Source organism: Rhamphochromis sp. 'chilingali' (genome assembly GCF_963969265.1).
Source record: "Rhamphochromis sp. 'chilingali' genome assembly, chromosome: 6".
Lineage (NCBI taxonomy): Eukaryota > Metazoa > Chordata > Actinopteri > Cichliformes > Cichlidae > Rhamphochromis > Rhamphochromis sp. 'chilingali'.
The window spans coordinates 36,536,813-36,680,356 of NC_137933.1; the positions used below are offsets into that span (position 1 = coordinate 36,536,813).

General features: G+C 39.4%; 6 protein-coding genes across 12 annotated transcripts; 4 read left to right on the plus strand and 2 right to left on the minus strand.

The window, feature by feature from the left end:
• The first annotated feature begins 3,864 nt into the window (after positions 1-3,864).
• On the plus strand, positions 3,865-54,743 carry kif13ba (kinesin family member 13Ba). 4 transcript variants are annotated; one of them, XM_080885017.1, is made up of 39 exons: positions 3,865-3,990; positions 4,217-4,572; positions 10,490-10,583; positions 22,834-22,846; positions 23,288-23,348; positions 23,472-23,564; positions 24,482-24,662; positions 25,948-26,035; positions 26,740-26,874; positions 31,625-31,737; positions 31,929-32,040; positions 32,143-32,355; positions 32,437-32,547; positions 32,699-32,833; positions 33,365-33,495; positions 34,644-34,730; positions 34,864-35,054; positions 35,138-35,417; positions 35,539-35,701; positions 35,787-35,942; positions 36,062-36,211; positions 36,699-36,824; positions 36,945-37,118; positions 37,264-37,421; positions 37,501-37,633; positions 37,766-37,921; positions 38,036-38,135; positions 38,283-38,409; positions 38,809-38,864; positions 38,954-39,078; positions 39,159-39,434; positions 39,518-39,670; positions 39,826-39,903; positions 40,020-40,070; positions 44,433-44,589; positions 45,422-45,552; positions 47,269-47,331; positions 48,135-48,714; positions 48,799-54,743. In XM_080885017.1, the coding sequence occupies exons 2-39, from the start codon at positions 4,503-4,505 to the stop codon at positions 49,002-49,004; spliced, it is 5,427 nt and encodes a 1,808-aa protein (XP_080741143.1). In that variant the 5' UTR covers positions 3,865-3,990; positions 4,217-4,502; the 3' UTR covers positions 49,005-54,743. The 4 variants fall into 4 exon arrangements, with proteins under 4 accessions (XP_080741143.1, XP_080741144.1, XP_080741145.1 ...); XM_080885018.1 differs by having other exon boundaries at positions 47,272-47,331; XM_080885019.1 differs by having other exon boundaries at positions 45,455-45,552.
• Positions 54,744-56,787: 2,044 nt separating this feature from the next.
• On the minus strand, positions 56,788-74,373 carry LOC308398422 (homeobox-containing protein 1-like). 3 transcript variants are annotated; one of them, XM_080885064.1, is made up of 10 exons: positions 74,169-74,373; positions 68,107-68,598; positions 66,900-66,985; positions 66,687-66,797; positions 65,303-65,459; positions 65,134-65,216; positions 64,815-64,910; positions 64,257-64,345; positions 63,219-63,302; positions 56,788-63,118 (listed from the first exon to the last, which is right to left on the minus strand). In XM_080885064.1, exons 2-10 carry the CDS (start codon positions 68,595-68,597, stop codon positions 62,786-62,788), a joined length of 1,530 nt encoding a protein of 509 aa, XP_080741190.1. In that variant the 5' UTR covers position 68,598; positions 74,169-74,373; the 3' UTR covers positions 56,788-62,785. The 3 variants fall into 3 exon arrangements, with proteins under 3 accessions (XP_080741190.1, XP_080741189.1, XP_080741188.1); XM_080885063.1 differs by having other exon boundaries at positions 64,257-64,348; XM_080885062.1 differs by having other exon boundaries at positions 64,257-64,351.
• A 2,076-nt stretch (positions 74,374-76,449) lies between these two features.
• Positions 76,450-87,504, minus strand: tdp1 (tyrosyl-DNA phosphodiesterase 1). The gene is made up of 16 exons (XM_080884737.1): positions 87,346-87,504; positions 84,795-85,388; positions 84,006-84,049; positions 82,577-82,632; positions 82,276-82,372; positions 82,115-82,149; positions 81,294-81,386; positions 80,821-80,991; positions 80,267-80,345; positions 79,895-80,071; positions 79,427-79,475; positions 79,198-79,264; positions 77,945-78,052; positions 77,490-77,592; positions 77,278-77,383; positions 76,450-77,014 (listed from the first exon to the last, which is right to left on the minus strand). The coding sequence occupies exons 2-16, from the start codon at positions 85,384-85,386 to the stop codon at positions 76,941-76,943; spliced, it is 1,851 nt and encodes a 616-aa protein (XP_080740863.1). The 5' UTR covers positions 85,387-85,388; positions 87,346-87,504; the 3' UTR covers positions 76,450-76,940.
• Positions 87,505-88,313: 809 nt separating this feature from the next.
• On the plus strand, positions 88,314-112,409 carry eprs1 (glutamyl-prolyl-tRNA synthetase 1). Of its 2 annotated transcripts, XM_080885689.1 has the most exons (34): positions 88,314-88,476; positions 90,797-90,881; positions 91,000-91,099; positions 91,180-91,336; positions 91,449-91,585; positions 91,868-91,962; positions 92,045-92,171; positions 92,288-92,480; positions 92,585-92,756; positions 93,951-94,184; positions 94,270-94,354; positions 94,483-94,542; positions 98,216-98,326; positions 101,892-102,028; positions 102,119-102,326; positions 102,399-102,511; positions 102,614-102,731; positions 103,396-103,563; positions 103,829-104,056; positions 104,930-105,133; positions 105,240-105,476; positions 105,555-105,820; positions 109,159-109,210; positions 109,295-109,504; positions 109,925-109,997; positions 110,114-110,193; positions 110,286-110,387; positions 110,484-110,639; positions 110,726-110,923; positions 111,062-111,235; positions 111,363-111,523; positions 111,719-111,797; positions 111,895-111,959; positions 112,083-112,409. In XM_080885689.1, exons 1-34 carry the CDS (start codon positions 88,434-88,436, stop codon positions 112,231-112,233), a joined length of 4,779 nt encoding a protein of 1,592 aa, XP_080741815.1. In that variant the 5' UTR covers positions 88,314-88,433; the 3' UTR covers positions 112,234-112,409. The 2 variants fall into 2 exon arrangements, with proteins under 2 accessions (XP_080741815.1, XP_080741816.1); XM_080885690.1 differs by lacking the exon at positions 103,829-104,056.
• Positions 112,410-114,189: 1,780 nt separating this feature from the next.
• glo1 (glyoxalase 1) lies at positions 114,190-119,763 on the plus strand. Its single transcript, XM_080885691.1, has 6 exons — positions 114,190-114,346; positions 117,116-117,198; positions 117,373-117,513; positions 117,716-117,783; positions 117,897-117,986; positions 119,323-119,763. Exons 1-6 carry the CDS (start codon positions 114,278-114,280, stop codon positions 119,412-119,414), a joined length of 543 nt encoding a protein of 180 aa, XP_080741817.1. The 5' UTR covers positions 114,190-114,277; the 3' UTR covers positions 119,415-119,763.
• Positions 119,764-133,063: 13,300 nt separating this feature from the next.
• Positions 133,064-137,725, plus strand: LOC308398507 (putative gonadotropin-releasing hormone II receptor). Its single transcript, XM_080885175.1, has 4 exons — positions 133,064-133,227; positions 133,776-134,383; positions 136,196-136,400; positions 136,947-137,725. The coding sequence occupies exons 2-4, from the start codon at positions 133,835-133,837 to the stop codon at positions 137,393-137,395; spliced, it is 1,203 nt and encodes a 400-aa protein (XP_080741301.1). The 5' UTR covers positions 133,064-133,227; positions 133,776-133,834; the 3' UTR covers positions 137,396-137,725.
• Positions 137,726-143,544: the final 5,819 nt, after the last annotated feature.

Here is a 143,544-nt window from a genome sequence, read left to right on the forward strand (position 1 = left end):
GAAAACCCCTTAGTGGTCTTAATCATTCTTGGCCCTCCTAGTTTCTTTCTGTAAAATAAGTAAGTAAATAAGTAAACAGACGGGTAGGACATTAAGTAGGGTCCTTGTCCTTGTCCATCCTTGTCTCCTCTTCTCCTCTGACTCCCACCTCTTCTGTTTCTTGTGTCTGCTATTTCCAGTTCTCCTACGTATAAGAGGAGGGGTTTGTTTCGGTAATCATTTGACATCTACTCAGTCACTCCTGCTTAGCATTTACGTAGACACATACGTCATATGAGTGGCAAAGTGAACGGATGGAATAGTGGAGCAGAGTGCTAAAAATGAAACATATGCACGCCTTTTAACTGAGAATAATAAACAATAAGTCCTGTGTTTTCTTATACTTATTTATCAATTGATTTTCTATTATACATCACAATTATAAAAGGTCACAATGAATTCTGTGTAACGCATGCTTCCTGGGCTAGCATGTTATTGGAGAGTCAATTAAATGATGACAGAGGGATTCAGAAAAACTGCAGAGAGATACAAAATGATGAGACAGTGAAGCAAAACAATTACAAATGGACATAAAGAGACCACCATAACATTAACAATTACAAAGAAGCGCAAAACAACTACAAAAGATTAGACAATGATGAGACACAAGAAAAGGAAAAAAGAAACACAAAATTGCCAAAGACAATAAAAAAAAAAATTAAAAAGAGACACAAAATTACCACAGTGATAAAAACACAACAAATAAAGCCGAATAATCAAACAACTAGCAATTAAGATGGTTATGCAGACAAAATATGACTTGAGAAAAACAGAGAAGAGACACAAAAATACCAAAGCCATACAAAAATCAATAACAGACAAAAAATAGGATAAAAAAAAACTTTAAAAAAAAAAAAAAAAAAGCAAAACAACCTTTTCGTATCATTTTGTGTTCATTGTTGTGTTAGCATTCATATGATTTATAAAACATAATGAAACCTCAGGCAGCTAATGAGAAAGAGGGGAGAGAGGAGATCATCATCAGAAGGTCATATAAATGCCCTTCAGCAAGTTTCCCATTTTACCAGTCTGATCACGCAACTTTGGCTTTGCTGAGTTTTATGGTAAAATAGTTGGTGTAATAAAATGTTTCCTGTACATCTGATTTATTTCATTATGATTAAAGTGTTACAAGTGTCAAAATGATCATAGTGGTTGTCAATCAATATAACATTTCAGCCTCATGGCCTTCATCAGAGCATAAGACAAGTTGGAGGTCCTGTCACTTCCATGCACTTACTTACATTTGACAGGTAGTTGGCTGAAAGAGTCACCTGGTAATTCACAATCTTTGAGAACTCAGCATTGGAGTTACATAATCTCCATTTAGTACAGCATCTTTTTCACAGATTTCATTTCTAAATGTCATTTTTAGCGATGCTTTAGGTGTGTGTTTCCTTCAGCACCGTGGTACATGTATTCTATGAGGCATTAACAACAAGGAAAAAAGAAAAGTCTTTGAGATGCTAGTAACGACAACAGATGATGGTCGTCCTAGTAAAAATTGTCAGTATTGCTACTTACAATTTTGCATTTACTCTGACCTTCTGATAGCTGCAGACCAACAGATCTTGTTAGCTTATTCTGATTGTGAAGGTCATATAATTTAAAAATTTTCTCATACAAAGTTAGAGTTAGTAGAGACAAAAGAAACCATAAAATCAGCTCAGCAAGGTCTTGTCTGTTCTCCAGTGCCTCACCTTTAGTGCTGCCACATCTTGAGGCAGGGCATCCTCTAGTGGTCTGAACCATACACCACTGATTTATGTTGAACGACCATAAACAAGAAATGAAACCCCAGACTTCACTTTTTATTGTTGTTTTTTTGTTGTTGTTTTCTTGTTTGATTTTGTCATTAAAAGGCATGAAGCCTGAGCCATCTTAAGCTACTTTTAAAATATATTATAAGGCAGACACATTGTGAGAAATTTGGTTGGAAGAACATATGAAGATACAGCTTTCTTTCCAAAAAGTAAAATGATTGTTCTTAGGAAGGCTCAAATCCAGAATTGTATTTAAAAGTCTTTTACAGTCCTCACTATAGCCAGTGTCCTTTATCTCATTTTGCAAACTTTAGCTCCACCTAGATTCAACTCCAGAAACTTCCTAGCAGCCACAGTGGAAGCAGATCAACCAAATTTCTTTGTATAAACACATCTCACCCTTTGGCAGCCATGTTCAAATGACCATTCTGTAATAGTGTGATCCCAAACAGAATGGGGACACACAATCACCCCCACTATTTCTACCACTATCTTTGCTGTTCCACATTTCTCCCTCAGATTCAGTATTAATTTAAGTGCCTTATGAGGTCTCTGGATCAAAGGTTTCAACTTTATCCTTTCAGTTTCACAGACCGAATGTAAAAATGAAATTATTCACTTACAGGATGATGTAATATAGTGTCATATTATGCATATCATTGTACAGTAATTAAACTATGGTGTCATGAATAAACAAATAGCTGTTGTTAATATAAGTTTGACTTTTTAAAAATTGATAATAATAATTTGACACAAATTATTATTACCAACAGTTCAGGCGTCCTTTTTTTGCTTGCAGCTCCACCTGTGGCCACTAGGTGTCAGGAATCTTCCAGCACGTTCAAAATCAAAACTGACAGTCCTTTGTTCATTTATGGATGTGAACTGACTTCCGTTATAAGTTTTTAAAATTAATAGTCAATCAACCTCGTTTTTTTGTTTTTTCTTTTTTGCAGATTTTTTTCTTGAGGCATTACACACTAATAATATGCATAGGCCTTTCTGTATATCTAATATAAACTATTCACGTTGATGAAATTTGTTACTTGTTACTGGTTCTGCCTGTTCAGTATTTTCCACGGACGTACTCAGATAATTACCACCGAATTATTTCTCATTAAGGTTATTAATTATGAAGTGCTGTTTGCTCAGTGTTTGGACAGGCCATCTATTGAGCAGGTTCTTACAGAAAAGCTGATCGCTACACTGATATTTGGGTACAACTGTAAAATTATTAACTGTACTGCATAGCTAATATTTGAAGACATTGCTTTCTGTGTTAGCTCTTAAATGTTAACTGTATTTATTGATTTTGCTTTGTTCATTTGTCGCGCCTGAATTTAGAATTTGATTTTGTAACGTTATGTTATGATGTGACTTAGGAACATGACCCGAAATTGCAATGAGTGTCAAAAGGAGTTGTCGTGTTATATTTTGGAAAAAAAAATATCGGAAGTATTCCGTATGCTGCGTTTAACTTGACGGTGACCACCGGAAGTGTCGCGTGACTGACTGAGTGGCCGGGGTATTGAACCGTTTTGGTAAAAAGTACTTTTTTTTATCAACAATTTATCCAAAAGATTGTGGCATTTGCTGGTATCTGCTGTATTCACGCTGGTTATAGTTTAAAGTCACAAGTTAGTATCTTAAGAAGGGAGCTTGTTGTGTGGCTAGCGTGCTGTTAACGGACCCGGCTGGGCGTTTTGATGACGTACTCATGGCTGAGCGAGGAATGAACTTTAAATGATGAATAAAATTAAATTGAAGCCCACTGATGAATTTGTTAAAATCCGGCGCAACTAAAATGAGTTTGTAAAGTTTATACGTAAAGGTAATTGGCATAAAATCATGAAAGCAGGCGTAAACTGAAGCAGCTGAAATTTAGTTGTCAATGTGTTTGGTATTTTTCCTTATTTGACCTTTACTGTCAGTTCGTTATTTTAAGATAATTCAGTGTACTTAGTCGATGTTTGATAGCGGCGGGATAGAACAACACTTCGGGGCTTTTATTATGAAGGGAAAATAATTAAGCGGAAGGGCGGATGCTGCTCGGTGTTTGCAACTCGACGCAAAGGGAGGACAGCGGATTCCGTTGGGAAGCTGCATATCATCGGCAGGCAGTTCTCATCGGATCATTTCGCTTTAACTGACAGGTTAACGGTGTCACATCTGGGATGAATTCCATTAGGTGTGTAGCTCGTAGACTGGGTGTTGTTTTGGCATGTTATGGAGTAAAATGGTAGGAAAGATTCAAAACTTGCTCTTTTCCTGCCGCTGCTCCCCTTCAGTTTGCCTGGCAAATTAGCTGGTTAGCCCCCCTTTTTCTGGCTTTGGAGATAGCATATGTTTGCTCAGTCACAAACCCCAGCTACTGTAATATCTTGCTTGATTTACATTTCTCCTTCCTCTTCCAGCCTCCACGCCCCGGCGGATTTAAATTAGCCTGGAATATGAACAGAAGAAGAAAATAAGCAGCAGCGGCGGTGGTGGTAGTGGAGGTGGCTGTCTTCCTGCAGGATTTCACCCAGGCTTTTTGTTTTTTCCCGTGGACATGCCTGGTCTGTGGAGCAAAGCTGAGAGAGGCTAGCCGGCCCAGAGTCCGGCTAGCGGAGCATTTCCCGAGTTTTGGATGATTGTTCAGCTGAAAGGCGGATTTATTTTGGACAAGCGCTGCTTTCCCTCCCCGGGTAAAGAGACAGCATGGGGGAGCCGAGCCTGGACGACTCCAATGTCAAGGTGGCTGTTCGTGTACGGCCCATGAACAGGAGAGGTGAGAGGGTGGCTTCAGTCTGCTATGACTGGGGTTGATATCCATACAAAAAACTTTTATTTCATTTCTCACATTGTTGTCCATCCCAGAGATATAATCAGTTGCTCCAGTGTTTCTAGAAAGAGTGGGTAGAATCAGTTGGCTGACACATCAATTTCAAACATTTGGTGTGCACTTGTGTCTTTGAGGCTTCATCAGAATCTTGAATGCATCTCTGTGTGCCACCTGAGTCTTTTTCAGCTGCAACACATGTTCTCTAAAAGGAGGGCTTTTGACATCTCTGTACACATACAGCATGATTGCTTGTGCAGAGAAATTAAAACACTGACACTGCACATGATTCCTAGTTCTTCTTGACATACAGTAATGTCATGTTGGCAGTCTCACACTTTTATGCTGTATGGATTATTCACAGGAACCTGGGCTGACTTAACTGTTCCCCTTTTTCTGTTTTTTTTTTTTTTTTTTCCCCCTTAGGAGTAGGATGGCAGTCAGAGATTAGCACCCATTAGTGAAATGAGCTGGATGGCACATGTTTGTACAGTGCTGCCATAGGGCTTCCCTGATGGCTGCCTGCCATCCAGCCAGATTTAAAGCTGAGCTGCTGTGTGAAGATCTACTGTTTGGAAGTCTAGACGCTTTGTCTCCTTTACTGGCTGATACAGATGTCCGTAGCTTTTTGGCTTCAACTGTCATATGCTGAGGAGGCATGTTTTTGGTTCATTTAATGTAAATAACCCAAGAAGGCTGACCTAATGATGTTGGAGCAGAAATTTAGGCTTTTGTCTTTGCATCTCTCACTGTCTCTCCTGGGCTGCTAACATCTTAACATCTACATCTTGTTACATCTCTAATTTTAGAAAAGCCCAGATAACAAAAGCACAGTATTGCACAAATCTTTTGTGCATGCTCGAATGCGCCGGTCAAATGCATTCCAGATTTTTTTTTTTTCCCTGCACTGCAGGAAGGAAGACACAGATGACATTTCCTGGTCAATTTCCAATTTGTGTTTGTGCCGTGGGATACCATGTGTCCCATAAAAGGAGGAGAAAGAGGAAAGCTGCTGAGGTAGAGTGGTTGACCAACAACCGGCAAAATGAATCACGTGTGTCCTCCCCCTCATTTGAACTGGAGATGTCGGTCACAAGATCAAGGCAGTGGATCACCACACTGATCTCACTGTGAACTCTGATGTAGAGTAAACTCTGCAGGGAGAAAGATGATTTTTTTTTTTTTCTTCACTGATGGCTCTCTGTAAAATTAGAAGTAAGTTTTCCACTTTAAAAAGTCCAGTTTTTCACCAACAGCTGCAAGGTAGTTGACAGGGAGTGAGGGGAATTTACTTGAAGTTCATTTGTCCTGTTTTGTCTTAGATTTCTTCAGTTTGTCCTCATTCAGTTATCCCTTTTCAGTGTGATATCTGACCTAACGGGTACAGCTGATATCTATGAGGGGATTTTATTGATACTTGGAGCACATTCTTTAATGCTCTTATTATTGATTCCATAAATAATAAAGGCTTGTGCAGCATTTTGCTGAGAATGGAGAAAGGCTTACATGTGAGTCAGGTGTGGAAAAAACAAACATAGTTTCTAAAGTCACAGTTACTTTACATGATTGCTTGTAGACTTGTGAATTTGTTACACTTAACAAAGTGAATTTTAATTCAGTGGATTTCCTGAACTTTGACAACATGCCCATCAGCCACAGCCACTTTAGATACACCTGTTCAGTTGGTGGTTAACATAAATAACTAATTAGCCAGCCAAGACAGCAGAAGATTGGAAAAAGATTCCCTGGTCTGATGAGACTTGATGTTTGTGGTGACATTTGCATGGTAGGCTCATAATTTGGCATACACAACATAAACATGGAAGCATGGCTCCATCCCGAGTCATGTTAATGGTTCAGACTGGTGGTTGTGGCTGCTTCCAGCTGGATAATGTAATATGCCAGGTCATAAAGCTTAAATGATCTCAAATTAGTTTCTTGAGCATAACAATGAGTTCACTATACTCAAATGGGCTTATATTTTCAAACCACTAAAAGCAACTTTCAGAAGCAGATTTAAAACTAGATCAAAGCCAGCATCCAGGTCTAGTAGTTAGTTAATGTTGTACATAAACCAGTTCCTGTATGCATCCTCTATCTTCCAGCAAGTTGAACCAATTATTATTTTGGCAAAAAAAGGAACAGGCAGGAAAATTGAGAGTTTGCTAAATGCAGTGGGAATAGGTTTGGAACTGGCAGTGCCACGTTTCCATAAGGGCCTTTTTGATGGTTTCTCTGTCTGAATGGAGTTTCTGTCCACATCTACCAGCATTCAAGTAGTATTTTTTTGATTTCATAAAAAGCAGTGGGCAAGAGTCACTCCAGGAGAAGTGCACTCACAAATCCTCTCAGATCTCAGAAAAATTGCTCTGTGTGGTTTTCCAGTTCACACATTCGCACCTTTGATCTGTTCAGCCACAGCTCTTACTCTGTTCTCCACCATCACACAGCTGTTTCTGGAAACAGTCATGGTAGTTAAGGGAGAGCACTTTCCTCTCAGCTTTCCCTAGCTGGTGTGGTGATTCAGAGTCTGAAATAATAAGCAGGCCCCTTTAACCCAAGGCCACTGTCCCCATGTATCCCAGGTTGAGGAGGAGAGGTGCTGTAGCTGCCTAGCTGGACAAAGGCAGGAAGGGAGTGAGTCTGAATGAGTATTTGCTAACGTTGCATAATCCTCCATGTTCCCATGGCTGTGGACTTCGAAGAACAGAGCAACCTCAGGCGTAGCAACGGCAACACCGCGGCCAATCAGCTTCCTGGCTGATGTCAGTGCTGTGGTGCCAAACCTCAGCACCGGTAGCCCAGGGAAGGCCAGTGGAAAGTGGGAGCTGGTTATGGAGCAACGAGAGGCAGATAACAATGGGTACATTTATCCTCTCAACCATGCTACATCACACTTTCCTCTCTGCTGAGCAGAAAGTACAGCTGCTGCACATGGGGCACATGGGTAATGTAGGCTGCAGTAACAGAAGGAAAAAGTAGAACAGAAAGTTTGCATTCTAAAAGCTGTATGTCTGTGTCAGCCCCCTTGTTTAACGTTTGCTCTTTCTGTCTGTTATGGGCTCTCTGTTGAATCAACCTGCCGTTTTTTCTTGCTTTCCTTTTTTTTGCTTTGTACTGCCCTTGACAGCAGAAGAATTGGAGCGTGATTCAGGTTCTCTGACCTTTGACATTAAGTTTCCATGGCTCTACCCTCATGCCTGAAACAGTAGTGCAAGCTCCACAAAGCAGACAGTTCAGCTTAAAATACATAATATTTCTAATTTGAATGACCACACTTGGCCTCCCCATCGGACGTCAGTTTTTCCAGCATACAGTAAACTTTGGTGCCGACCAGACAAGTTTTGCCCTTCCACCCACGGAAAATCACAAGACCTTTGATTTTGAACATCTTTGTAAGTTAGACTGATTTTGCTCAAGCATAAAGTACACGTTATTTGTCAAATTAACAAAAAATTCTGTAAAATGCGCTGACTTCTTTTAAGTCGAGCAATACAGCCTTCTTGTGCCTATGTGCCTTGGACCACAACTGTATGTGGTCCAATCATGCTCGCATCCATAACCCTGTCCGCTTAAGCCAGAAAAGCCTGGAGATGTACAACTACACACATTGGGATTCCCATTTGTATTGTATGTAAGAAATTGTACCATCTAGATAAAGTGACTATTTGCATCTTGTTTGTTAGGCAAAGGCAGCTATGCTAATAATTCAGCATGTAAAACCACATACAACCTATTCACCAGCTACACAGCAATTGGAAATGCCCTTTGCTAAAGCGTGTTTTATTGCTTTATTTAACAATAAAGCTAACTTTTCATACTTTGTCACCAAACCATGAGAAAGGCTACTAATGTCTTCTGTGCACTAGGGTTATAAATATTCTCAAACTGTCTTACCCTCCCAGCTTTTAATTCTGTGAAATTAATTAATGTTTAAAGGCCATTCAGGTACCAATTTACCTAGAAATGGATTAGAATAAGCAAGTTTATTGCTTTGTGATCCAATCAAGTGGATTAATTGTGCAACTGTGGTTCAAAAATTATTTTATGGAATTTGGGAGATATTGTTGCACTCCTCTCATAGTGATATTGAATTGTTGGTTGTGAAGCTATGATTTGGCACATGGTGAGCGAGTGTATGCGTCACCCTGACTTGTTGATTATACCAGCAGTCATGACTTGGTTACAAAAAAAAAGAAACGACTGAAGAAACAGCACTTCTGTAACGCTACTTTAGACAGTTCTTGTTGCAGAAAGGAATTGAAACCACAAACTGTTTTTCCTGTCCTAACACATTTGCTGATGATCGAAACATCCCTACATGTTCTTGCAAGCCTACTGCACAGTTGAGAGGTTATTGACAGTCGTCTATTTCATATACTGTTTGTTTAATAAAAAGTCTAACAGCCCATATCTAAAGATTTGGCTGAAGTATTTACTGAATATGGTGGTAATTTGCACAGCAACAATGTAATAAAACTGCTACTCTATCATGCATATGTACACATGGCCTGAACAAGGTCATATGGTGGTGGTGGAAGGATGGTATTTATTATCAATAAAAATGACCTTGAGCAAATACTGATTTGCATTTTAAGGAACCCCATTGTGACCTCTGATCACAGGGTAATTTTATGATACTTTAAAGAGGCTATCGTTACCAGGGAGAACACAATTCCCAGCCATATATTTATGGTCTTAACAAATATGCTTCCCGCTGACACAGAAAGACATCCTATTGATGTGGTATGTAGCTGTGTTATTATTATGATTAAACATTAATTTATAACAAACTGACTAATTATGTTTATTCAGTATTTTGTGGCATGTAACCACAGTCTTAACTATAGTAATAATGTATAATTGTACACACTTGTGGTAATTTTTTTTTTTTTTTTTTTTTTTTAAATTCCAGTGACTCTAATGTTATATTCTCCTATGAGTACATGTTTTTTTTTTAATTCAAATAAACAAGCAGTTCTGTCAGATGTTGGAAGCCCAGGATATGCTGGCAGCACCTACCATGCGAGTATGCAGACAACTATTATTAGGTCTCCTAAGGACGGCAGATGAATGGAGAGACATACCAGTCTCAATTATTTATTGTTATTTTCCAGTTTGGTTACTTTTACAGCTAGCTTTTTTCTTTTTTATAAATGAAAAAGGCATCAAGATCAGTCCTTATGCATGCTTTTAATTTAATCTATATAGTGTCAAATCATAACAAGTCCCCTCAAGTTGTTTTATATTATAAAGTTATGGATCTTACAGTAATAGCGAGACAATCAAACGCCAAGAATCGACCCACTTTTACTATAGTGTGTCATCTGATCTAGATTTAAGTATAGCCTTTATCAAACATGTCTAATCTTAAAAATAGAGAGAGTGTCTGTCTCCCGACAGACATGCTGAGTTGGAAGTGGGCAGTGGGTGGTCTGAAGGCCAAGTGTTACGTCACTGCACGAACAGGCCACGGTCAGAATGGAACGTCCTTAGTTCTGTATGTGTTTGTGTGCCCAAAATAACCAGGGTATTGATTAGCCAAATGCTTACTCTAAAGTAAAAGGTCATTTTTTTCTGAGTCTGTGATTGCTTTTCTGCACACACAATTGTTTAAACATAACGTTTGTTCCACAGGAAATTACGGCTAATATCTAATGCAGTTTAACTCCTGCTTGTTATGCAGGGAGGACGTGGCTATCAGAGCAGTGTTAATAAAAGTTACTTGGTGTCAGCCATGTATATAACACTAAGGATTCTGGGTCCAAATATTATGTTTGCTTGTGAATGGTTGCATTGACTGGGATGTGTGAGGTTTTGAGCTTCAGTCGTTTAGTAATAACACTTTGTGTTTTCTGATCCACAGAAAAGGAATTAAACACTAAATGTGTTGTGGAAATGGTGAAAAACCAGACGATCCTCCATCCTGCAGGAGGTAACCTTGGAAAAGGAGACTCTAGGTAAGTCTGTTTAGAGTGTGACTCATGTCAACAGCTGATGTATTTTCTTCACTGGCACCTAATTCCCCCCCCCCTTTTTATTTTTTTTTCTTTCTCAATGAGGGCAGCAATGCATGTCTTGTGCAGCAGTGAATGAAAACAGTCATTTTGCATTGTTATGTGTTGACACAATTCAAGAGGATGTGGGTGGAACAGACTTGAGAAATTCTCAGAAAATGTTCTGAGGACATTACCTACTATGACCATTACAGATGTACATCCATAAATGATTTTAGTAATCAATGGAAAAAAGTTGGCTCTTACAACTCTAGAACCTGCTTGAGAATACCCCTATTTGACTTTTATTCTGACAAAACTATCCAGGGGTATTTAAAAGAAAGGAGCAATTTTTAGCCTGGGTTTTTACCAGGAAGTGAAAGTTTTTTGAGTGTCCTAGGCCAAAATAGGCAGCATGTTTTTTTTGTTTTGTTTTTTTGGTATTGTGGCAGAGAGTGGAACTCCCAAAGAAATCCCGTACAGGCATAATGTTAACTCCACTCCAGTGGTGTCACACATGTGACCTAGTCATTACCTACTGTAAATTCATCAGTTAAAGTGCAGTATCATGCCTTTTGTGGTGATGTCAGCCTTACTAAATATGTTTAGATCTAGAAAAGTTTAAATCATTAACACTTAAAAACTATTGGTGTTTAGGGTATAGGTTTCAGCACTCACACCAGGGACCCAAGTTCAAGTCATACACTTTATTTGTCATTTTAGAAGGTTTCAAGCTCTGCTGTCTTGACTGCAACAGCTACCTGTCCACACTTTGTCCATTCTAAACAAAATACATGTTGCGGACATGAAAATTAAATACCTCCGTTACAAAGTTTCACGAACTGTAATGTAATTTTGTGTTTATTCACTTGAACAGATTGTTGTTTTGTGATATTTATTTTCTCTCTTCTTTATAAGTGAGTTAACTCTACACAGAAGGGTCCTGCCTGTATTTGAACCTTTAGCTATGAGGCAACATTGATAACCACTGAGACACCATGCTGATACGGGCTGAATAGACATACTTTTAATGGTTAAGCCAAATTGTAAGAAAATAAAGGATAAAATAATATTGATGTGCTTTCAGTGTCTTACTTTTAACGGCCTTAATAGTCACACATCTCATGAGCTGCCAGTAGCCCTCTTTTATTGCCCTCATACAGATTTATAGTTGGCTTTTTTTCTTATTCTTTTTTTTGCCCTTTTGTCTTCTGAGAGGTTTGCAGTGCTTTGGGAATTTTCTTATATCCTCCCTCTAATTGCTGTTTCTCAAGAGGTCTTGTCTCAGATTTGTCTGGAATGTCCTCATGATGTAGTTTTTGGCAGGAAGCAGACCAGCCACCTGTTGGGCCTCTTCAAGGCAGGTGGATTTTAACTCACGCCACTTGTCTCTTGTTTTCCACTCTTGGCTTTCCCTCCCATCTTGTTAACCAGCTGCTGTTGGTGGTAATGGCATAACTGTGCTCGGGGTGTCTGAGTTCCTGTACTGAAGGAATTAAGATGTGTTAGATTTGGTTGTAAAACACAGAACAGGATTGTGTGTGTGCTGTCCAAGTTGTTCCAGACTAATGGTGAGATCGCTCAAACTGCGTCTCAAATTGATGGGAAGTAAGCGATTTTAATTAACCTTTTTTCGTCTAGTCTGATGGTTTGAGATCATCTATTAATCATTCTTGACTACGGATTCTGACTACTGACCATATTGGTGGAAACCAGCTGTGTCAGAAGAAAGACCTCCTTGTGACTGCTGAAGCCGACTGCAGACTGCCAGATCAGACGCGGTGAATAATGGCTTCAGGCTGACGTTCATGAGCAGACAGCAGCACTGTGTGTGTGTGTGTGTGTGTGTGTGTGTGTGTGTCTGTGTGTGTCTGTGTGAGATATGCCTAGAAGAAAGACTGCACCATCGAGATGCACGCAGACAGAGAGAGTTGTATATATAAAAAGACAGACTTGACTCCTGCTCAACTCCTTGTGCCTGGGCTTCCTCCCTTTTTCTCAACTCTTCTGTTTCCTTAGCAACGCACGAGGAGGTTAACTCTGGGTCACTGCCAGTGACCGTAAAGCCCCTTCCTTGATTGAGGAGAAGATGGAAGAGGGGGGGAAAGCCTCATTTACACGAGCATCTGTCGCCCATAAACTTCCTAGAGGTGACTTTTATGGTGGCCTGAACAAGAGCAGCGCTGCCGCTTCTCCCACTGTCTGTCAGTGACAAAGGACTAACGAAGTGACAGAAGGATGGGCTGAGTGTTGTTTGCAGATGCTGTTTTTATTTTGTTTGCTTGGGTCCAGGTTTCATTGACATGGTGTTTACATTTGAGGATTATCTTTTACTCACCAAGTTTCCTGGTTGTTAAGGTTTCGAAAGACTGGAGTGGGTGCAATAAAGGTTAGGGTGTTGCAGGTGCACACTATTTGTTTAAGTTACTGAGTTATAAAGGTCCTCTGTTTAAAGCTGGGCAGAAGATAACGTCATCTTTACTGATAGCTTTATCTGCACAAACTAGCTTTATTATTATTATTATTATTAGACTCTCATTTAAATTTATTTACTTTAATTGGCATTAAGTAGAGTCTTATTACTGCACTTGTTAATATAATTCAAACAATAATAACAATGTTAAACAAATCACTACAGACTGTCAGAACTGTGGCTTACACTGTGTAAAAGCACTTAGTGTGGAACAATAGGCAGCTTGAAAATTGGACAGGACATTTGCTATACAAATGAGCTCAAGGAAGGAAGTTTTAAGTCAGAGGTCATGTGACATGTGGCCTTCACAAAAGGATTGGGATCATTTTGCTGGGCATCTACAGAGCAGTGACAGGTTTATTTAACTTTAGGGTAGCTCAATATGCATTTATATACAGCCCACTAGTACAATATATAATCAGCATAGTGTTGGTGGGCTGAAGGATGAAGGCTGGTGTATAAGATAAGATAAGATACCTTTATTAGTCCCATGAGTGGGAAATTTCATGTTAAGGCTGCTGACCTATTGCACGCTATGGCGGCGCCATCTTACCCTCCGACCATACATACATTACACAAAAACATCACATGGGGAAGACAGGTCAGAGAGGTATAACAATGGAAAATGCACCACATGAGGAAAGATAAGGAGAAAAAAAATAACTCCCCCCAGACTGAGCTTCAATAGGGAGATCAGTTTGAGAACAGAAACACCTCTGCACATAGCACATGAAAAAACTCTTAATACACCAAAGAAACACATGACAAGCAACAGGGATGGGTAAAGGGTGAGAGACAGCCAATGTAGACAGTACATCCGGGCCTGCAGCAGCGCTGGACTCCTTGATCCACCATCGGCATGGAAGGGAATAAGCGTCGAAGGCGTTTGGAGGGGGAGGGGGGATGTGTGTGTGTGTGTGTGTGTGTGTGTCCAGAGTTATTCTCAGTTTCCTTAACCTAAGGTTGCTTTCTGACATACCGTTAGCTGTGCAAGAAAACACACTGCCTTGTTATTAATTAAAAAAGAAGCTGAAAACTTCACCTGTGGAAATGTTCACCTTCTAATGTAGTAGACCCCTAATCTCTGCCGTGAGACAGTTTTCAGTAACGTCTCCAGAAGTGTTTTTGTTGGGGGTTGTTGCCGAAACTCAGGATTAGTTCTGTTTAAATACAAATGAAGGATTTTCTTCTCTTAGGTTGTCAGGACCTGTGTTTCTAACCAGGCAGATAGGGGAAAGTCATGGCCACTGATCTGATTACTTGATCTGATATCTAATGGTAGCTTGGGAGCACAACTTTCATTTAAAAGGTATCTGCTCTCAAGCTTACTCCTGATTAGTAAATGCATGCATCCAGATGGACTTGGTGCTGAATGCCTTACAGCTGATGCACAAGCACCTGTCGGTTGTTTCAGTTTAGACATATACCTCCAGTTTAATGTGGGTCAAAGCAGAGGACACTTTTTTTTTTTTTTTTTTTTTTTTTTCCCAAGGCTAAATGATGATTACTTTTTGAAGACTTGTAGCTTATTGTGTAAACCGATACAGACATCAGCATATAGAAATATAAGGATTAGGACTTTTCCAAATGTAACTTATGTTCTCATTCCTGACTGTCTTGTTCAATGTGGAAGGAAAGAAAGGCAGCCAGCAGACAAGGTTGTGTACAGGATGGGTGAATAATAATAATAATAATAATAATAATGGATTGCATTTATATAGCGCTTTTCGAGACCCTCAAAGCGCTTTACAATTCCACTATTCATTCACTCTCACATTCACACACTGATGGAGGCAAGCTACAGTTGTAGCCACAGCTGCCCTGGGGCAGACTGACAGAAGCGAGGCTGCCATATCGCGCCATCGGCCCCTCTGGCCATCACCAGTAGGCGGTAGGTGAAGTGTCTTGCCCAAGAACACAACAACCGAGACTGTCCAAGCCGGGGTTCGAACCGGCAACCTTCCGATTACAAGACGAACTGCCAACTCTTGAGCCACGATCGCCCTAAACCTTAAACAAAATTAACACAACAGAGCTTGTCCTTTCTATTTAGGCTTACTTGCAGCCTCTTTACGACAGCCTGTACTACAATAAAATTATTAAATAATAAAATTATTAAAGCACAAGTTTTCTCTGCTAGCCGTTTTTCAACATTGGACTGAAAAGATGCACCTCAGCACTAAGACGGTTCATTTACAGGGTGTTCACTTGCCCGTTAATGACTGTGTATTGTATTATTATTGTAATTATATTTTAAGTTAAAAATATTTTATTACACTACTGGTGATTTTCTTTCTCCCCTGGGTAAAACCTTTGAGGGAGGAAACAAAAACAACTAACAAAAATAACCAAAAAACAACTTTGCAGTGCGGATACCAACTACAAGTATTTGAAAGGACTCAGCAGGCATTTCCTTATTTTTTCCCTTTCAGTTGTGTGTCCTGTGTGTGGGTCTGATTCAGTTCTTCCTGGGCAGACCACTTTAGTTGTTCAGGGGACCACTCTATGACTCATATGTCTGTGAAGGTTCTCAGTCATCCAGGTCATCGTAGTCAAAGGAGCTTGCAAAGAAAAGCGTCTGGACTTCTTTAAGTTGCTTGAAGACGTTTCTCGGATGAGAGGTGAAACGTCTTCAAGCCAACTTAAAGAAGTCCAGACGCTTTTCTTTGCAAGCTCCTTTGACTCTATGACTCACTATAATGGTGATACATTTTTGATTGAAGTTGGAAATTTCTTGACCATCAAAGATACATTAATGATGTAATTATCTACCTCCCTATTCACTCTGTCAACCAAGGTTAATGAGTTTTTTGTGGGGGATTTTTTTGGTCTTTTTTTCGTCTTATATTAAATCTCTCATTAAACTTAGTATCCTTGGTGTTTTTCCATGTGTCCTTTCTCACCAGAGATGTCCTTACCTCCAGGATCTGCATTGCTTTGCCAGGGTACTTTGCACTTGTGTGTCTGATAAGCAGGCAGCTAACTTCCCTACAGCCACGTCATCAGTCGCTGCAGTTTGCATGATGACCTGAGGCTGTTTGCTTTGGACTCGTGAAGCTGAATGTTGACACACTCTGACAAAGATCTGTCTCCCATCAGATGTCAACGAGGCAAATACAGGCGGCTTGGTTTCCAAGGCGATACACAAAAGTGGCTATGTGGCCCCTTATCTTGAATTGATGCTGGATGAGGTGTGTGTAACACCATATGTCTGAGGGCAGTATACATTGTGCTTGTAAGAGTGGTTTTATTGTGCTCACTAAGATTTGTGTTGGGAGTGAATGCTCTACAGTGTTTGTGTTAATGTCGAAAAGATGGCACTTGAATGTAAAGTAAGGGCGGGTGCTTAACTTGTTCAGTGTGAACCAACCATGTGTTGGGGGTCCACTAATAAAATGTCTGCATTAGAATCAAGATGGAAAAGACTGACACACTGGCTTATGACTCCACATTATTCCTGCTCTTGCAAGTAGAGGTGATACTGATGCATTGGCTTTGTGAATTGGAAGGAAAATGTTATATAGTGTTCATTTTCTTTTTCCAAATAACAATCTAAAAAGTCTGGTGTATTCAACCCCCTTTACTCAGACAACCCTAAATAAAATCCAGTGCAACCGGTTGCCTTCAGAAGTCACCTGATTAGTAAATAGTCCACCTGTCATACTTGAATCTCAGTATAAATACAGCTGTTCTGTGACAGCCTCAAAGGCTTGTTTGAGAATTCAGAATTGATTCAGTTTTTCATTTATATAGCACCAAATCACAACAACAGTTGCCTCAAGGCTCTTTATTTTATAAAGAAGCCAACAATCTGATGATCCCCTATGAGCGAGCACCTGGCAACAGTGGGAAGGAAAAACTCCCTTTTAACAGAAGGAAGCCTCTGACAGAACCAGACTCAGGAAGGGGCAGCCATCTGCTGCAACTGGATGAGGGTGATGTGTGGAAGGCTGGACAAAAGGCATGCTGTGGGGGAACCCCCCCAAAAAAAGATTAATAATAACTAATGATTAATAGCAAATGGCATCATGAAGACCAAGTAACACACCACACAGTTCAGGGATGAAGTTGTGGAGGTTTTAAAAACGTATTCCAAGCTTTGAAAATCTCGCAGAGCATTGTGCAGTCCATTAAAGCAAACCTACCAAGATATGGTCATCCACCTAAACTGACAGTCCAGGCAAGGAGCACAAAGTAGAATTTCCAGTAGTACAACCACACCAAGCCTACAGTCAGAACTACAATGTTGCATATTACAAGCATATTTGTGTTAGAATGGCCCAAAGTCCAATAAATCCTATTGAGAATCTGTGGCAAGACTTGAAAATGGCTTTTCACAGACGCTGTCCCTCCAATCTGACTGCACTAGAGCTATTTTCACAAAGAGAATTTGGGGTGGAGCTTGTGTTGTCGTTGTTGTTATTTTGTTTTTGTTTTTTTGTTTTTATAGGAGGGACAATGTACATTAATAAACATTGCTGTAAATGTATCAGATTTAGCCATATGCTAATTTTTATCTATAGTCACTGCCCAAATCTTAAAAGTAGATACTTAGCAGTTGAGAACTACCCCCAAAAGACTTGTAATTGCCAAAAATTAAAGGTTCAAAAAAGAATTGGCTGAGGAGGGCTAAATACAAAAATTTTATTTTCTTTCCACTTCACAGTTATGGGCTACTTTGTGTCTATCACATAAAATACATCTGTTTGTGGATGTAACAAGAGAAAATGTTGAAATGTTCATCATCATCACTTTATTTCCAAAGCGCTTTAAAAACAACATAACAACTGACCAAAGTGTCAATATAACAATTAATCAGCTATAACTTAATTCATAGAAGATGGCCAAACATTTGAAATGGTAACGGTACATACTAAGGGTAAAAATTTAAGATGGATAACAACTTACTCTTGGTTGAAAGCCAAGGAGAAAAGATGTGTTTTTCAATAAGTTTTAAAAGCAGCAAGAGATGGAACCTGTCTGACCTCCAATGGCAGGGCATTCCATATCTTAGGAGCCAAAACTGCAAAGACTGTCTCCTCTGGATGTATAAAATATCTTTGGGACAGTCAAAAGCATCTAGTTAGCTGAACTAAGAGCATGGGATGGTGTGCAAGGGTGAAGCAACTCAGAGAAATAACAAGGGGCAAGACTATTAAGAGATTTAAAAAAAAAAAAAAAAAAAATTGAGGTCAAAGCTTCATCTCATTGGAGATTTACATTCCTATCAGATCATTTTAGTCATCTTTTGCAGTTAAATGAAAACCTTTACCAAACACACAAACAAAAGGTGTTGGTAAAGGTGGTGTTAAATACCTCCAAACTGTTTCTTCTTCACTGTTAGCTTCCTACATTAGCTCTCCTGCTAGCTCCTGTTGTCACATGTAATATAAAAACAGAATACATCAGTGCAAAAATAAGTACATTGTGACCAGTATTCCATCAGCTTTTGAATTTGGGTCGAGCTGATCTTTTATCCGAATGTCAGATAGGATTTAACCAATAACAGCGAAGTCCAAGCTAACACGTTCATTTGCTTTTAGCTTTAATATTTGAGAAGAGAATACAGAGTTGGGTCCACAGCAATCTTTAATCCATAAGTTTTGTTGTCTGAAAGTGACAGCCATAAAAACTAAAATTAAAATGTGTGAGAAATTGAATTGTTTTGGTGTACTGTGAGCAGTCGATTGAATATTTGACTTTTCCATGAACATCTTGGAGATAAATGGACTTTGTTTGGCCTGTAGTGCAGCGATAAGAAGAGAGCTTAAATGTAAGCACATCAATAAATTGAGCATACTTTACCTGCTTAGCACCAGAGGGAAGCAGGAGAGCACTGGCTGATCGCACAAATATATAAATAGGCTGCGATAGTCACTGCCACCTTTACTATATCCTCTCCCAGCTGTGGATTTTAGTAGTAGTGGTAAACTAACCCTGAGTGTATGAGATGGTGGAACTTAAAAAAAAAAAAAATCTGCAGCCTTAATTTCAGTGTTCATATCAAAGCCAAGCCGCATAAACAGCTTGGTCTGTCTTATTTGTGTACAAATTGCTCTACTGTTCAGTTGCCTGATAATACAAATGATGCAATCTATTTATATTTTGTAGGTCAAGTTTTCTGTCATATTGCTGCAAAGGGTTGAATGCAGGCAGGGAAAGTAACCATCCAGAACTCCGCTGAAAGTGCATCACAGGGATTGAGAAACTGAACTAGATTTACTTGGGCTTCAATTTGGTTTGGGGCTTAATGTCAGCAGTACTTACATGATCACTGCAGACACACTTAAACTACAGTGAGTCTTGAATGTATACATTTTCAGAAGGATTTTTTCTGGCTTTATTTTTTTTTTTGGGGGGGGGGGGGGGGGGGGACTTGATACATCTAACTGGTTAATTAATTACTCATTCAGAACATCGAGCAGTAAGAACTAGGACAGAAAAAGCAGACTCTCTATATTATTTGACTTTTGCTCATCGGAAGAATAGCAGGTTGCTGTTGCACATATACAGTGAATGTGCAGAGGTTTAAAATGTGCTATGTATAAAACATTGTATGCTGTCTGGAGAGTACAGTTTGTTAATATAGGAGGATAAATTCAGGTCATTTAATCATTTACACACCATGTGAGGGCCAATTGTTCTATAACATACCAACCTGTGTAAACTGTACTAAAACTGTTGTCATGTGCCATCAGTATGTGCCGTGTTGCTCTTATGCTCTTTGTGCTTCAGCTTAACATTCCAGTCTCAGACTCAGGCTCTTTCCTCCTTAAACCCCTTGGCTACCTTCAGCCTTCTTTCCATCATCCACTCCTGTTCCTCCCTACATCGCCATGGATGGTACAGTCCGAGAGAGAGAGAGATAGTGAGAGAGAGAAAGCAGGAATGCAAGAACAGAAGAGAGAGAGAGAGAGAGGAGGGGGGGAAAGCAGCCATGCATTAAGTTATTTTTTTAAATGACGGCGATCAGAGCAGAGGAGTAGGCCGAAGCAGGGAGGGACTAATAGAAGTGCACGAGGCGGGTTCACAGCTCTCCTGACCGTCTCATTCTCCTCGCTCATTGGTCAGGGGGGGTCCCTAGCTTCATATCACGCAAAACATGGGTGACCCTTCTTGCCAGCAGCCTTTGAAGCAATTGTGACAGCTGTCATCACTGTGTATGTCAAAACCTGTCAAGTTAGCTTCATCCTTGAATTGGAGATGCATCTGCAGGGAGACTTCTGAAAAGCCCCCAAGAATAGGATTAAAAAAAAATAAAAATCTGAAAATAAGGGTGTGGATGACAACTATAGTGTATAAAATTACTCCTACCTCATCCCCTTTTTTGTGCTTTAAGAGAGTAAATGTTATTAATGAATTTTAACTTGGGAACTTAAATAAACTTCACTTTTTAGCATTGACAAAACCCTCTAAAACATTTGTAGGAAGTCCTGATTGGATACTTATTGAAGAATAGCTACTGGTATCAATTACACAGCAGATAGGAATCGGTCTGCGTGCATCTGCTCTCTGAATGCAACACATCAGCAGTGAAACGTCTGTGAAATATGAAGTGTTACAGATTGCTGGCTGGTTTGTGCAAGAACTGCAGCTATAGTGGTTTATAAAGAATGTGCATGGGTAAAAGGAAACAGGTGTGAGGATGTCTTTGTGCAAGTGTGTTTTCTCGTGATGCCATCTTTATGAGGGCCTAAATGTGTTTCAGATATTTAGACAAAGGATTAATGCTAATGGGAACAGTTCGGTTAAGCAAGGTTTTCATTGCCGAATGTTAAGCTGTACAGTAATGTGTTTTAGAAGGAAGCCGGTGAAAGGTTGTAGGCCTTGGTGGCAGAAGTATTTCTGAGTGTGGGTTTTTAAACCGCTAGAAATCTCTTTCCTCAAGCCATCGAGTCAGATGATGATCTGACTTGATGCAGCTCTTTGGCTGACAGCTGCCCTCACCCTTTGGGCAGCACCACCACTGCACTAATGGAGGAAGAAGGTGACAGGAGAGGAGAGTTAGGATGAATAGAATAAAGGACAACAGACAAAACCTTATTGCATTTGAAGTGAATATGAACTATGGTAGAAGGAGTCACAGGCACTGCCAGAGACTCCCTCTCTCAGGGAACACCAATCTAATCAGTGCTTGTGGCTTCACACTGAAAATCTTGATCTTGAAAAGAATCTGCAGGCCTGGGTCACACTAGTATGCTTTGAGAGTTCGGCCTGACCCTAACCACAGATTGGTAGTCCTGTGTAGCACTGTGAGAGGTTCAGGGTAGGACATTTTAATAGATAAATCCTGGGACAAAATTCAGACAGTGTCAAATTTAGGATGACTGTCTCATGCTGTGAGCCCTGGTTTGACCCGTGTTGACTAACAAACCAATAGGAATGCAGCGTGAAGTGCAATGCTGATCAAAAGAGATTGGCACTTAGAACGGGTGTGAGTAAACCATATAAAACAAAATGATTGCGATTCCTCCAGAGTAGAAAATCCAGTTGAGTTGCTGCAGTAGAATGTTTTGTGTATGGCCTCCAGCTCTTTTTCTTTCTCACTAAGTAATAACGGCGTCTTGGCACCAATTCAGCAAATGTGTCAAATGCGATCGCTTGCCTAAGTTTAAATGATCCATCTTGTAAAATGTGGCCTGAAGTGAACTTGCATAATTATTGTGCTTAAGCACCTTAGGAGATTTGACAGTTAAGCTGGCTGCTAGTAACCTTACACCAGGCTTGATTTACCAGTATTCAGTCATACTTCATATTGTAATGACAATTCTAAAATGGTTGGTTTTCTCTGCACACTCAGATTCACACATTTTGTTGTGTTTTTTGTGGGAAGTAAGAATTATTGAATTGATTGAACAGTCCACTTTTACTCCAAGATGTGGAAACTGGAATCACATATGTGTCTGCACATATTTACAGACACATACTCATTTACTTCATGCATATAATAATGTAAAACCATGCTCTAATTTATGTATTTCTTATAATCTGTGGAGCAGGTTGATGTCAAATGTTTATGCTTCTGTAACTTAGTTATTGATTTGCCAGCTTAAGAGCTTATAATTCATTTTCAGCACATACTATTTAAAATTAGGTTAGCCTGTACTGACATTTCCTCATATGCAGAGAAAACCAGATGGAGTTCCCGTCTGTTTACTGGAGGAAACCATTTTGAAGGACATAGCTGTTGGCTAAAAGCTCATGATGTCTGTCGTGTGTATGACTGAGGCTGCTTGTGTATATATTTCCTTAGTTTTTCTGTAAAAGCTTGCACAGATATACAGAGCTGTTCCACTTCTTTTTAAAGGTTAACACACTGCCAGCTTCAGTACCCCTCTATCTCACACATCTAGTGCTATTCTCACACACGCATTCCTGAAACGATTTACTACGCCCTCAGAGATGAATGCAGCGCCCACCCTAACACCCAGATACACACCCAAATCCCCCGAGAGGCTGTTTTTGACATGTGACACAGAAGCTGTAAACAACTACAACAATGGCTATGTTTTAAAGTAAATGTTAAAACAAGGAAAGCCTAAAGCAAATGACATTAATCCAGTCTGCCTGTCTGTCCACCCACATATAAATTTCTTTCTCTTTTTATCTCTGCATGCTACACATTAGGGTCAAAATTAGCCTTGAAAGCCCATCCTACTGCATCCTTTTAATTTGCACTAAATGCCGTCTTTCTGTCTTTCCACATGTTCCCGTTGACCTCGATCCTCCCAACATCATCAGGAGTCAGTCCAAGGTAACGGCACACAAATACACACACAGACATTTTCAACACTAATTCCATGGTTGTGAATCATCTGTTTTAAACAAAGGCACCGCTGTACTACTTCAGCTCAGTTTCTGAGCTGTGTGCAACCATACAGGCAGCGATATAAAGTAATGATTTGTAAAACCATTATTGCCAAAATGGTTTGTTTAATTTATGAACCTTTATTTTAATCCTGAGGCAATACTTGTTCCCTAGAAACTGAATGTTTTTTTCCACTGGTTCTCTTTGCTGTGTGTGATTATTTTTATCGTCGTTTGAGACTTGATGGTCGCTATGATTACACATTTTGAGCATTTGAGCATTTAAAAACACAATATACACCTTTTTTTTTTTACTGTGGTGGCTTGTGCGACTACATATTCCAGTATAACATGTCATGGTGGTGCTGTTTTGTCTGTGTGTTTACAGGTTTTTGCCTATGATTATTGTTTCTGGTCCATGGATGAGACAGATAAGGAAAAATTTGCAGGTATGTAAATTTTTATTTTAATCATTCAAAAAGAAATTGCATTAAAATATCACTAGCAGATGTGTTAACTAAATATATACTTCAGTTATACAGACTATGTCTGTTTGTGCCACTTAACTGCAGGTCAGGAGGTGGTGTTCCAGTGCCTTGGGGAAAGTCTTCTCCACAATGCCTTCCAGGGCTACAATGCCTGTATATTTGCCTATGGACAAACTGGTAATTTACACTTGGACAACTCACATATTTATGGTGAATCTTATTTTATGACAGAGCGTCTAACTTAACAAGATAAGATAAGATAAGATAAGATAAGATAGAACTTTATTAATCCCTCGGGTGGGTTCCTCTGGGAAATTCGACTTCCAAAAAGCACAGCAACGACCGAAGTTACAGTTACAGAATTGTTATATATATATATATATATACACACACACACACACACACACACACACACACACACACACACACACACACACACACACATATATATATATATATATATATATATATATATATATATATATATATATATATATATATATATATATATATAAAAAATAAATAAATACAGAGACAAATATAAATAAAATATACAAAGGGGATAAATAGAATAAATAGGAATAAAAAATAAAAATACAAGTGAATTGCACATTTCAAGTATTGAGTCTCAGGGGTTGGTTACAGTATGTGGCAGATTTCTATCTATATTTTATTGCCTTAAAGCTTTTTTAGGAGTGTCTTTGTGGACTACCACTTGTACCGACTTGCATTTCTTCAGTACAAATAAGACACAGAAGTTAAAATACATGCACATGTTTCAGATATCTCATGTCCCATAATGTGTAGAGCGCTTATCATACTCTTACTTTACATATAATCTTGACCCTGCGACAGCAAGTTGGAGCTCATAAATTGATCCACTGTCTACACATGAGTCATAATGAGTCGAACCTTTTACTTGTTTGTCAGGTGAAATCATTCTTTAATAATTTCACAATCGTACCATCATTACTTTGTGTGTTAGTGGCAGTGTTTTGTATCAGCTGCCACAAAGACAAGAAATTATTTTACATTTAACTATACCTGCTGCAGTCAGTCTCCTGAAACTGGAGTATTTGTCTCCGTGTTTGCAGGCTCGGGAAAGTCGTACACTATGATGGGCTCAGTGGATCAGCCAGGGCTGATACCTCGACTGTGCAGTGCTTTGTTTGAACGGACACAGAAGGAACAGCGGGAGGAGGAGAGTTTCACTGTTGAGGTCTCCTACATGGAGATCTACAATGAGAAGGTCCGAGATCTGCTCGATCCCAAAGGGTATGATTTCATTCCTCAATCAGCCCTTTTACAAATGTGTGGGTGGTTTCGTTTTTCATTTGAAAGGTGTGGCAGCTCTGATAAATCCTAAACAATTCAGTAGTTGCCTTTGGTTGAGTTCCCTTCCACGAGCCAAATTTAAATCAATAGCGTATTAGATTTACAGAACGTTTGTCTTTCGTCTCATATCCTTATAATGCAGATTCTGCCTTTCTAATATTAGTATCCTATTAAACTAGATTCAGCATCTTAGAGCTGACTCACTGTAAAACCCACAAAGGTTGTAACAGCACCAGCAGGTGTAGAATTACATCAGTCTTCGGTGTATTTTCAAATGCAAACTCATTTTTACATATTTAAAAGACTGTAAACACAGGCACTGAAGAATAAGAACACATTTAAATTTATTGTTCAGTTTATTAATAAGTTGATTCTTAGAAAATGCATGTGAAACTGTTTTGAAAGTGTAGAATTGTTCAAGGCATTCTTCAAGCAAAAATGATTGAAGATATTCTGCATTTGACTTTATTGTATATTGAATATCTGGAGAGTTTGACCTGCATGTCAGGCACAACCCCTGAAATTGTTCTTGGAGAAACATTGATAGAAAATGTTTTATATTTCTAATATTTTAGACGCTAAATGTTTTATTTCCAAATAATTTGAAAAAAAAAATGCACATTAATAATGATAATGACAATTCCAATAAACTAAAATACATCTGCTGTAAGTCTACTTTTCTGGTTAATGACCAGCTTGCAGCTCTGCTCTAACATAAACTCAGATTAGCTGATAAATCAGTGAAAGTCTGTCATTTGTTCTGGATCCACCAGCTGCTGTGGTCAGTGCATAAAAAGATTAGCATTCTGCCCTGCAGTCACTGTTTTTGTCCGGTTCGTGTCCAGCAGGTCAGCTGTAAATCAGGACCCCAGGCCTGTGCCTGCTGTCCCAGACACTATAACCTTTGACCTTCACTCACTGCATGACTTTTAACCTCAATAAAACGGACCAAAGACTAGCAGACCATCTGACTGCCATATGCGCTCTGCTGTGGGTCAGATAATGATGAAGTTCTTAGATCTGCGGCAAGTTAGAATTGGGGTCAGAGAGCCAAGTGCTCACAAAGTGTGAACTGTGCACTGTGGACTTCTATTGGTTACCAGAGCAAGCCTAGCTTCTACTGCCTCCCCTGCTTGGACATCATTGTTCAAGCATTGGATGCAATTGGTCACGAGTGACCATGTTGCGTGTCTTTGTTTTAAACCTCATTTTCTTCTATGCCCAGGGGTAGGCAAACACTGCGGGTGAGAGAACATAAAGTTTTGGGTCCATACGTGGATGGCCTGTCTCGACTAGCAGTGGCCAGCTACAAGGTAAAAACAATTCACTGAACAAAAAAACCTTTCATGCATTTATGTCACCTACTACCCCAAACATCCACCATGCAGCACTGCACCACACATCCTGTCTGATCAGTTCTTCAGATTTTCTGTGACACCTGAACAGAGTTTCTTGCTGCCATTTCCTCTCACCGTCCTCTTTGAGTATTTATATCACTTGAAGTACCAAATGTTAGTAGTCTCACCAACCAAATCAAAAATGGTGATAACATTTTGTTTTTTTATATTGTGATTTTCAGGCGATTCAACCGCACTAGTTATAAATTATAATCATTATAAAATATAAAAATAGGCGAAGAATGTGCCGTGTAATTTATGGCCATGTTGACAACTATTCTTTGGAGTGAGGTAAAGCACGTTCAAATAAAAGTGAAACAAACAATTTTATAATTTACAGCTAAATGTCATGGTTACAGTATCTCTGCATCCATCCATCCTCACTCATGAACTTGTCGCTGCATAAGTATTAAAGGTTGGAGTTTGAGCTTTGTAATGATGCTTGTCACATTTTCTCTTTTATGTGACAAAATAGTGGTTTTTATGAAGGCATGGCAAAATATTTTAGCATTTTCTTTTTTTAGTAAAATACTGTCATGTAATCTGTTTTTGAAATTAAAGCAAAATGGGAAACTATGAAAATGATTGTATTGTTTGTTTATTGTGTCTTCTTCCTTCAGGACATCGAGTCTCTAATGTCAGAGGGCAATAAGTCACGCACTGTCGCTGCTACCAACATGAATGAGGAGAGCAGTCGATCGCATGCAGTCTTCAACATTATTCTCACACACACACTCAAAGATTTAAAGTCTGGGGTAAGATATAACAACACAAACACACACATGCTCACACAAGACTGGTCTGTTATTTATAAAGATGACTAGTTAACATCTGTTCCAACTTGGATTCAAACCATGTTCCCTCAGTCCCCATGCCATAATCTCATCCCTGCACCATCAAGCTGCTGCATCATCCACCCACTTCTAAGCTCTCAAATATGCTCTACACTGTCTAGCCACATCAATCACACATAGATTTTCTTCAAAAGGCCTGCAAGGATTTGCTGGGCACGAGAAATCTAAAGCTTTAGAAATGATTGAGACTTTACTTTTTAATCATTATGATTGCTGAACTTTTTTGGGGTGCGATAATGTTTCTGCTATTTTTAATAATATCTAAACCACAAGAAAAAAGAAAGCTACCAAAAGGGATGATGTCAGCTCCGCCATGTGACCAGGCACTCTTAAGAAAAGACTTAAATGACTAATTCTCCGTCCTGACTGACCCACTTAGTCTCTCCTGATCCTTGCTCTTATTTCCAGCTAGAGTTGCTACCAGCAAGTCCTGTTAATAATTCACAGACATGACTGTGAGTTTGTCAGTTGATACAGCCTGCTCTCCTTTCAAGTCACGCCCAGAGTCAGTCACTGAGTTGGCCAGACAATTCGCCGGTAGGTTCATCAAGCTGAACAAAGTCTAACAGACAGCAAACGCATAAACTGTGTAGTCAGTGAGTGAATCACTTAGCTGACACATCCTTCTGCTACTTTTAACACTATATTTTATTTTATTATCCCGTCATAAGTGAACATCAGATTAAAAATCTCTACTGGTTTGTGTTATTCCAAAGAACACAATTTTGACCATTCAGTGCAATTTGAGTAATTTTATTTCTGTTTTTGCCGTGCTGACTGCAATATTTAGGTTGCTTTGTGATCCTCTGACTAGCAGAGCATTAGTCATTAGGGAGTTGGACTCGTTTCATGGCACTGAAACCCTGTTAGGCAGTGGTAAGCAGTATTTCTGAGACCCTGAGAACACCATTTAAGGTAGTCAACTTCAATATTCAACACGTATTTAAGCTTCCAAGTTTCTTCAATCTAAATATATAATCTGTCCCCAGTTTTAAAGAAATAGTGACCGTTGATCTTTGAATTGGAGCTCATCTCCGCCCTCAAATGACGCAGCCTGTGTTGGGGGCAGGTTAATAAGAGGCAACCTTTGACAAGTAGCAGAATCACCTGTTGCTGGATGAGTCATTCTGACACTCAGAATCTTGTCACTGGTTTTCCTTTCAGTATCCTGTCCTGTTTGGACTTTTCAGCCACGCTTTCAACTCAAAGGTCAAATTTGTTTGCGCTTTGGCCATGTGTACCTATCTATATCTCAATGGTTTCCTGATGTTTCTCTGTGTCATAAAACACTTTGCAGGCTGTGTAGTATAATGCAGAGTTTTTAAAATGTATTCCAGCAGTTGTTTTCTGCACTGCAGAGTTGACCCTATTTCTTACCATGTGTATCTGTGTGTTGATGCCCCGACACTCGTTTTATGAGCAGACACATTACAGCATTACATTTGTTACTGACTCGAGTATCAACTCCCCTGCTTTAATAATAAAGTATTTTCCTCTTTTTACTATTCGAATAGCTAGTTAGATGTTAAGACTCGAACAAGACAAAAGTGTCAGGGTACTGTAGACTTTTGTGTTTATCTCCAAGTCTTATATTTCCGGGCTACAGATCCTATCGTTGATGATGTAGTAAGGAGCTAAAATTACTGAATTACAAAAGGTTGTGGCTTCTCATGTGGTAGTGCTATTCAGTCATCAGCTTTGCCTCCCCGCTCTCTGTAGCTGTCTAACATGACTTCTCAGTTCAGGGCATTATTTAAAAAAGGTCTAGTTTTCTGTTACGGATAAACATCTCTTGTTTGTTTAACAATTTGCTCAGTCCTGGGGGATCTACACTTGTGCTGGTGTGAGGCTGATCTGTATCACTTGTCCCTGAGGGTGAGCTTTATCTCATAAGCGAGTCTTTTCAGAATTCAAGTTTGAGTTTACTTTACCTGAGATTTCAAGGTGACAATGCAATGCAGCTGTTTAAGATTTAAGATTGAACTTATCCGCTTCTCAAGATAAGGTTGCTTTGCTTTCCAAGCACAATGAAAACCCCTTTAACAAATGTTTATTTTATAGTAACACATACACATTCTCACAACTACAAACAAACTGCTGCGAAATGTAGTGTAGAAAAAATGTAGAAAAGCTTTTCTGTATGTAATAAAAGAAAAACATGTAACAGAACACATGGCTAAAGTTAGCTTATTATGATTTTCCTTATTTTCTTTCATTTATATATCCTGATAAAATAGGTTACAATAGTGTATTCTCATATTAGTCATGGTTGTATTTCTAACCATGACATCACCTTATATGCTCGAAATCCTTCTTAGCCGAGATTTCAGATTGCCCTAAACTCTGTTTCAGAGGGTTTTTTCCTGCTCAGGTGCAGCTTGGCCAGTGAGCATAGCAGCCCCTACGGCAGGGGTGGGCAACTCCAGGCCTCAAGGGCTGGTGTCCTGCAGGTTTTGGATGTCATTGATCCAACACAGCTGATTTAAATGGCTTGAAGTTCTCCAGACGCCTGGTAATGAACTAATCATTTGATTCAGGTGTGTTGACCCAGGGTGAGATCTAAAACCTGCAGGACACTGGCCCTTGAGGTCTGGAGTTGCCCACCCCTTAACTATGGCCTGTTGTTCAGACTTTGGTTGTTTTTTGTTCTTGGTTTTTCTTTTGTTTTTTGGGGGGGGAAGGGGGTGTGTGTTTTTTTTTGTTTTTTGTTTTTTTTTGTTTTTGTTTTTTTTGCTTTTTGTTTTTTTGAGAGTCAGCCATTCAGAAAAGACAGAAACACAAATAACAATATTGGTAATACTGTCAGATATATAGAGCATCAGTTTTTTTGTTTTTCAGCTTCTAAGTTGCTTCTAATGGCTTAAAGCAACGGTCCCCAACCCCCAGGCCACGGACCGGTACTGGTCCGTGAGTCGTTTGGTACCGGGCCGCGAGAGTTGAGGCTTGGGTGTGAAATTTATGGTTTTCAAGGTTGCTATTGTTTTTTAGCATTATTTTTTTTAAATCTTTTTTTATCATTAATTCTGTTAACCCTGGGTCTTTTCCTCTATGTTATGAATAAATCTTCTGTTTTTTTTGGCACCAGTACTGGTTTTAGTTTGTTGTATTTATCCGCGACACCTTAAAGACTGGTCTGTGAAAATATTGTCGGATATAAAGCGGTCCGTGGTGTAAAGAAGGTTGGGGACCGCTGGCTTAAAGGATGCTAAAGTCGCTTGTTTCAGACAGTAGGCGAACCAGATTCAATAAATCTCCAAGAATAAAAGCTAAAAATCCTCATAGTAGGTCAGCTTTAAGTCTCAATAGTCAAGCTTGTTGAAATGTTGAACAACTTGTAAAGATTTTGATGAAAGTTTAGAATCAGAAAAATGATGAATATACACTAAAAAGAAAGAGCTTGTTTTTGTTTTAATTAAAACCAGTGATGTCAAAGAATAGTTAGGATGGTGTTTGCTGAAATGTTTCTTTGCAGTCCAGAAGAGCCTAAAGGTCACAACACTGAAACTAAAGCAGTAGAAGGTTAAGTATATTCGGCTTCACCCGTAGCACAGTGTGAATCATGTAATGAATTTGGCGTTTTGTGTACTGGGGTTACTCTTCTGGTAAGGGAGCAGGTAGTCTCATCTTGTGAAGTTGGCTTGTTGAGTCTGCAAGGCTGCAACTGAAGTGGAGCAGTGTGGACTTGATAGAGATTTATGGAGTTATGTGGGAGTGGGAGTGAACCAGTTCTTTTACAAGAACACCATTATCATTGTATCTGTGTGCACATTCAGCCAAAACCTTTTGGAGGCTCGACATAAGAACACCTGGTAAAGTTCAGACATGTCACACCACAGATCATCAGCCGCTTAGCTGATCAGTAATTGCATGACATTGTATGCGACTTTGTTAAAACATTGATGTGTGCAGAAAAGCAAGGTGGCTTGACAAGTGCACAGTTGACACACACGGAGGACTGCATCTGCTGATATTTAGCTGATGGGCTGCTTTGGCTTGTCAGCAGGTGTTGATCAGGTGTTAGATTCAGCCTTGTCAGCTGCTGACCTGTCACAATCAGGAGTGGATGTGGCATACAGATAGAGATGTGATATCCACCTCTTCAACAGCCCTTGGGAAGACACAGAGGGAAACTGTCATCAAGACACTGAAAGATAACGGTGTGCTCTGGTTGGTAGAATTACAAGAATCAGAAGTATAGAAGACAAGAATGGATATTGCTCAGTTAAACTTCAAAGCATACAGAAATGTGTTCAGGTAGTAGCTGCTTAAAAATCAGCCTCCTTAAGGGTTATTAGAGATTTGTCAGACCCCTTGTGGGTCAGTGTTACGGCTTTCTGAAGTAAGTGAAGTTAATTCAGATGTGCCTAATCATCTTTACTGCAACCCCTGGATATGTTTTAAACCAGCCTAGGAACACCATGGCTTTTTGTTCCATTGCTTGTTACACTGGGGAAAAAAACATCAGTGGAAAGTCAGAGAAAGGAAGGAAAAAAATACATTTACAAATACATTTTACAGTGGACAGAAACACCAACGCAGGTTGCAGGACCCTGCTAGAGCATCTCTAGTGCATAAGGCATCATGGATGCAGCAACAAATGGGACAGTAATCAGACTTTATTTTCCTTTTTGCTCTTTCTGTATCTCTGTAGACGAGTGGGGAAAAGGTGAGTCGGCTGAGCCTAGTAGACTTGGCTGGAAGTGAGCGAGCAGCAAAGACTGGAGCAGCAGGAGAGCGCCTGAAGGAAGGAAGCAACATCAACAAGTAATGAAGCAATTAAAACATGGATACAGAGAAACAGTACATAAACAGTTTTTTAAATGTTTTCCCAATAAAGGTTATATTTCTTCCAAGGTCATTCAAGCCTGACGTTAAAGTATCTCAACACACAAGCAGACAGAGCTACATGATTGCTATCAGTCCATCAGCTGGTCTCTTCTCTTTGTGTTTGCAAGGTCCCTCACTACTCTGGGTCTAGTGATCTCAGCTCTGGCTGAACAAGGAACTGCCAAGAACAAGACCAAGTTTGTTCCTTACAGAGACTCTGTTTTGACATGGTTACTGAAGGTATGATAAACATAAACGACCACCTGAGCAAAAAACATTTTATAGCATTTTTTCCTCTATATTTTACTTTTTTCTTTTTTTCCCCCCTTATGAATTCTCCAGGACTGCCTGGGAGGTAACAGTCGGACAGCAATGGTTGCTACTGTGAGTCCAGCGGCAGACAACTACGAGGAGACGCTGTCGACACTACGTTATGCCGACCGAGCAAAGAACATAGTTAACCATGCTGTTGTTAATGAAGATCCCAACGCTCGCATCATCAGGGAGCTCCGAGAGGAAGTCGAAAAACTACGAGTGCAACTGACACAGGCAGAGGTGAGAGATCTTCACAATCTAAGCAATCACCGTGTTGAAGTATTTGCCTCACCTGCTTGTCATGTGCTTTATTATCGCCAGTCTTTGAAAGCTCCAGAGCTCAAAGACCGTCTGGAGGAGTCTGAAAAGTTGATTCAAGAGATGACGGTCACGTGGGAGGAGAAGCTTCGCAAAACTGAGGAGATTGCACAGGTGAGACGCACAAGAAACATCAAATGTAATTGATTTTGTTTTTATTCAGTGTAATAATTACAGTGCACAGTGTCTTTATTTTCTCAAACTGCATCATTCAGATACTTTAAAAGCTGAAAGTCTGATGTTTTTTGTGTGTGTGCGTGCGCAGGAGCGTCAGAAGCAGCTGGAGAGTCTGGGTATTTCTCTTCAGTCTTCAGGGATTAAAGTTGGAGACGATAAGAGTTTTCTTGTCAACCTTAATGCTGATCCTGCACTCAATGAACTGCTTGTGTACTACCTGAAGGTTTGCATGAACACACAGACACATACAGAGTCCCCATCATGCTTTACCTAATGCCTTCTAAAGTATTATTCCTGACTTTTTTTTTTTTTAAACCAGAGTTGTGTAACTGCAGCTTAATGAGCGATCAGTCTTTGTCCTCTAAAAACTAAATTTGATCAGATGTGTAAGAGATTTTTTTTTTTTTTTTTTTACACAGTTTGAATCATAGAAACTGAAGTTTCATTTTTCTTAATAGCAAGCTGAAGAAGAACCAGTTGTCATGTGACTTGCACTGGGTTTTGAAAACGCTTAAGAGGAAATTTCATTCATTTATACGAAACCTGAAAGGCAACCAGCTGTTATGGAAACATAATAATGTTGCTGTTTGATGGGCTCGATTAGAACAGATAAAGTTTAAGGAGTAAAATTTAGATCAGTTGTGATTGTAATTATAACTGGAACATCCCATAGATTTGTGATGTGTTCCTCTAGACAGGCTCTTTATTCCCCTTTTGTTTGGGTCAGCTGATTGTAACATGTTGAACATCTCAGGAACACACAAAAGTGGGCTCAGCAGACTCCCAGGACATTCAGCTGTGCGGGATGGGTATCCAGGCAGAGCACTGTGTCATTGACATCACAGCAGAGGCAGCTGTGATTCTCGCCCCCTACCGCAACGCTAGGTAAGGAACGCAAACGTAACACAAACAAAGTTCAGAGAATTACACTGCAAGGTTTTAATTGGGTAACTTTGGATTAAAATTAGGGTTTTTAAAGTTCTAAAGGTGGTTTATTTCTCAGCAGGTTATATTCAAGATAAGAGATCAGCACACACAAAACCACTGCCCACTGGCCAGCTGGCTTCTCTCACCAGCCTCAGTGCACAGAGAGAGAGTCAGTAGCTTTCAGCAATCATTCTAAACCTTGTATTTTTCCCTTATTAACTTGTGACCAGTGGAGTGAAATTTATATCCTGATTCTTTTTTCCCCCCTTCCTGCTGGCTACAGAAACACGTAGTCCTTTTTCTGGTTGACCTTTATGTGGAATTTACAGGTCAGCCTACTTACCTGTTGCTCTCAAATAGTTTGGCACCATCAGTTGAGAAAAGGTGCTAAAAGAGTTCTAAATTGCATAAGGGTATCTTTATGCTACACAAACCTATATACATACTTTATTTCTCCTGTCTCACACTGACTGCTTTATATCTAGTAAGACTGCAGCAAATATGTTGCTAAACTGCTTGTAATATGCATTTGGCTTCTTTTTATTTTACTAAAGTTATAGCTGTCTTTTCTAAAATATACAATTTGTCACCCTTGTGCAAAAATGCCTAGTTTATGTGAACACACTTGTAACTACACTGGGAAACATTAGGTTGACTTATTTAGTTAATAAACGCCTTCGTGTGAGCGTTGCTTATGTTAGAGTAGTTAAGTTTAGTTTTACTCTGTATTTGTCAGGGACCGTTCACAAAAACATTCTCATGAGAGAAACAATCCCTTGTGCTAGATTTAGCTACTACCTAATTGTATGTGCAGTTCCTGGCTGGTACATCGGTGTTAAATAAGCTATAAAATACAAATACACGTCCAACATGTAAGATTACAAAGTAAAGCCAGAGAAGAAAAAGATGTCCTGGTTATTTGGAACTTGCTACATTATACAGGCCCTATGCTGATGAGGCTAAACATAGTGTAGTTAACCCCACCAGGGTTAAAGTCCTCTTACCAAAAGAGATGTTTTCTTCAGTCGGTTGCGTCAGCTTCTGTTTGAGGTTCTTTAAAAATATAAATGCAACTCCCAACTATTGTCACCATTTTTTTTAAACAGGACGTGTGTTAATGGCTCTCCAGTAACCAGTGCTCTGCAACTCCACCATGGGGACCGAATCCTCTGGGGAAACAACCACTTCTTTAGGTAACCGCTGTTCTTTCTATTTAATTTATATTTTAAGTCTTTAAAAAACCTCCCATCAATCGGTTTGGGCTATTTGTTAAAGTTACATAAAATATTTTTGAGTCATGGATGAATGCATTTAACTCACTTTCAGGATCAACCTGCCTAAGCGGCGCTCTCGGGCTGCTGATGATGAAGAGGGTGAAGGTGGCGTGATGAAGAACAGTGGTAGCAGTGAACAGCTGGATGCAGATGGTGATACAGCCAGTGAAGTGTCCAGTGAAGTCAGCTTCTCGTATGAGTTTGCCCAGACAGAGGTCATGATGAAAGCCCTGGGCAGCAATGGTAAGATGTGTTAGGACACTATTGTGGAAAACAGCATGTCTTTTTCACTTCCTGTCTGACTTCTCAACGTTGTGTCAATTCAGACCCCATGCAGGCAGTCCTCCAGTCTCTGGAGAGGCAGCACGAAGAGGAGAAGCGGTCTGCTTTGGAGCGACAGAGGCAGATGTACGAGCAGGAGCTCCAGCAGTTGCGTAAGAAGCTCAACCCAGAACGCCTGTCCACAGGTCAGTCTGGAGGGCCAACAATTGGGCAGCAAGGTCCAGGACAGCAATCTCACTATCGCAGCATGGAGAGGCTCAGTATAGGAGGGATGAGCCATTCAAGCAGTGCTCAGAGCAGACTGAGGCAGTGGAGTGAGGACAGGTGAGTTTCTTTGAATTTTAGGAATATGCATAATGTGCTGATTAATACCAACTTGGTTTTCCTAATCCATCCGTTCGCCTGTCTCCCTTCATGTTGTTTTCCACCTGTTGTCCTTCTGCAGGGAGGCTGTGTTGGTGAGGAGTCTTCGGAGGTTGAGGGAGCAGATAGTCAGGGCGAACCTCCTGGTACAAGAAGCCTGTTTCATTGCAGATGAGCTGGAACGTCACACAGAGTACCGAGTCACTCTGCAGATCCCATCAGACAACCTTAATGCAAACCGCAAGGTCGTAAACACAAACATGAAGACCTTACATGTGGGTGACCTGTCCTCTGGTGTTCCCAAAAGCTTATAAGTATGTCTGTGTGTAGAGGGATGCAGTGCTCAGTGAACCAGCGATCCAGGTTCGAAGACGGGGTCGGGGCAAACAGATCTGGAGTTTGGAGAAGATGGAGAACCGTCTGGTTGACATGAGAGAGCTGTACCAGGAATGGCAGGACTACCACTTAAATAATCCAGACGACCAGGTGAGTTAACAGCCATTTGCCACCATGATAGCTTCATTGTAAACTTATTGGGAATCTTATGAAGTCACACATAATAAGCACATCTCTAACATCTACCTATTAAAATTTTCCTTGTCCAGGCAATGTGTCCATATTTACGCCGAGCGGACCCGTTTTTTGATGAGCAAGAAAACCACAGTCTGATCGGCGTCGCCAACGTCTTCCTTTCCTGTCTTTTCTATGACGTCAAACTGCAGTACGCTGTTCCCATCATCAACCAGAAAGGAGAGGTAGAACACAATTTGTCACCAGTTTAATTCCTTAATTTCTTCTTATAGAAGTAGCCCTGACTTACAGAAACAGTCTCTAGACTTGGTATGGTATTACGCTTTTCACTGTGACTCAGGAAGAGTTTCACTGAGATCAGAATTTAAAAGTAAAAGTTTGCATGATATTCAGGGAATTGTGTTGGTAAAATGTTAAAAGATTGATAGCAAAAATTGACTCCAGGAAGCTGATGTAAACTTTCAGCTGATTTTCATGATTGCATTTGAAATCTGAGTGGTGAATGAGCAGCTATAGAATAGAACAGCCAGAGATACAGGAAGTCTTTGGGGACAAGGAACAAATTCTGGGAAAAATTGACATGCTTTTCTCATTTTCAAGTCTGTACTTTTATTCATGAAGTCTATTAAAACAGCTTTGCATCTTTCCCCGTTAAAAAAAAAGTATTTTTCTTATACTAAAGGCTAAAGGATGTTTTCTTGCTGTGTTTAGGTTGCAGGTCGCCTGCATGTGGAGGTGGTAAGAGTTGGAGGGGGCTTAGAGGATAACATGGCTGGAGGAGATGAGCCTGACAACAACCAGGACATTGAAGTTCAGGATCGCAAACTGGTCTGCATGGTAAGACTCATAGCTCATCAGAAAATTTAGTGCATTCAGACCATCTGAATCTTCCCAATACTTCCTGGACTATTAGGTATGTTTAGTTGGCATCTCATTTTTCCCGTTTGTCATCCACAGATTAAAATCCTGCAGGCTACTGGTCTTCCTCAGTACCTGTCCAACTTCGTCTTCTGTCAGTATTCTTTCTGGGACCAGCCTGAGCCTATCATCGTGGCTCCCGAAGTTGACACGTCATCCTCATCACCCAGCAACAAGGACCCACACTGCATGGTGGTGTTTGACAGCTGCAAGGTAAACATGGGAGGGAAGACGAGAATTTCAAGTCTTGCAACAAATCAAGAAGCTTTCCTGAGCGGTGTCTATTTTGATTTCTAGTTGTGTGAAAATGTGTTGTGGATTGGTCTGAATGGCACTTGTTTTTTGGGGGCTTATGTAGGAGCTGGCTGTGTCCGTAACTGAGGAATTTATCGAGCACCTTACAGAAGGGGCAGTCGCCATTGAGGTGTACGGACACAGACAGGCTGATGCTGGAAGAAACCCCGCACTGTGGGACCTCAGCATCATCCAAGCTAAGACACGCACATTACGAGACAGGTAGATATAACAGAAAGAGTACATATAGATTCTTGTTCTGCAAGGAGCACAGGTGTGCAAACAGTGTCTGATTTTGTAGATGGAGTGAGGTAACACGTAAGCTCGAGCTGTGGATTCAAATCCTGGAGATAAACGAGAATGGAGACTTTGTTCCAGTGGAAGTGGTACCTGCCAGAGATGTGCGGACCGGAGGAATCTTCCAGCTTCGGCAGGTGAGGATGACACATCACAACAAAAACAGTCAACCTGTTTGAATCAGAAAACTGGAAAAGCGGGTTTCTAAATATTCTAACTAGTGTCTTGTCTTCTTAATCCTCCTCAACCTTCTCCTCATGCTCCTTTAGGGTCAGTCGAGAAGAATCCAGGTGGACGTGCGCTCAGTTCAGGATTCTGGCACTATGCCCCTGATCGCAGAGATTGTGCTCGCTGTATCAGTGGGCTGTGTGGAGATCAGAAACACCACAGCAAACCAGGAAGCAGATGAGATGGACAGTTATCAGGTAGACCACTCTGTCTACAGTGTGATTTACACTTTCATTGAGTCATAAATTACCTTTGAAGTAGCTGACTTGAAGAAGAAGATGGAGTGATTAACTGAGTTGTTTGGTGGACAGGAAAGAGACCTGGAACGGTTACGGCGGCAGTGGTTAGGTGCTCTCACCAAGAGACAGGAATACCTTGATCAGCACCTACAGAGCCTGGTTAGCAAAGCAGGTAAAAATACGTAGATTAGTATGCAAAATATTGATGTGCACAGGTATTTAACAACTGTTTCTGATCCTAATTCACAGTTACAGCAATTTACACTTTGCAAGTGGAGTAAGGTGAATGAAATGTTTAATGCATGCATGTTTTGTACAGAAAAAACAGAAGATGACATGGAGAGAGAGGCGCAGCTCCTTGAATGGCGTTTGACTCTAACTGAGGAGAGAAATGCTGTAATGGTGCCCTCTGCTGGCAGCGGCATTCCTGGAGCACCTGCTGAATGGTACAGCCCATTAAATGATGTTCTTATTGAAAACAGCTGAAGCCCCTGTGAGCCTAAAGCTGCAGCTTCAGACTGCTTTAAACGCTCTGTATCAAACCGCTTTAAAATTTTAAACGGCTCTTTGTGATGTCAGTGAGCGCAGATATCCCTAATATGGTCATATAAGGCACACACTCTGGTTTAAACACAGAAGTCTCATCAAACCTTCTGTTTGCAGTTTGTAATAACTTGGCTTGAATGGAGCTAAAGTATCTTGTTTGAACTGAGGAGGTGCATGTAGGCCAATTGCAAAGGATTACTGTCTGAGAACAGAAATATCGAGCTGGAAATTAGCATTCATTATAACATTTTAAGACACAGAGGTTTAAGCAACATTTTTTTTTTTTTTTTTTAAAAAAGGGTTCCTCTGCCTGGCATGGAGACTCACATCCCCGTCCTCTTCCTCAATCTCAAACGTAAGTCAGTCATTTGCAAAATTGTGCAGAATCTCACAAAGTGTTTATCTTTTTATATAAGTTAATTTGAAATATCTTTGATTCCCCAGCTGATGACCTCAGCTCTCAAGACCAGTTTGAAGTTCCAGAGGCTGGAGGCTGGGATGCTATCTTGAATGGAGAGGATGAGGATGACTTTTTTGATCTACAGATTGTCAGACACTACGATGGAGAGGTGAGGATAAACCTGTAATTCTCATAAAGGAGGCCTTTTCATTAGAAACCCTTGTAGTAACTGAGCTGTTCACTCCACAGGTTAAAGCAGAGGCATCCTGGGACTCCACTGTCCATGAGTGTCCTCAGCTCAGTCGAGGGGGATCATATCCTGAGCAGCGTGTCTATCTGACCATACGGGTGGTGGTCCAGCTCAGTCACCCTGCTGACATGCAGCTGGTGCTGAGAAAAAGGATCTGCGTCAATGTTAACCCGGGCCGCCAGGGATTTGCCCACAACTTTCTCAGAAGGATGTCAACCCGCAGCACCGTACCTGGCTGTGGGGTCACCTTTGAGGTGGTTTCCAACATACCTGGGGTAAGGCCAATGGGAAGAAGCATTGTTTTGCCAAGCATATTATTAAACATGTTGTTAATCTTTATGATGCTTTGTCTCCTTAGGATGCTCCTGGTTCAGAGGACAGGGAGATGCTGGCCCGACTCGCTGCAAGCGCACACAACAGCCAGTCAGGCGATGATGAAGCTGCCATTGAGAAATACCTCCGGAGTGTCCTGAGTCTGGAGAACATTCTGACACTGGATAGACTCAGACAGGTAGGTGGAGATAAATAATAGAGCTGTAGATTGAATTTAAACCCACATTATGAATAGGCAAGCATTCATCCAGTCACACAGCTTTTTTTTTTTTTTTTAATTGATGATCTTCTAATATTTTCTTCTAATATATACATTAAAATACTGTGTTTTAGGAAGTGGCCGTGAAGGAGCAGTTGACTAGCAGAGGGAAGAGTAACAGACGGAGCATAAGCTCTCCTTCTGTTAACAGGGTAAAGCATGAAATATAGTGGCAGACCATCATAGCACAGATGGCATTACATTTTATTGCAATAAGATGTGATGTTTCTCAATATATATATATTTTCTTGGCTGTCCCTTCTGTCAGCTGTCTGGAAGTAGACAAGACCTGTCCACAACCTGCCTGCTGGACGATAAGGTAATACCCACTGTTCAACAGCACAAAATCATGTGTTTGTGTAACTGCTGGAGTGTTGCCTGTGCAACGTTGGAAGCTCTCTTCATTAGCGTGCATAAAGAGAGCTAGGAGAGCTGTGTTATTATTGCATGAAATCAAAAACTTTACCTCTTTGTATTTAACACTGCATTCAGTTATTAAATAGACCCGATAATTATGTGGTCATTTAATTTACTTAGTTTAATTAATAAAAGAAGAACTTTTTTCTAGTTAAATGTATCTACTAGGGGTGCAACGAAATTCTTATCGATATTGAACCGTTCGATACAGTGCTTTCGGTTCAGTACGCATATGTATCAAACAATACAAAATTTGTAATTTATTTTATCAACTTTCCTTCTGACAATGCTGTCTGTGTTGAGCGCTCAGTGAATCTGCGTTTGACTACTCCGCCTAGGCTGCACTGTCGAGCGCAGATCCACTGAGCGTTCAACACAGACAGCATTGCCAGAAGGAAGAGCGCAGGGGAGACAGAAGTTAAGCTCTCCTTGCAACATGGCAAATTGAACCTCCCCCACCCTCATTCAGATCTTGCGTTTGGAATTATTTTGGTTTTCATGTGACGTATGACCCTGAAGGTAAGCGCGTCATGGACTAAAGTGAAACAGTATGTTGGATGTGCCACGCAATGCTCAATTACATGGGTGGGAACTAGTGTGTTAGCGCAGTTAGCTCGTTAACGTGTTGGCCGTCTAGCCCCACGCACGGGCGATCAGGGGTAGCTCGTTAACGGAGATTTCATTTCAACGAGATTAACGCTGACAGCACTAGTGGGAACACAACGAATATGACTGCGCATTTACGCCGACATCATCCTAGTGCAAAGACAAGTGGAAGCAGACAAAAACAACAAGCATGCATGCTACAAACTTTACCCGAGTCATTTAGACAGCCGTTAGCACATGATTCTCCTTATGGGGACCTGATATGTTTAATATTGTGGCGAGCTCAGACAAGGAGGAGACGGAGGTGTTGTTTGGTCTTGCTTCCCGTGAGCTAGCCAGGGAGCACAGCCGTTTATTGACATCTGCAGAAGAACACTGCCGCTAGCTAACTGCTCAGCGCGGCAACCGCACAGCAACAACTACAACACACAGGGCGCCCTCTGACCCCGGAAGGACACACCGTCGCAGCGAGAGGGCGTCACCCGTCACTATGGCAACATAAACAAAACATAACTGTACAAACAGAACCCCGAACAGCCCTGACCCGCTACAATATGCTGCTGAGAATATAGCCCAGAAGAAGTGTATAGTATTGCTTTTATTTTGGAAAGAGCCATTTCTCTGTAATAAACTCTCTTTTCCAATGATGAGTGATTCCTCAATCAGATACAGGGCTTACAAAATCGGTAGCCCGACGTCCCGGGGCTAGCGATTTTTCCAGTCGGGCTACCAAAATCTATCTCTGCCCTGCCCGTCGGGCTATTGTAGGAAGAAAAATATATTGTAGCATCCCTGGCTGAATGATGGTCTCTTATACTGATGCTTCACAGAGGTTTTATTGGAAATGTTTTTATTGAAACATTCAGTGAAGACACCGTAAGAGCTAGGAGCAAAACAAAACCAGCAATATTAATACCATAAGATCAAAGGAAACAAATTTCTCCTGCTCACATATAGCATATACATCAAATTTACATCACTCAATTCATTATATCACCTCACTAACTTGCAACTACACATAAAGGTCAAGGTTAACAACATAAACTCTATTAAATGACATTTTGATTGCATGTAACTTATTCCGTTAAAGGAAACATTAACAAACCTTGTGCCACTGTCAGCCAGGTACTAATTGGCAAAGTAAACGTGCATATTTTTCACTTTAAGGCACACTATTTTACCATATCCTAAAAGAAACGTTACTAACAGCCCTTTAACGGTTTTGTGACAGTTTCCTGTTTCAAAATAAAAGCATTGATTTCAAAATAAAACCGAAGTGCCTTTCAAACAAACGTAAAAATATTTACCAAATTTAAAGGTCATTTACATATATGTCAATGCTTTTCTCATTCTTTCGGAAATGTAGCTGGGTAATTATGTCATTGGCATCGGTGAGCCACTGTCAATATGTGACATATTGAAATCGCGTTTGAATTTGCGCTTGTTTTTTGCTTTCACTTTGCAATCGCGCGAACTGTGTATAGAGAGCGACAGTACTGATTGGTGAGTGATGATAATTTGCGCACCAATTCCTCTGACATTGTCTTATCAATCGTTAGATTACTATGCAAACATGACAAGTGAAATCTCCCGCAGCAAGCTTAAACATGTAAGAGGTTGATTGTTTGAACCGGGGCTGCACATAAGTGGTCCGCAGGTGCGCATTCGCTGTCAAAATAAAGAAAAAAAACGCGCACAAGATATGAAGTTGCAACACGTGTTTGCATACATAAGATTTTCTGGAGGAGGACAGACATTTGTTTAGAACTCTTAAAGATGTCGAAGAAGCTCCTTTAAGCAATTACTTTGGTCTTCCTCCACCTCCAAGTCCGAACCACAAAAGAAGCACGTATTCTCGGAAAAGTGTTTGCAGGAGGTGAGCTGGCTTCAAACAAATGATGAACGCACAGAGATGTGGTGCGGAATGTGCCGTGAAAATCCCACTCTAGCGGACAAAAACAGTGCTTTTTATATGGACGCAAACGCGCGTTGCAACTTCTTATCTGGTGCGCGTCTTTTATTTTGACAGCGAATGCGGACCACTTATGTGTACCCGTGTAAATAACATAATGTTCTGCCGGGTGTGTTGTTGGTTTTCTCTCGATTTCTGAGTCGACAAGCGCCTTTGTTACTGGGACCAGTCATTTTAAGAAAGGCCCCCATTAGAACCCATGAGAAATGCAAGAAATGCATTATTGCTCAGTCTGCAATATCTTTCCCAGAACAAACACCAATTGCAAATAACATACTAAAAATAAACCTGAAAAAATCTGTTTAGAACAGCGTACTATGTTGCAAAGAGTGAACTACCACTGGCAAAATTTAGCAGTCTTTGCAAACTTCAAAAAGCAAATGGCCTAGATCTTGGTTCCACTTGTCTCTTACCCGTGACTTCAGTGGAAATTTCAAATTCAGGATCTGACACAGACTGATTCATGTCCTACACAGTTCTTACAAGTTCATAGAAATTTCTGTTCAATTAGAACCAAGTATTTGAGTTGATGATTGTAATTTTTATACAATGTTGTAATTTGTTTTTCAACAGTTTTTTGATTTATGTTTTTTTGTTTCCTTTACAATATTATACTTTAATGTATAATATTGTAAAGGAAACAAAACATCAATCAAAAAATTGCTCTCTTTTTTTATTTGGGCTACTTAAATTTATTTTGGGCTACCAAAAACTGAAGAGTCCCTGCCCGAAGGGCTACCAGGGATTTTGAAATTTTGAGAGCCCAGAGATATATTTATTTTTTAAATTACTTTTGTTTCAGCAACATTAAATTTAAAAACTGTACTTTTGAGTTAAAATATATATTTATAAGTTTAATAAATGACAAATTAAAAAGGCATGAACATTTTTTTGTATCGAAAAAATATCGAACCGTGACACCAAAGTATCGAACCGAACCGTGAATTTTGTGTATCGTTGCACCCCTAGTTATCTACGTAATACTAGTCAGATTAATCTCAGCACCAAACACTATAGAGTTCAGCACTGAACCAAAGTAACCAACCTTAATCATTTAAATAAGTTTATAATTGAAATAAGTTTATAATTTATTGACAGTGAGTTTTGAGAAAGTGACACAATTTTTCTTTTTCTTAGTCTGCTTATGCTTTATGCTTCAGCCAACATGCTTCAAAAGGCCCAACTTTAATGTCATATTGTAAGGTGCATTAGCACACTGGAACACAAACCATGTTGAAAGACCAAAAAACAATATTTCGAAAGGTTTAGGAACCCTGTTTGAAGTTTTTCAGTTTAAATCAACAGAAAGACCTGTTTGCTTTTACCCTATATTTGCATAAAAAATTTATGATTTGTTTACATATGGGTTACCATGTATATCTGAAAAAGGGGTATTTTCCTGTTGTTGTTTTTTTGGTTTTTTTTTCTTGTTTTTGCTGTTGTTGTTTTTTTTTTTTTTTTTAAGTTAATATGCTTATTTATTATTTAAAAATAATGTGCATTAGCACAGGTAGTACATTGAAAGTAGAAACTAACCAACTTGCATCTTTTAGTTGACAAGAACAGCTATACATAAATTATACTTTGTGCTTGGAGCAGTAATTTGTGTGCTTTTACTTGTGGATGCTGTACGACTCAGATATTTCATCCTTTTAAATCCAACATTATCTCTGTCTGCTCCCTCAGGGTCGATGGGAGAGTCAGCAGGATATCTACATGCCCTCTCAGTTTCCTCGCACCCTGCCCCGCCCAGCCTCCTCCCCTTCCACCTACTCTACCTCCCCGTCTTCATCAACTACTCCCTTCGGCACTCCTCCTCCACAGAACCAGGAACCAGAGCAAGGTAAACCCCTCCTTCTTTTCCCATCTCCTTTCTCTCTTCAATAAAACACTTTGGGCTCTGCTCATTGCTCCATCTTACTCCCCCAGCCATTCTTTTCTCCTCCTTTTTCTTCTGCCTGGATTCATCCACTTGAGCTGCTCACAGATTTCACCTTACTTTCTCTTCCACCTTGTCCTCTTTTGTCTGACGTTCCAAAGATATTTAACCACACCATCTGATGTTTCATTGTTCACATTATTAAATGCTAGATCCTCCATGTCCAGTGTGTTATCACACTATCTACCTGCTCTCTTTGTATTCATTTCTAGTGTAAAGGTCTCCATTCTCTCCTCATCTCCTTGAACAGAGCTTTTTTTTTTTTTTTTTAATGTCTGCTGTGATTAATCTGAATATTGTCTGTCAGTTAGTTGATTCATAGTGATTTCATGTTAATGTCAGTTTGAATCATTGTCACTGTGATGTCCTTCAGCGTAATTCTGTTTTGAAAATAAACAGAATTAATGATGTTTAAATAATTTCTCTTTCACAGTCCAGTAATTTAGAGTGTTTATGAAATCATATCCTAATGGCTGAAATCATCTTTGTGTTAGTTTTTTTGTTTAGTTTTTTTTTTTTTTTTTTTTTTTGCGCCAGCTTCCTCTGTTAGTCTATCCCAGTATTGGGGTTTTTGCCATTTTCTGGACTCACTTTCAACTTCCAATCTTAATCTTTCATGCCTCCTCTACCTCCCGGACCTCCTCTTGTTTCCTTGCTTCCTTCCCTCTCTTCTGCCTCCTCCCTTCTCGCCTCGTCTTCCTCCTTCTCGCCTTCTTCCCTTCTTCCCCCCCTCCAGGTCGTTCAGGACTTGCTGCCTCTTATCTTTCAGTTAAGGCGCTGGTTCCCCAGATGCCCAAACTGCTCAAGTCTCTGTTTCCAGTGCGAGATGAGAAGAAGGAGCTGAGACCTTCGCCGCAAAACCAGCAGGTCAGCAGATGGTCCAGTGCAATTCCCTGGAAGCCTTGTATTGAGTTTGTTACATACCTGCAATAGATATAATATCACTTTTTTATTTTTCAACTTTTATTTTTAAATATTTGAACCATTATTCTAGGAACCTTACCTTACTATATAAAGCGCCTTGAGGTGACTGTTGTTATTTGGCAATTTCAATAAAACTGAAATGACCTGAACTAAATTGTAGACGGGTTAATCAGAATTGATTTCTACTCTTTCTGCCCATTGAAATAGTTTATTGATTGCAGGTGACATTTTTCACTCCATGTTATGAGTTCACACATAACCATACAGATGGTTACGTGTGGTTACACCACTAAGCAGTTTTTACCTGCGTTCCACACACTCACGCTGCAATCGGTGCATCGGTAGCAATTTGGGGTTCAACATCTTGCCCAGGACATTTCAGCATGCGTTAATAAGCTGTAATGCTGTAGCTGCACTCATGACCAGAGGTTTTCGCAGGCACAAGTTTGTTTGTTTTTTGTTGTTGTTGTTTTTTTTATTCTTTCTTCAGGGTTTCATGGTTTCAGTAAAATATTGATGAATTATAATTGACAAATTAATGACTAAAAGAAAGTGTGCATTGTGCTGTTCTGTGTGGCATGCTGGCTATCAACTTATTGGTCAGATTTAGACTACTGGTGATCGATTCCTGCCATATCAGTGGTCCTAGCTGATCAGTTTGAGGATTTCTACTTACCCCCCACTTTTTAGAACTTCAAGTTATGAAAAGGAAGGCTCGAAAATGTAAATACTGACTCTTCATGTGCCAGTAGAAGTCGTTGTTTTTCACTATATCATAGAAACATCCATCCATTTTCTTCCACTTATTGGCTGCTTTCCAAGTCCCACAGTCTAACCAAGCCTGATAGGACTGCTCCTTCAGGCTGGGAGTTGAAGATTTCGTGGACGGTAGCCTCTGTCAGACATTCCCAGTGCAACCTCACAGGTCCAACTCGCCACCAGCTGGTGATCAGTTGACAGCTCAGCACCTCTCTTCACCCGAGTGTCCAGAATGTATGGCTGGAGGAGCTAACCCCATTATGACACAATTACAAAATTGATCATCGAGCTGCCTGGGATGTCCTGGTGCCCTTATGGACCACCCTTATGTTCAAACATGGTTTTCTGTGGACAAACTGTGGTTTGTACAGAAGTCCAGTAGTAGAACACCACTCAGGTGTGGCAGGCCAGTCACACCCCTCCAGGTCTCACTGACAGAATCCCCAGGTGGAGCACTGCCAAAGATAACTCCAGAGCTGTGTGTTGAGTTGAGCCTCACTATCTCTATCCAGTACTTCTCAACCTTACACATTAGCTCAGGCTCCTTCCCCACTGCTAGCCTTGGTAGCCAGGAATCGGCCCAGCACACACTGCATCCAGCCCTTCCTGTGGGTGGTGGACTTACGAAAGGGTGGGCCCATGGACTAAGGCCAGGCCACCAGGTGCTCGCCCTCTGGCACACTTCCGGGGCAGGAAAATGAAGGAACAAAGTGTATGAAATACACATTTTAGCAGTCTGAAAACTTTTGGCCATGACTGTAGTAAACGATCCTAATAATCATAATGTTGCATATGCAGCATGACATGATGTTAAATACATAGCATTGATTCAGTGCCATTAGCCTGCCACAGCCTGTTTATTTGCATTTCTTTTTTCTCTGTTGTGTCCTTGTCACTCAGCAGCACGTGCCTCGTATAGTGACCTCATCAGGAGGGGACGACAACAAAGGCAAGACCGAGACGGTGAGATTAAATCTCGTCTTATCCTTTACATGCTGTTTGGTTTATCGGTAACTTAATTTTAATCAGGTTTTTTAAGATTTTGTTTGAGATCAAAATAACATGAATACTTTTGATTAGTAATTTTTATTTGTAGTTTAATCCACTTGGTTCTTTGAGGAAAAACGGCATTAGGTAACCACAGTCTCTGTTTGTTTTCAGTTTGCAGCATTAGAGGATGATTTCACTTTTTTTCCCAAGTGTATTGCAAAAAACAAAAGTTGCCTCCATTAATCCCTGCTGTCCAATTTATCAACTAACAAGGGTCATTGCAACAGTCTGATAATGCACTTTTATAAATTCAGGGATACTAAAAGCAACTGAAGATCTAGTACCCAAATCACGCAGTCCCATAATACAGTTCTGTAGTTCTGTTTATTCTCTTCTTTCTCTGTAAGATGCATCCTTACTAGATTCCAATTCCACATCGGTTCTTAATGTGGTCCCATTGTAAGTTTTAATGAATTGCTCTTTATGTGCAGTTTAAGACCTTTTCAGCGATTCACTCATTAGCGTAATTGCATTGTGCTTGATTTATAGAACTGCACTAAATCTGTGCCGTAGCTCACCCTGTACACAGTAACGTATGCTTTAGCCTGATATGCACCTTGGGGCTCTATAGGGAGTCAACGCAGTCAAAAGATGAGATTCGCAGACCCTAGACTTCTTCCTGTCAAGTTTTATTTTGAAGGTTGATTACTGTTGTTGATTACTCTTTTGTTTTGCCTTGTCTGCATGCTCTTATCTGTCCCCCCTGTTTCCTGTAGACTGCTATTCTACGGCCCCCAGCCAAAGACAGACGGGCAGAGCTCCCAGAAGTCTCTCCTCTTCCTGTGCATGACCCGCATGACACCACCCCTCTCAGCCCCCTCAGCCAGTCGTCAAGCGGCTACTTCTCTGCTAGTGTTTCTACAGCTACCCTGTGTGACGTTCTCCAACCCTCCTCCTCATCCTCCTCCCTCCTGGCTGTCGAGACCACGTTACCCACAAACCCCCAGCAGCAGGGCGCTGACAGGAACGATATTGTGACCTCTCCTTCTCAGTTTGGTGCCAAGGTGTCAGTCGTCGCTTCGCCTGCTTCTCACAACTCAGCCAATCACAATAGCATCACGTCCGACGTCTCCTCCGAACAGAAGCTGATAAACTCCGGAGGAAATGAAGGCTTTGAGAGACTAGAGATCTTTGTGGATGATGATGAGCGAGGTGGTGAAGACGTGCTGCCTGATTGGCTGACAGAAGGAGCATATGTTACAGTAGGGAACAATAAGGCGGGGACGGTGCGCTACATTGGGGTGACACAGTTTGCTGAAGGAGTTTGGGTGGGGGTGGAGCTGGACACTCCTGTAGGTATGTATCCAGTTAAAAGGATCAGCGCAGTCCACCATAGTCCTAAATGTCTGTCGATTGATGGAGATGACCTTATGTTTGCAGGTAAGAACGACGGCTCCGTCGGAGGTCAGCGGTATTTCCACTGTAAGCCGGGTTACGGGGTGCTGGTCCGCCCAAACCGGCTGTCCTCCCGCGAGCGGACCAATCGGCAGACAGGGGAGTTTACCCCTTCTGCCCACGTCCCCATCCTGCGAGGAGAGGCCATTGTTGCACGCCGAGGGGAGAATCGCAAATCCTGGAGCAGCTGAGACATGAAAACTAGGAGCCCACAATCGTCGTCCTCCTCCTCTCAGCTATGCAACAGGCTCATACTCTACAACTGACCTACTGCCTAACCTCCTACAGTTAGATTCTACACTCACTGCATCCATTCATAGAGTCTGGATGGATATAGAATAAACACGGTAAAGAGAACTTTCAAGAACAATTCAAGTAAGATAATGAAAGACTATGCAGGATATTTGGAAGTACATGGGAGGACCAGTTGTCATGCGGGAAGATGATTAGCAGTCAGTGGGAAGACTGCTGAGACTGAATGAAAAGCAGAACTATTTGGACCAGGAGTGAGGACTGAACCCCGCAGGCTGGATGATGCTTTCTTAGCTGATATACAGGGATGCAAACATGTGGCTTTTTTGTGGTCACACTGGGGTAATTTGGTTGGGAGCAAGGTATTTTTACAGTGGGATGGAAGACTTTCAAAGGACGAGGCTAATGGATTTACTGGCCCCATCTTATTTTATTTTTTTGTGTTGTCGTTCATCTTTCACGATTAATTGTCAGCCTATAATAGTTGTTAAAAGAAGTCAAATGATCCTATTTGACCATAAAGATTTTATAAAGCTGACTATTAGGCAGTGAAGATTGGCGTCACTTTTCTTTGATATTTTATTTATTTATCTCAGTTCCTGAGTACCACAAACCTCAAATCATATTGTGGCAGTAGATATTTGCTGCGTTTTCACACTTGACATGTTTGTATCCCTGCATATGATGCCTCTACTTGATAGTCCAGAATTTAACGCTACGGTTGCCACCTTCCTGAACTTTCCAGGTCCAATTTGCAGACTGACACTTTGACTCTCCCTCTCGGACTCCTTTTTTTCCCATTTTCTTTTGAAGATTGATCCTCCCAGAATGTGCCTTCACCATGGCTTGGTTTGCATTTGTCTGTATATTTAACTCCTTGTAGCTGTGTTTGTGTTGAAGAGAATGCCTTGTGCTAAGTGTGAGGTGATCTCAGGGACTGCAGAGGGGAAAGCACAGTGTGCGTGTGTGTGTAAATGTTGTACAGTGTTGCTCTGTGTGTACGTTAATGTTGTAGTCGTGATGGTGTTAAAGATTAGCTTCGTACAGCAGGAATAGTCGTGACAAAGCCACTATGAAACTGGGAGGCTTTAAAAGTTGATTTTTGCACTGGAGACGTTGGATAAGGAGCTTCTGTACGTGAACAGAACATGTCTGTGGTTATGATGCAGCGACCAGATAAGGTAACGAGAACAGGTTGGCTTTCTTTGGTGTCGTCTTTGTTTTGTTTGTTTTATTCTTTTGTTTGTTTGGATTTTTAATCCCAGTCAGGATATTCCCATGTCCCTGAAAGTGACTGATGATATCCGGACACCAGGAGGCGCTGTTTGGGCAGCACCTTAGTGCTGTGGAGGTGGAAATGGGCAGAGTATGTGCTGAGGAAAAGAAAGTGACTTAAGCTTGAGAGAAGGGTGAATTTGCTTCTATGCATTTGATCTTTTTAAAAGTAAGTTTTTAGTCCTTGTTTCTTTATACTGACACAAATGGGAGAACGAGCTATGAGTACATTTTGGGAAAGTGTTAAACCCAGAGGCAGTCCTGACTGATCTGTGGAAGAAAATTTAAAAGATATCGTAGACATGTGGATTATTACTTTTTTAAATTAGGTTTTATGAAACATTCCAGAGGGATGATGACATTTTTACACTGAATTTTATTCTTGTGATTTAATGTGATTTAAATTGTTTCAGTGCACCAAAGCACTATTAGGAGTGAAGATGGTATATGTGTTTGCAGTGCTTTTACAAGTTAAAGGACATCTATTATGCTTTTACTCATTTCCTGTACTGTATGTACTTTTACAGTGGTGAACGATCATATCTAAAATAAATGTTTGCACAAGTAATCCCTATAAGCCAAAATCTAAGGCTTTAAGCTTCTCAAAATGCTCTGTTTCAGACAGTTTTTATATTCTTGGCTCTATATGACCTAATCATCTCAGGTTAATCTCAGGAGCCAATCAGGAAAGGCATCCTGAAGCGAGGGGAATGGAGCTAAAATAGCTTATTTCATTCTATGAATTGAGGGGCTCCACTGAGTCCAACTATAATATAAATATGGGTTATTTTGAGTAAGTTGTCATTTAATCTGTTACATGATGGAAGTCCAAGGAGAAAGGCAAAAATTTGAAACATGTTAAATCTGTTTAAAGAGTTAAAGTGTCAGCCTTTCTTTTTAATTGTGACTCTCCCCCGAGTTTATGCAGCTTTCACAAGAGGCCTGACAAAAGGATGATATTCCAACATAAGTGATACAAAGCAAACTGTATTCAGTCACATGGGAAAGAATGAAAATCCTGGAAATGAGCATAATAGGTCTTCTTTAAAGGGCCAATCCAGTTCAGTTCACATTGAAAATTTTACTGCCTGTGAAAACGTCCTGTAGCTCTGAGGAGGAGCTCTGTACACCTGAGCAAATGACACTTTTCTATAAATTTATACCATGAAGCCACAGATGCATTAATCTCGTGGTGAGACTCTAATAAAAGCTGCTACTGAGTTGCATAATGGGAGATGTTTTTTGGAGGGTTCTGGAGTTTTGTTGGATTTTCCTTTTTAAATTCGGCGGTCCTTTTTGAAAAGGCAACACTAAATCTCTGGAGTAATGTCGAGACTGAGGTGAGGAAGTGTTCGGTTTGTCTCAGAGAGGGAGGATGAAGCACGGCCAGATGGCTTTAAAGGTGGAAAATAATTAATTTTGAACGTTCTTGGGGTATTTTAGCTCTATGGTTCCTTTAAAAGAGCCTCCCAATGAACTGAATAAGTTTTATTGAAGGATGAGGCAGGTTTTTGGTGTCTGTAATGGTTTTCAGGTTCCTGATGTTGATGATGGAACGGTTATCTGGATTACTGTGTGCTTATACTGTAAACACACTATGTCTGAACACTATCGTCTTTATGGATCCATCAGTGAAGTTACTATTTATGCTTAAATGCTTGTGTGCACGCAGTGATCGCACACAAGCTGGTAAAGCCTTTTTATTTGAATAAATAAATGTTGCACAAATGATTTAATTAAAATCGCTGCTATTAGCGTTGTAAATTTACCTGTAAATGAATCAGTTGATTACTCGTGTCTCATACTGTATGATAGATTGGATCTCAGTAGTAGTGTTTAATTCCCGAATTGACAAACAAAACTAAAGTCCGTGCTCCTGATTCAGTGGCCCATATATTTTTATGACTTAGTAAAATTCTTCTGAATGAGGCACTTTGTCGTATGAGCCTTGAAGAAGCGATGGGCAAGATATTTTCTGGGTGAAGAATCACTTCTGTACAGGAAACTGATTGAAATATAAGATGAGGCTCCACAGTCTATTTTATTATCTGTGTATTTATTGTCTGGCCATAAAGTCCAGACCTCTGGAGTCCTCTTATTGGCTAGTTTCTGCCTGTTGTGTCATTAGTTAGCAGGTTGTGAAGTGCTCTGTCGGTTAGTTTTCAATAATGTGGTCTGTAACGGTTCGGTGGTAATAAAGGAAGTGTTCCTGTGTGCGTTTGTGTGTGTGTGGGTGAGTGTCGAGTGCACCTGTCTCTGATTCAGTTGTGTCTTTGAGTCGTTGCCAAGATGGGAAAATAACCGTCAGCGGCCGTTTCACGTACATTTCCTGGGACTTCAGCATAGAGCGGCAAGCCTTCGCCCTCGCTGCTCTACTGGCAAAAAATACTAATTCCCGTCCTGGTGTCTGCTCTGCTTTGTGTGTTTGAGATCACTTCAGGCTTCTGGATGTTCTTTTATGTTGTTGTGCCTCAGAAACCATGTGACCATGTATCTTTCACACACTTTTTTCATATCAACGCTTCAATTCATTTGCACAAACGCCTCCAGATGGAATTGAAGACTTAATTACAAACTGTTTTTTTGTTTGTTTGTTTTTTAAAGATGAAGTGGGTTTTTTCTTGTTTCAGATTACCTGTTTTTCTTCTCCTTCTCCTAGTATGATTATTTAAGATTACTCACTGTTTTCCTCCCAGAAGTTAAACTGTAAAATGTAGAGCTAAGCTCCAATGTAGATGGACTTCTCTTCCAGCACAATCTCCTGTTTAGCTCCCCATAGCAGTGGATCAAGTGTGATGAGGGCATAAAGCAGATAAGAATATAGCTCTGTAGACTGCAGGATGCTCAAGATCCACACGTCAACAAGGGTCGATTTATTTTTCTTTTTTTTTAAAGAAGAACTGAACAAAAGGAAGTGTAGCGTTAGTAATTGCTGTTTGGATGAGTTTAATATTCTAGCTTCAATTCAATAGGCTCCATCTCTGCTGCAGTAGTTATAAAGATTAGAGGTAGAGATTGTTTCCATGACACTACCATCAGGACCACATTTAATTCTACTTGTATTCCTGTGATATGGATCCAAGCGTATGTCGGTCTGGACGAATCTTTTGTCCCTCGCAGTTTCTTTTTTTTAAGGTTTTTTGCTTTTATTTTGCTCATTTTCAATCCCATGTCTTTGCATCGTCTGTCGTACTGCCTGCAGCTGCATGCTGAGTATAGGATCACTGGTTTTGAGCAAACCCCCGCCTGCCTTAATGTGGCCTTCAACCTGGAGCCAGACTAGTTTCAGCAGCAACAATTTCAGCTCTGCTCTGTACTAAACTCAGCAGTATTCAAAAGGGTCATTCCAAAACCACAGAAAGCCAGTCTGGTTAAATTTTTAATGGTTTGGTCCACAGGAGCTGTCAGGTTTATTACTCTCTTCCAGTTAAAGGAAGGCTAATGTGTCGCCCCCTAGTGGGTACCATGCCTGACTTCCTCACAGGGAATTTTCTATATAGCTAGACAGTGAAATCTAACCTACCACTGCCCTGCAGCAGCAACCTAACAGCTACTTGGGATGAAATCTTATCTCCGAAATTGTATTTTCTTGGATTTGTGTTGGACAAAAGCATATTTTCCTGCCTGGGTAGTTAGTTTTCACCTTGAAACTACCTCTGGCCTTGCTTATGCCACCTCCTGCTCCGAGGCCCTTTTATAGTTTTTTTTTTTTTTTTTTTTTACAGCCTTTCACTGCTGGCAGCAAGTTCCTGTTTTCTGTGCTAGTATAAACTGCACAAATGAGCAATATGAGGGCATCGGGTGATGCATTGCCGCCTTGTTGCATGTGCATCATTTAAGATACAATGTCTGCTGGTGTATTTTAAAGGCTGTTATCAATATTCCTCTGAGGTACCAGCTGCCATATTTTTACCGAGCTGAGCGATTGGTGCTTGCCGAGTCAGAGAGTTTACTCCTCTTGTTACTCCTGCAAAAAACGACAACAAAAAAATATTTTCAGTCATGTATCTTTTAACCCATTCAGCTGAAAATATTTAAATATTCAAGTGTTTGTTTATTGGGCTTCAGCCTGGTCAGCAGTATTAATAAAGCCCATCTATCATCTTAACTAATCATTATCAGTCACTGCTACTATTGATCCCTTAGGGCAGGTTTGTCCTGATGTGTCATTTGTATGTGTGAGTGCACCATCCAAGTGCTTGTTCGATGTATGTATGTGTGTGTGTATATATATGCTCATATTAAGAATTATAAAAGAAAAAATCTGAGCACAAGTTTGGGTTTTGATTAATTTAATTGTTTTATGTAATTATATGCTGCAATCCAAAGAATAAACATGTATTATAATAAGTTTTTTCTTTTTCTTTTTTTAAAACCATCTGAAGGGTAATCTGATAAGATTAAATAAAATTTAAAAAAAGAGGAATATTAACAGAGTATTTGTTTGTGCCTAGAAGATCTGATGCTTGAAGTTTTTAGAAATAACTGCATTTTGTTTGTTTCATTTGTTATCTCAAAACACAGCTGGCACCACTGGAACTTTTTTCCATTTTCTGGAACTTTACCTGTAATTTTACAGATTTCCTGTTGTGTTTCTTTCATGTGGAGAAACGGGTGTAATGTTGAAACAGCACTTATATAGTATACATAAATTCTTAATACTGGAAGACACCACAACTTTTTTGGGGGGTTTATTATGGACTTGTTTTACTGGTCAGCCCATTTAAGTTCAAATAAGGTCAAATGAATTGAAGTGAGTCAGTCTTGCTGCCAAGTTTTCATTAGACTGTGTAATTTGCTCAGATTATAGCACAGAATTAATCGTGCGTCCTCCGACGAACACTCCTCTGATTTAAAAATGTCACAGCTGAAAACTCAAATATACAAGTTAAGGCGGGATTGTTTACACCACTCAAGGCCAAGACAAAAAGTTATTAGGTACTTTAAAATCACTTTAATTCCAGTCAGATTCATTACAAAACTCATTTAAAGGATACCTCAGCCTTCAACTTGGTGTATTAATTGATGTGGCTCAAACTGCTTTAACTACAACTAAGTCGAGTTTAAAACAGATTTATTTCTTCATGTAGAAAATATCTATTTTCTTAAGACTTCAGAGCTTCTGCTTTTTCCAAATTGGTAACTGAGCCACATTAACAGGAAATACAGAAGCTTAAACTGGAATTATTTTGTTAATACTGTGGAACATATATTCCTTTAACCCAATACACGTCTCTGCATTTAATATCTGGCTTTCTTCCTCTTCATGGCTTTTGTCTCGTCTCCTTCATCAATCCAACCAGTAGCTGCAGATGGCTGCTCCATCCTGAGCCTAGAGGTTTCTTCCTGTTAAAAGAGTGTTTGTCTTTCCCACTGTCACCAAATCTCTTGCTCATATGGGGTGTGATTGTTAGGGTTTCTCAGTATTTTAGGGTTTTACCTTAACCTCCTAGGACCTGGTGTCCACATATGTGGACATCACATTTTGGGTTATTTACTCAAGTTTGCTCTACAAGGGCCTGATATCCACTTACGAGGACATTATACTGCTACTGTTCTACCAAAATTTTAAACTAATATCCTCATATGTGGCCCTGATTTTTCATAAAAACAAAAATAAGGTAAAAAAAAAAATCTGGTAATTCTTTGTTTTTACATTCATCGGGCCCCAATCAGCCCAAATATCAAAGAGAAATTAAAAATGCATGCCGTGGAAGAGTTTGGGTCTTAGGAGGTTAAAGTACAACATGCTTTGAGACCATTGCTGTTGTGATTTGGAGCTATAAAGAAATTCAACTGAACTCCGAATTATTTATTTATTATTAAAGCAGTAAGACTACAGAACTGAGCAGTTTGCATATTTCGTGTCACTGGGCAGGGCTCAAGTGGGAAAACACATACTTCAAGAGTAAAATGCTTAAATCATAATGGTATGAGTGTTTCACGCTAGTTTCATTGAACTGGGAAAAGGGAAAAAGCTTATGGACAAACAAGTTTTCCTATTTTCTGGTTTCTTTTCTTGTTGTCCAGCCCACTGCACATACTCATTAGTTTTCTCCCATGGTTCCAGGCACAGATCACACTGTACGCATAATGCAATTGCGCAAAGCTGTTTTACAGATCTTTTATATCGGTGGGGTTATTTCTTTTTCCCCAGTTCCAGTACCACAAATGACTACTTTGGAAATTAGGCAGAAATCTAATCACAACCTCTTGGCCCTCAGGAAGCAGATGACCTTATTTGGATGTCAAATTCTTTTACTTGTGCTGGTTTTATTTTCAGACTGTATAGTGACAAGAGCAGGCACTCAGGTCAAACCTGATGACTTGAACGCATTTATATCTTAGTTTGCTCACTAGTTAGATTTCATCCAAAGTCTCAAATGCCTTAAATATTCTGTAGTGAGATGTGCAGGTAAAGAAAGCACAGCAGCACACTGATGGAGTCTGATCAGTTTTTATTCCCTTGTAAATAGAATATCAATAAAAACACACCTTAAATATAACATAAGGTTTATCCAACAGATGAAAAAGTAACAAAAGGCCTATGTAGAGTTTCTACATAGCGATTACAGAACAGTCTACTGTCCAAAAAAGGCACTAAATCCTGAAATAGAAAAGAAGCAAATAAACAAAGAAAAATCAATTTAAACTGATACAACAAAGATCCTGCTGAGGTTTGATATTTTTCATTTTACAGAGATTTATTGAAGAGCTTATTGCCACAGTGAAATGGCAACCACTGCTTGTTTTCCTCCTGGCTGATTACATGAGAACATCAACACCGGAGCGTCTCCATTTCACGTTGACCACATGGATGATAGATGTGTTTTTCACCTTAATTTAAAAAAAAAAAAAAAACAACCCAAAAAACAGATTTTTTTTTTTATTTTTTTTTTTAACTCTTTAAACGTGAAACTGCATATCACAACACTGAGCAATGAAGGAGGAATGAAAGCACCTCACATGAGAGGCATCAGTCTCAACCTTAACATGCACCCTGATTTTGTTAAAGGAAGCATCGCACATCCAAACTTTCCTGTTGAATAAAGTATTTGCTGTACTATGTGGACCACCGGCCAAAGTGACGGCGGGATATGGCACAGGTAAAGACGAGTCAAGGTGTAGTCAGTGCCAAACATATGCACAGGTTTTTGTTCCAAAAAAACAAACAAACAAAGAAAAACAGTTCAACAAGGCAACAGAGGACTGAAGGCAGATGGAAACACGCAGCACGAGCAAAGGCTTTTCTGTTTCTGTCCTACTGCTTTTTATTTTATGAGAACTTTAACTGTATTAGGCAGTTTCTGGCACAAAAAGAGTCCATTTAGATCAAAACAGACAAACAAAAGCACAGTAAACACCAGAAAAGACTGAGGTTTCTGTTATTAGAAGCAAATATGGGTTCTTTATGTAAGAAGGTTTAGCTTATTTCTTAACGTTTAAATCAGTGTTTACTCTCACTTTTGTAAGGTCTCCTGGTGGTGCTTAACAAATTATTGACACAGATCCACCTCAGATTTATCTATCCAATCGTTTTAATAGACCGCGATGGGTAATCAAACTAAGACTGTGACCTTGCCTTTATTTTTCATTTGCAGTTTTCTTTCCCTTTTTCTTATGTACAAAATAGCTAAAATGACACAAACTCACACTAACTGGCTGCTTCAGACCTCCAAAATGCAATGTCATGAGAAGACCATGAAGGCAAAAAAGAATAATCTCAAAATAGCACAATGGCCTAAATGAATCCATAGATTCATTTCAGAAAGGCTTCTGCTTAGCAGATTAAAAAGAAAAAAACTAAATAAAAAACGATCTGTAACCCTTTGATGGGTTTGTAAATTTTGGTGTAAATCATTAAATGACAGAAAGCTACATAACTGACTAATAATGTCTCAAATGCTTAAAGCAAAGACACCCAGGACAGCTCTGCTGCCGCACAATTAAAGAAATCCTCCACCATGCAACAAAGTTTCTCAGACATTTAGCCCGAAACACTGAAATCCACCAGAATGACAGAGAGACTATTTCGTATTTTATGGACCCTGGTGGACGTTGGAGCTCATAAATGAGTAAATTCCCTTTAAACGTGATATTTACTGGCTCTAGTTTGAGGAGAAATTTCCCTTTTGAAAAGCCGCTGACGCTTCTGTTGTCAGCCAGCGTGAATCATCTTTACGGCCTTGTCACAGTTTGATCCAGACGGGACTGACACAAATCAGCTCGACAGTTAGTTTGAAGCTTTGATTCACATTGAAGCAGCTGTGAACAAACCTGCGGGGAGTAGCTTATAGCTGAATGGGAGGGAGCGAGGTATATATGTTGAGTTTTTAAACTCTGAACTAGTAGCTTAGCCTGTAAAGCACCTGGTGACGATGAACCAGTTTGAATGAAGCCGCTTTAGTGTAACAGAACATCATGTTATTAACTCGCCTGCATTAGTACGGTTAAAAATGTACAGCCATTGTAGAAGTCTTCTTCATGCACTGATCCTCAGTGCGCTGAGAAAAATGAGGCACTTAAGCATGAAGCTGAGGTGTGCTGCACCTTCATAAGCATTTAGGTTTCTATCAAGTGTTACACTGCACTGTAGTATTATTAATGTTTTAGCCTTTGAGAAGGTTTTAGTGTCAGCTGTAAAAGGTAAGCAAATGTAAGAGCTGGACTGATAGTGTTGAATGATAGTGTCAGCAGTGACTGAGCTGCACTCACTTTTTTTTATTTTGTTTTAAAGGTTAGTAAGTGTCTGTCTGTGTGCGTGTTGCTCATACTGGAGACTACAGTCATCCTTACTTTTTTTTAGCGTGTTTTAACCCATTGTTTTGCTTTTCTCGCCTACAAACTTGAGCTCATTTTCAGCCAAAGCCAGAGTCAAAATTTTGTCAAAATCTTCAGTTAAAATCCTGGATCCTTCAGACATACTTGTGACCGTATATCTTTCAATTATCTTAATGTTCATCAGCGGAACATTAAGCAGCTGAGGAGCCATGTCTCCTCCTTGACTCTGGTGGAACAGGACGTACGTACAAAGCTTGGATCACTATGACATTTCTGTTAGTGTAGTTGAAACGCTCCGAGCACGGTGCTTAGTGTGCAGAACATTTTGGGAGTGCATGACTAGGACGGCGTTTAAACCAAAAGCCCCAGAGCCCTTACTCACTTTTGACCGGTGGATGATTTTGTATTCACTACAAAACTGATCTGGAAATTATTTTAGGGTTCTGGAGCTTTAACAATATGAACCACGAGCAGTTTAGTAAAGACGGCATCGCTGTGACGTCACCCACATCTGGACTTCTTCGCCATTATTGTCTTGGGTGTTTTGAACCCACATGTGAAGACCAAGGAGTGTATCTGACTTAGACAGTTAAATTATGGCTTATTAGACGCTTCCATGCCTTCAGCTTTTAAAAATACTTCTACAATGGCTGTACTAACCTTAAATATCCTCAATTTTACCTCAAATATTTACTTGGTTTTTTAATTATTAAAGGAGATTTCTTCTTATGGTGATTTCAAAAGAAATAACCTCCTCTGGCCTGTCAGTCAGTCTTAGTGACTAGTGAAATATATCAACAAGGACTCAAAGCACCATAAACAAATTAAGTGTCATTCAAAATGAAAATACAGCTTAAAAGTGACAGTGTGTGTTTTGAACACATGGCATATCGAGCACAAACACAGATATACCTGAAAAAGAATATAAAAATGATGCATTTGCTTGAAATAGTTTTTAACACATCTGATGCGTCTTTGATTAGCATATCTCAAACACACAGTTTCATCCATGATTATCATACACTCAGAAAATACACAAAATTTTAAAACTTAATACTTTGGCTAATGTTTCACTCGTCTTTCACCAACATGATAAGACTCATACTGATAGTTTCTCTCATTTGAAGCTAATATGTCTATATAGTGTACAAAGAAATGGATTTGGATAGATATACTGTATTTAAGTATAGTCTGTGTGTCTACGCACACACACACACATATTAGAAAGATGGGTAACAAATTAAAGGAAAAACCCAATGTCGTGTCAAGGTGTTGGCCCTTCATGCACTGGAAATTCAGTGATTCTCCAAATTTCTAAAACTCTACTACAGGGATGAACAGCATTCCTCCAAAACATATTCCCTCATTTGGTGTTTTCAGAGTCCTCTCTAACTAGCCCACATTCTCCCATAGGTGCCCAAGTGAGTGTAATTCTGGTGACAGTCTGGTGACTTCACAGCTTACAAGAGTCTGCTTTCTGTTTTCAAAAGTTGTTTTCTTGGCTCATTTTTTTCTGTTCATCGGCTCACACAAAATAAGCACAACCCAACACTGCCAAACTGGTGAACGTTAAATAGACCTGTATTCATATAGTGCTTGCATACTATGGGCCTTTAAGAATATGGTGCAAACACTCGCGCTCTGATAGATACATCGGGGGCAATGATATTAGCCACTTACCGATCTATTGCATCAGCACTTACAACAGCAAACACGTTTCAAATGTCTATGTTTGGTACAATGCAAACACAAAAACCAGAGTGTAAACAAGTAAATAAATAGCTACACAACAAATGTTAGAGAAAGAAAAAACATATGGGCCAATATAGTCGGAATATCAGGTTTTTTACATTACTAACTATCATATCAGCACCCGTATTGAACATCTCAAATGTGTTAATATGGGGTTCAGCATCTTGCCCAAGGACAATTCAACGTGCAAACTGAACCACTAATCTTCCAATCAGTTTATGAATGGCTCTCTCAGCCACAGCTGCTTTCCAAGCACCAAATGTTTACCAATCAATGGCCTCCAGCCAGTGACATTAACACCAAACATACTTGCTTTTTCACCTCAAAAGATAACCATTTAAAAAAAAAAATGAAAATCAAAAGATAGACCATGTTTAGAAAAACTTAAAGCACGTCTGAAAGCTATATGCAGACTGCATGCCTAAAGATACAATGCACTGCCAGCCTGGAAGAGAACGCCCTTATTAGGAAAGTAGAGTTATTGTGACCTTTCCCTCTACAGGGACAAACAGGCCCAAACTGGATCCTAACACTGTAGGTTCAGTTTCAGTTAAGTGGTTCAGTTTCCTTTAATTTATCACCCATCTGTATTTATTCACTTTACATTTTAATCTTTAGTATTTAAACAGCTTTTTGACACTACTGACTTCCTCTCAGCTGAATGATATGTGTTGATTATTAATTATATAATCCAGCAGGTAACTGGGTACGAATGAATAAACGTCACCCGGTCACAAGGACGCCCAGGTTTCTAGTTTTCATACAACTCTCTCAAAAAAAACAAAACAAAAAAATGAAATAAAAAAAAAAAACAAACTTGTTATTGATTTGGAAGCAAAGTAAAGCCATACAGGATTTAAATTCTCACTGGAAACTGAGGCCCTAATTAGTTTAAACGCTACTAAATTCACAGTATTTAAATATTTATAAAGGGTAATTTCACTATTGTAAATAGAAATAAATCACATTTAAGTCCAAATTAGTGCCTGAAAACCTTAGGCGGCTGAATTTTCAATATAAACTTGCAGCCTATAAGTAACCACACGAATACAAGTAAAATCTGAATACAAGTAAAAACAATAAATTCTGAAAGATTTAGTAATGATAAAATTGCATTATCGGTGTTTCAATCATTATGGCCTTTGCTGCTTCTACACATTGAGTTTATCTTATCAGGCAGGGGAGGCTCATACTGTTTTTCTCCCTTTTTTTTTTCTTAAACATTTTTCAGACATTTTGGGCCCAGAGACAGATTACTTATATGCTGTTACCCTAAGATTAAATATAAAATTTTAAATATAAAGAACTGTGATGAAATGTGCTGCAACACTTTATAACTATCAGTTAATATAAACTAAAATGAACGCATTTATCTTTTGAGGCTGTTAAGTTGTGTTGTGATCACAGTGCAAGACCCTGAAATGTTTGGAATTCCATGTCAAATACAGTGTTGTCCTGCTGTGAAAAAAAAAAGCAGTTTTCCAAGAAAATCTGCACAATGCATGAAAGTCCTGTTTATCAGCCTTCTATGGAAGATTTAAAATGCCTCAACATAAACAATCAACAAAGAAAACGGACAGCTACAGCATGTGTTCCCTTATAGGTGCGTCCTATTTCACTTTCTTTGCTGAATTTGTTTTTAGGTACATTTTAAATTTTCCACAGGTTGCTGGGGAACACTAACAAATAAAAGCTTATTGTTAATATTATAATTATAATACAATAATAATGCCTATACGAGCGTAGCAGAGCAGGTTGGTGGTTGGAGGTAGGGTTGGGAGGTATCTCAGGGTTGGACTTTACACGACTTTTGGTCATTTTTTTTCCACTTATTATTACATTCCTATAAAATCTGCTTGCATATAATGACACCTGTTTATCGCTCTGACAGCTGTGATATCTGCCCCTCCTTTCAGTCGTCCTCCAGAGTCTCCGTCTTGATGTCATTCCCCACGCTGCACCCTGCGCCATCCCCCTGATTGGTTACCACCGGGCTGCTGTCACTCACTGCCGCCGCCTTCTCCAAACTGACTGGATCCTGGGCCTCGGACAGGGCACTGTGAACTGTGGGCTCGTCTTGGAGAGAGGGGGAAGGAGGGGACCAGGAAACACCTGTTAGTCTGGAACCTTCCATCTGAGGAACCGCGCCTGATATTAGGGAGCGACCAATAAGAGATGCGGCCCTCTGTCCAGACACGCCCCCTCTACCCAGGGCAGAAAACCAGCTCGGAAGCAGTGTGGGAACCTGAGTGAGGGGATAAGAAAAAAGAAGGTTGAGTGGATCTGTAGCTCCGTGTGGAATCGCTGATAAATGTAAGGCGGGTGTAGATGTGCTCCAGCTGTACCTGGGTTGGAGAGGACAGGTCAGCTCGACTGAAACTGAACTGCCTTGCTGAAGGTCTCTTATCAAATAAGGACACCTCACAGCCCTGTGAAAAACCAGCAAACAAGTTATACAAGGCAGAGGCAAGTTATCGGTGTCACCATATATTTCTGTGATTTTGATCATTCACACACTGGGGCCAAACATTAATTTTTATTAAACATACAAGCACTATGAACAAATTCCCACGCTAAGTCGACTTATCGGAGAGATTTCTCCTCATATTGGAGCAATACGAGCGAGTTACATTTGTGTTTTGCTATTTTTTCATGTGTCAAACACTTTTTATTCCCTAAGTATTGACCGACTGTAAATAAAGAAGATCGTCAACACTCTGTTGTCTCTAACAATCTGTGGAGTGATTTCTGTTCGAAGGACTGTGACAAACATTTCAGTTTTCAAGACCAAATCCGACCCTGAACTTTCTTTCTTCTGCAAATACTTGCTAAATGTAGTGTCCCTGTAGCACTGATTACATGCAATTGGTTTCATGTGGGAGAACACTGCCTTGAAAGGATCAGGTAGACCATTTGATCCAAAGGCTTTGGGCTGATCAAGTAATTTGCTAACGTTACAAACTAATCATCCACAGATTTACAGAGCAAAGACGCAGAACTGCTACATGCTTTCTACATAAATAGTCAACATTGTGACAGTTGTCATTGTAGTGATACAGAGTTGTTGAAGGCACAAGATATATGGTACATACAACAGTCCAACACAAGTGTTGAGAAGCAAAAATCTAGCACAAACACAAGCTGTGCACAAGTGAGCAACATAATCACAACAGCAACAGCTGTGGGTGTCATTAATAACAATGGCTTATTGAGGTTATGCCGAGCCCCTTGAAAAACAATTATGGAGACCAGGACAGTTCTCATGGGGAAAATCAGAGAGGCAATTAACTTTAAAAATACAGAGTTCCTGCTTTGTTCTTTTTAGGGGGTTTGTGTTTCTATGTTCAGACATTAAGATGTAGGAATTCACGTATATAGTTTACCTGGTCAGGGAAGTCGTTGCCATCCACGTCGTCGCTGTTGGACTGACCTCCTGGACTCTGAACCTCGATGCCATGACTCTCCAAGATGGCTGCTTCTTCAAAAACACAAACGTCATCATAGCATATCGACTCAGCTACAAAACAGCAACACACTCAAAATAAGGACAACAGTGATTCAACTATTCAGAAGCTGCTCTTCTCGGAAAGAAAACAACATCCTGTTTCCTCTTCAGGTGTGCGAGAAATTTAACACTGTCTATTGTGATGACCAGCAATACTAGTGTGAACTGGGTGACACAGAAAAAGAACCTCACACAATTAGGATTTCTGTTAAAGTGAAACACAAGCTCTTGTGCGTGCTACTTGCACATAATGCTCTTAAGCACATAGATACAGCACAAGTGATTTCCTGTGGGTTCTTTATTTATTTACACCAAACCATAGTGTAGTATACAACATCTAACGTGTATCTCTCTTTCACTCACACACACACACACACACACACACACACACACACACACACACACACACACACACACACACAGACGTAGACATTACCAATATTAGCACGCCTCTTGATATCTTTGCGGCGGTTCGCAAACCAGTTATAGACCTTCAGGGATGTTACCCTCTCCAAATCAGACAGCTTCTTTCCTGTAAAACACACACACACACAGTCTAGGACATAACTAGCTTTACAATGCAGTTAGAAAAATTAAGTTTGGGATCCTGCAGTTCTTCTAATTAATAAATACATATTAAGCCAAAGAAGTAGTTAACATATTTATACTAAATAGCAAATCTAATAATTTGTTTCCCCAATCACTAATACTTAATTTGGGATGCAATTCACAACCTTTCGCCAGTAAGACTGTACCTGGTTTCTGTATGACAGCATTGCAGGCAGTGGCAATCTCCTCTCTCTTGGCTTCATCGGGATACTGGTTATCATTGAAATAGCTGCAGATACACATTGCACTTTGTTACTTTCAATTCTTCTTACATCAGTTCTACAATTCTACATCAGTACCCCTCCTCATCCTCACCCCTCCATGACAGCCAGACACTCCTTCCTCCAGGTAAATCTGCTCCCTCGTCGCAGACGGAAGCCCCCGGGGGCCGAACCAAATGTAGGAGGAGCTTGATTCCAGTCCATCACCTCCTCCAGTGGTATGGGGGTGGCTCGCATTGCCAGAGTAGCACCTGGAGCATCAAACATGACAAAAGATCAATGAGATTTACTAGGTTCTGTAAATTAGTAGGTTCTGGAAGTCAGTTTCGTGCCATTGGAAGCATTTACTGTACATTACCACAGCAATCCTTGTCTAAATCAAACTTTTGTCTCTGTATAAATCTTTAGACACATAATACACTGATTAATGATCACTAACTTATATGTCATAGTTGGTCACATTGATAGAAAAATGTCAGTCAGAGGTGGTGATGATGTGAATAACTAATTTCTAACTTAGACGAGGCTGAAAGGACTTTAACATTCTGAACTAAATATATTTTAAAGCATTTATTTTTCAATATGCAGCTGCAGAGAGGAACATGGATTCAAGCCGCTCCAGGATCTGTATCCAATTTAGATCCAGTCATCTGATCTGTTTGAAATATCTAAAATCTAGCTGATTAGCATGTAGATAGCTCTATAAAACTTACACATTTCTTTTAATATGTTTACATTAATGTTAACATATGTTATAACTTGAAACAGCTACTATCGCTTAACACTTAGTAATTGTAACTCCTTACAAAGATCTCTGCTATGGTTGTAAGAGTGCCCAAATTATAAATGCTTATACTGAAAAACATTAAAGAAGACTTTTTGTAAATCTTATTAGGCATTTCTTACCCAGTAATGGCAGAAATAATGAACTCCACCATAAAACATAACTTTGTTTCAGCCCACTGCTGGTCAGAAACTATTCAAAAAACATTTTTTCATTCAATAAAAACTTCCTTTTGACAGCGGAAATGTGCCAGAGTCTGTTGTTTTACTGTGTAACTAATAGCACAGAAAATGTGCAATAATGGTGTTTTTCATCATGTTAAAAAATACTGAACAGTGTTTTGTTGATGCTTGTAGCTTGCTGGCAACAGCATAGTCTTATTATTTATTATTGATCTATTACTGGCTGTAAGCTTCTTTTGTAATTTTAAATATTCAATATTAGTTGTTGACTCGTGTCTAAACATCTCTGATTCTGATTAAGCCTAAAAAATAAAAAAAATCTTTCGCTCTTGCTATAAAAAAAAAAAAAAAAAAAAAAAAGACAACACAGTGAGTCACACACTCAAAGCAGCACACTAGTTATTAAAAAACTCCCTCCTACTGTTTTATTTTACAGTATTTTTTCCACAGGTGGAAAAGTTACAGAAAAGTTTTATGAGAAATGTAGAGCTGTTGGAGAAATTAGTTGTTACCAGGATTGGTCTTCTCCAGCTGGTACCAGCGGAAGAACGCTCGCTTCTTCTGCTCGCTGAGGTCCGATCCCTGCTGTAGGAGCCAGTGGGAGATCCGGCTCTGACTGATCCCTGGAGGAGCGGGACCAGAGTCACACTTGTGGGGGTCTGGTGCTTGTTCACACACCAACATTTCTGCTTGTGTTTTACCAAACAGATTCAATTTATACTCACCTGTTACCTGAGCAACCACAGCCTGGGATATACGTCGGTTCGCCAGGAAGGATTTAATCTCTTCCTTGATCACAGCACTGTCCCTCCTACAAGAAGGGAGAAGAAAAAGGTACAACACATTTAAATTTTCAACATTACAAGCCTGATATTAATTAACACACGGCAACACAACAATCACTATTCTTATACCAGATATAACTGTCTGCAGTTCAAATATACATTACAGGCTGTTGTACCTGAATGTGTGCTGCTGTAATATTCCTTGCTCTCCTTCTCCTTTGATTTCATTTTCACGCATCTTCAAATCAATACTGCTGATTGCTGCCGTCTGGCTGCAGACTACAGATGAGAGGCACTAGACTGGATGTGTGTACTTGTGTTCATTTTGTATGTGTGAGTATTTGTTTGGCAGCAATCATCGCATCATATTCATATTCAGAGTGAGCTACAAGCAGCCTTGTCAGGAATCAGGACCCTCTGTATTAACACATACCCTCTGCTGCTGCAAATTACTGTACATGTGTCTTTAAAAGCAACATGCACCTATCTGAATTCCAAATTATTATTGTTTTTGCAGTAAACTAAAGAAAGTAGTGTTATAATCTTTGTAGCACTAAATGCAGTTGGTTGGCAAGAGTCCCTTTTCCGTCACTCATTACCAGGGCTGACTATCAAAATATCATACATGCAGGTTCCTCCTATGCTGACTTTTCCAATTGAGTGTACATGCAAGTATTACATGTATGTATTTCAAAAATACCGGTAAAACTATTTTATAAAAAAAAAAAAAAATTCTAGGTGTTATATTATTGAATCAAGGGAAGGCTGGTCTACTGGCATTTACGGCATGGAGTACCAGACTAAAACACTTGACAAAGCACTTGTCTGCTGTGCTTTATGATTGCTAGATGTAGATCTGGCAAACTAGCCAGTTTCTCCTCAGCCTTGAAGTCTTTCATTCAAACTAACCCTTCCAATAAACCAGAAATATCACCTTTGTGAGTCCTGTAAAGGGAAATAAAATCATTGCTGTCTCTTGTAGTCAACATTTAATACAAATTAAAACAATAAAAAAAAGCTGTTTCCTAATCTTGTTGTCTGAATGCACACCCTGAAAAACAACCTCCAAAATAACTTTCTAGAACATCTAATCTGCTCTTAGCTGGTGTGCCCTTGTTTTACCTGCCATTTAAAGGGCTGTTCTTACCTCATCAAGTCCTCCACCTTTTCATCAACGTCTATGTCCTCTTCACTAGCTTCAAACGCATACCCTGGTGTGGTTACAGTAGCGCTAACCACCCCAAGAGGAAACCGGGGTGGTGAAAGCTTCCCATTGGTAACGGCAACCAAACCGTTTGGCACTACTGCTGTTATGGTATTAGGTGAGGCTACCGGAACAGGCAGAGGTGGGGAGGTGGTGTCAAAGTTGTTATTAGGGGACAATGAGAGGCGGTTGTTGGGAAAACTTGTCTGAGTGGCGGTAGAAGTCATGGAAGAAGAGGCGGCGACAGTGCTGGAAGACGAAGGTGGCATATAGGAAGGTTTATGGGTCAACTTGTGCCCATGCTGCCGATCCAGGTGATCCAGGGTGTCCAGAGCATGGAGAACCTCTGCCTGGGTGATGCCCGTCCTCCGTAGCCTCTGGAGGAGGTCAATTTGCTCGATGGTGAAGCGAGGCTCCTCACACTGCTGGAACATCCTGTACGAGATTATTTTAAAACTGTTTAGTAGAGTTGTCTGAGCTAACACTGGTATAAATTTTAACATAATATAAAAGTGTCATATTGCAATACCTTTGCTATAGCAACGCCATGCATTTACAGTCCCTTATTTCAACAACCTCCAACAAAAGCAAGAAAACTGTTTCAGCTGAAGGTGAAAACAACAAACAAACAACCAGTCTAGGAAGGAGAGATGCTGGTAGTCCGTGATGTGCAATCCAAATGTAAACAAATGAATTAACCAAGCATTGCCAGTTGAACTCCATATGACGGGAAGAGCAAATGGCAGATGGAAATAACTGATGCAGTTCTGGTTAAACTAAAGTGTTAAGCATTTAGTTTATATTTAAAATCTCCAGAGAAAACACTAAAAAAGAAAAGAAAAAACACTGGCTTACATTTGACTTATGCCATGTCACTGCATATAATGCTGTGTCATCACTATTGCACTATAATGCCCTGCTGCTGCTGGTAGCTTGCTTCAATAGATTCACACTTTGGATTAGGTAGTGTGTCATCAGTGATAGCAGCTCACTGGATAAGAGAGATTGAAAACGCCCTTTATTTGGGTACACTTCTATATGCTGTTGCCAGCAAGCTACAAGCATCAACAAAACACTGTTCAGTATTTTTTAACATGATGAAAAACACCATTATTGCACATTTTCACGAAATATTGTGACATAATTTTGAGGCTATATCGCCCACCTCTAGCTGACAGTAATCAGTGCCCACTGCACAGTAACACTATCCTCATGACTGCTGTGAAGTGTTTGCAATGCAGGCATGCGTAGTGCTTCTATGTACTGACAACAGAACTAAACACTTTAGAGGTGTTTAAAAAATGCATACCTTGAAATGACTAGTCAGAAAAATAAATGCTTTCCATAAATAGTGCAAGTTTTATGAAACAAAATGAAAATCACTAGTTTTTAGCTCATTGCAGACTTTTTTCTGCACAATGAGCTTCACATCTGAAAGAATCACAGAAAAAAAATGCCAGTATAGTCACATCTGGTAACTTCCTGCCTGCAGATTTACAACACACACACACACACGCGCACACACACACACACAGTAAGACGTCACCACTCAGCAGCTGCTGTCCAGATATGAAGCGCATTCCTACACATTTAATAAGCATTTTATTACAGCTGATGAGCTTTTGGTTCCTCTAATCATTTTAAAGTTACACAAATATGTTATTCACCCAATTCACTGTGTGCTATTGTATGATTTTTAAATCAAATGCATTCCCCCCTCAATGCAGCCCTGGCGCATTAAATTTTAATTCTTATCTATAACTGCACAGTGAATTTGTCACTTCTGAAAAAAACTGTCATAACAGTCACAAGGCTGAACCGAGGGAGGAAAGCGGGAGAGCAAGCGAGGAAGATAAACAGAGAAATAAGAGATAAAACATCTGTCTCAGTGCTTTTCTTTCTGGCGCAGAGAAGAAAAACAGGCCACAGCAGAAAATCAAAGTCAGCAGGCATATCAACACGTACAGATATAAGAGAGGGAGGTTGCGGGTGAGTGTGTGTTTGCATCTTGGGAAGAATGCCAAGAAAAATCTACATTTCAGGCAGCAAAGCTTCATACTTTCCCTCCCTGCTGCAGAGGATGACTCATACTGAAGTTAGACTGATACACAAGATCAATAAAGAAAACGTTACCACAAAAATGATTATCTAAACTATTTATATACTTCATTTAATTTGATAATCACTGATCGCGATCACCTGTGCAACATTTTGTTATGCGTATTCAAAAATCAAACATATCTTCAGTTGTTTCACAGTCTGTTTGCTTTACTTGGCTGGTTTTTTTTTAGGTTTTTTTTTTACTTCTAACACAAATTCAACACAAAAGGAAACATCTGTATTCTTTACAATATGCCTTAACATCAAGTACCACTGGTAAATCAGTTGATCTTTGTGCATACTAAAAATAGATGTTTATTTTGAGGGGAACTGTCTTTCACACATTCACTGCAGCGCTGCACTTGTTCTCCTCATTACTCAGCGGAGCTGTAAGTGAGAACGTAAATGTCCGACTCAATCAAATTGAGCATTAAAAACTCTTTAACTTGCCAGCTCCCTAGTGCAAAGTCCTTGCGACATCCCATTGCGCCTGTATGAGAAATTAAAAAGAGTAATTGTCTGGAGAATTTGGAGAGAGCGAGTGGGCGCCCTCCTACACGCTCCACCCAGGCATCACCCTCACCTGAACCAGGACTGCCAGTAGTGACAACGCTTCTGGAGCAACTATATAGTGCCACGTGCCCCATGTGAGAAAGGACAATTAAGGACAGATAAAGTCCAGCATTTAAGAGTGAAAAATTTTTAGGTGTAATATCACTAATCCACATGAAACTGGAGGAGACGTGGGGTCCAACCGAGGAAGACATGCTGACTAAAACAGCTTTAAAAGAAAAAGGTTGAAGAAGCTTCTAACTAAAAACATCTGAACCTTCAAATTCTGGAGATTCAACCTCAGTTTGTAACCTAAGATTAACATTAACAATGGAAGATTACCAAAAAAATGAAGCCAAGGACTGACTTTAGATTTTTATATTTATTCCACTTTTAAACAAAGAAAGATCCAGTCAAGGCATTTTCAAAGATTTCATGTACCGTAAGTGCAAACTAGAAGAACTCATCAAAGTCTGGCTTTAAAGTCTCAAACTGAACCTCTCTTAACATCCAGCGGGTCAACAGTGAACTGCTCAGGTGCAGCACCAGGGTTGGCATTGCATTTTAGTTACATAACAAAGAAGCATAATTTCAGGAAGAATAGAAGACTCTTGCATTGACTATAGCTTTTCTTTTCTAATTAAAGTTACAAAATGCAAAGAGCAGCTCTGAATCTAACCCTAACCTGATCACTGGTTGCCAGCGGGACTTTAAGAGGTTTAAAAAAAAAAAAGAAGAAACCTCACAAAAAGTTTTAGCTAACACAGATTTTTTTCTACTTGTTGTATTACTTCTCTGCAAAGTCAGGAACAGACAGACAGAATTTTAAACATGTGACAACATGTGATGAGGAGGCAAATGAGAAAGTAATCAGATAGAGGTCAATTAACAATGCCTAGCAGACATGAGTGAATGCCACCAAAAATCCACCTTTCCTTTCAGCAGAGAACACTAACAGTAAACCATATTAAGGCAGGAAACCAACATTTATTCGCTGTATTTGAAACTGTAGCTTCCATATCAGGTTTTCATCCAGCCAGCTGAGGTTTGCCATTAAAATGTTAACACCGTCTGGCAACCACACTAACTTTGGTAAAAGGATAACACAGATAAAGCACAGACAGACAAGGTACCTTGTTAAAGCAGTCCAAATGTAATCTTCAACAGTTGTAATCATTGTTAAAATAAGGAAATAGCAGATGTATCCAGTAAATGTACACTAGCACTTTACTGAAGTGGATTTTAATGTACTTGTACTTTAAGTATTTTTTGCGCTTCTACTCAATATGATGCTCTTTGCCACATTTTGTACTCCATACAATTTATTTTAAAGCTGCATTACTTAATATTCTGGAGCTTTTAAAAATATAAATTACGTGATATTATGCTGTATTATTATCGATAAAGCTACTCAGTGGCATATAAAGTATTTAAAAGCATCTCCAGCTAAAGCATTAAAATTATATACACATCAAAGAATCAATAATTGTAATGTGATAATATAGCGTCTACAATTCTGCCGGTATATTTTGATGGTAAACCTTTAATACCTTTGTGTTACTTAAATAATACTCATAACCCTACTTAAATAAAGGGTCGGTTTAATACAAAACAACGCCCATTGAAACACTGAAAAATCTTTCCCAGTGTTTTCTGCACCAAGTTCCCGCACTGTATTTACTTTTTATCAAATATTCTGATTTTCTGTGGGCCCCTCCTGCCTTGTTCTTCTTTTGTGCCACCCCATTTAAACAAAATCAGAGAAACGCCCTTCATAAGATGCCACAATGTCAGTAAAATAATATCCCTCTGTCTAGCTTTTAAATGGATGTGTGTAGCTTTGATAGTCTTTGTCACAAAACCAGCAGATAAATAACAGGATATGTGTGCAAGCACAGACAGATTTACCGATAATTGAATAGTATTTGGCACTGGCTCATGCCTGCTAAGCACTGCATGGAGTACATGAAAACACACATATGCACACACTTCCTTTTTGAGGTGCAGACAAGAACAGTGCCTAATATGATTGATTCATGCTGTATGTAAAAAAACAAAAAAAAAGGAAATCAACGGTTGCTCTTTTTAAGGAAGTTCCTCGTTTTCATCATCTATAATTTGCCACTCTCCTTGTGTTAAAAACAGAAGCAAGCGTGGCAAATCTGTCAAGGTGTGCTCCAAGATTGCTGGTGTCACCCTTAGTGACCTTCAGCATCTAGAACAAATGTTACGGACCATTTTGAACCCTTAGCATCCTTTGAGTTGCAAATGCTACCTCCAAGGTGAAGGTTTGCTCTCTCTCTCCAAACTTAGCTTCAGAGAATGAATTCATATTCTTACTGATTCCATCTGCTATTTCTTAAAAAAAAATTTGAACGTTTCCCTCTTGAGACTGTAGGATACCTGTCTCTTTGGGGCATTAAAGTTTTACTCTACAGATCTTTTTAACTAATAATCAGTCAAAAATAAATAAATAAATCCAGCTGTCTCCCTGAAAAAAACCAAAAACAAAACTTCACACTGTGGGTTATGACTTTTCTTTCTTCAAGTAGAGCAAATAAAGTCAAAGACATTAGGAAAGCTATTACCATTCCTGAACCCAGTGACCTACTTAAAGTCCTATCCAGACGTGGCATGAACTGGTAGCAGACATGTGCCAGCTGTGCACATGCACAAAGTCCTTAAATTACAGCAGGAAACTTTTTAACTGGACTCTAAACCTGAAACGCAAGACAAACTAGTCGACTGTTGTCACCAGATGTTATACTGTAACAGCCAATCTTAAGGTAAATCCGATGCAGAGGTCCGTCTTTAGATCGTCAACTTCAACGCCGAATCGCGTTAAAGAAAACTGGATTTTATTTTCCTCCTGCTTCGAGGAAAACACTGACTTCTCGATAGAAAATGTCCTAATACGTTTTACATATAATGGATAACAATACATGAATTCGGCATACATCTTATAAACTAACTCCTAGTAAACACAGTGGAATAGGGCAATTATTATGACTTTCATTATTCAGCGTAATTACGACGCTCTGCTGGAATACACAGTGCACCGCATTAGCGAGCATTGTACAGCAACTGGAAAAGTTGACATTATTTTTTATTAAGTGACTCTTGGAGAACTACACACCCGCCGAATGAGAGCCCGAGTCGTTATTTTTCAGACAAAACCGCTAATATCAGTTTTGATAGTGTGAAACTTAACCGCCGCGGGAAAACACCGCTGCGGTGGCACTGGGGATTTTTTAAGGAGTTTGCAGTTATCAGACAGAAAAAAGGAAATGCATCGGGCTCCTGGCAGGACCGTTTGAAGACAGCAGTAGTTGGAGCTGGAGGACTTAACTTACCTTATTATTCCAGTCCAAGAGCCTCCGCGGATGTTTGTTTTACCATATATCTATCGCCTCGGGGCGCAGGGACACACAGACACTGACAGTTTTCCCAAAATGTCTCCTCTGCTTCTAATTGGGCTTCAATCCGCCGTCAGACAGATTCGCCTTTTGTCCGGCAGACAGGCGCCATGTTGACACACCGACGCAAAGAACGACGGGAGTCGCAGTTTACTGAACGTACAGTAAATAGAGTTGCCAGTTTATTAGAGACACCTGGCTGCAGTTATGATTCAGTACAGTGGCAGAGGGCTGTTGCTTGGAAGCAGTGCTGTGGGATGTTTCTAATAATTTGGTCTGACATATATTTTTGGTTATACTTCTAAACAGGTTCAGAGCCAGTTTACCCATTTGTTCTACTTTTTTTATGCTCACTAAATGTATTAATTTTCATTGCTGTTTGTGTAGTTTTAGATTCCTTTTTTCTCACACTGCATTTCTTTGCTTTCCCTCCCTCCCCTTTCCCTTCCCATTGCAGTATGTCTCACACCTTATTTAAGAACTGCACTCACATTTGTTCTTGTTCACCTTCACACGGGTGAGAAGTTATGCTATATTTCCCCCTATGTTATGTAGTTTAACCAGTACCTTTATTAATCTTTCTAAACATAAAACCAAGCAACACAAAGCAACAGATAATCCACAAGATGGGTGAAGAAGAGAGTGCAGGCAGGGTGGAGTGGGTGTGACAGAAGAATAACAGCAAGAGTGAAAGGGAAGGTTTACAAGTTGGTAATGAGAGCTGCTATGATGTATGGTTTGGAGACAGTACCACTAACAAAAGACAGGAGGTGGCAGGAGTTGAAGATGCTAAGGTTTTCCCTTGGCGTGATCGGGAGGGACAAAATTAGAAATGAGTATGTCAGACTGACAGGTTGAGCTGCTTGGAGACAAAGTTAAAGAGGCAAGGCTGAGATGCCTTGAACATGCGCAGAGCAGGAAGAGTGAATAAACTGGTTATAAGAGATGTTGAAGGTGGAGCTGCCAGGCAGCAGGAGAAAGAAAAGAGGATGACTAGAGGGCAGGTTCATGGATGTAGTAAAGGATGTAGTCTGATGTGACAGAGGAGAATGCTAGGGATAGGGTGGAGGTAGCTGATCCACTGTGGCGACCCCTAAAGGAAGCAGACAAAAAATGAAGAAGAAATTTGAAACCCAGTAGAAGCTGAAAGTATAATCTTGCTTCTTGTTCTGTTTACACACTAGGGAGTACATCCCAATGTTTACATTCCCAATTGCAATTATTTCTAAGCTGTAAAATAACTTTTTATACACCGAATCCTAATTTAACTCCTAATTCAGACCAGATGCTCATTGTGTGAATTTACAGGTGTAGCGTACGCATTAACTTGTTTAGGAAACTACAAATATAACAAATATAAAGAACATGGATCTACAGACTAAGCAGAAAGATTGAATTGGAAAGGATGTGCAGCCTAATAGAGATGGAAATGTACTAACAAATGGAGAGCGCGTCTTGAGAAGATGGAAGGAGTACTCTGAGGAGCTTATGAATGAAAAAATCGAGAAAGAGAAGCCTGGACAAAGGATCGGGAATTATAGAGAATTAGAAAGAAGGGCAGATATTAAGAGGATGAAGAGTAGAAAGGCACTTGGTCCAGGTGACATACCTGTGGAGGTATTGAGATGTCTTGAAGAGAGAGCAGACATCTTTGACTAGATCACTTAACGCAATCTTGGAGAGTGAGGAGATGCCTTACTCCCCAAGACACTTCTTCCCCAGGAATGGAGAGGAAGCGTCCGATGCTGGAGAAGATGTGCAAAGCTGTAGTATTTACTGTGGGATGAAGATGATGAGACAATGTTGGAAAGAGCTGTTGAAGCTAGATTAAGAAAAAAAAAAAAAAGGGTATTCAGACAGCAATGGACAGTTGCTTTTTAATGCACCCTGGGTTTTTAAAGATCTAGGGAAAAAACATACTGTATTTGTATAGGTGCTAATTTGAGGTTTCTGGTAAATATGTTTAATTCTAACCAGTGTAAATATGTAGTGAGCTAACATTAAAACACGTAAAAAAAAAAGCCATCTTGCTGAGATGAACTTACCCAAGTTAAAGAGAGAAAACGTGGTTGTGGCTCTTTCAAACTGCTTAATCAGTAATGAATTTACCCCAAGGGGTACATATACGGATATAATCATTAACCTGATAGTAAAAAAAAAACAAAGTGCTGTAAATCCCAACCACCAAAAATAGGAATGCGTGCAGATCGGCGATTAAAAACAAAAAAATGAGCCATTAATGTTCTCCCCAAATCCTATACAAGCTTTATCCTTTATGATATTAAGAAGCAAACAAGCTTATATCGTGAACATTTATGAATCTGTGCAACAGGTTTCACTTAAAAGGGATGTTTCATACAGAGCTGTCACTTTAAATTAAGTAAATTTACACAGAACCTCCCCCATTATGCCAAAATAAGACCACATCAGACCTCTCCTGGGATTCTAAATTGGAATTACATATGAAGATTTATAACTCAAGCTATTTGAGTGCAACCTCTTATGTTTAAATCTTATTCTAATGCTGAAAAACAACAACTGACATTGCAAATACACAAATCTAACAATATTTTATTTATTGGTAGAAATCATATGAGTATATGGTACAGTATAAAAGTATTCAGAAAAATGTTAATACCACTAACAACTAAACACAGTAACTAACAGGTACAGACAGCAGACTTTCAAATGAGACGTGTGTGCGTGTGATCAGGAGGGAACCCAGATGTTGCCGTGTGTGTCGGGAGCCTGGCTGTAAGGAATGTTCCAGATCCAAGGCTGATCTGAGAGCAAAGAAGGAAAAGAGTGAAGTAAAATTCAAAGTGTTGATACTTTGATTTACCAGATAAAAAGGAACATTATGCAGGACATAGAGTCAGGACTGGTGGGTGCTAGATCCACACTGATAGGGTTTTCAGAAACTATTAATGTGGATGAAAACACGCAAAAACCTCTAGGACTAAAAAAAAAAAAAATAAGTCAACGTTGAAGTATTGAAAACTACAGTTCCTGGAGTCTAGTTCCAAAGCAAGAAAACACCCAATACCTTTAGTAGTGTAGGATGTAGGGGGGAGATCGAACGGCACTGGGAAACCCGAGAAGGACGCAGAGACCGGAAATGGATTTTTGTCAACAGAGAATGTCTTCATGCCCTGTAGGGAGACATCCATCATGTAACTACACATCGGGTCTTTTATAATAATGATAAAAGGTAATAGAAATTTTTTTCTTCACAATTAAATTGTATGTTGCTCTTACAAAGGCGGACGGCAGATAGAGGACTCCCAGCTCATATGAACGCACCATCATCTGAGTGTTGTTCTTCTCTAGCGCACCCCATGCTGCCTTGGAGAGATTCGCACTGAAACCCACCAAAGAGACAAAGTGAAACTTTTTATTACAGCTCAGGCGACCAGGAAATGATCAGACTAATGGCAAATACAATGATACAACACAAGATGCAACCATTACACAAGAATATGCTATCACTGATTATAGAAAACAGAACAACTAATTTTATCAACCACATCGTTGTATTACTATTTATATAAACACAGGAAAAGATAACTATAAACGCATACAACTCTTAATTCTGCAACCCACAAGAAAAGCGTATTTCTAGTCTAGCATGAAAATGTAATTCTGCCTGTTTTAGCAGTAAATGCTATATGAGAAATAAAAGAACAGATGCAAAGACACACACTAACACAAACCTTGTGACAAGGAACCAGGCAAGCTGAGAGTAATCTTGAGATGCCCTCATGTATGTCTTGATATGTGGCATGGCGTGACTCCTCCCCGTTGCTTCTGCCTTCCAGCGGCTAAAAACAACCACACACAAGAATCCGCGGATCACTTAAAAGATGTGTGCAAACTGTACCAAACTTTTTTGGGTGCAGGAACTGGTTTTATTTTGTTGTATATATCCATATTGTTGGACATAAACTGGTTTGTGGCACAAAAAAGGTTGGGGACCGCTGTTCCAAAACATACAGAGAACGCAAAAAGCAAAAGTCAAGGCCTAGTTACGGCCCACCTCATGCATGGAATAACTCGGACACCTGGATGTCAAATATAACCCAGAAGATAACAGAGCAAACCATATGTGGCCATCAGTTCAATGTTTTTCCTGTTTTTGGGAATGTTACGTTATGGCTAATCTAAATACATTTTCTCATATCTCAATAATTGCCTCAATAGGCAAATCCCAGTGTTTCTGCTAGACCTGAAAAACCATTATAACTCTGGTCATTTAGCTGTGTTAGCTGATCACTGCTCTTAAAGTACAGCTGCTCAGCAGCAGCTCTGAAACTTCCAGACTTCAGGCTTTCCACCTCATTAAAATCTCAACTAAAAAACTTTTCCACTACCAAATTTCAGACTAGCCCCAACTTCGAGATTATGATTTATGTGCAGTATTGACCACCTCTTCAGATCAAATATTGGGTTTAAATGTTTCTCATTTGTTTAAAGCGTTTAGTAATGTTACATTATTAAAACTGTTTTTAAGCACCTCAGTCAGTTCATCTGTTTTAATTTCTCCCCGATGTTCTTCAACACTTTAGTTGCCATCTGTTGTGTTTGTGCTACAGTAATAAATTGTGGTCCCATATGCACACTGAAATTAGATACAAGCTAATAATCTTAGATAATTCAGTAGTCCAACTCAACTGTTTATTTAAACTGGTATGTGCAGTGAGTTATTTGGAATCAGCCGCACTATTTGCTTTCCTTCTGGTGCTCCTGAACTTCTCTGATTCTTCTGAGCTGAGTTTGTTTTTTTGCTTTTATTTACTGATTTGTTCTGATTTGTGATCAACCTGAAAGATTCTGTGTTAAAAACAGATGTGACAATAAACAAAAAAAAAAAAAGGGCTGGAGACTGCAATCATACTTGCACACTAGAAGTGACTGATTACTGCTGCGCCCTAACAGCAGGACTGAATTTTGCTTTGGTAGAACTTACTGAAAGTAAGAATGGAGCCAAAGTTGTTTCTGAGCTGTCTGGATACTGTAGGGAAGAGAGCCTCCAGCTGGAGGACAAAAATGTTTAGATTACAAGTAAATTCACAATAATAAAAACAGAAATATTTAAAAGCGCAAATTGAAAATACTAAAATTAAAAGTATTCTGAAGAAGTTTAGTTTTTATATGAGTTATACTGTATTTGAAATGTGAGTAAAAAGAATATTTACCTGGATATCCCTCTAAACTTGTCCTCACATTTTCTACTGATGGATAAAGCTGCAAAAGAAGGTCCCATTAAAAACTTGTTTTAGAAATATAGAGCTTTGTAACTTTTAATAAACTGTGGTCAAACATAGCAATTGCCTAGTAATTATTAATGCTAAAGAACACAAAAGTCATAAAATGAGCTAAGTGGCTCAATAATGCAAGCTGGAGAAATATCTTCTCAAAGTTTTCTAACAAAAGGAACGACCGGAAGTAAGAGTGGAACAACAAAACCCTGACTATATACGAAGTGGGCAACTGCTTGATTGATTATTTAGTGCTAAAGTTTTCAAATATATAAGAAAAAAAAAAAGTCTGAAAACCTGAGTGAAAAAGTTTCCTGTCTTAATAAACTCAGTGACTACAGCAGACAGTTCTTTTAAATCTGATCATGCAGCAAACAGCATTATCTTTGCTGTAGTTGGACAGACCAAGTGCATAGGAGGGTCTGGGCGAAGAGAGGATTTTCCTAGTGTGGTCAGGGTGCGCTGAAATTCCCCCACCAACCACTTAGATTTATCCAATCCCATAGAGCCGATGCTGGAAAACTGGCCAATCACTGGCCACCTTTCCTCGCCAGGAATAGGATTTGTATGCTCGTACAACAGCTTAAAAACAAACAAACAAAAAAACAGAACAAGGGAAAATCCAGTCATATGTTTTGCATATTATAGCCATTTTCCTTCTAATCACTTGCATTTTGCAGAAAATTATCTATTCTATAAACATTATAACCCAACTTTTTAAGAGCAACACCTCAGTGGTGATATAGTTACACAGTAAAGTTGAAGGGAAATCGTTACCTTCCTCAGCCTCAGGTGGCCCCAGCGCTCCATATCTGAACCTACATATCTTCCTGGGGTTGAGCCAACTAAATATACCCTGATAACAGAAGACAAAGGTAGAACAAACTGTAATCTGGGCATTATTGCACTGATTATATTGTTCTGTCTCTTTGCATCTCAAAAAATAAGATAATAGGATATAAGATAAGATTGGATACATTGTCAGAGCTGGGAAGCTTCTTCGTTACAGAAACCAAAACTTAAACTACTTATAATAAAAGTTAGACTTATACTCTAAGCCACTTCATTTCATTTATTTCACAAACTGCTGCTCTACTGGGATTTTCCCTCACAGCCATATCTTTCAGCTTTATAGAGAATGATCCAAAAATGAAAAAAAAAATCCAGTGACTGGCAGTTTGAAAAAAAAAAAAAAGAAAAAAAAAAGCCTTGTTGGTGCTAGAGGTCAGAGCAGAAAGACCCCAGACTGCTTTGAGTTGGTAAAAAGGCATCAGTAACTCAAATAGCCACTTGTTACAACCACGAAATACAGAAGAGCATCTTGTGTATACCTGGTCTCTGACAGGTCATGCTCTTTGATTCTCTGGATCCACTCTTCAAGTTCTGGAGCGCGGTACGATGCCAGATACTCCAGCAGGTCCCTCTTAAAGAAGGTGGGCGACTCACCAGCGCTTGCACTGCTTTCCTTTGGTAACCGAGGGAACAGAGGGCTCATCCACATCCTAGGTTGGGAAAAACTGATTTGAGGACATTTTCACAACCAAGCGACACATTTAATCACAATATGATTATTATTTATAAGTCTCTATACTTTTAAAGTGGCTCATAAGAAGTAGGGCTAGTAGTCCAACTTGCAGACTCCAAACCCTTCTTGAACTAGAAGGGCTCTTTTTCTCTGGTGATAAACCACATTGCTACCAAGCGGCATCAAATTTGGCTTGGTAGTCTTCCCATGTCCTTGATAACAGACAAATAAACCACAACAACAACAACAACAACAACAATAAATAAAGAATAGACGTACCCTTGTGTTTTCTGGTACCAGTCAGCTCTGATGAGATTAGAGGTCAAAATGATGACTCTGAAGCCTTCCTCATACCACAGCAACATCATTTTCCTGATGACACACAGCAATACAATACAACAAAGAGCAAGCTAAAAGGCCTATAATATCTGCAATGTGGATCATATAAACGTAAACATATTTTCAATGGACTGTTTGCAGTCTTGTGAAAAGTCACGCCCTGATTAAGTAGCTTGTAAAACCACTTCCAGTAGCAATGACTTAAAGCATTTTTTTTCTGTATGACTTTATCGGTCTTTCACATCATCATATCTCACACCATCTTTACTATAGTGTTTATCGAAGAGCTTTTAATGCCACATAGAATAGAATTTAATACAATTTCTGACAAGAAAACAGCCAAAATGACAACAATGATGCAAAGCCTGATATGGTTACATAACAGTCGTGCTAGTTTGTAGTCAATAAATTTAGATTGACTTTTTATGCTCATTTACATCTGTATTTTTATGCTTTTTTTTTTTTTTTTTTTATTCTAGGGTAGCTTTGCATGACCAGGGTAGCTTTGCATGACTCACATTCACTTTGTGTATGAAACAAACAGTTTTAGCTCTTTCCTCTTTAAAACAACTTTCTTCTTATTGATTTTTCCTCACAAACAAAAGCACAGCAGGTGTGTTGGGCTTCTGTGCTTACAACCTGGATCTGTACAATGTCATAGACATTGGAAAAAAACAGTCTAAAATGGAGTTGATATGTGAACCAAAGCCTAAGGCTTTAGATTGCTCTCAGCACCCCTTTTAGACATCAACAATGCTTACGTATGGTGAGTTCCAAAAGCAATGTCCAGCTTGGCCTGCAAAAATTAAAAAATGATTACAAATAAAAACATTAGCTCAACCTAAACGGCAATCCAAAGTGGAAATAATATCAACCATTTCCCTTTGATAAACAGCTGTTTCCTGTGTGGGCCAGCCTGTACCTGGCAGAAGCGCACATGTGGAAAGGGCTGAGCCTGCTGGATGAGTCGAGCTTTGGCCTCCCTCTTATCACCATGTACGATCAGAACTGGGCGATCCCTAAAAACATAAACACAGAGTTTAGCTTTCCCTGCACCATTACCTTCCTCCACCCCAGTGTACTTTTCACCGCTCAATGGTCTGACTCATTTCTCTCATTTTACTGTAATTTTTAATTTAATAACGTTTTTTTTATATGAATATCATCAGACCTGAGATCTGGGAGTTATAGTACAGTGACAGGAAAGAAGAAGCAGAACTTACCTAAACTCTGATGGGTACTGCTTAACCATCCAGGCAATATCAAAGCAATAGTTAAACTATAAAGAAAGAGAGTGGAGTTTATAGCCATACTTTTACTTCTTTGCAATGTCCCAAGTTTTTCACCTGACACATGAAAAGTAAAGTCATCAAATTCATCCTTAGGGATCTGTCGCATGTTTCATTGTAACCCATCCAACAGCTGCTGTTTACCACATATTTCCGCATATTACCGCATACACAGTATGGAGACCAGGGCTGTGGTTGGCTAATCGGGTTTGTTTAGGAAGGATCCTAACTGAGTTATACATCTGAAGGCATTAAGAGCCAGTTGCATTTTCTAAGAGCTTAAGAAATGTGTGTCAACACCACCTTTATCAGCTCCTTAGGCAAAGAACACACTGGACCATCGCTTATGAAAGGATTGAGGATAGAGGATAATAAGGTCATTTCACAATTTACCATCAGTCACCAGCGTGACTGATAAGTTATGTTGGTGACCTAGATAGAAATTAATAGTGTGTTTTCAGTTTTGTTCATAAACTGCTGATATATTTTAAGCCTTTAACGGCAGCCTGTTAAACCCACAGGTGAGCTATGAACATTAAGCTGCTGTAATAAAATCTGCTTCTCAAGAAGTTATGATCTTGCGTCAAGAGCGTAGATTTTTATATATAATAATAAGATATTTTCTATTATATTTAAAGTGCATTAGTTCTGCCCTCAGCTAAGGCAGTGCAGTATTTTGACTTCAGACTTCAGTCACAGGAAGCTTTAATAAAAACAGGAGCTACACTGGAACCATTCCACTGGGATGTGAAAACATGAGTGGACAGGATGAGCAAATAATCTCAACGTGGCAAACATTTCATTTCACTTTATAGCCTGTTTCTTCCACAACACCTACTGTCATATTATTAAGCAGGTTTTTGTAAGCACAGTTGGATTCTCTGATCACCACAGTTGTTTTTCCCCCCAACTCCTTATGAATTCTCCTCCACACATCTTCCCTGGACTTCATTTTCCACTGAGGTCAAGGAAAAGTGATTTGGAAAATACACAGGGGTAAAATTTTTCAGAAGCCCAGTAATCGCTGTTTCGGTCTGAACACAGTGGATGAGAGAAACGATTTCCAACCTTTCACTAGAAAGAATAACATATGTACAGAAAGGTAAACATTTTTTTTTAATGTTTTGGGGCTTTTTTGGAGTTTTGTAGGAGATGTGACTTTAACAGGAAGTCAAGCAGACATGCATTTTTTTGATTTGCTGCCCTTTTTTCTGAGTGGACTTTTTCTTTTGAGAAAGTGGATTGCCATGTGTGAACTATCAGGGATAGATGGTTGTTGCTTTTTGATTGTTTGTTTTATCACTGTTGTTTAAAATGAAAACATCTGTGGAAAGAAAAAGAAGGCATAATTATTTTTACTCACCTGAACCGATTCTTTCAAGGTGCCAAATAATGGGGAAAGAATGTCTAAATAAAAGGAAAAAAAAGTTTGGATTATAAGTTAAAGCCAAACCATTAAGCCTGAGGAGTTTGCAGCAGAGACATGTCCAAGGGGAAATCACAAAAACAGCGGAAGTGAAACTAAAACCAAGATTTCAAGAGCTGAGCCGCAAATGGCAAATATAACTGCCAGTTTCCCTTTTTTGTTGTTTTTCTTTGCTCGTCGCATTGTTCGCTGTGCCTTTGACAAAGAATTTGTCACTTAGCAGATGGCTGCTCTCTTGGGTCTGCCAGATGTTGCTTCCTTTGATGTTTTATCTCCCTGATGTCTGCAAATGACTGCTGAAATGGGATAACTAAACTTCTCGCTACATTACTCTAAGGTCTTCACCACAAAGGATGAAGGGCTTTAAAATGGTCATTTTTGTGAACTGGTACAATGGTTGTACCATTGTACCAGTTCACAAAAATGGAGACAATGGTTTTTAACTTTTCCTATTTCCATTTGATATGTATATGAAAAAAATGCCATCTCACCATGGTAAAGAAAGGTTCAAAAAGTTATCGCATCCACTCCTAAACTTTTTCAAATAAATCCATAACTGTGAGTAAACCTGCTAACAAACAGAGAGGAAAAACAAACCAATCACATAAGCTCTTTGGTGAAGGTAATAAAATGAAATAAAAAAAAACTTTCCCTGCTAGTTTGAAAGCTCTAACCGGTAACCTGTCTCTTCACCAGTGTCTGAAGCTTTGTTCTCTCTAAACTCACCCCGGATATGCAGAGCGCCATTGTTGTACTTCTTTTCCAGTCCTGTGACTTTGTTGAGGTAAAACCTGTAGGTGTCATTTAGTGGAGGAAGACGGGATTCAAAGAAGTCATCGGGCTCATCGATGTAGTAAAGTCGGCCGTGAGGACTTGGAGGACGCTCGCTCTCCACCTTTGGCTTCTTTGTTTTGGGGTTTGGAGGCGCCTTCTTTGGCAAGTCACTCAAACTCTTTCCCTTCACCTCTCCATCATCTTCATCACTATCAGAGAGAGCCCAGCCCGTGCTATCTGACGCCACTTTCTTGCGTTTTCCAGCCAGTGAAGGGCTGGTTTCATACTTCACTGGGTTTAACTGGTTCTTAGCGGCTGACTGCCTGGCTTCTGAGCCAACAGCGAGAGAGGACACCGGTGGTTTGGCTGGCTCTGGTTTCACCTCCACGGGTGGTGATGGAGTAGCAGATCGGTAGGAACTGTGACTGGACTCAGTGGGTTGACGGGAACCAGATGTTGCAGTCCCTGAAGGAGGAAGAGCCTCATCGTCATCATCATCACTGCTGGAGATGGTCCACTTGCCGTGCTGACTGTCCTGAGACATGCCTGAATCATAAAAACAGAGAAGCCAAGTCTATGTCACACACAGAGACACAAATAGCTGAAACATCCACTTTGAGCTTCCATTATAAACATATAATCTATGAAATTGGCAGTAAATATACAATTTCAAGTGAAGCTTAAAGAATTTTAGAAATCTAGTGGGAATCATTACTGACAATGAGAATGGTTTGCAACTGAGCAAAAGTCTTTATTTTGCCTTATCTACACTACTGGGCAAAATTCTTGAGCCAGCCCTCATTTCTTTATATTTTGCTTCCAGTGGAGCCAAACTCCCTTGTAATTCTTTTACAAATTGAGCAATACTTCTCCAGACTCTCTAAAGGTGTTTTAAAGTTTTTCTTTTTCACTCTTCTTCATCCAGTCTTTGTACCTGACCATGTTTAGAGGAATGGTTAAGCCACTGATCCATGAGTCACTTAATCACATAAGAGCACATAATTTAAGGAATTACAAACAACTTAGCAGTAGAACAAATATTAAACTGTATCTTTCAGCACTTTGTTACTGACACCTATTCACAAAAACACAGAATTTACTCCCATTTCTTTAGTTTAATCTATAAAAAATGCCAAAGATAGCAGCTTGACAGGGATGAAATAGTATTATTTCATGAACAAGAACTATTCCAAAGAACTATTACCCAAAAACCTGGGAAATCTCAGCATAGTGTGCAGTGTTCTTAAAGAAAAATGAGGAAACTGGACAAGGGGAGGATAAAAGAAGAAGTAGCAGGTCTATAATTCTATTTGCAGTAGACGAACATTATCTAAAAATAAATCCCTTAAAAAAAACAGAAAAAGGCCAGACACAGGCCCCGAGAAATGTATCTGGACCCTCGGGTGATCCATCTATTCACTGTGTTCACTCAAGCCTCATCATAAATGGTCTCAGCCTAAGGGTGGCTGTCAGGAAGCCATTCTTGAGGAAGGGAAATGGGAATAAAATAAAAATACACAGGAACTGTAGTGAAAATCAGTGGCAACAGGTCTGTGTAGAGAAGTCAGTGAGTATCTACAGCCATCTGTAAAACACAGTGGAGGCTCTGCAGTGGTTTGAGGCAGCATTTCAGTAGTGTCGGGTATCTTGTCAACACGGATGGAATTATGAATGGAGAAAAATACCATCAGATTTCGATCCAGCATGCAATACCATCTGGAAATTATCTGATTGACATCAGCTTCTTTTTGTTCTGCGTGACAATGATCCTAAACACTGTCAGTATACTAGAGTAAAGGTATACCTGGATATGAAAACACACAATAAAGGACATTAATTGGCCTTCCTAGAGCCTGGACCTCAACATTATTGAAGCAGTGTGGGATCAATTTGAGAGAAAATAGGACAAAATGCAGCCAACATCAAAAGAAGAGCTTTGAGTGTTTGTTTCTGAAGACTGCTTAAAGAAAAGACAAGAACGCTTCCCGAAAGAGTTCAGGGTGTGCTGAAGAATTAAGATAGAAGAATAAAAAATATTGACTTTCACGCTCATTAGATTTTACAAACTCCACCGTTGCCTTATACGCTGCATTTACATCCAGCTGTTTCAATTAATCGCTCTACCTATTTCCCATTTCACTAGCAACATATATAAATAATATTAATAATAATGAAGATAAAAAAAAACAAGGGGTGGGTCCAAAATTGATATACAGTACTGTAAATAAAGACAAATTAAAAAACAAAACAAAAATAAATAACAGTACAGAGCGCATTTCCTGTGATCACACTGTTGTATTAAAAACAGGTAAAAGCAGGCCTCATGCAGTCGTGCAAAACACCACGATCAGACTACATATTTGGCTGGCATAAGAATGAATAAGTGCATAAATTCACACAGCAGAGAAAGCAAGACGGCATTTATGAATCAACAGTGCAGAGGTGTGCAGACTGTGGCTGAAAGCGGCACTGCTGTACTGAACGAATGCACTCTTTGTTTTACCGGATCAGATCAATGCGCAGTGGCGCGGGTTGTTTCTGCTGGAAGAACAGACTCTTATCAATCCACCGCTACCAAACTTTACACAAAACATTCATAAAGAGAAACCACGGTGCAGGAGAATCACAAGCAGTGCGAGTCCGTGTGGGAACTTGCGCTCTGTCATTTAGTTCCGCTATAACGACACCGGATCCAGATGCAAAAGAGTTACAGGTAATGCATGTTGTAGGCACCAAAGATTGTATGAGGTTCATTAATCTTTCTTAGTTAACAATAAAAACCTGTCTGAATACGTTTCTCACCTGTGACTGTGTATAGATGGTTCTGTTTTGTTTGAGGTGGCAAAATTACTGTTACTGCTATCCAGAAATCCAAAAGTCACTTATGCCTATTATATGCCTATTAAGTGCAGATAAAACACGACAAAAATACACTAATATTTCAGTGAGATATAAAGTTAAAGCTAAATGATCAAGGATTAGCCAGTTAATGCAATCTTGAAGCACTGTTTAAGTATTGTAATTATTCTTTGACAACATCGTTAGTCGGCATGTTAGAAAAGACAGACCCTACACAGGCCTAGAGCTGAAAGATGAAAAAGAAAAACATTGTATTGAACAGAAACTATTATACATATTAACATCAATATAACATTAAAATAATTTTATGGGTCATATTTCCTGCAAAAATACCAATTTTCTTTATCTTCTTGACCTTATAGTTATTAATGAAAGCCAAGAGAATCGCAAAAGGGTCGATAAGATACAAACTGTAAAGGTGCGACTTTTGACTCTTGGTAAATCTTCATAGATTTTAACTAATCTAAGTTGGTAAAAATGGAATTATGTGAAATAATTTGATTTGAACAACTGCATAGCAGACGATTGACCATTACAACCAGAAGAGGGCAGTAGTGTAACTCAAAGGGATGTCAGCTGCCGTAAATCGCAAAGAAAGGCGAAGAAGAACGACTCGGCTCGTTCTCTCTCCTGTGTCTGGAGTAGTGTTTTCTGTGCTGTGGACCTCTTGTACATGCCAGTTAACTTCAGCTGGGTCTCGTAACCACCTGTGTGGAAGCCGGATTTTGCAGTATGGCGTTAAATCTCACCATCAACACAAGCAATCCTCCTCTCGGTGAGTTACACCCTGAGATCCCCAAATAACGTGACTTTCTGCTATTAGCCGTGTGTGTGCATGAAAGGTTGCGAGTGACATCAGCTTTCTTACACCTGTGTGTCATACTAAACTGGAAAATATATAATTATAATATCAAAAATCAGTCGTTGTGATGAATCTTGTTAAGACAGACATGAAGATGTGAAAAAAATAAGTTGGAGTTTTATTTTGTAATTAAAACGACTTATATTTGATCATTGTACACGACCCGAATTTAATAGCAGATGATATAAAGTGTTAAAATATCGTGAAATGAGTAGTAGCTCTTGTTTCAAATAAAATATGAAGTTAAGAGTGTGACTTCATCCATAAATCAATGGAGATTGGTGATCTGTAGATGCATACAAATACTAGCTAAGGCTAGCTAGCCAGTAGGCACTTCTGAAACCAAAACCACAACACGTGAACAGTTCACGAAATGTTCTTTTTGTTCAAAACAGCGGTTCTAACTCTTATCCACCTGCTTCCACTGTAACATCTACATATCATGAGTACACTACACATAAAAAGTCTTTTTGAACTTGGAAATGAAACACGTTGGTTGACACGTTGACATTAGCTAAAGACCGGCCGGTTAGCTCAGCTGGGCAGCTTTCGGTTTTTATAAGCTGCTGAAACTGAATGCATTGTGGCAGACCACTCTGACACGTTCAATCAACTGTGGAAAATAATTTATAGGGATTATTTTTGTGAAGTTATTTCCAAAAGCAAGCTAATGAAATGAATAGCGTTCATAATTGCTGAACAGCGCCCCTGTGTAGCTATTTTTTTTACTGAGCACAGCAGGCTGATGCAAGCCTCCTGAAACGTAGTAGAACTGGATGGGGATGATCACTCCTGCACTGTGTTCTTTCGGTTTTTTAGAAATGCAGGTGCTTGGAATGTATGCGAGGGCACAACAAATTCAGAGAGAAGCTTTCCTTTATAATGGTGATATGCCGGAATGCACCTGTAAACATACAGTTACAGCTGTACATACATGCATATTTATACAGAGCATGTATACACCAGCTGTAGACAGGCCAATATATGACTATATAAACCTTACAATAAAATCTGTAGGTATTTAGATACTTTCTTTACAGCTTTGCCTCTGTACATGAAAAAATCAAGATTGTGATTGAAGTTCAGACTTTCAGCTTTAGTTCAGGAGGTTTAACAAAAGCACTGGTTTGGGTTTATTGCTGTTTTTATACATAGTCCTCCATTTCTCAAAATTAGTTGGACAGGCACTTTTCATGGCCAGGTGAGGTCTGCTCTTTCATTATTCTATGACAAAGATAAGTACACAGTAAGTATCACTTATTTGTACTTCAAGAAGTTGGACTCTGTTGCCTTATCTAAAATCTGGAGGAAAGGGAGTACTATTTATATTTTACAGTATATACAGCGGACAATTAAGCTCTAAACCCTGCTCTTCTTTTGGTCTTTACAACTTACATCATTTTTAAGGACTTGTGTTCCACAGTATGAGCAGACACCCACCACACAGCTTTAGATTTTCTATGAATGTTAAGCCATTTTCCAAGGGAACCATGACTTTACAATATTCTACGAAACGGCGAGGGTCCACTTTCTGAATCACTCCGGTCAAACTGGCAGTAGGAATTGTATGTTGCAGTCACTAGTGAAGTGTGGTAAAAATCCTTAGAAAATATTCACGGTAGCTCTATGAATGTTTGGCATGCTCATCAAAAGATTACATCAGTTATTCAAAGGAACGTCACCTCTGTGTATGAAATGTTCAGCAACTCTGTCTCATGGGCTTGTTCAGTGTAGCAGATTACAGAATTTTGGGGGTTATCTATTTGAGTTCTTTACCAAGGCTTGTTATGAGCTCAGAAATAAAAATGAATTTTTATTGGCCTCCTAGATTAACTGTGGCATACTGTTACAATATTAATGTGAAATTGTGAGACCTGTAACACAACTAATAATGTAATTTTGTCTGTATGTGAGCTTATGCCATTGTTCGGTTTGTTTAGTTTGAAAACAAATGAAAAGAAATAAGCAGATAAAAGGTCTGGAGTTGAATGTGGATTCAGTACAAAAAGCGTTTGAAGCAGACTGAACTTAAGGTAGGTGTTGTGCAGAGTTACGGGAAAGATTGCAGCTTGCGTGCTTTGTGTCACTGGACCAGTTCACCTGGTTGTCAGATTTCATATCTGTTTGAGTGTGCAGGTATGCAGTGATCAAATTTGACTGTTTTTTGGAGCTGTGCTTTGGAGTGTGAGAGTAAAAACACTAAAAACACTGTGTTGTCTTGTCTGTCTTGCAGGGGCACTTCTGACAGCTGAACATGTGAAGAGCAGTGTGCAGGTATCAGTGGAGGAAGGCAAAGACACGCGGCTTCACATCTCAGAGTAGGTGCCACAATTATCGAGCTGCAGGTCGAGTTTAATTTACATGCTGTACAAAATAAGAGATGTGGAGTTTACATTAGTTTATCTCAACTGTCTCTTCTCATTTTCCTTCTCTCAGTTCAGTCCAGTTCAGCGATGACAACTCTATCTGTCGCTACTTGGCTCGGGTTGCTCCTGCTCTTGGCCTGTATGGATCCAACATGATGGAGCAGACTGAGGTGTGTATGTTTGTGCATATCTGTGATGTTTTGCAATTGTTCTGAATGCTCATTTAATTTTTTCTTCATGATGTCTTCAGGTTGACCACTGGCTGGAGTTTAGTGCTCGCAGTCTGTGTAATCAGCCAGATTTGACTGTGGCACTGGCTGAACTGGACAAGGCTCTCTCACTGCGGACCTTCCTGGTTGGGCATGCCCTCACCCTGGCTGATCTGTCTGTCTGGGCTGCTCTCAAAGGTCAGTAACATCCAGGATATAACAGCTTTTTTCTCTGACTGATTTTAGTGTGAAATATATGTAACTAAACATTTTAAAATCAGCACTACAGATTGTGACTCTTTATCCACAGATCATGGGGAATGGCCAAAGCAGGGCAAATCCTTTTCCCATGTCAGCCGCTGGTTCTTCTTCCTGAGCTCACAAGTTCCTTTCACTGCTGTAGGCAACAAGTACACCAGTAAGAAGGCTTCAATGAACAAAAACAAAGTAAGTGTTATTTTGTCAGTGTTCATTGTGGCAAACTATGATTGTAAAACTGGGTGAGCATGACCCGAATCCTTAACCTGAAGATGCGAAGAAAAAAGAATAGATGTTAATGTTTATAAAGCCACCAAACATGTTGTTTTTTATCTCTTTAAACTAAACTGGTACATTAAACTTTGATGTTTGAATGTTTAATGCTTGATTATTATGTTTGTGACCCATGTAAGATTAAGATATAAATGCACTTTTTAATTCCATTCTTGACTGATTGTGTCATTTTCACAGTTGGAAGGGAAAAAGGCAGATGTCGGGAAGTTTGTGGAATTGCCAGGAGCTGAGATGGGCAAGGTGGTGGTTCGGTTCCCTCCTGAGGCCAGCGGGTACGACTTGAATCTGGAGTTTAGAAGAAACGTTTGTTAATTTACTAGCTTCCCTAACTTTTTCTCTGCCTCCCTTGGACAGATACCTGCACATCGGACATGCCAAGGCTGCCCTGCTCAACCAGCACTACCAGGTCACATTTAAAGGCAAGCTCATCATGCGCTTCGATGACACCAACCCTGAGAAGGAGAAGGAGGACTTTGAGAAGGTAAGATATTATTTATTTATTTATTTTGTTGTTACTTGGATAAATAAATATAATAACAAAAAAAACCATGAAGTGTAAGTTTTGTGTTCACATTTCTTTGCTGTGCTGCTCTTTAGGTGATCCTGGAAGATGTTGCCATGCTCCAGATCCGTCCAGACCAGTTCACTTACACCAGTGACCACTTTACCACTATAATGAAGTTTGCAGAGAAGCTGCTTGCTGAGGGCAAAGCTTACATCGACAACACCCCACCTGAGCAGATGAAGCAGGAGAGGGAGCAGCGTGTTGAGTCCACCTGCAGAAACAATTGTACGGCTTAGGACGGGACGATGATGATGACCTGTCAGTGAATGCTGAAGCCTAGCAACATGTGATTTTTCTATACAACTCCTCTCTGTGTCTCTCTCTTGCAGCCGTGGAGCAGAACATGAAGATGTGGTCGGAGATGAAAGCGGGAACAGAGTACGGTCAGACATGCTGCATGAGGGCAAAGATTGACATGAACTCCAACAATGGCTGCATGAGAGACCCCACCCTCTACCGCTGCAAGAACGCAGCCCACCCTCGCACAGGAAACACCTACAAGTATGTGGCTTTATTCTATTATTAGTCTGAATTGTAGCATTTATATACACAGAATAAAAAGAAAAGCGTAGAAAGCAGAAATTAGCATTAACACGAACAGAGGAAGTCATGTTATTCAAAAACTGCTCTGGTATTAATAACAATTTTTATTTATTCCAGTAATCAAAATCCTAAAATTGATGAGGAATTAATCTCTAGTTTCTGTGGCATCCAAAATGTTGACTATAATTTGCACTTTTTCAATTTGTATTAAAGAAAATGTGTGTTGCATACTTGTCCTGTGATTTTGCATATTGTGTTGTAGGTTTATTTTAGTTGGTCAAATTGATCACTTTTGTTCTTTTTTTTTTTTTTCATTTTGCATTAACAAAAGAGAACAGCATGAAACCAAGGTTGTTGTTTTTTGTTTTTTTGTTTGTTTGTTTTTTTAAATTTAAATACGTGGAAATTTCTGAGCTTTATTTACAGCCTTTGTAGTGGCTCTTCACATTTATCACTTATCTCATGAGGTCTGTCTAGATGTTAACTGTCCACCTGGTAAAAATGGAGACGCATGTTTTTTTGGGTTTTTTTTTTGTTTTTTAGATGCATGCTAAAGTAACCAGCAATGCGCACTGACAAAAAACAAGCAATCATATAGAACTTGGCAATAAACGTAATCCATGCAGGGGTTTAACCCTTTTCATGCATGAATTCTGACAACCTCAATCAGGATTTTTTTTCTTAAGTATTTTTATTCATCTTTAGGCATGAAACAAAGATTTTTGAACTTCATTTTTTAAACATGTACTTTTCAAAGAGTTTTTTTTTACATATCCACTTAGGTGGATAACTGATGTGTATGGAGTGACACATCAGTGTCCAATGCAATGGTTTATGTGCAAGTATACCATCAACACTGACACAAATACAAGGAAAAAGCCTTTGAATAGCTGTCCACTGTAGTGACCGCTATGCGTGAAAAGGTTAAAATGTTTTCTAAAGTTGACTGGACCACTCAAGTTGAGTTAACGGGTTGGTCATTACAGCAGCAGTCGGTCAGTGAAGGCTTTATTGTTGAGCATAACAGAAGTCACTCTGAATTTGCTGTGTTTTTGTGTACCTTGGAACAAATCACGGCGTGTGTGTGTGGTAAAAATTGAGCACATTCAGATAATTAAGTTTGATAATACATCTCATCTTCTTTGCTTTCAGCATCTACCCAACATATGACTTTGCCTGCCCCATTGTGGACAGCTTAGAGGGCGTTACCCATGCTCTCAGGACCACTGAGTATCATGATCGTGATGAGCAGTTCTACTGGATAATCAATGCTCTGGGCCTCAGGAAGCCCTACGTCTGGGAGTACGCCAGACTCAACCTCAACAACACGGTGCTCTCCAAGAGGAAGCTCACCTGGTTTGTTGATCAGGGATATGTTGATGGATGGTGAGTTTGGCTTAGTTTGTTTTGCTTTTTATCTCTCTCTCCCTTTAAGTGCTCTTTTGACTTTTTTGGGGGTCTTGTCCTTCAGGGATGATCCTCGGTTCCCCACTGTCAGAGGAGTGCTGAGAAGAGGAATGACTGTGGAGGGTCTGAAGCAGTTCATAGCAGCCCAGGTGCATTTTAAAGAAGATGCAATAATCTGTGCTAAGTGAAAACCACAATGTTGATGCAAATGAGTACATTCTTAAATAAAAATGTGCTTTTTTTTTTTCTATTTATTAATCCCTGTTTTTTTCCCTAGGGTGGATCAAGGTCTGTGGTTAACATGGAGTGGGACAAGATCTGGGCCTTCAATAAGAAGGTACATTTAAAATTTTGTTATATTTCATCTGTGTCGAAATTTTTGTCAGTAGAACATTTAAAATGTTTCTGATCATGAATTTTAATCAGTTGTTGTTAAAGCCTGTTTAGCTTTGCTGCAGCAACACAAATAAATGTATTTATTGGGCTTATATGAGCACAGTGAACATAAGTTTGATATATTAAATTGCACACAAAATAACTTTATTTCCTGCTTTGTGAATTAGTTTTGGATTTTTCTTCAGTCAAAACCTGACTTATATGTTAGAGATGTCACGTGTGAGCATAGAGGTATAAGTGTAAATCTACCAGCGTTCAAGTATATGTAATGAATCTGTAGTAAAAAAACAGGCTCTGCAAATTCACTGCTGGCATGGCTTTGCTCTTTTCATTCTCTTAAATGCTTTCATTTGCCACCTCCTCTTCTGCCTCATTACCCCCAATCTCAGCCTGCTTATTAACCCCAATAACACAGAAAACCTGAAAAACCAAACTAGGTGCTTCATTTCACGTCCCACATATGTTGGTATTCATGATTTGATGTCCTCATTTTCAACTGTCTGGACGTCAGTGTTGCTTCCTCTGTGTGGTCTTCCTTGCTGGCACTTGCTGCTTCATCCCAGAGTCAGGAAGAAGGTGTGAACCATCAGTTTAAATGTAAAGAAAGTGAAAGCAGTTTTTTTTCTCTCAAAAAATAAACAAAAAACAAAGTCTGTTTTAAACGTATGACCTATACAAGGATTTATATTCAAGGGTGGTTAAATTCAACAGCTACCAATTGGCAGTGATCATGTCGCAGTGAGGTCGATTTAAAGACAGCTGTCTCTGTTTTTGCAAAGGTCTCATGTGCATGTTCAACTAACCAGCTGCTCCTTGCAGTTGTCAGATAGTTACATTATTCTCATAAACTTTCTTCATGCTAGCAAGGGGATGTTTTAAGGTGGCTGTTTTTTGTTTTTGTTTTTTTTTAACAGGTATTTAAGAGATGAGTTTTGTCTAATTCTATTCTGCTAATCAAGACTTTGTAACTGTGAGCAGCTGTCTGCTTTTAATTCACCTTTTATTTTCCTTTTATTATATAAATCTTCAAATATGGAGCTTTTTAACAGACAGTTTACTCACCAGTGCCTCGTACTGTTCCTACCATTCCATCCTAGTGTCTTTGCAGGCATTTGGGTTTGAAAGCATTTGATTTAGCTTTACTTATTTACTTATGTTTTAAGCTCAACCAAAATCAAGTTAGAAATAGGGCATTAATGGCCAACACAATAATGAGTTGTAATGATAATGATAATAGTAATAATAATAATTGTTACCTGTTACATATTTGTTAATGATCACTTTCATTTTTGTTTTGGACCACATGAATCTCAGTGAATGTGATTCCACTGTGTGCTTTAGTCTTATGTGCCAGAACAGGTTAGGTCAGTTTTTAGGAACTTTACACTGTTGGTCTGTTTGACAAGGCTAAAATATTTTCCTGTTGTTGAAGTAATATACCTGCCATTTTTAGGCGTTTTTGAATAGTAGCCATTTTTCCACATTGTGTAAAATCAAAACATGACTTCAAAGCTGATTTCTAGGTGTGTATTGTATCTTTGGACTGTACTGCAGTGGTTTTAAAGGGTTAATAATCCAATATAATCCTTATTCATCTTAAACTCGACCATTATGTAGCTAATCAATTCACCCACGGTAGCTCTTGACCCTCCATTAAATAAGCTTTATTCTGATTTCTGTTAATAAGGGCAGCCAGAATTTAACAGCATGTGGGAGGAGCTTTTATGCTGACAGCAAACTGATGACCATATTAGCAATATCCACAATTACTGACATCATAGAGACACATGCTTAATGGCTCATGCACCACTGGTAGATAAAACAAGGCAGAATAAGTCTTCTTTTATTGAATGTAATGGATAATTACACCAAGCTTAGTGAAATAAAGTAGGCTCCATATTAGTTTATTCTTTAGTTGCTTAATTACTCTCATCACTCAGCTTTCACTTCCTCTTCTGCTTCCCCTGTTTTGATTTCCCTGTCGTCCATTTGAAAAAATTATAATTCACTATTTTATTCATACATGCATTTGTGGTCAGGGCGTTGGACGTTGACATAAGACACAAACCAAATCAGGAGAGTGTAACAAAGCAGCAAGGATAAGTTCTGTGAATGGATCATTCTGTGTAAATGTGTCTGTCTCTTCCTCTCTCTCTTCCTCTATCGTATCTGACATTAAACAGCATCTCACTCTTCTGTTTCCAAGCTGCCCGTTAGCTGTCTGAAGGTACTCCTCCACCTCCTGCTCCTCCTGCTCTTCCTCATTGTCACTCTCCCTGCTTCCATCATGTGCTGGTTAATCTGAAAGCCCGCCAATGGCTTGCGCTATTTTACCAGCCCAAACAATAGGATTCCAAACAATAGGTTGGCACAATGCAACAGACAATTTTAAGTCAATACAAAATAAGGTTTTTAAAATAGTGGTTATTTAGGGTCACGTGACTGTTGGCTTCCCTTCCCAAACATTCTGAGTAAAGTAAATATGGTTGTTTTTATTCTATACATGTTTACACAGATTGAACAAATGTCAAATCTAAAGCATATTCACTGAAGATACAGGAAATGCTTCAATATATTCCATATTAACTGCCCTGAACAGCATGTTTATAACCAAAAAGGCAGTTTGTCTTTATCTTCCTATGAATCTGTTGTCTCTTTTTCATCCTTTACGCCACTTCAGTTTTATTTATGTATTTTTTTGTGATGAAGAAGTTGCCCTTTCATATAGTTAATCATGCATTACTGAGTGAGAACACCCAAGTCTTTAATTTGTGAACAGGTCACAGGTCTTCCAGTGGCAGATTCATAAAATGGTACATATTGGTAAGACAATTTGTAAAGGGCTTCATACAGAATGTGTATGAGATCTTGATTTTTATGAAAATAATATGTGAATTGTTACCCTGACAACTTTCAAAACCATGTTTTGTTTTGGGTTTTTTTGCTTTTTTCTCCCCATTTTAAGATTACATTCAAGCCCACAAGGGCTGATATTCTAATCAACCAAAGTTGTTGATCTTTAACATAGTAAACTTGCATCAGAGAAACCCGTGTGCCACTGAAGCACATCAGTGATGGTTGCAACTTTTCTGAATGTTTTTGTTATATTAAAAAAGATTTTTTTAAATAGACAAAATGACTTGAAACTTTTTAGCAGTAGTATCTGTGAGAAATGGTGACTTTTATGACTAGATCTTCAATAAATAACTTTGTGGAACAACATGAAAAGTGTGTGTACGATACGTTATAATCAGTTATGAAAACGTTTTTTCAAATCCTTCAGTTGTCATTTACATCCAGGCTGGCTGGTAAAATAGTGGAAGCGGATAGCGACTAAGTAAGCAGCTGAATAAAAGCTTGTTTCCCAACTTGCATACAGTCATTATTCACTCTTGAAATCATCTTTTTTTTTCCTCCTCTGGCTTAGTTTTATTTATCGCTTACTGAGCTGAAGCGTCTCTGTCCAGATTTTTGTTTCTTTTTGGAGAAGCCTTCAAAGTTGCATCATATTTTGCTTTTTTCTTGCATTACTCAGCTTTTTGTATGTGAAGTGCAGATTTTTCTTTTACTGACCTCTGCGTGTGTATATGTGTCTCTCTCTGTTGGTGTTTTAGGTTATAGACCCGGTAGCTCCCAGGTACACAGCTCTATCCAGCTCCTATGTGGTGCCAGTGTCTGTCCCAGAGGCTACAGAGGAGATGAAGGAAATTGCCAAACATCCCAAGGTTTGAGGGGATTTTTTTGTTTTGTTTTTAACAGCTTGCCGCCAATTTTGATTACTTACATATTTTTGTCCAGTTTGTCCCATCAAAACAGCTGTCATTTAAATCTCATTGTAACTGATTTTTAGGGGTGCAACGATATTCGTATCGATATTGAACCGTTGGATACAGTGCTTTCGGTTCGGTACGGCTATGTATCGAACAATACAACATTTGTAATTTATTTTATCAACTTTCCTTCCGACGATGCTGTCTGTGTTGAGCGCTCAGTGAATCTGCGTTCGACTACTCCGCCTAGGCTGCACTGTCGAGCGCAGATCCACTGAGCACTCAACACAGACAGCATAGTCAGAAGGAAGAGCGCAGGGCAAGCTAGCAAGACACATGGACCTCCCCCACCCTCATTCAGATCTGGTGTTTGGAATTATTTTGGTTTTCATGTGATGTATGACCCTGAAGGTAAGCGAATCATGGACTAAAGTAAAACAGTATGTTGGATGTGCCATGCAATGCTCAATTACATGGGTGGGAACTAGTGTGTTAGCGCAGTTAGCTCGTTAACGTGTTGGCCGTCTAGCCCCACACACAGGGCGATCGGCGGTAGCTCGTTAACGGAGATTTGCCGTGTTGTGGCGTTAAGGTCATTTCAACGAGATTAACCTGAAAGCACTAGTGGGAACACAACGAATATGACTGCACATTTACGCAGACATCATCCTAGTGCAAAGACCAAAACAACAAGCATGCTACTAACTTTAGCCGAGTCATTTAGACAGCTGTTAGCACATGATTCTCCTTATGCTGCTGAGAATATAGCCCAGAAGAAGCGGATAGTATAGCTTTTATTTTGGAAAGAGACATTTCTCTGTAATAAACTCTCTTTTCCAAAGATGAGTGATTCCTCAATCAGATACAGGGCTCGCAATATCGCTAGCCCGACGTCCTGGAGCTAGCGATTTTTTTCAGTCGGGCTACCAAAATCTGTCTCTGCCCTGCCCGTCGGGCTATTGTAGGAAAAATATATGTCAATGCTTTTGCATTCTTTCAGAAATGTAGCTGGGTAATTATGTCATTGGCATCGGTGAGCCACTGTCAATATGTGACATATTGAAGTCGCGTTTGAATTTGCGCTTGTTTTTTTGCTTTCACTTTGCAATCGGCGAACTGTGTATAGAGAGCGACAGTACTGATTGGTGAGTGATGATAATTTGTGCACCAATTCCTCTGACATCGTCTTATTAATCGTTAGCTTACTATGCAAACATGACAAGTGAAATCTCCTGCAGCTTAAACATGTGAGAGGTTGATCGCGCAGAGAATCGCTGAGCTTATGTGAGTGAGTGTGTAAAAGCATTTCAGTTCTGCTGAGCCAAATAAGACAGGTCAGGGTGAAGAAGTGACAGCCAAAGAAAAGCTTACCACAAAACGGAGAAGTTATGACAAATCAGACTATAAGGCAAAAAGAAAGTGCAGCTTTATGGTTTCATGGACAAAAGAATTTCTGTGGCTGCAATATGACGAGCTAAATAACCAGGGGCCCGTTCTTCGTACGTCGCTTACTACATCCAAGATCAAATCATCGCGCTAACCGTGAGCTCGCTAATCCGGTTCCCCGAACACACCTGCTGTTGACGATTAGTACAGCTGGACGCAGTAATGTGACATCACTGGGTGTCATAAAAGGGGCTACGCATCGATAGTAGAAACATTGATCGGCAACCCTCTGATTGGTCGGCGAAAATGTCGAAGGAGCGCGCTCGGCTCGGTATTTTTCGGCAGCAGAGCAAGAACTCCTGAGTGAGGGATTTCAGGAGTTTCAGAGTTTAATCAGAACGCAAGGGAACACTGCAAAGGCTGCAAAAGCAAGGAGAGAGGGCTGGCAGAAAGTTGCTGACAAATTAAACTCGTAAGTAATTTAATAATAATAATAATAATATATTGGATTTATATAGCGCTTTTCAAGGCACCCAAAGCGCTTTACAATGCCACTATTCATTCACTCTCACATTCACACACTGGTGGAGGCAGCTACGGTTGTAGCCACAGCTGCCCTGGGGCAGACTGACAGAAGCGAGGCTGCCATATTGCGCCATCGGCCCCTCTGGCCAACACCAGTAGGCGGTAGGGTAGATTTATTATATTACACTATATTATCCAATATTATATTACATTATATTATATTGTTATATTATATCCTCTTTCACATTAGAGCCACAACAGGACCCACTAGAACATGGGAACAAGTAAAAGTGAAATATAAGAATATTCTACAGAATGGTAATATTTATCACTTATATTGCTTTTCGTCTCTTGGAAAGAGAGCCTGAAATAATCTGTTTGTTTGTTTATAACAGCAACCAAGAAAAGGGCAGAGCAAAAAAAGACAGGTGGTGGTCCTGCACCCCCTCGTCAACAAGTTGGTTAAGTAAATAATATCCTCACGGGAAAATCGATATCTCTCAATGAGCACACTGTCGCGCTGAGCTAAAGGATCCTGTCTGTCCCGCAATATACGCTGAATTCTGAGGACTCTCCTTATCAATCTTGCACCTTCCGCAATGGGTTGCTCGCGTAAACGGACAGGACATGGCTGCGACAGGCTTCCCAAATCCACCTTGGCTTTTATAGCCGTGGTCTCTCATCTTGATTACACGAAGTAATTTACAATTACTACTCTGAAATATGAATTACATCTGTAATAATCACATACATGTAATAGAATGTTAATAGTACATTTCCCTTTTTTAGGAAATGACCTGTATGTATCTGTGTGACATCAATAAAAGGATCAAGTGCTGCATTATCTTCAGTTACATTGATGTTATTTATTTATCGCTGTTGCTTTCGTATAAATGAAGCGGACATACCTGCGTGGCCGCGATCTAATCCTGTTTACATAAAGTAAACCTGCTCCCGAGCAGGTTTACGCTTACGGCTCTGTTGCTATGACAGCAAGTCCCGGATGAGCTTCGGGGAACCGACTGATCCAGGATCACGCGAAATCGTCAACAATCTAATCCGGCTAACCTACTTAGCGAGGTACGAAGAACGGGCCCCAGGGCTGCACATAAGTGGTCCGCAGGTGCGCATTCGCTGTCAAAATAAAAAACACGCACAAGGGTTAGGGTTAAATTTAAAAACTGTACTTTTGAGTTAAAATATATATTTATAATTTTAATAAATGACAAATTAAAAAGGCATGAACATTTTTTTTGTATCGAAAAAATATCGAACCGTGACACCAAAGTATCGAACCGAACCGAACCGTGAATTTTGTGTATCGTTGCACCCCTACTGATTTTATTCCTAAAAATCTTTTTAGCTCTAACATGTCTTGTGTTACTCTCTTTTGGGAAGAGCACCTTGGTTTTTAGCTGAAACATCTCCGTTAATAGCATTCAGCATCTTTTGCTATAAGGACTGACTCTCCCTTACTTGAAAACCAGCCACTCCAGGAACTGCAGTTTATGTCACTTGACTATAGCATGAGTCAGTTCACTGATGCATACTTACCAATGTAGCTTTGCTGCAGTGCTACTGAGCTGATGCCATTTCTGTGCCTATCTAGAATGCCGAGGTTGGGATGAAGGAGGTTTGGTATGGTCCTAGAGTTCTGATTGAAGGAGCCGATGCTGAGACTTTCACAGAGGGAGAGACGGTTACTTTTATCAACTGGGGCAACCTCATCATCACCAAGATCAACAAGTATGACCATCGTTTAGATGATCTGTATTTCTTTTAAGAATCAGAATTCCCTCTGATCTGTTCATGCTGTCGCCCTTTCTTATCACTTAGAGGGGCTGATGGAAAGGTTTTGTCCATGAAGGCAAGCTTGAATCTGGACAACAAAGACTACAAGAAGACAACAAAGATCACTTGGCTGGCTGAAACAAACAATTCCCTCCCGGTGCCAGCCATCTGCGTCAACTATCAACCACTCATCTCCAAAGCTGTCATCACCAAAGACGACAACTTCAAGGACTACATTAATAAACATAGCAAGGTCAGTTATTTGCTCTGTGTGTGCATTATACTGCATGGATGTGGTTATTTTATTATCTGTTTTTGATCTCAGTTGGAAGAAAAGATGCTTGGTGACCCCTGTTTGAAGAACCTGAAGAAAGGTGACATCATCCAGCTCCAGAGGCGGGGCTTCTACATCTGTGACCAGCCTTATGAGCCACTCAGGTAAAGAAGTGGAAACCCGAATCTGCTCAGTACCAAAACACCTTTTGGGCATGTATCCATTTTTTTGTATTACTGTTTTATTAACTGGGGTTGTGTCTGCAGTCCCAACAGCTGTAAGGAGAGTCCTTGTGTGCTCATCTACATTCCAGATGGCCACACTAAGGAGATGCCAACAGCTGGATCCAAGGAAAAGAGCAAGACTCAGGCTTCTGACAACACAGTGAGTATTCAGTAAGGGGTTTGCAATTATACGCCTAATGGTCCTGTATGAAAGACATAAAGTCATCTGAATTACTTAAAGTTTGCTCTGATGTTTGCGTTGGATGTACTAAGACGGAAACAAAAAGCACAGTACAATTAGTGGCAGTAGCAGGAACCTACCCTGTGAATCCTAACTGGTTTAACCAGTAAAGCAAATGCTAGACTAATAATAGGTGAAAACTAAACAAGGTTCAGGCCCAGTTTGAAAGCTACCAGTCGGCCTTTTATATTATTATTTGTTATTGCCTGAAAACCGACAGCTTCTAGCTTAAAAGTTGAATATTAGTGAAAAGCTAGCCTCCTTCTATTATACTTGTTGGTCACACAGGGTGTGAAGGATTTTATTCTGGGAATTTTATGTGGATTTTATTCATTCCTACTTTTGAAGAGAATGTATTGTGTGTGTGTGTGTGTGTTTATGTCCTAGTGTGTATATACACCAAAGGAAAGTCAAACCTACCTGTCTTAATTATTATGGATAAAAGATAAATGGATGGTTATCTTCTGATCCTTCTGGCAAATATTAAATCCAAATTCTCTTGAAATTGTCAGGAGTTGATGTTCAAAAAGGGCTTTGCTTGAAAAAAAAAATACTGACAGTCTCATCTGTTCTTTATCTGCAGGAGCAGTTTAAGCAGCAAACCGGTGTGGAATACAAGCCAGGCATGGCTCCTCCAGCCTCAACGCCAGCCCCATCTACCTCTTCCTCAGACTCAACGTCCTGTCCATACAGTCGTGTTGTCCAGCAGGGTGAGCTGGTCAGGAAATTGAAAGCAGAGCAAGCACCAAAGGTAAAGGGCATTTTCCAATCCATAGTCACATCCTCATCTGTTTGTCAGATCTTCGTTTTATGCCCCACGTTGTTTGTCCGCTCGTTTTTTGTGTCCCATCTCATATCCGCTGAATTCGTGCGTCAAAAATCACTTGTCTGGTCCTTCCCTTGTGATGTCCCACAACATTTGTCCAGTGACCGTTCCACCTCCTCGTGCCATTTGCATGACAGTCAAGCTTATTCTGAAATACCCATTACTATAAGATCACTTTTAATGGTACCAGGACCAGATTGACGCTGCAGTAAAGCAGCTCCTCGCTCTCAAGGCAGAGTTTAAAAAGCTCACCGGTCAGGATTATAAACCAGGGATGGCCACACCCGCCCCCTCTGCTTCATCTCCCGTGACTGCCACCTCTTCTTCCTCGCCACCTTCTTCTTCTTCGGGCCTGTATGAACATGTTGCACAGCAAGGAGAAGTAGTGAGGAAACTGAAGTCGGAAAAAGCCCCCAAGGTATTCAAATGCATGATGAATACAGACAGTAGAAAAATTCCTGCCTTATTCATATGCCACATTCCGGTCACCTCGGAAATCGGATGTCAGAAATTTGGAGTTACTTAGTCTGAAACCACTAATACTTATTAATGTTACTCAGACACACACACAAGTGTTAAAATAAACAATCCATCCTATCATGGCTTCAGTGCCGAACCAGTTAGATTTATTCTTGGAAACATTACGTGGTTCCTGGTAACAGGGCTGGTACAGATAATTGTACGTTTGATTATTTCTTATTTTGGCATGAATTATGTGTCACCACTTAAAAAAAGAAAGAAAGAAAGAAAGAAAGAAAAAAATTACTTCTCTGACTCTTCTTACAAACACCCTAGTTGAAAGTGCTTTGTCTTTATTTGCACACATTTTCTGCACTACTTTAACTTTGTTTTAGGGTTTTAAATTAATTTTGCAGTAAATGTTCCGTATCGGCATGTGCTTAACATACTTGTTTCACACAATTATAACAGTGCTTATATTAAAAATGTGTGTGTATTTGCTTTATTACTATTACCAAATTATCTATTTTCTCTAACTGCTGTCTGCGAGAGGGTAATCCAGAGGGATTGTACTGATCAGAGTGATAGCTGAACACAAGGCTATAGGCAAAAACTGCTAAATGTCTGAATTAACATCAAAAATGCATGACCAATCTTAGGTAATACAATGATCTGACACCTGATAGAAAAAAAAAAACTGATTGCTGTCGCCAGCATGTAAATTGTGGGAAAACAATATTCACCATGCACTGGATTGGGAATATTTTTACCCACAAAAATCCTAAACATCGTAATAAATTGGGTTACAGTTTCCTTGTTTCATCTTCTTCAGGACCAGCTTGATGCAGCAGTGAAACAGCTGCTTGCTTTGAAGGAAGAGTACAAACGTATCACAGGCCAGGAGTATAAGCCTGGAGCGGCCCCACCTCAGAAAGCACCCGCTCCAGTCCAGAATGGCTCCACCAATGACCTCTATGAGAAGGTCGCTGAACAAGGAGAACTGGTCAGAAAACTGAAGGCTGAAAAAGCTCCTAAGGTGAGATTTTACCATTTGCCTAAATTTTTGAGGCTCTGTAGCTTTCAGTAGTCCTTGAGGTGTTGACTTTGACTTGATGTTTCTCCTTCCATTGGTTCTTTTTCAGGATCAAGTAGATGCTGCAGTGAAGCAGTTGCTGGCTCTGAAGGCAGAGTACAAACAGAATACTGGAAAAGATTACAAACCGGGATTACAAGCCCCAGCTACCCCTGCCCAGACCCAAACCCAGGCCAGCTCAGCCTCCACTCAGTCTAACTCCTCTCTTCAGGCTCAGGAGCTGTTCTCACAGGTGTCCCAGCAGGGAGACCTGGTGAGGAAGCTAAAGTCTGAGAAGGCCCCCAAGGTAAGAACTTACAGAGTGGTATTAAATACAACTAAAATTGCACAGACATAAACATAAACAATCACATCTCCTTTTTAGGACCAGGTGGACGAAGCTGTGAAGACTCTACTGGACCTGAAGAGCAAGTACAAGACTCTCACTGGACAAGACTACAAACCAGTGGCTGCTGCTGGTGGTACAGGAGGAGAGGACAAAAACCGCAAGGAGAAGGAGAACAAGTCTGAGAAACAGGGTGGAGGAGGAGGAGGGAAGAAGGGTAAAGGAGACAAAGGAGGCCAGAGCAAGGAGTCCTCCGGAGGAGCAGGGGGTGCAGGAGAGGGTCAAGGACCCAAGAAACAGACACGGTGAGAGACTGGAAGTACTCCTTCACCCATCTCTCTTCACATATTTCCAAATGCAGATGAACTAGCTCGGGCTTAAATTTAGATTTCAATTTTCAGCTAACACAGTTTTTGGTTTAAAATGGGTCTCCATAACAACAACTCTGATATGATTTCAGCTAAAATGATAATCCTTTTTACATGCAATACCATGAACATTGAATATTGAGGAACATAGTAGTATTTTACTGTTTGCATTGCATACAAGTTATTGTTTGTCTTTGGGTTTTCAACACATTAAAATGTGTTCTTTGGGTACATCTGACTGTGATGAATGGGGGAAACATTTATTGGGGAAGAAAGCAGATTATTGTAAAAGAAATAGCACAGCTGTCTGTAGTTGGTTGTCCTTGAATTTGCTGAAAATTGACAATAAATGGAGAGTTAAATTAAAGCATTTACACCTGGTCACATTCTCATACATCTGATTTGAGCTCATTAGAATATGCACGGTTTGGTAAACATATATTTGAATGTTTAACATGAAACCCCCAGCAGGTGATGGAGGTTGTACTCCAATGAGTAGTACATTTTAAGCAGGACTGTTGTTGGTATGAACACCACCAGCTTCCTGTCAGGTGTCTTGTCTTAGAACAATAAACACACACACACACACACTCACGCACAGGTATTTGGGTGTGTTGATTTGGAAACCGAAGATGGTTGAAGCACAAGCCTATGCTGCTGTTTCTTACCGACTGAGGAGGGTTTTTGAAATCAGATTCGGTGAGTCTGACGTGGTTGCTTTTTCCTGCATATTCAGTGCCTGTTGTGTGCTAAAATTACTGGCTTTAAGATGGTGCTACATTACTAATTTTTTTAATATTCATGATTTAGCCGTTTGTCAAGAGAGGGCACTGTTGCCATGGTTGGTCCAGATTGAAATATCTGTTTTCTATGATCACCACAGCATCAAGAGGTTGATATTTTTGGCTTTTAGTGAATCATCTTGACAACTACCGGATGTATAGTGATGGAATTTGTTGTAATAATATAATAATTATAGGTTCTGTCTGAATTTGCGCCTTGTTTACTGTATAATACACTACATTTAATGTGCCTAAAAGTTATCCAATAAAACAAATGGTACATGTCTAAATATAGGGAGTGGTAAATAAGGGGCTAGGGCAGGGGTCTGCAACCTTTTACACCCAAAGAGCCACTTGGACCCGGTTTCCACGCAAAAGGAAACACTGGGAGCCGCAAATACTTTTTGAAATCTAAAGTGAAGATAACGCTGTATATATTGTTTTGGTTTTTTTTGTCCTTTATGCTTTGTGTGAACAACTAAAGCAAGTAAAGTTTATTTATTAAGCGCTTTTCACAGACAGGCAGTCACAAAGCGCTGTACACAAATATTAAAATAAACAATACAATCAATAGGCATTATACACAATGTAAAAGATCAAATGTACATAATGTAAAGAATATAAAATACGTAGATCAACAAAAGGCTTGTATGAACAGAAAAGTTTTTAACTGCTTTTTAAAAGAATCCACAGAGCAACTAAGGTGTGTTGCTTATGAAATTCATGAAGTGCTACAGAGAAAATTACATTTATTTATGTAATTAACACATTTTGAACTCTTAAAGAAAGATAACAAAAGGAAAGACACCCAGCTGAACTAAAATGATCCATGTAGGAAACAAACTGTTGTGAGCCGCCACCCTTATATCGCCTTTGGGCTTTTGGAGCCTTGACCTGACTTTTAAAAAGTAATTGGGGAAAAAAAGCACTATGCTGCTAAAAAAAAAATAGATATTTGCAAAATTCTGCCTAAATATGTATTTTACCTGGTTAATGTGTGTGGCGGGGCGTGGTCTGCAGCGCCGCTGCAGGGGAGGCGGACGCACCTGAGCGGCACCCGCAATCGCGCCTCACTGCCTTAAAGTCTGTGCTCTCTCTGCTGTTGTGTTGGTGTGTGTCGGGCTGTGAGCTGAAAAGCTACAGCCGGCTGTATGCGTACAGCAGCCGTGTGTGAAAAGTGGTCAATAAAGAGATGCTGAAAAGCGTGTTCATGCAAACATCGTCGGGTCTGCGTGATATGTTTACAATAAGACTTCTGGTCCCGAACCTCTGCGCACAGTGTCTGCTGTCATCTGTGAGGCGTGAGCGGTGTTTGTTTTTAACGTAGTTCACGGTGAAGAACAACATAATGTGGATCCGAAGATCCATAACTGGCCTACTTGGTGTTGAAAGTCTCGATAAATGCACAGCGTTTTGGCGGGTATATCGGCTTCCGCGAGTGTGACGCTTATTTTGAGCGATGAAAAAATAATAAGATATAATTTTATTTTTATATTTCAAAATCACAATAATCTTCCAATTTAGAACTACAAGTTAAAAAAAAGAACTAAACACAAATAAAATACACTTCAGCTAAATACTTCTAATTTATTTTCCCAAACCACCCGGAGCCGCAGGTTGCCGACCCCTGGGCTAGGGGGAGAGTTAACTCCTTAACGCCTGGTGCATCATTTTTGATGCACCCAAACAATACATATTTACAATACATATTACTTAAAAATGTAATAAATGGCAAACATGATACAAATAAAAATGTTTAAAATTCTCCTGTATGTAAAATATTGTCTTTTTTTTTTCAATTGCCATATGGTTCAATAAAAGCTACATTTTTAAATAAGTTGCATTTTCTAGCAATTGTTTCCTGACAGTCGCTCTGACACTCCCCTCAGCCTGAGCAGTGTTTTGTGTTTAGGATTACTAAATGCTAACCCACTGAATTAATGCTTACCATGTTGGCATGCTAAAGTTCTAGACTGTGAGTACAAAGCCTTGATACTAACATGGTTTTAGACTCGTAGTCTTGTTTTTGGCACTTTTGTTTTTGCACACTTGAAGCTGTCAGTTGGAGACCTGCTGGGAGAGAAAAGGGTTTATATACGTCTATATGGATATATAGAAAGTAGATTTTGTTCCTCAGGCAGTAAAAGTGTCATTGTGCCAAAAAAAAAGGATTATCATTTTGCCCTCATGCTCCAGCTCTGTTTTGTCAGTTAGCTTTAGAAATACAGTTTGCTTTAAGCAGCATGATGGACTTGACTTGAAATTGCAGTCATTACTCTTGTGTTTGTGCACTCAGGAGCAGTGATCACTAACCAAGAATTACCCGATTGTTGTGTTCGTGTTTCTCTGTCAGTGCTTCATCACCGCTTTCTCAAATTTGTGAAGAAAATAAATGAAATTCTGTCGAAGAAACACATGATTAACAATAAATTGTGCTTAAAAGACCTATGAAATGTTTCTATAACTCTTACTCATTTGTATATCTCCTGTCAGGTTGGGTCTGGAAGCCAAAAAAGAGGAGAACCTGGCTGACTGGTACTCTCAGGTGAGTATCACCCTTTACTCCAACAGCACAATTTGCTATGTCAGTCAAAATCTTCTGTTAATATTCCTCTCTTGTCCTCCTCAGGTCATCACTAAAGCTGAGATGATTGAGTACTATGACGTCAGCGGTTGCTATGTGCTGCGACCCTGGGCTTTCTCAATCTGGGAGTCTATTAAAGACTTCTTTGACAAGGAAATTAAGAAACTGGGTGTGGAGAACTGCTACTTCCCTATGTTTGTCTCTCAGGCAGCTTTGGAGAAGGAGAAGTCCCACATTGCAGACTTTGCTCCAGAGGTAAATGAGACTTTGCACGGACATCTTCTGATGTTTACAAAAAGCAAACTGGGTAACATAAATTAAAGAAATAGGCAACTACAAGAAATCATAATGATATGCTCGCGCATGCATTTATGGATCAAGCACAGTCTTGATCCATAAATGGGACTCTGCCATTATTTTTATGGTCTTCCGTCATTTATATCCTAGTGATGTCAGGAGGTTAATTGAAAGGTTCAAGTCCTAACATTTAAGGTGGCTGTCGTAAAAATTCTCTCAGCAGGTCAAAACAGTCAGTCCTAGCTGCCCAAACAGACGAGTGCTCTTTACAGAAAGAGCGTGTATGAGATAATCATACAAATAAAACTAGTAGTAAAAATATAGAACTGTAAATGTGCAATATCCTGTTATTACAGTTTTGGTTTCCCCTTTTTTAAGGTTGCTTGGGTAACTCGGTCAGGAAAGACTGAGCTTGCAGAGCCCATCGCTGTCAGACCCACCAGTGAAACAGGTCTGAACCACAGCTCTTTGGCTAACATAAAGCTATGCAGACTCACATTCAGCATATAAATTTGAAAACATTTAACATTGTTCCTAACCCCATTTATCTCTCTTTATTCACCTCAGTGATGTATCCAGCCTATGCAAAGTGGGTCCAGTCTCACAGAGACCTGCCAATCAAACTCAACCAGTGGTGTAACGTTGTGGTCAGTGTTCCCTTCTTTTCTTTAGTTAATGGTTGCAAGATTGCTCATGGAAGAGCACCCAGTTTAGTGTGCATCTCTTCTCCATTGTATAGAGATGGGAGTTCAAACATCCCCAGCCTTTCCTGAGGACAAGAGAGTTCCTGTGGCAAGAGGGACACACAGCATTTGCCACAAAGGAGGAGGCAGCTGAGGAGGTAATATACATGACAGAATGTAAAACAGTCGTACCTAGGCAGACATGTTCGAGTACAGTTTTTCTGGAAGGCTGTTTATGCGTCATCTGTGTGCAGGTTCTGCAAATCCTGGATCTATATGCCAGGGTGTATGAGGAGCTAATGGCCATCCCTGTGGTAAAAGGGAGGAAGACTGAGAAGGAGAAATTTGCAGGAGGAGATTACACAACAACCGTGGAGGCATTCATCTCTGCCAGCGGCCGAGCCATTCAGGTAACACACTGGCTTTATTCTCTCAATCCTCTTACTCAAGTAAGCAAGTAAACATTGCATTGAAGCAAGAGTCCCCTTTTCCTCAGGGTGCCACGTCCCACCATCTGGGCCAGAACTTCTCCAAGATGTTTGAGATTGTGTTTGAGGACCCCAAGAGGCCGGGCGAGAAGCAGCTGGCTTTCCAGAACTCGTGGGGAATCACAACCAGGACCATCGGTGTTCTCGCCATGGTCCACGGAGATAACATGGGACTCGTGCTGCCACCCAGAGTGGCTTGCCTCCAGGTGAACACTCAGTCACATGTACACATGGGATTTTATTTTTGTAACAGATGAAGATGTTAAGGTCCTTTTTTAAATTCTATTATATTGATGTAAATGATGCTGCAACAGCCAGTCTAAGATTTCTCTTTGCTTTCCCAGGTTGTCATCATTCCTTGTGGGATCACCGCAACCTTGCCAGAGCAGGAGAAGGAGGTGCTGTTGGCTCAGTGCACCAAATACCTGAAAAGGCTGCAGGAGGCTGGTATCAGGGTGAAGTCTGACCTCCGAGACAATTACTCACCTGGCTGGAAGTTCAACCACTGGGAACTCAAGGTCATTAACAACATGATCATAATCCTTATTATAGTTTTAACCTGATGCAGAGGATATTAATTGGAAAAAAACAGATGTCAGTTTGGTTTCTGACTCCTTGTTCTGTATGCTGGGGTCTCTCATCCAGGGAGTGCCTATCCGACTGGAAGTGGGCCCTAAAGACATGCAGCAGAAGCAGTGTGTCGCAGTGAGGAGAGACTCAGGAGCAAAGGTGACAATACCAGAGGCTGAAGTGGAGAAGAATCTGCTCAACATGCTGGAGGACATCCAGAACAGCCTGTTCAAAAAGTATGTTATACTTACTACACTGAGGTTTTGTTACAAATGGACACATCCCCAGTCGAGGACAGTTCTACCACAGGGCTTTTTGTTAGAGGATTTAATAATTGATACAAGTGTCAAAGTTAAAATATAAATAAGTGTACACAGATTCTGTGAGATTACATGGTGTCTGTAAACACTTGGTTAATGTCTATTTGTCAGAGCTTCAGATGATCTGAAGAGTCACATGGTGGCTGCAGACACAATGGAGCAGTTCCAGAAAGAGTTGGACCAGGGCAAGGTGAGTAACACAAACAAGCCACAACAGCTCAGACATCTCACCGTCTTTCCTCATCAGAATAAATAATTGATCTCATATATTTTCCTTTGCTTGATAGATTGTCCAGATCCCATTCTGTGGAGGAATTGAATGCGAGGACTGGATCAAGAAAATCACTGCTAAGTAAGTCTGACATATTGGTATTGTATACATAATGTTTCCTGTGATTTCCCCCACAGTTTGCTTGTTGTGCTCAGAGTGCTTAATTTCCACCACTGAAGGACTATTTGCTTGATCTTTTTTTAGGGACCAGGACCTGGAGCCTGGTGCTCCGTCCATGGGAGCCAAGAGTCTCTGTATCCCATTCACTCCTCTGAAGACCCTCCAACCTGGACAAAAGTGTGTCAGCGGCAAGGAGCCGGCCCAGTACTACACTCTGTTTGGACGTAGTTACTGAGCACCTGCTCTTCTGGGGCAAGAGAATAAGCATCTTAGTAGAAAAGGGCTTTCCCACCTTCTCTGTAACTGTTTTTCCTTCTTGGTGTTTAACTTAAGTGAGGTGACTAAACTTTGGGATTCAGGAAGGGAACATGCTCTCTTTGTTTTGTTTTGGGTTTTTAAAAAAAACAAAAACATGTCATCATTGTTACAACACTTTGGAAATGGAGCGGAGACAAGAGATGTTTACTCTTATAGCCGTTAATATCTAAATTATTGATTATCCTCTAAAGGGCCTGTCAGAAAGAGACTCGCTGTCCAGAGGGGGACACAAGAATGGAAATGGCCAGGAGTTAGGCAGGTGTGTCAGCATCAAACATCTGATGAGTGAAAGCAACAATTGTACTTTAAAACCACTTTCTTGAATACTTTTCAAACTCCATACCTAAAATGCAAGATTTTCTGTACTTGAAAATTGATGAATTAAGGATGTTTGGCCTTTTTGTAAAACTCTCAAAGGAGAATGTTACTGATGGGGAGGGGAAATCCTGAGAACTACAATGTCTCTTTGCCTGGCAACAGCCCCATCTCCCTCACAGCCAGACTATCTCAGGAACTCTGCAAGCACTCTTGCGGTTTTGCAGTTTTGTCAGCCCTGCTCTGTCTGTATGGTTACAGTATGTGGCTTTATATTTAACGGCTTAAAAAAAATCTCTTATCCCCCTGAGCCAAATGGTGCAGCTGTGATGAACCATGTGTATTGTCAATATCGCCTTCTGTCTCTTCTCTCACGTGAAAGATCTCTGCTGCCTGTCTAAAATAAAGTAATTTCCATGGCAAACTATCCAGTGTATGTGTGTGGTTATGTTTTGTTATTGTTTTTTTAAGCCTGGGTAAAATAGGGGGAGATAATCAAGTCCAAGATGATCTTTTTCTATTTTTGGAAAGCTGCATGGGAAAATAATAGTAACTAAAAAAAAACCCCAGAAATATTACATCGGTGCCAGTTTTATGCATATCAAAGCTTGCAATCTAAATGTGCTGGAGAAGTACTTCAACAAACATGCCATCAATAAACTACAATCAAACAGAACTGAGTAAACTTGCATAATATTTACATTGGGTTTTAAATTATTGTGCGTGAGCTGTTTACTGAGCATAAGGAAGTATGTAAGGTAATTACAATATTCACATGATAAACCTTATCTGTTACGTAACGAGGAACTTCAGTCAAGATTAAAAGATTACACTAATTGTCTGTTTTCAGAATAAAAGTGTGTTATATGTTCACTTACAGTTATTTGAGTAATTATACTTCATACTGTGAGCTTGCTTTTCTTGCGCATTCTGTGTTATTTAATAATTAAGAAATCCTTTGAGTTTGCAGAGATATTTTTCCTGCAAAAAAGCAGAGAATAAATCGCTGAAGCAAAACGAAAGGGAAAATGGTTGCCACTCTTGTCTTTGTGTAATTTTGGCAGAAATTACTTGGCTTTTCCTTAGTTTCTAGCATATACACCATTAAAGTGGTGGATGATGATGTGAAATGTCTCTAAAGTTTAAAATCATAAACACATCTTTATGAACAAAAACAACAGCCTGAAAATCCCACTCACGGTTTTAGGTATGGGTAAATATTCTGTTTTTAATCGGGACCACATTTAAAAATTCCTGGAAGCACTCCTGGTGCTGGGTTTCAGTCAGTCAGTCAAATATCTACAAGTATCTTTAATATGGCCATCTTAGAAACACACTTCTGGTCCCACCCACTTTCCATTCACATCTTCTTTTTGTCAGTGGAAGCCAGTCGGAAAAACCACTAAGAAGCACCGAGTCACGGTTTAAAGATGAGTAAAGTATATTTTGAGCTGTGAATCCTGCAAAGCTTTAAGAAAAAGACTGGAGCAGGAAACGAGCGATCCTCTGCATTTTCCTCTCGGTTACTGTGCCTTTTATGTTGAAATCTTGTGCCGGAAGTATATTTTTCTGGAACTCCCTCTGCTTAGTCCCTTTCCCTGCCAGTCAGTCTCTGCCGAACTGCACTCCAGCTTCTTGTAGCAAAAATGAGCAATAAAGGTTTGTCAGACGAGGCTGTGGCAGCAGTGTGTAAAGATGGAGACCCGATCACTAAGGTAAGACAATCGTAGCCCCTCATGGAGGTGATCTAAATTTTACATATTGGCAATAATTCAAACCCAACAGGATAGCAGCTCCCAAACAGGTTAACCCGCTTTTAATGCTACGTCCATTATCGGACACATTCCTCCACAAAATTCGCGGTGGTTTTGCTCTCGTTTAGGGGGGATTCGTTTCTCTTCCACACGGTTTAAGTTGCTTTAGTTAATGATGTACCAAAAAAAAAGAAAGAAAGAAAGAAACCAAAACCCCATGTGGTTTCATGGCAGGCGGATGTGAGTTCACCTTTCTAGGTGAACCTTCCAGTGGCTGCTGCCGTATGAACATAAAACTCGTCATCCAAGGCGTGCGTAAAACAAGTCTGTGCGTAATGGGAGAGCCGCCTGTACTTTTTAGAAAAGCTGCCATTTAGGTGCGGTGAGACCAGAATATACTCCGCATCCTGTTGCGAAAGGTCGGCAGGAATGGAAATACCTAACGTGGTCAGCATGTGTCGCAAGATATGGAAGTTGTCCAACAAGTAGGCTCACCAGGCGTCCCACTCATGTTTCGTAGTTCCACGTTTTGATTTTGGTTGTAAATCACAGAAATGACACACATGTGAGTCTTAAAAAGAGCTCCACTGTTGAGCCTGTGGTTCCCAAACAGCGTGCATTTATAAGGAGTAGGTGTGAGGTGGAATTGAGGAGTGGTTTGAGGTGTGGCTTGGGGTTTTATGTCAACCACATATTATTACTATAGCTGTACAAAAAGCAGTGAATGAAGTTTACAATGTAAGTACACGTAAAAGGCTCTGATTTGTAGTGAGGAAAAAAAAACCCTGTTTGCTTTCTCATGAAGAGAAAACCTCTTAAAGAAAAACTGTTAGGAGAAACTGCAAACTAAGTTACCTGTATTAAGGTTTCAGCCAGGCTAGAGATTTCAGCAGCCTTCAGCCACAGTGCATCTTTGGTTGGCAAGAGTGAAATAATGCCAGCATGGTGCCATGCAAGTTTAATCGGCACCTGGAAACCAGAGAAAAGTTACAGACTTAGAGAAGCGTAAAGATGGTTAACAGACAGAACAGCATAGGAAATAATATATAAATAGTTAATGATAAGCTCTTGATAGTTAAGGGCTTATTATTAACATAATGACAATAGTCTTGATTGAGTCCAAAGGCCGTCAAATGAACTTTATGTTGAATCTATGCATATAAGAAGTAGCAAAAAATGCATTCAGTTGAACACAGCTTATTCATCCTTCACAGGTTTCATTCCCAGACCTTTGTGAGGGTCATCATTCGTATGTTTATTCTTTAAGATGCTTTAAGATTTATAAAAATGTGCCTTTCAGCAGTAGCAATGCATCCCACATTGCCCTGCATTTCATTTATTGAGTTCTTAGTAACTTACTGTTCATGTTATTCACTGGATAGATGCTGTTTGCTCCACTCAGTCTGTTTTTGAAGTCACTAACGTTAACGTGCTGCAGCCCACTTCCCTTCCTGTTTGTATGGCTTCAAGTGCCAGTAAATACACCTACAAACAGAAACAAACCTAATTGTGTAGCGGAACTAAGTGGTTCCCTCTATTTTTCTTTAGCTGTTTCTGACTTTTTTGCTCTGGCTGGCACTCACATGCTTTGAAATTGAAGTTTAGGGTTTGCTCCCACGTGTAAAATATGAGGTTTGACCTGAGAAATAAAAGGCACTTTCATTTTTCAGGGGCTTTCCACTTTTGCTTTGTTGGTTTAATGTGTGCTGTATGAGTGATGAACTACTAGTCGGAAATATGAATGCAGCTGTGATGCTATCTGGGGAAATATATTGCAGCTGCGGTGTTTGTAGAGTTTCTATAGATATGAAACATTAACACAGAAGGAGGAAGGGCACAGGAAGGACAACGCACAGAGATAGGACTTAACTGTGAAATGCAGTCAAAGAGCAAAGTTTGGTTTTCATACACTTCAAACACAGAAATACGGAGGGTAAAAACCAGACGCCCACTTTACCACATTTTTCTTTTCTTATATTAACTCTGATAATTTCACTAATCAGGTGGCACACGATTGTTTGAACCACTGCATATCCATATGTTAAACACCTGCAGCCTGATGTCCCATTTGGAACTGAAAATGTGTAACACATAGTGGCAGTTTGTTTGACTGATAGGCGAGGCTGCCATATCGCACCATCGGCCCCTCTGGCCATCACCAGTAGGTGAAGTGTCTTGCCCAAGGACAAAACGACCGAGACTGTCCGAGCCAGGGCTCGAACCGGCAACCTTCCGATTACAAGACGAACACCCAACTCTTGAGCCACGATCGACTACTGTCACTGTCTAAATCTAACTGAACACAGGCAAATCTGGCACGTTCAGCCCTATGATGCTGACCGCCTGTGTTTGTGCGCTCAGTAACACAGAGGTACAGTTCGACTGAAGGTGTTTTTCGCCGCTTAGTGCCAGGATACAAATTTTTCTCAGTCACGTTGCTAAACGGAGCCAGAGGTGAGGCTGACTGTCTCACACAAGAATGAAATGTACAGTGCTTAACATCATAAAGAAATATAAAATGATTGTCTTGTACTCTGCTCACTGAAGTCCCGCCACTCTTGAGCAACTAAATGTAACGTGACAATTTGTTTGTTTTTTTGTTGAATGAATCTGAATTCCTCTGCAGTTTAAGGAAACATTAATTTTCATCCCTGTCATATTTGTAATTCAGTTATACTGTTACTTACCTCGAAGACTTGTCCTTAATCTATTATTATGTTTTTGTGTTAGGATTTCATGATGCAGCAGACGATGCTGAGGGTTAAAGATCCAAATAAATCCTTAGATTTCTACACCAGAATCCTCGGAATGACGTGAGTATCCGTGCGGGCTTCGGTTTACTCAGCTCTTGAACCGAGTTATATTTGTTTACATCTTTTTATTTGTCACTGCAAAGAGAGACATAAAATCGTTAAATGTGTTTTCAAAGTTTGTGTGGACGTTTCCTGACTATGTAAAATGTTTTCTCTGCGATTGATATTTTGCAGGCTCCTGCAAAAGTTTGACTTTCCCTCGATGCGTTTCTCTCTCTTCTTCTTGGGCTATGAGGACAAGAAGGAGATCCCTGCAGATGTGAAGGAAAAAACAGCCTGGACTTTCTCAAGAAGAGCCACCCTCGAGCTGACACAGTAAGGGTGGATGTTAGATACTACCAGGAACAAATTCATTTTATTGCATTGTGTGCATCTTCTTCAACTGTTATCTCCCTCATCCAGTAAAAAATGATCCTCTGTTGTTAAAATGTAGTCAAAAACCTAAAGTTAGTGTTGTAAGCAATCAAAAAGCAAACCAAGCTCAAGTTGGAATATTTACTTGAATCTGTTCTTCCAGTAACTGGGGTTCTGAGTCCGATGACAGTCAGACTTATCACAATGGAAACTCGGATCCACGTGGCTTTGGTAAAACTGCTTTCTTGTTGTGTTGAGTTGATAATGTATGTTTGTGTTGGGTCTGCTGCTTTTTGTGGATACTTGTGTGTCTGTCTGAGCACCGTCTCCGTTACTCTTGACAGGACACATCGGAATTGCAGTTCCTGATGTCTATGCAGCCTGCAAATTGTTTGAGGAGCAAGGAGTCACTTTTGTTAAAAAGCCTGATGATGGTAAGATGTGACATATTTGTTCAGGGTTATGATACTTTAATCATAGTTATTTATGTAGTAAATCAATATTTTTTCCACATAATAATTCCTAAAGTAGCTACATCTTCCGCACAGGGTTACTTTAATTACTTTTAATTTAATGACATGTTGATAGCCGGTTTCTGTAAACCTTTAATAGCTAATATTTAATATTTGTACTAATATGAAATTGAATTATCTTGTATTCAGCCTGTCTTTGTTGCACATGTCTTTTTTTTTTTTTTTTTCTTTTCTTTTTTCTTTGTTCTCTTTAAGCAAAAATGCTTATTGTTGCACAAAAACCACTTATTGCTGCAACAGAGACCAAGCAACACAGCAACATGGCTGTAACACAAGCACCATGCACTGTCACATTTTTCATTAAAATTCGCTAACATCCAATCCACCTTGAATATGCAAATTCAAATATTTTCCTATTAACACATTCAGAGTTGCTAGGTAGATAAACACATTAACTATGGAATTTTTTAAAAAATAGAAACAGAAACATACTTTTAAATGATGTAAATAACAAAACTGTGCAGTTTTACTCGCTACATGTGTTTCACATGTTTAGCATATAAAGCTTAAGGTTAAAGTCGACCTATTGTGCTCATTACCAGCTTTATTTCAAACTCTTCTAGAGTAGCTCCACATGTTTCATGGTTCAAAACAACCCTCATTCATTTCAAACTAGGCCTTGGTGCAGCCACATTGGTCACCCTCTGTTTGAAGCAGCTCCTCCCTTTTTAACACCTTCCTCCCTTTAAGAAAACTTTCTAATGCTTAACTCATCCTTGCAAGAAGAAGATTTGAAAAGCAGGTGGGAGCTGGTGTGCTCACTACCAGAGCAGTGTATTTCCTTCCTATGACATCATACAGATCTAATAGCAGAGCAGTTTAGAGAGCTCTGCTTACATGTACATATGGTGACCTCGGTATTTGAAACCATGACCATGTACTGAGGCAAAAAGTAAAGCATAGTAGGTCCACTTTAATTTCACACATAACATATACTATAAGGTATATGTATATAAAGTGTATTAAAAAAAGAGTCAGGTAAGAAAAATTATCACAACATGTGAAATGAATAATCCTGTTATTCATGTCATAACAGCACAGCAGTCAGATATGTTACAGTCGGTAACGTATCGCTTAGTTCTGTGAAGAAAAATCTTTGTGAAAAAAAGATTTAGCCCATTTCGAGAATACACAACAAAGTTGCACATGTCTGAATCTGAAGTTGAACTTTTATCCACTCAGTACTTACAGTTTATATTCACCCTCTCGTTCTCTGTTATGTTTTCCCCCCCTGCAGGCAAAATGAAAGGCTTAGCCTTCATTCAGGACCCCGATGGTTATTGGATTGAGATCCTAAGTCCCAACAATATGGTGTCCATCACCTCCTAAAAATGAACCCATGCAACCTTCTTCAGTGTGAAAGCTCAGGCTTGCTGTGGGTTCAGGGGTTCAGTGGGAGAAGAAAAGATTTTTTGGGGGGAGTGGGGGGAATGAAGAATTTATCAACATCTGCCGGAGCACTCAAGAGCATACGGAGTGGGATTACTTGCACAATGGCAATCAGTCTGTCCAAGCACAAAATGGACTGTTCTCACACAGTTGATCAGCATTTTGGTTACCTTTGTTACCCCAGCAACTATTTTCCTGACTTTGTCATGTCATCATATTCTATTTTTTCAAAAAGTGATGTGCAAGAAAAACGGTAATACTTTGCAATAAACATGAAAGTCACATTTGATACGGATTTCTGATTATTTTTCTTTCTAAAGGTGAAGTAATGAGTAATTTTTCATAACCAATTTACATTTAGGTCAGTCACACTCACGATTTCACCAAGGAGCAACAAGATAATCTGGGTATTTTATCCATACTTATCAAAGTTAAAAAAGGATGTTTTTTCATGCAGCAATTGTTTTCTTGAGAAAATTAAAATGACGTCTTAAGGGGACTAAGGCTGCTGTTACTAAATAATGATTGGTGGAAGCATTTTTTGTAATTTTGTTTTTAATTTATATTACTATTATTAATGCCGTAGTGTGGTTGAGGAATGGTGGGCCTCTTGCACCCTCTGTTGTCCAGCCATATTTTTTATGTTCTGTTTCTATTTGTTATTTTTTTAACCACATGGTTTCATTAGATTGTATTCTTCACAAATTGTCAGATATCGACGGCTGTTGGATCTATGATGGGTTAGATTCCCCCTGTGACACCTTTATATTCTTCATTTTATTTAACCAGTTGGAAGAGATCTGAAGAGAGTGATAACCTGGAGGTCATCACCTACAAACAACCTTTTCACGCTTGGAGTTTTTCTTGGGAAAAGGTAGTGTTATCCTAAAACTGAGGGCTAATAGATAAGTCACAAAATGAACCTTTCCTTATTTATTTGAATATGGCCTCCTTTACTTATTTTAAAACTCCATGAACCTTTGCGAAATTTTTCCAATCAATACCATATTCTAAGATTTATCTCATAAAAAGTGAATATCAAGAGAAAAATATATATTTTGTATGGTTTCTGGGTTTCTTCATTATTTACCCTTAAATCATATGTATGTGAACTAGGGTGAGTACGTCCTAAAACATGATGTTAACAAAGCAGGGAAAAGCTGTGGAGAAGGAAAATTTGGATCCTACCTGTGGTTGTACAATTTAATCTCTCATATCATAATCCATAATTTTAATCCAGTAGTGTTTATGGGGGGGGGAATCTGTCTACGCAGTTCTTTTTATTTTCCTCTTTGACTTTCATAGTGTGGAATTTGGAATCCATCAGTAGGGGGAGTCAACACTAGCCATGTATAATGTAGGTGTGCTTTAGGTTCAAGGAAGGCCCTGTTTGAGCTTGTGTGCCACTAGAGGGTGTTCTAGTACTAAATTAATTGGACATTCAACCTCCTACTGTGCTTTAGAGAAATCTAATACTCTTGAATATATCCTAATTTTTACATATCATTTTAAGATCTTCATTTACATAAATGTGCCTCCCTGGTTTGCTTAAATATGCAAAACTAAACATTTTTTTTGTCAATGTAATTTCAGGCACATTACAGTGAATAGCTATTCTTCAAGAGTCAGAGCCTCAGAGCTTCCTCTGCACATCTTGTGTTTTTAACATTATATGAAGAATTTGTTATTGAAAATGGTCAGAATCTACACTGTGATTGTAAGTATAAAAACATTTAGAATGTTTTTAAAAATGTCAGTTACAAGGACAATACCGTTTACAAAAGAATCATCTTCTCTGACAGGCATGTCAAACTTAAATTAAAAGGAACGATAAGTTCTGCGGCTAAGTAATCTTAATTGGAGATGTAAAAAAAAAAAAAAAAAAAAAAATCTTTACGGACAACATCTCACATCCTCTGCACAGTGTTGTGGTTACCCGGCAGAATGCTCTAAGCCTGAAACTAAATGATTGGTTCAATGCCACAAGTGGTCCATCCTTCTTTATTGCATCTATATGAATCAACTTTCTGCTAAGTTGTATAATTTCAGAACTTCCACAAAAACGAATTCAAAGCAATTTTGTTCTTATTTTGAAATTAATATTGCATTATAGGAACCATCTTAACCAGAGACTGACTCAAATTAGGATGCAGATGTAAAGGTGCTAAAATTTCCTGACTGCATGTCAGGATAAAAACCAAACCGTAAAATCAAAGAACGTCTCAGAAGCCCCAAGTAGCAATCATGCAGTAAGACACTGATCAAACATAAGTTAAAAAAAAATCACCTCCAAAGCTTTGTTTCAAGGCTTTATGGAGGTTTTTTAACCACAAGAAGACCTCCACATTGTTTCCCTGCTTTTTCAGTAGCCACCTGTTTGTGCATTTATGCAGTGATTTGGGTGGGGTCTCTGTTATTCTGGCTCTCGGCTCCACTCATCCTGCACAGTTGCTTGCAGTTAGCTCATTATCTCCTCATCCTGCTCACCTGCCTCTCAGCTCATCGCTATGCAGTGCACGTACTCCTGCTCCTCAACTGTTCTCTGGTAGATTGTTGTTTGCTAGACTGACTAAAACTTTTTTTTCTCCTAGTAATTTAGCTTTTGATGTTTTCCAGTGTTTATCTTCCTTTAATTTCATCACCTATTTGCTTTCTCTCTGCTCAGCTTCATGGCTGTTTGTTTACAACCTCACTGTGCTGTGCCGATCCCTCGTTCCACACACAGTCCGACCTCCAGTGCCGTCCTTCCTAGCAGCTACTTTGCCATCTGAGGCTGTTGTGCTCCTGGGAATACTCAGAGTGAGAGATTCAAGTGCAAGCTACAAACACAGCAGAGAAAACTTTAATTGAAGAGTTAATAAGGTGGAGAGTCCAAACCGGGGGAGTAAGAAAGCCAAGATTTGAAACCAATTGTTCTCTTCTGAGAGCTGGCTGTCTCTCTAAAGTCTAAACTGAGCAGCCAGACTTTTTTCTGAATTTAAAAAAAACTTTTTTTAATGAATTATTATGTCCATTTTTGATATGTTTTTTGGACAACAGATGGAAATTAGCCTTTGGCTATAATCTGGTATGTTTACATTCATGTAATTTCTTTTTTTTACATGTATGTTCATCAACATGCACCATCCCAAATAAAGAGAAAAGGACCCCAGACAAAAACAACCTTGGTTGAGGAGGTTGGGTAGAGCTAAAAACCAGTGACTGAGTTCTGTAGCAATTTGCAAAGCACTCAGCAAAGACTAGAGAACCTGCTAGATGCATTAGCCAGAGGCATTTTCAGGATTTTTTTTAAAAGGTGACGTGTGGCAAGAGGTGGAATAAGCAAAGCTGATTGAACAGGTCTTTGTGGACTTTAACTAAAGAATGAAATTGTAAAAGTAAAAATGAAAAGTAAAAGTAATTTTAAAAAGATCAAGATTTTCTGATGAGAGAAGTTAACATTTTTATTAACTTGCTTCTTCTCTTGCTATCGGATATTTTTATAGTTTAAAAAAATGAATGAAAACAATTCTAGCTGAACTTAACTGACAACAACAAACATTATATGCTGTGCCACAGTTATTTACTCTTCCCTGCCCTCTTTACTGAACCTAGACCATCCCTGTGTCATATCAAAGTTGACTTGAACTTCTTGAGCGTTTTATGACCAAACAACACGATGACGAAGTGAGTCAGTGCTCCAAATCCTGTGACTCAGCTCAACACATGAGACATCCAGCTCAGCTATTTCTGTGTTGTCTGTTAAGATGTGATAACTCACCTGTTTTTTCAGTGTCCTCTCCAGGGTGCTTGGGGAAATGTTTCCCAGGGGGGTCGTGACAAAGTGGATGAGCAGTTGTAATGCTCTCCATTTGTCCCAGATGTGTTGACCTTTTCTTTTGCACATTATTCTGTCTCTGTATTTATTTGCTATGATTTTCCATTTGTCAAAGTAACATTGCTGCACTAACTATCCCGGGTTTGTTTATGTAAGCATTCTGTTGCCGGCAAATCAAACATTCTGCAAATTAAGGCAAATACTCAGTTACATGTTTCTTTATATTTTATTATGTTACAGATTAAGCCATTTGTTCATGCTTACTTTGTTCTTTCTTTTCAGTCTTCATGTAGGTCAGGTGTGGGGAAAGGCCCGCCTAGCATTTCCTAATTTTAAAGTGCTGATGACATCACACATGACATCAGCAGGTTGAACCGAGAGGAGGGGTTTCTTTTACCATAGAAATGCTTCCTTTTGTTTGTTTCCAGGTCCGAAGGGATTTGTTGAATCTTTTTTTTTTTTTTTTGTCAATACAGCCATTTAGTTGTGTAAATGTGCTAATTAGAAGTGTGAGAATGTTTTTGTCATTTTTAGTCAACTATGTAGAGTTTTAGATCTCTCAGCTCAAATGAGTGGTACTGGCTGGAATAATTGAAGGGAGATTGATGGCCCTATATATAGTCAGTCTCGGCCAGACTCTGATGAGAGAGGAGAGGTGAGCTGTGTTACCAACCCAATGTATGGCTGAGTTTTGCTAATTACGTTACTTTGGGGGGTTGTTAAGTTTCGTGCAGGATGGGGTCCACTGTAAATAAATTGCTCACCTCTGAAAACCCAAAATGTCTGCAGAGTCTGCTTCCCTACCACCTTCCTTGACGTTTGAATCTGACTACTTCACAGAGGTCCAGACACCATTTAAAGGTTCCAGGAGAGGCCAGTTGTTAAGGGAGTGTGGGGAATTGTTGTGCATGGGGTTTGGGGCATTTTTATAATGATTATTGAGCTTTAAGGGTAAAATATTTAATCATGTGAAAATGGTAAAATGTTGGTGGAAAGTTAAAATTTGAAAAACCCAACTGACAGTAAAATAATGCTTTAGTCCTTAACAGATGAGAGTATTTAAGGCAGCTAATTGTCATTAGACAGGAGAGTGATTGTTTGTGCTGTGAGAAGGCTTGACATGCCAGTGATTGTCATGGCCTTAGAGCTATATGTTGAAATAAATGCCTCTTGCTTCCACTGTACTGTCTTAGTCTTCTTCACTGTAAATCCAGCTGCTAAATATCGCCCTGTTACAGGTGATCAACTTCAGAAGGAAGAGGACAGCTACACAGCCTGTATCTGTCATGGGATAATACACTATATTAATGTGGCGGAGGGGTAGAAGTACCTGGGTGTTCACATTGACAGTCTACAGAGGCTGTACACATAAATGGGATGAGCAACAAACATTTCTTAAGTAAGTTGAGATTTTTGTTTTTACATGTGCAGCAAAATAATGGAGAGTTTCTATCACTCAGCAGCAGCAAGTTCAGTTTACTTTAGCGATATTACAGTCACTTCAAAGATCAGTAACAGCCTGATTCTACTTTACTGCTCTCTCTTTCATACCACATGTAGAAACTATTTATATTACTACTTCAGCTGCTGTAACAAAAGAACTCCCCAAATATGGGATAAAATATCTCTTATTATTAAATAGCCCACTCCTGAATGCTTTTAAGTGAACCAGAGATTATATTAATTTAGTAACAAGTAGTTAAATGAGATTTGTGATGTCGTTTATTTATAGCCTGAAGTTAACGAGTTACTTTTAGCAACAATATCTTGCTGAACATAAACATTTGGAGATTATTTTCTACAACAATAAAAGAAAAAGGTAATGCTAACTTAATAAAATAAAACCAGGGCTGTGACGGCACCACATGACATCAGAATCAGAATCAGATCAGAATCAGAATCAGAAACTTTATTGTCATTGTCATGAGAACAACAAAATTAAGAATGGTCCCCGATCATTGCATCATCCCTAGCAATATCAAAATATAAATAAAACAATAAAATTCAATAAATAAAATAGATAGAATACTTAAAATACTAATAAGATATAACAGTAAAACATTCACATACATTCCCACACACATGCTTCAGACCGTGCATAGATTAACACAAGAGTGGCGTGATGGACATTTTTTTGTAGTATTCAGATGTGTTATTGCAGTTGGATAACAGCTGTGTTTGAGTCTATTAGTCCTTGCTCAACATGTGACTGGCTCTGCCACCGATTGCCTAGCAACAGGGAGGAGAAAATGGAACCACTCCTCATTCACTGCACTCACTCAGGCCGCAGCAATACACCTGCCAGGTTTAAATGTAGATCACATGAATGATTGTTCAGACGAGATGAACCAGCAGATAGTGGTTTTTATATGTTTCCCCTCTTTGCTTTAAGTGTTACAAATGTCCACATTGCAAACACTGTGATGTTCACAATCACTCTACCCCCCCTCAAATGTGGCAGCAGAGTGCACTTCTTGCCATCATCTTAGATTAATTTTGACTTTGCCAACCTCACATGATTCTTGCTCAGCTTGATTGAAACACAACTTTCTGGACCTGCTGCTGCCAGCAGAAAAAAGCCACACTCCAGACAATATTCCATATTCCTGAGGATTTTTTACATAATGTCCACTGAGGTCTGTAGACCACAGCTTATGTTCAAACGGACATGTTAATTATTTTCTGTCATTGTACATCTGAGTGGTAATTGGAATGGATGGCATAAAGCTTTCTCCCTGGCTTGGAGATAATATGATATGGACAGCATATGTGAGCTATGAAGGTGGGCTAGTTGAAGCATGTCATTTAAATTAGGTTAAATAGAACAGCTTAAACTGCAGTTTGTTAAATAATCAGAAACACGGCTGAAATAAAATTACTGAATAAAGATAAGGAGGATATTTAAATAAGGTCACAGAGTGAGGAGGCATAAAATAGATGCAAATTTACATTGCATCTCGGTTATGTTGTAATGCAGGACAACATCTCTGAAAGCCACTCATGCTATTATTCTGTTCTGTTTAAGACTTCTTACTGAAACATACATATCCTGCAGGGGTTGTCCTGGGGTTTGGTAAAACAGCCCTGCAGAAATGGTCTGATATTTAATAGGGGAAAAGTAGACAACCGTACAAAATCGTATATATTTTATTCATTTTTTTTATCTGGAATTTTTATTTCTGTTGGTAAATTTTGAATTCAAGAGTGATTAGTTAGCACGACAGCTACTTAAATTAATATTACCAAAGCATTTAAATACTTGTATAATAAAATTGAAGAGCAGGACTATAAAAGGAGAGTTTACTCAGTGTGCAGTGACAGACCAAGACAATTTTATAGAGGTGGCCAGGCTGAGAGCATTAAGTACACTGGAGGACGAAGGATAGGCTCCACCTTGTGCTTCTAACTTGATTAACTGGTTAACGAAATTAATTGGTGCTACTTGAGTTTTAATGAGAATGTTGTTAGCTTTGTATTGGACTTTACAAATGGTTATGTTGGGTGAACAAAAGGATAATCAGTCTGTAGTTTGTAGTGTTCGGCCCTTGGCTCCTCTTCTGCTGCTATACCCACCATCCTTTACATTTAGCTAGCATAGGAAATCAAATATTTGTTTGTTGATTGTTCTGTTCAGTTCAGTTCAGTTCAGTTCAAAGAAGCTATTCTGTAGGTACTACTGTATTTTGTTAATTTATTCATTAAATGCTAACTGGTTGGTTTTAGTACCATCACTTCAAAGATCAAAGATCCTGCATCACAAACAACAAAGCCACATTTTTACATTTTACATATCTGTAACTTTTACTGTCAGGAGTTTTGTTAAGGTTCTTTTAGCCCATTGGTTGTTTGTTTCCACCACAGTTTAAAGACCTTCATGGTAAACACTCCTTGCACTGATTAAGTCTTTTCATGCTTCCACTTGTCTTGAGAGACCATTAACTTGAAAGTTACTCCCCTAGACCCTGTAGACCCAGGTCTCTGGGGCTCAAGCACAGCTTTCTTTTATACTTTTGTGGGAGAAATGGAAATTATGCACTATTCTCTTGAGAACCTTAAAGAAAGGGACCTCAGATCTGAGGGACCCAAGAATGTCATCCTATTGGTTTGGAGTATAATACTGCATACATGTACTAGTATCATACTTTCAGTTGAACATAAACATTGATTATAAATAACATTTTCCCATCTATTTCCTTCATTTATCTGAGTCTGATTGCTCCTCCTCAGCTAATACCACCTTAAACACAATCAGATTATGTTTTTGTTATTTGGTATAGTTTATATCTGATTATTGTACTGGCACTGGCATGGTTAGAACATTTTTCTGCTATTTCCTGCCATTTGTTAAATAATTTGATTATCCATTTTGTCTTATGGATAATATGTGGATTATCTAGAAGTCTCAGAGGTAACACTGCAACACTTGTTTCCCCATCATTACATTATGAATACAAGAATAATCTAAAGCTACTGTAAATCACTGGCTTCATAACACATAGTAGTAAAATGTCAGCTGAGCTACGAACTAAAGACCGTCTCTAATTAGTGTACGTTACGATGGGCTGTGAAGCTGCAGTTTCACTTAGTTGGCTGTCTTCTCCTGGCAAGCCTTATCTTCAATGTGATTACTCTGCAGTGTGAAGAAAATCTTTTTACATGGTGTATGCTGCCAACTCAGCATTTAATCAAGGCTCATGCCTATTCTTCAAGTTAACTACATCACTCAATAAAACCGTTTGATTTAGGTGACCTTCAGGTAAAGAAAATGATGGTACTGAAGGAAAGATGCTCATATGCCGATGTTTATTTTTTGTATCATTTTAGTATCTTATTTTATAGCAGCAGTAGATTACTGGAAAAAAAATCCTATGTTTGGCAATTCTGAGGGTAGAAAAAATTAAATTGCTGATGAGAGCGGTCAAAAGACTACAGCTGGCCTTGTTTGCACTGACAGAGAAGCTATGATAAGTCAGGTAACTGGTCTTCACAGCTGTGATAAGTAGGAAAACAAAGTCTCAGTGTATCAGAAAGCACAACACGTCTGACCTTGAGGGGGGATGGGCAACAACAGCAGAAAACGATGTCGCATTGCACTCCTGTCAGCTCAGAACAGAAATCTGAGGCTGACATGGTTGGCTTTGTATTTGGTGTGAATATTTGGTGTGAACAGCTTTAATGCATGAAGCCAGCCTGTCTTATGTTATGTCCAGGTTGCCAACCGTGATGTAATTCTGTGGAGAGTGTTTTCTTTTCGCTTTGGGTGCCTAAATGCCATTTTATAAAGATTTTAAAGCCAAATCCTCCTTGAGAATTGTTCTTGCATGTGTGTCCCCTTATGGCCACAGTTTTCAGCATCCTCTAGTGGCTACTTACCATGAAAATGAACCACATCAAAGCAAAAATCTTCTCAAGCTAGTTTCATAAACATGAAAATGAGTTTTCATGTTTTACATCAGTGGATTTCAGTGACCTCCCCAGTTGAGAGATCGGAATCCAATAAAATACCTTTGGGATGTGGGATAATGGTGCTTGAAAGTTTATTTAGCAGAAAGTTTGATTTTTCAAGTAGTGAAGTTTTTGAGTATGCACACCTGTTTAAGGAGAGTTGTCTCAGGGTTGTGAAAGCAGCAGGTGCAATTACATGTTGTGGATTGCTGAAGTGGAAGGATTCATAATGAAGCAATGAATGATCTCTTTTTTTTAAAAATGCCCAGGATTCATCTGTTATCCATTCATCCCATTCTTTATATTCTGGCTGAATCTGACTCTTCCATTGACAAACTTTAATTCTGACCACAATTATGAAGCCGATCAGTGTAAGACCTCAGTTTTCTCTCTATATTTCTGGAGATGACACCTATCTGTGTCACAGCAGACATAGTCATGGAGATACAGAAAAGTTTTACCAAGCAAAACCGTTTTTACCAGCCAAGATTTCAATGACTTCTTTCCAAAAAGGACTTAATCTAACTTGTGATAATACTTGAGTTCAGGACAAGCACAAAGGTCACTGTGGATTAAAGTGAAAATGAGTTTAATTTCTGTGGAGCTGAAAAGATTGTGGCTTGTTTGGACAGTAGCCCAGAGTGTGTCAACATAAGCCAACAGCAAGCACCAATCAGCTTCTCCGTTGCTTTGAAAAATGGATAATCCTCCGCTGCAAATTATTAGAAAGTCAGGGATATCATGACATTAAGTCTTTCTTTTCCTGTGCCTTTTTGTTCAAAACAGCACCAATAATTAAAATGCATCATCCAGCCTTTCAGTAATTATTTGATTTCCCCTGCATGAACAGACATGCTTCTAATTGAATCTTTTATTTGACTTTCTCTCTGGTAGAAGACAGAACAGCTGGTGTTTTCATAAAAGTTTTTTATAGGAAAACTATGTTCCTTTCTGGCGCTTAGTAAAGCTGCAGCAAATAATTCAGACTTCATGTCTTCATATATAAATTAACATCTGCTTCTACAGGTCTTTACAACTGAAGTGCATCTTATTATAGCTCACATTTTCTGCTCAGGTGCAACTCGTAAGGGGATAAATAGATGCTTTTCTCTCCTCTGGTAAAACCAGATGCCTTATCGCATTGTTAAAACAATCGTCGCAAAGTGGAAAAAATGAAAACAGGCTTAAACAGCTTTCCCACAATTTCATTCTGTCTCATCATCATTTCCATCACTTTTTGCTCAATGCAAAGGAGTCAGATATTTTTACATGCAACGCTTTTGGTTAAATTGCAGATTTTCAATTTTGCAAAGCCATTCTGCTGCTAAATCTTCAAGCAGTATCGAAAAGAAGGCACTTCCCCCCAAGATTTGACACTGAATGTATTCTTGAGTGCTTTTATTACTTCATAAAAAGAGCAGAAATTAAGGCCTTTTTCATAGTAGCTATAATTAACCTCCTAAGACCCGAACTCTTCCACAGCATGCATTTTTTTATTTCTCTTTGATATTTGGGCATATTGGGGCCCGATGAATGTAAAAACAAAGAATGACGAGATTTTTTTTTCTTTCCCTTATTTTGTTTTTAAGAAAAATAAGAGCCACATATAAGGATATTGGTTTAGAATTTTGATAGAACAGTAGCAGTATAATGTCCTTGTAACTGGATATCAGGCCCATGTAGAGCAAAATTGAGTATTTTAGTCTAAATAACCCAAAATGTGATGTCCACATATGTGGACGCCAGGTCCTAGGAGGTTAAAATAAAGAAAAAAAGAAAAGACATATACATTTTGCAAGACTGCGGGATGTGTTTGTTCTCACATTAATGTGCTGAGAAACTGTCGTGCGAGGAAGAAGCCAGCTATGAGTGAGGCAAAAAAGACTTCTAGCTAGAGGGTTTATGTAGTAAATAGATGTATACTATATAGTATTTTTTGTCATCTCTCTGCAGTGGAAACACTACACCGACAGGCTGACATTTCTATTAAAAAATGGATCAGCATTTTGGGAAATATGTGTATTGATGTTTTTGCTGATACTGAGGAGAACTTTACTCAACTTTTTTGTAAAAATGAAGGTGCTTTCTAATGCTAATGACAGGGCTAAAGGCAGTTACTGCTCTCAATCTAGAAATAGTCACAACACCTTTTGCACTCTAAATATGTCAGTTTACCCGATCGCTGGTTGTTGGTTACTGTGAGCAAGAATTTGCTGACAGTGTGAAGGAAAAACTCCCTTTTAACAGGAAGAAATGCCCAGAAAATCCAGCCTCAAGGAAATCCATCTGCCATGATGACCTTTTGGAGACGAAAGAACTGACACAAGACAAAAGACACACTAATGGAGCAGAGTTTAATGATAACATTGATTAAATGCAAAATGGTGTATTCACACATAGAGAGCGAAAAGAGATGAATGACGAAGAATAATTTAGGGCACCGTGGGAAACTGAGCAACCTAAGCCTAATGCAGTGTTACTGAGAAAGGGTTCAGGGTCTGAACTATATGCTTAATGGTAATATGCAGTTTTGAAGATAAGATTGTGCCTGATTATTCAAGACCTTGAAAGTGAGGAAAAGGATTTTAAATTTCCTTCTTGATTTAATAGTGAGCCAAAGAATAGAAGCCTATATGAGAGAAATGTGGTCTCACTGTCAGTTCTCTCACTGCAGCATTTTCAGGAATTTCTGATTTGTTTCCTTCTTTTTTTTAGAAGAGCCAAAGTATGCAGGGTCGTGCACATTGAGGATGTCACACTATTAACAAGATATTCGACCTCTGTTGGAGCAGAGTTTAAGTAACTGCTCTGCACAGTGTTGCCACATGCCACTGAAAAAATAACAGTGGAAGATTTACACATTTTTAGTGTAGCTAAGTTAACTAGCTGGGACCACATCCTCATTTTAACTTTGACAGCATTTCTAGTAGATGTGTATGTATGGAGGTGTGGACCCGCTCCTGAAATTCAGATAAATTAATTTTAATCACAGCACTTTCAGATAGACATCTACTGTAGTGAAATTTATTCCCCACTGCCATATAATCCGTTATTATAAATTTAAATGTTATTTACAAACAGGAGGCATTGTGCATTAGTAACATTCATGTGGAATCTTATCTTCAGTTTTCTTTTAGTCTCCGTTTAGTCTTAGCCCTAGCTTTTTGGTCAAACAGCATACAACATGCATCTTGCAGCGTAGAAGTCTGTGGATTTATTTATATGTAAGTGCACCGAGGCCTATTCCAGGAAGAAGGTTTAGCAAATAACTCTGAGTTTGTTGACCCTAAAATGAGAGAAACTCATTTCCAGTGTTTGCTTGCAGGTTTTCTTCAATCATTATTTTGTGCCTTGTTCAAAATAACTCAAACTACAAAAAATTATACTCAACTGTCTAAACTCTAGCTGACCACCATAACTCTACAAAAGCTTGGACCATGTGTAGATTATGGAATTTAGGAAAATGAAACCCAGTTTTGAGTTAGCTTTACTTGTGGAAATAGATTAAACCATATAATAAATTATTTAAGGTAATTTTTTTTTAATTTAACTCTTGAGTCATTTGGGTGAGAAATACCCTCTGATTAGTACATAAGTTAAAGCAACTTTTTAGCTACAAAACATTGCTGAGTGGGTGTTTTGTGCTACCTTTTCCTGCTTTACATCAGCACAAATGCTTTGATGAAAACGGTATCTAAAAGCTAATTTATATGTATTTTAACAGTCTGAATTGGGCTACAGTAGGCAGGAGCAAAATGCTGAAATCAACCTCATGAGTAAGGTGTTTGCCTTCAGCTCAACACTGAAGTTTTATTTTTTAGTATTTTCCAGTTTCGTAATTAGTAATCGACTAATTACGTAATACTAGAATAGATTTGTGGGCTTCTTACCTGACAGGGAACATTAAAAAAAACAACAAAACAAAAAGAAAACAAAAGGAAACAAACAAATAAACCTGTGTAGGCCATCAAAAGAGACAATTGCTTTATGGAAGTTAATCAGTAAACATTAAGCTTTAGGGGGATGAAACAATAAAGCTTCACCAGCTCAACAAGAAAACATTATGCTTGTTATAGTAACAATCTCACGTCGTTGGGATGCTGTGGATAATAGCGATGCTAATAGGGGCTGTAGTGCCTCATTGAATTAATTCAGCCAGAGATAAAATTAGAAACTTCGCCGGAGCTCGGGCTTCATTGAAACTGACGCCCCTGGATCAGATGCGGGGACCCTGGTGTAGCCGCGCCCACAGAGCGGCTGACGCGCTCACCGGAGGGAGTAATAAAAACCGAGATGAGCTCCTCAGAAGGGGTACGGAGATAAAACTGTGAGGGAACATTTGAGATTCTTCAGTTATTATTCAGAAGCTCAGCACTGCACTGTGCCTGCTGCAGGGACATGGAGCCGCACCGGAATCTCGGACTTCCATAAAACGAGTGGGCTTCGATTTGGTCACCGTCTGGAAAGTACAGTGATCTGCAACACCAAAATGTGAGGGTTTATTTTATTTTATTTTATTGTACTTTAGTACTTATAAATGTATTTTTAATTGTTTTTGTTTTCAGGCACAGTGCTGTTTTTGACGCTGACTACGACTTCTAATTGTTGATTTACATTTTAAATGACACACATATTATTAGACGCATAAAAGCCACAGCTAAGTTGCATTTTTTTTCACAAGTGAGAGATGCTAAACTTTGTCTCATAAATATAATAAACTTAGTATTAGTATTATAGTAAGTATTTTTGACTCATAAAATTGATGCCATTGGGGTGTAATTATCTTGACTGGTTGTTGTTGATGCTGCTTCTATTCAGAGAAGATGGGTTGTTAGAAGAAGTCAGCGTCTTTCCACCTCAGTGAGCACATCCGAGAGATGTGCTCTATGCAGCAGACTGCTCCCTCTTTGTCACCGATTGTATTAATCACAGAACTAATATTTTTTAGTCCTATTATGCAAATCAATGCAGATAAATCTTGTGCATCAACTTCATGCATAAGCTCATGTATATTATATTTATGCTTGATCTCACTTTAGCAACTGCAGCCTCCACATGTAGCTGAGCAAAATGCTGGGTTCTTGGTGAGGGTCAGAAAATGAACGGCTCCTCCTGCTGTGATCCTGCAGCTGTCATGTACCAGCAGAGATCAGGACTTGACCTCAACGCCAGCTGTGAATGGCCAGATCCTCACTGTAACTGGACATCAGTGGACGGTGCTCTGCAGCTGCCTACTTTTTCCACTGCAGCGAAGATCAGAGTGATTGTTACCTTTATCCTGTGTGGCATATCCACTTTTTGCAATTTGGCTGTGCTTTGGGCTGCCAATGGGCACAAGCGTAAGTCCCATGTTAGAGTTCTGATAATCAACTTGACTGCAGCTGATCTCTTGGTTACCTTCATCGTGATGCCTGTAGATGCAGTGTGGAATATCACAGTTCAATGGCTGGCCGGCGACCTGGCCTGCAGATTCCTCATGTTCCTCAAGCTTCAGGCCATGTACTCCTGTGCCTTTGTCACAGTGGTGATTAGTCTGGACAGACAGTCGGCTATCCTCAACCCTCTGGGCATCGCTATGGTCCGGAAAAGGAACAGGGTCATGCTAATGGTGGCTTGGATCATGAGCGCCTTGCTCTCAATCCCACAGGTGAGACCAGAAGCCAAGACACATGATTATAGTTTGACAAACCATTTTTTAAGTAATTCAGAGAAGGTCTGAGTCATAGTAGTTACTTTAGTGCTGACCTTTTCTTCTGCAGATTCCTCATGCACTTCCTGTGCAAGTGCAACCTTCCTTGAATGATCCATAATCTATCGCAGTGGGCTGGCTATAGATCAGCTTTATAACTGGCTTTAGATGAAGATGAATATTGTGTCTCAGTCTTATAAAACTGTAAAACTGTGGGCAAACAAATGTAAGAGAACATGAGATTGTGTTTTTACATTATTAATACATGATTAATCATTCTGTGTCCCAGGGTGTATTTACATCAGATGTGGTATTTTCTAGACACTGATGCATGAACTTCTTCTGTGGGCTTTAGGGGGGCATAAACCTTGGGGATTAATAGCTCTATCATTCAGATTTCTAAAAGATCAGGACCTGTTACCCTGGCTGTATGGCTTTTACCCTGTAAACAGCGTGGTAGTGAGTGCAGCCTGTAACACTTTTTCATTGTGGTGTAATGATAAACACAAATATAGCCCATCTTCTCTTCAAGCATGCTAGATGATTCTGCACAGGATTGCAAACATTTTGAAATGTGCAAGAATTCCTAAATGTGCTGATCATAAATAATAATTAATTGTAGAAAAGAAAGGATTACTTGCTTTATTGATTAGTTATTTTCCCAAACATTTACTGCTCACATGTTCTTAAACATGGACAGCTTTTCTTTCTCATATATGAATATAAGTGCAATATCTTTCGGTTTTGGGGCTTAAAGTAAGCTATGAAAATATTGTATTGTGTTGTCTGGAATGATATAGTTGGATATTTCACATTTTTAACTGATAGCGTTGGAACAAAAATGAGTAATTTTCAAAAATGAAATGATTAATTATCTGTAGACTTCAACTTCAAAGGGGCAATAATTATCATTTAGGTATTCTTAATGTAAATTCAACCCCTGTAAAAGTCTCAAGTAATTTTTGAAACTGTGACAAAGAGAGGTAGACGAAAGCAGTCTTCCCATTTATAGCAAGCAACTGTTTATTTTGCCACCAGATATGAAAACTGCTGCTATCAGACTTTACAAGCTGGTGGATAAAATAACATGTTGCTGACTTTACACTCCAAGCTGACCCATTTTAAAACATCTCTGCATAGGCACTTAAATGTGCTCTTGATAACTCATATAATGCTTTAAAAGTGTATCAGGCGTCTGTGCTTTTAGGCAGAGAAGTACTAGTACGCCTTACTAGCTAATGATCAATGTGCAGCTGTAAAATACTTTGAAATAAAAATACCTAGTTTTTATAGGGATGTGTAGGTTGAATTTACACACTGTTTCCCATATTTTCAGAATAGCTTTTTGCTTTTATTGATATAAGAGAAACTACTTTTAGGTTGAGGACTGTGTGGTAAATCTTACATTCTTGTAATGTCTTTAAAGTAAATCGTTGTTTAGCTTCTACACAGGGTTAAAGTACTTAACACTGGGTGTTAAGTACTTTAACCCTGTGCAGTATTTTTAAATATTAAAGTAATAATAACCACTGCTTGGGTTTTCTGAACTTTTAAACTGATTCACATTTCAATCCTCTCCCCAAACCTAAAAATCTCTGGTACACTACTAATTGTCATTTCACGCTTACTGACTGAGGCATACTGGTCCATTTGGTCTAATTATTTGGATAATATTTTAATCTTCAAGCCAACGTTCAAATAAAAAAATATGTTGGGTGACAGCTACTGCCTGCAAAATTCTAATTTTGTTTTGAATTTTTAATCCAACAGATGTTCATTTTCCATAATGTGACCATTACCTATCCAGCAAACTTCACTCAGTGCACCACCAGGGGAAGCTTCGTTACGCACTGGCAAGAAACTGCTTACAACATGTTTACCTTCTGTTGTCTCTTCCTGCTGCCGCTGGTTATTATGATTATTTGCTACACCAGGATCTTTATTCAGATCTCCAAACAGATGACAAAAAAGAACAGTAAGTGTCCAAGTAAATGGTAGTTGATCCAAACACAGGCAAAACTACAAGAACTAAAAAATATGTTCAAGCTAAAAGGTGCTTGCAACATTTAACTTCAGTATCACCAACTTCTGTTCAGGTTATGTTTTTCTTGTTTCATCGTATTCTTGTCATTTTGACCCATCAGCACACTCTCCCACCTTTTCTCGCTTGACCATTCCTACTTGCCATGCAGTCACCTTAACATCTCCGCCACCAGCAAAGATTATCTTTCTACTACCAGAGTAAATGTGAGAAAACACTGAAAATTTGACAAATGTGCATGTGAGAATGCAAATGTCCAATGTAGTGGAGCAGACGTTGGCTGGTCTCCCCAGTACAAAGTCTGTGTGATGTTAGTTGTGCTGGATAGACTGATGTATAAACTGTTGCAGTTAAAGAAAGAACGTGATTCACAGCAGAAACGTATAAATGAAATGATAAAAGTGTGTTCTAAATGTACTTCTTCAAAGAAATGCTCGATGTATTTATTTGACATCAAATGTGTTCCTTTCTCTCCTATAGTGCCCTCCAGTGAGCCACATCTCCGCTGCTCAAAGAACAACATCCCAAAAGCAAGAATGAGAACTCTGAAAATGAGCATTGTTATTGTGATCTGCTTCATTGTGTGCTGGACTCCGTACTACCTGTTGGGTCTATGGTACTGGTTCTTCCCAGATGACCTGGAGGGAAAAGTCTCTCACTCTCTGACCCACATCCTATTCATCTTTGGTCTTTTTAATGCCTGCCTGGACCCCATCATATATGGCCTGTTCACCATACGCTTCCAGAAGGGGCTGAGAAACTGCTATCGCAAAGCCGCTGTAATGTCCAGCTTGGAGACTAATGCAGTAATAATGGAGTCCTTGAAATGTACTGGATCTGTCTTACCATCTAAAAGAGGCATGACCAGTGGTGAAAAGGACTTCAGCTCTGAACAGGCTGAGGCAAAATCCACTGACAACAGCGTCTGACAGTGTTTAGTCGCAGGGAGAGGGGCAACATTGGCATTTCATTGTTTGGGCTGTTTGTTTACTGAACTTATTGGTTTTTACAATTACAACATGCATGTGTAGAATAAGTCTAAAGACACAATCTATCTATCACTTGTAGACAAATTATGTCCATGTGTCTGTGTAGCCTGTGTGATGCTTGAGGTTGTCTATATTAATTTAAGGTTACATATCTTCATTACCCAGTAAAACACATTTACCGCTACATGATATGTTTAACTGGTTTTGAGCCTGCTATGTGAGCTATACATTCACCAAGATGTGCTAAAGGATACAACATTGAATAAATGATAGAAGATGCTGATTGGTTACTGAAGAGTGCTTCCTGAGTTCTGATGTAAAGGGTTTGTCGGAGCTTAAAAGTAATCAGAAGAGTCCTTCATGTGCAGATTAGAGATGGACCGATCCGATATTACGTATCGGTATCGGTCCGATACTGACCTAAATTACTGGATCGGATATCGGAGAAAAATAAAAAATGTAATCCGATCCATTAAATATCACGAAAGCACCTCACAAAACTTGCAACACACCGTAACTCACCTCAGAACGTTAGCACGTCGGAGCAGTATGCATCACGTGATAGAGCGGCTGTGGCATGCCGACCTGTCAGTGGTCTGGATAGCATTTGGAGCTTCGCTAGCAACCCGGCATTTCATCTCCGACAAAGTTATCCCAAGAGAAGTAAAGCAAGTGTGTAAGTCCATCTCTGAATGTTTGTAAAGCATTCCTGCGTTAAGCTTAACAAGCGATATATGGAGCGACTGCCTCTTCTTGCTGCTACTTCAATCATGAAACTGCTTAACGATCAGCTGATCGGCTTTTCTGTCGCGAGTCCGTGTCTCTAGTTTGCTTTTGGCCCACTTTGCACCAGAAAGAGGAAACCAGCGGATAAACAACAGCAGCACGTTTAAGCTTGATCAGCTGTTGTTAGAATTTATTTAATATTACTTTCTACTTGAGGATCTTTTTCTACGTAGCTGACGCTGGTAACTGTGCAGGGGCGGATCTAGCAAAGTTTAGCCAGGGGGGCCGATAGGGCATTAACAGGGAAAAGGGGGCACAAAGACATACTTTTCTTTCTTATTCTCATTTAAAATGTCTAGCTTTTAATAAATAATTATCTTACACCCAAAGTTTTAATTTGATGTAAAATGAATAGAAGTCAATTACTGTATATAGTAACTATTAAGTCTAATATATATACCCTAGTAAGCTATAGTACTTTTTCCTTTGGGAAGGTACCATCTGTGCAGTCTGCAATTTTGTTGAAGAAAGATGTTGAATCTATTTAATATTTCTTGAAAAATAATTGATTTCTGTGCATTTTTTTTCACACTGCATCAAATTAAGGTTGATTACGTCGATTAAGCATCATGAGGTGGAGCGTGAGGGGTGGTTCCCTATTTTTTATTTATTTATTTTTGTTGTTGCTGGGAGTTGGAACCCTATTAGTTAGGTTGCTTAATATTTATGCTAAGTACTCTTTAAAATACCAGAATAGGGAGGATGGTGTAGGTTTAAGTTTATTAGATTGATCAGTATTGCTGTACTATGAAATTTTTTTTTTGCATACAGGTATAACAGAATAGCTTTAGTGTAGTTGTTGTTTTAAACTTGAGTATGAACTTATACAAAATGCAGCAAGATATTTAAAAAACAGTTTTGTTTATTAAAAAACACTATATCGGATTCATATCGGTATCGGCAGTTATCCAAATTTATGATATCGGTATCGGTATCGGACATAAAAAAGTGGTATCGTGCCATCTCTAGTGCAGATACAACTAAAGAAAGAGCTACAGATGCATACCAAATGTCAGTCGTGGTCTGAAATACGATGATTTCATTATGTATGTCACATGACATTTTCGCTTGTCATTATAAGTAACACGCATGATAGCTATGACAGACTTTTAATATCAGATGCCTGAAACTTACCAGAAAGCACTATTATAGGACTATTTTAAAACAATTAGGTTTTGTCTCTTTATTTTTCTGCTAGAATTATTTTCACATCATATATTTAGGACATCATGTATAATGGTATCGTTGTGTAGTGGTTTTCACATTTGCCTAATGAGCAAAATATTCAGAGTTGATTCTGGGCGGCATCAGAAAGGGGATCCAGTGCAAAACTCAGACATGTGGAGCTACTCACTGCGGTGACCCATTGTGAACAAGGGAGCAGCTGAAACTAGTTTTCTATGCAGGACTATTACATGCACTTTTAATGAAGATTGTTAGGTTCCTTTGCGTGAATAAGTTGGCTCAATTGGCTGGACTACGAAAAAGCTGATGAAACAGATCAACTGTTTCAACTTAAAGTTGTCAGAAATTGGCAGGAAAATTTTTTTTTCCTTGTCTGTGGGTCCAAGAAATGTTTCAAAATGACTGCTTATCAAATATGTCAAGATATTTAAAAAAAAAAAGGAAAAATCAGTTTAGAAAGAAATCTGTCACTGAAAATGTTTACTGAACATTAGCATTTTGTTTCATTAGACGAAAATATATTTGATTGACTTTCCTAACAAGCCTCCATTTCATAAAGGCAATAATTAAAATGCAATGGATCTAATGATTAGCATACAGTTTTTTCTGCTAATTATATAATTAATAAACTTATTCAAATTATTCTATGTTGTGTAATCACTAAGATTATTTCATGTAGCATCAGGTGGCTTCAACAGCTCAAACCCCGTCTCATAATATTCTGTTAAATGAGCCCTGAATACCAAACACAGTAGAGACAAAGCATTTTGACCATGCAATAGACAGGGCCACAAATCACAACATGTTATTTTCCCCCTGCACAACAGAATGAGTGTCTCAAAAAATTGAATATGACACAACCTTCACACAAAATGTGATACTGTAGGACTGGCTAACAATTACGTTAAAGCAAGACAATAAATCTGAGCTAGGCTCCTAGTAAATCTTCTGAGTTACACTTCAGAAAGGGCAGTGGGGTTTTCACCCATTCATTGATTCTTCTTTTCATGTCTTTATGATCGCAGGGAACACAGTGGTGACCATAGAAGCGTTAGTATTTTGCCTAACTTCTGGGACTCACTGGCCTCTGAGAGCATCAGCAGCAAGGAGTGTGAGCTGACCAAACCTTAATGAAATCAATCCTTTCCAGCAGGTTTTTATAACTTAATTGATTCTGATAGTGATGAAAAAAAGAACACAATTTAGACTACAACAACAATTTATTAATATTAGGTTGTGTCTTGATTATATCTCAATTTAATATATCATTACTGCCAAACCCCATATTATTCAAAGCATTTAAAGTATCAATGTACTTTGCCTGAGCCATAGTCATGTGCACATTATTCTGTACCATAGAAGTAGAAAAATAACTGAGTCACAAGAGATTTCACTGGACAATCTTTACCCCAGCCCCCACCCTTTCCTGTAGTCTGCAGCCTGTAGCCATGAGTATGGGACAGTGAATAAAAACATGAGATGGTGTATTCAGACAGTCAACATGATGTGTCACAGAAGATTAGTGAGAAGCTTCTTAATTAAAAAAACAAAAAAAACAAATGTCTATTGGTTCTGGTGCAGATGAAGGAGACCACCTGGATACCTTCCTGTGGGCAGAACAGAAGCTACCAGTGAAGGTAATCTAAGTAGACATGTCAAAGACTGCTGCTCCAGCTGGCAAGGGAGAATTTAGAATATGCAAAGCATGATGAATAGATACAATGTAAGTGTATGTAACTACATTATGTGAAATTTATATTCACTTTGTCAGAAAAGGACTAGAAAAACCAACCCTAGAGTTGCCTATGTGGGAAAATACCAGTAAGATCAGTAGCTGGTCTGAAATATTCAGACCAGCTACATTTGAACAGGAACAACTAATGAATATTGCTTTTGTAGACAATTTAAAAGGTGGACAGAGCTACTGACACATCTCACAGTTTTCTGAAGTCCCTTTTTGAAATCTTAAGATATGCGAATCAGCTGTCACCATCTTGGTTGCAAAAACTATATGTGATGAGGAGGTCTGCACACTCATTGGCTAAAGACTTGTGGTTAACTAATTAGCCTACAATTTTGAAACATGATGTGACCAATTTATACAAAAGAACCTTAATTTTATATATTAGGACCCAAAACAAATGGCTGAGCCCATAAGCTTGGCAGGATAGAATGTAAATTGTTAGACATTGAGACAGTGATCCACGCCTTTGTTAGCACTCGGCTGGATTACTGTAATGCACTTTATATTGGGGTCAGCACATCATGTATTACTCATCTACAGAGGGTGCAAAATGCCGCAGCTCGTCTTTTAACTGGCACTCGAAAGTTTGAGCACATTTCCCCTATTTTAGCTTCACTTCACTGGCTGCCCATTTCTTTTAGGATTCATTTTAAAATTCTCTTATTTGCTTTTAAAGCTCTCCATGGCTTTAAAAGCAAACCATATCCCCATCTTATCTCTCTGGACTGCTACAGCCTTATACACCCACCCGCTCTCTTAGGTCAGCTGATCAGCTGCTCCTGAAGATATCCAGGACTGGGCGTAAACTTAGAGGAGATTGTGCTTTTGCTGTAGCAGCTCCAAAACTGTGGAACGAGCTTCCTTTAGAGATTAGACAGGCCACTTCTTTACCTGTTTTTAAGTCACTCTTGAAAACCCACCTCTTTACCCTGGCCTTTGACACCACTTGAGATGTTGGTTTTTATTTTTATTTTTATTTTGTATTTTAGTTGTTTTTAGTTGATTCGATGCTGTTTTATCTTGTTTTTGTTTTTCTTTTAATATAGGGCTGTTTATTATGAATTATATTTTTATTTATTTTTATTTTTGCTGTTTTCTGTTATTCTATTGTTTTTAACTTATTTTCTGTACAGCACTTTGTTCCTGTGCTGGGTATTTTAAAGTGCTTTATAAATAAAATTGGATTGGATTGGACATTCCACACTGGCTTCATATTTCCAACCAAGTATGTCCGTGTTTTAAACAATCCATGATTACATCTGAAATATTTGTATTCTTAAAATGGTCAAACTATTCCTTTAACCTGCTTCTATATTTCTGGTAGTACATTACAATACAAATATGTCAGAGCCTCTATTTGTGATACGTGTTATGTGTTTTGATTTCTTTCTCTCTTTTCTTTTTTTGGGATCTAACACTATTTTTCCAGCTTTGCTTTTAGTGGCTTCCACTATCCAAAGTCTCTGTCAGTGATGTAGTAATTTTCCAACCAGTCTCACTAAAGCCTCTGGATACCATAAAGCCATGTCCCTACTTCCATGCAAGTCAGCAAATCTGGTCAAGGACAAACTAAATGACTGAACTGCCACTGGCTTAATGAAAAGGGGAAAAAGCAGCACACACAGCTCTAGTGACCCATATGTGTGCTGATATTTTAATCTGGTTAGTCTTGCAATGACTGACAGATACTGTGTGTTTGAGGACTCTTTCTTGTTGTGGCGGAACCAGTTAGTACATCATTTTGGACTTGGACCAGGTTATTCTCTCATATCTTGCAGGCTGGAGAGTGCCAACTCATTCATTGCTCACTGATCTTTCCCAGGCCTGTCCACCTCTATTAGATTTCATCTAGTGTGAGAGGGGCACATCACGTGCTGAACACATCAGTACATAGGCTTCATTGTGCCACTCAGAAAACAGATGCACATACCTGTAGTTCAACAGCTGCTGCAGTCCTTGAATATTTTATATTTAAAATCTACCAAGATCTGCCTTTGTTTATGTCGTCATGCCACATATAGATTTAATCTAAACTTATGTTATTCAAAGCAGTAAGTCAGCCAGCTGCTCTGCTCATCTCACTCTTCCTGTGAACTTACAGTTCAATGACCTTCCTCACATTATGGCATCTGGGTAAGATAGAAACATCAGCCTGAATACATTCTCTGGCTTACTGTAGCAGCTGTAAGCCTCAATGGTGTTTGTGGACAGTAGCTAAATTTAGCTGCCGTCCAAGCTAAATTTATGGCTAGTTGAAGAGTTTATTTTTTTAAACAAAGATACTTAAATGGCTTGGTGTGCCTGGTGGTTGTTAATCCAGCATGGCAGACAGTGGACAACAGGGAGAGAGCAATTTTGACTGACTTTTCAAATG

Coding starts and splice junctions, on each gene's coding strand:
- tdp1 (XM_080884737.1), bottom strand. CDS start 85,386: ATGTCTCAGGACAGTCAGCACGGCAAGTGGACCATCTCCAGCAGTGAT. Junction 82,373..82,576: donor CAGTACCCATCAGAGTTTAG/GTAAGTTCTGCT, acceptor TTATGTTTTTAG/GGATCGCCCAGTTCTGATCG. Junction 79,265..79,426: donor AAGTTTAGAGGGATATCCAG/GTAAATATTCTT, acceptor TTTGTCCTCCAG/CTGGAGGCTCTCTTCCCTAC.
- eprs1 (XM_080885689.1), top strand. CDS start 88,434: ATGGCGTTAAATCTCACCATCAACACAAGCAATCCTCCTCTCG. Junction 88,477..90,796: donor CACAAGCAATCCTCCTCTCG/GTGAGTTACACC, acceptor TCTGTCTTGCAG/GGGCACTTCTGACAGCTGAA. Junction 92,172..92,287: donor AGAAGGAGGACTTTGAGAAG/GTAAGATATTAT, acceptor GCTGCTCTTTAG/GTGATCCTGGAAGATGTTGC.
- kif13ba (XM_080885017.1), top strand. CDS start 4,503: ATGGGGGAGCCGAGCCTGGACGACTCCAATGTCAAGGTGGCTGTTCGT. Junction 23,565..24,481: donor ATTTGCCTATGGACAAACTG/GTAATTTACACT, acceptor CCGTGTTTGCAG/GCTCGGGAAAGTCGTACACT. Junction 38,865..38,953: donor CCTCTTCCTCAATCTCAAAC/GTAAGTCAGTCA, acceptor TTGATTCCCCAG/CTGATGACCTCAGCTCTCAA.
- glo1 (XM_080885691.1), top strand. CDS start 114,278: ATGAGCAATAAAGGTTTGTCAGACGAGGCTGTGGCAGCAGTGTGTAAA. Junction 114,347..117,115: donor ATGGAGACCCGATCACTAAG/GTAAGACAATCG, acceptor TTTTTGTGTTAG/GATTTCATGATGCAGCAGAC. Junction 117,987..119,322: donor TGTTAAAAAGCCTGATGATG/GTAAGATGTGAC, acceptor CCCCCCCTGCAG/GCAAAATGAAAGGCTTAGCC.
- LOC308398422 (XM_080885062.1), bottom strand. CDS start 68,597: ATGTTCCAGCAGTGTGAGGAGCCTCGCTTCACCATCGAGCAAATTGAC. Junction 66,798..66,899: donor TGTGGTTGCTCAGGTAACAG/GTGAGTATAAAT, acceptor CCGCTCCTCCAG/GGATCAGTCAGAGCCGGATC. Junction 65,217..65,302: donor TGTCTGGCTGTCATGGAGGG/GTGAGGATGAGG, acceptor GTGTATCTGCAG/CTATTTCAATGATAACCAGT.
- LOC308398507 (XM_080885175.1), top strand. CDS start 133,835: ATGAACGGCTCCTCCTGCTGTGATCCTGCAGCTGTCATGTACCAGCAG. Junction 134,384..136,195: donor CCTTGCTCTCAATCCCACAG/GTGAGACCAGAA, acceptor TTAATCCAACAG/ATGTTCATTTTCCATAATGT. Junction 136,401..136,946: donor ACAGATGACAAAAAAGAACA/GTAAGTGTCCAA, acceptor TCTCTCCTATAG/TGCCCTCCAGTGAGCCACAT.